General features: G+C 45.4%; 1 protein-coding gene and 1 long non-coding RNA gene across 2 annotated transcripts; one reads left to right on the top strand and one right to left on the bottom strand.

The window, feature by feature from the left end:
- Positions 1 to 55,099: 55,099 nt before the first annotated feature.
- Positions 55,100 to 105,106, bottom strand: LOC138471813 (zinc finger and BTB domain-containing protein 26-like). Its single transcript, XM_069609648.1, has 2 exons — positions 104,979 to 105,106; positions 55,100 to 59,443 (listed from the first exon to the last, which is right to left on the bottom strand). The coding sequence occupies exons 1-2, from the start codon at positions 105,083 to 105,085 to the stop codon at positions 58,234 to 58,236; spliced, it is 1,317 nt and encodes a 438-aa protein (XP_069465749.1). The 5' UTR covers positions 105,086 to 105,106; the 3' UTR covers positions 55,100 to 58,233.
- A 77-nt stretch (positions 105,107 to 105,183) lies between these two features.
- On the top strand, positions 105,184 to 113,332 carry LOC138471812 (uncharacterized). Its single transcript, XR_011268518.1, has 3 exons — positions 105,184 to 105,443; positions 108,851 to 108,938; positions 110,651 to 113,332. It is a non-coding gene; the product is annotated as an uncharacterized lncRNA (long non-coding RNA).
- Positions 113,333 to 144,179: the final 30,847 nt, after the last annotated feature.

Genomic DNA, 144,179 nt, shown 5'->3' with positions numbered 1-144,179 from the left:
GAGTTGGTTTACATCTGCAATCAAGCCATTACTTTACAGAAGGTTGTTTCAAAATAATCTCAGCACCATAAAACATATTACTCCTACGTCCCGTCCCCTTTCCTCCATACTTAGGGACATCTCTCAGTCCTGTGGGACGGGACCGGAGCACTTCTTAAAAAGCATCCACATTTTTTTTTCAAAAATGTGTCCTTCCTCTCTTTCTTGCGCGGGGCCCGGCACGTGGCCGTAACCCCACCCTCCTTGGCTCCGCCCCGCGCATCGCCCATCAGTATTTTTCTCTGCTCGTTCGGGGCTGTACGCACTTGCATCCGTGGAAGATTTTCTTCCCTTTTTCCTCTCTGGCTCTCGCTAGCGATCGTATACTAGTCTGTCTATGTCATTCAAACTAGACTTCCCAGATTGTTCATCGTGTCACTGACGCTTCACGAGGGCGGATCCCCATCCTCTTTGTTTAGAGTGCTTGGGTCCGGATCACCGTTGGGACTCTTGCTTTTACTGCGACTCCCTTTCGGTCCGGGCACTTCAACGTCAGTTGGAGTGGTGGGAGGAGGTGTTCCAACGAACTCCTCCTTTGCATTTTCAGGCATTCATCGATGAAAAGAAAAAACGCCTGGTAAGTTCTTTACTTTTCAGAGCACCGCGGCTGGGGGATACCGTTCCAGGTTCCTCCCGGGAGGAGCGTTGATCGCTCTGTCACCGGGGATTGCCCTGAGGTGCCTGTTGGGCCTAATAATTGTACCAGATTTTCTCTGAGGGTCTCCGTAAGGGGCCTGTGGATACCAGAGCACGCTCCGAGGCCCCTCCTGTGGGGGCTGTTTGTAGACCCAGTTCTACAGAGTCGTGGGGTACCGGAGCTCGCTCTGAGGCCTCTCTATCGGCTTCCCTCAAGAATAAGACCTGGGCGTGCCCCGAGGCCTTGGTTGGGCTTGGTATCACTGAACGGATTTTCGAGGCCCGCGCGAATAAGGCTGTTACCGGACTTGGGTCCGAGGTCCCTCATACAGAGGCTAAAGTTCCCAACATTTCTGAGAGGCCTGACAAGGCCTTATCGGGGAAGGTTGTTTTTCACTGTTCCCGCTCTTGCGGTGACACCAGATCTGTTGAGGGGGCAAAGAAGGAAAGTTCTTCTTTTACCAGCAGTGCCGAGGCCCTTCCTGGGAAGGCTAATTTGGCAGTTTGTATGTCGCAGAAACATTCCAGGCCTCATAGTACCGGCTTTGCCGAGGTTCCTTATGTTAAGGTTAAAGTTAAGACCCCTGATCCATTGACGGGGACCCCTGCCTCACTTCCTCACGTGCTGCAGTTCCCCTCAGGCAATGACAAAATGGTGCCCGTTCCCGCCACGACTGCGGTGGCCATTTTGAGTGCTACCCCTACAACTACGCCATCGGCCTCAGGTGTAGGGCTTGGTTCTGTGGGTGAACATAAAGTTCCTTGTGCGCATCCTTAACGGCCAGTGTATGATTGGAACGCCTGGATGCCCCTTTCGCACAATGTTTCGTTGCCTGCGGGGCCGGCACCTTTGATTTATGTGGATACATCGGTGGAGGAGCCGGTGTGGCACCCTTCCCCGCTACGTCCCTGGAATTATCCTCCTCATGAGAGGCCTCCTCCGGTTCCAAAACAGTCCCCGCAGGACGCTTTTTTCGGTAAATTTCAAATGCTCATGCGTACCGACCCCATGAGGGAATATTTCAAAGGGCTTTTTAGGGAGATATGTCCGCCCGCGCCTCCGCTCCACCCGTTCCTCCGGTGGTTCCGCCGGCGCCTCCCTTGCCTATGGTGCCTTCCCCGACTCTTCCGCCTTTGTCCCCATTGTCCCCCGAGGACAAGGCAGCGCCCGACACGGCTCAGCAGGATCCTGACCTGTCGGATGACGCGCAAGGTGATCAGGACAACGAGGACCTGCCACGCTCTATTAGAGCTTTTCATGACCGGGTACTTGACATGATGTCCTTTTTAGATGTTCCGGTGCCCGAGGCACCCGCTCCGCAGGAAGGTGTGCTTTCTGGGGTGTTCACCCTGTCTCCTTTGGAGCGTACCGGCCTGTTCTTACAGAAGGACGTTCTGGCCGAGGTCCGCAGGGTCTGGGAAAAGCCACACTCTGGACTTTTCGTCAATAAGAAAATTGATGCACGATACAGACTGCATTCTTCGGAAGAGGTTTCCCTGTCGTCTTGTCCGCCCCCCTCCTCCACAGTGGTGGCTGCAGCCACTTTGCTGTCAAGGCCTGCAGCATCCTCTTCCACGACGGTTACTCAGGTTCTGGGAAAGGAGGATAAGCTCCTTGACTCTCTTGGGAGAAAGATCTTCGCCAACTCGGCCTTGCAGCTCAGGTTTTAGCAGGGGCTAATATGCGGATGTGGAAAGGTCGGTCGGAGTTTAAGGAGTTCATCCCGGTCGAGAAGCTGGAAGACTTTAAAGGGGGATTATCCGACGCCAGGGTCTTGGCCCAGGATCTCCTGGAGGCTGCGGCTCACCACGTAGACACCTCGGCTCGAGGCCTTATGCTGGGGGTTGATACCTCGCGACAGGCGTGGCTGCATGCCACTAAATTCTCAAAAGAAGTGCAGGACAAGGTGTTGGACCTTCCGTTTGATGGTAAGGAGCTCTTTCATTCGACAACAGATGTAGAGCTCACCAAGACGAAGGATAGCACTTAGGCAGCTAAGTCCTTATCGGTCCTTGTTAAGACCCCCTTCAAAACCCAAAGACCATTGTCGCAAAGCCGACCCACCTCTGGCTTTAGGGGCTTCCTAGACTGGAAATCTCGCAGAGTAGATACCCCTTCGGGGAATAACCGCCCTAGGCAACAACGGACTTGGTTTTTCTCCCGCTCCTCAGCCTCCTCCTCAGGTTCAGGTGGCAACACCACCGAAAAACATACAAATTGAGGGTTCTCCATGCTTGCACAAGACCCCGGTGGGAGGACACATTGCGTCTCATTGGGAGGCGTGGCAGACGATCACCGAAGACAGATGGGTCTTGTCAGTCACTCAGGCGGGCTTCCGCTTACCCCTACCCCCTACCCCACACTTCAACCCTCCTTTTCAGCTGTCGGGTTCGCCCTCCCTCAAAGCTGAGGTTCAGAAACTTCTGGACCTCAGAGCTGTGGAACCCGTTCCCGTTGGGGAACGAGGGGAGGGCTTCTACTCCCGGCTGTTTACGGTGCCCAAACCCAACCAGGCTGGCCTGCGCACCATCCTAGACCTTTCCCAGTTCAATCTTTTCCTACCCCAAGAGAAATTCAGGATGATCACGCCCAGCCAGATACAGTCCTCTTTGCAGAGGGGTGATTGGGTCAGTGTGGTGGATCTTCAGGATGCGTACATGCATATTCTGATATGGAATCTACACAGGAGATATCTCCGTTTCTCTTTGGGAGAGGAGCACTTCCAGTTTCGGGTGCTCCCTTTTGGCCTCAGCTCTGCGCTGCGTGTCTTCACCAAGATGATGTTGGTGATTGCGGCCTATCTTCGTCTGCAGGGTATCCATGTGTATCCACATTTGGACGACTGGCTCTTACGCAGACCTTGCTCGTTGAAAGCAGCGAGCAATCTTCAGTCTCTCCTTCAGCTCCTGTTCCATCTTGGGCTGTCGGTGAACTGGCGGAAATCTTTCATGACTGTCTCGCAGGACTTGATTTTCCTGGGTTTTCGCTGGAACACGATCGACTGCAGAGTGTACCTGACCGGGGACAGAATGGTGGATCTGTTAGCCACGTGTCAGATGTTTCTGCAGTCGGACAGCATGTCGGCCTGGTGGTTCCAGAGGCTTTGGGGCCTCATGGCCTTGTGCGTGTTGGCTCTTCCTCTTGCTCGCCTCAAGATGAGGCGGACTCAGATGGCTCTACAGAGTTCTTGGTGTCAGGCTTTGGACCCAGACTCCAAGTTCATAATGATTCCGGCTTCCATGAGAGCGGACATGGAATGGTGGTCATCTCTCAGCAACCTGTCGGTGGGTGCAGGGTTTCAGGACCCAGCCCCTACGGTGACGATCACGACTGACTCCTCCCTCCTGGGGTGGGGTGCAACGTTGGATCGTCTTCAGGTCTCGGATCTCTGGTCGCCTCAGGACAGGCTCCTCCACATAAATCATTTAGAGCTTCTGGCAATCTTCCTAGCACTCAGAGCGTTCAGACCGATCATAGCCAACAAGGTGGTCCACATATGCACGGACAATGTGGTGTGGATGTATTACATCAACAAGCAAGGGGGAACCAAGTCTCCCCCTCTCGTGGATCTGTCCATCCAGATTTGGGAGTGGGATGTGCTTCATGGTGTTTGGCTGCTTGCAGTGCACATCTCGGGCGAGCTAAATGTCACAGCGGATGCCCTCAGCCGGCGGACAGTGGTCAGCTATGAGTGGGAGTTGAAGGCGTAGGTCCTCTCATGGATTTTCTTGAATTGGGGCACACCGGATGTGGACCTCTTCGCTATGGCGGTAAACAAGAAGCTTCCTCAGTATGCCTACAGAGGGGGGCTGGAAGCCTCCTCTCTGGGGGATGCTCTCGAGATCCCATGGCACAACATGAGAGCTTACGCTTTCCCGCCTCTGCCTCTAGTTCACCGAGCAATTTGCAAGCTGAAGAACTCGGTGAACTGTTCCCTTCTACTCATAGCCCCGTGGTGGCCGGCCAGGTTTTGGTTCTCAGAACTTCAACACCTGTCGGTTTTTCCCCCGATCAGGTTGCCAGTGACTCCCGATCTTCTTCACCAGGGGGAACAGCAGCTGTGGCACCCCTCGCCACATTCGCTCAGCTAGGCGGCATGGTGCATGAGTTCAAGTCTTTAGAACATCTTAATTTGTCTGCGGATTACATGCGTATAATCCAGGCAGCCAGGAAACCCTCGACTAGATCCCAATACAGAAGTAAATGGCTCAGGTTCTGTCATTGGTGTTTGGAAAAACAGTTGGACGCAAGGGGGGCTACGATTGACACGGTGCTGTCCTTTGTATCCTGCTTAGCAGAGTCGGGTGTTCATGTTCTGTCATGCAGAACTTACCTTTCAGCGGTCTCCGCTTACCTTTCTACGGACCAATGCTCTTTCTCTCTGTGTAATCCAGTGGTTAAGAGGCATTTTGCAGGCTTGACACGCCTCTACCCTCCAATTCGTAGTCCGCACCCGCCGTAGGATCTAAATGTAGTCCTGACGGCATTGTGCCATAAGCCTTTTGAACCAATGGCCACGGTGGACCTCAAGTACCTATCCTGGAAAGTGTTTTTTGGTCGCCGTTACGTCAGAAAGGCGGGTGAGTGAGCTCCAGGCCTTGTCGGTGGAGCACCCCTTTTTGGTCTTTCACAAGCCTTTGGACAAATCCTGCTTTCCTGCCAAAGGTGGCATCTGAGTTCCACTTGAATCAGTCGATCTCCCTGCCAGTATTTTTCCGAACCCTGCCTCAGAGGCAGAAAGGGTTCTGCATTGTCTCCATGTCAGAAGGGCTCTTAAGTTCTATCTGGATAGAAAATCCAAGCTTAGGAGTTCTTCTCAACTGTTTGTGACCTTTGGTAACCCTCAGGGTAAGCAGGCATCTAAGGCGACTATTTCCCGGTGGATCACCGCCAGCATTACAGAGTCTTTCACCGTCCAGGGACTGAAGCCTCCTAAGGGTATTCATGCACACCTTGTGCGGTGCAAGGCAGCCGCGGTTGCTTTTCAGAAATATGTTCCCTGGGAGTCGATCGCTAGGGCAGTTACTTGGGCCTCCCAGTCTGCTTTTTGTAAGCATTATTGTCTTGACATGAGCTCAAGAGCTGATGCTCAGTTTGGTCAGGCTGTTCTGAAGAACCTTTTTCAGTAAGGGGTATTTCCATCCACCTGTCATGATTCCTGCCCCTCATGTCCCCAGCCTTCCAAGATGTCAGGCTGGAGCCAGGCCACGATCACCTACATGGCCCTCAAGGGCCTCTCCATCCCTCCAAATATCGTCCCATTTTCTGTGGTCTTGATCAATCACCAACAACCATCTCGGATGCACGCAGTAAGAGCGTACATTGACAGTGGAGCCATTGGGAATTACATCGACCAGGATCTTGCGGCAAAGATGGGGCTTCCGTTACGCCCTAAATCAACCACCGACACTGTTACCACTGTCGATGGCACGGAAATAGCTTCAGGTCCAATATCCCAATGCATGGAAGTTTTAACCCTTTTGTGCCAGGATGGACACCAAGAATCTATCGTTTTTCGACCTCATTAAGGCACCACAGGATCTTGCGGCAAAGATGGGGCTTCCGTTACGCCCTAAATCAACCACCAACACTGTTACCACTGTCGACTGAACGGAAATAGCTTCTGGTCCAGTATCCCAATGCACTGCAGTTTTAACCCTTCTGTGCCAGGATGGACACCAAGAATCTATCGTTTTCGACCTCATTAAGGCACCACAGTTCTGGTTGATTTTGGGAATGCCATGGTTGGTAGCTCACAATCCTCGAATCGATTGGCAAGCAAAAGAATTGGCCTTTCCCGAGACTTGCGCCCACACATGTTATCGCCAAGAGAAACAACCAATAGACACCAGAACCTCCACACTTGCGACTGTGGCAATCGGCACCCTACCAAGGGAACACCAGGACTTTCAAGATGTCTTTCAGAAAGAACAGGCTAATACCCTGCCACTGCATAGACCATATGATTGCCAAATCGACCTGATACCCGGCGCACAAATCCCTTGTGGCCGAATGTATGCACTAACGGAGCCAGAAAACCAGCACCTGAAGGCCTATCTTGACCAATACCTGGCCAATGGGTTCATCCGTCCCTCGAAGTCTCCAGCAGCCAGTCCTCTATTCTTCGTACCGAAAAAGGAGGGGGACTTGAGAATGTGCATCGACTATCGCGCACTGAACCAGATTACTGTAAAAAAAACGCAACCCCCTGCCACTGATCCCTGAATTGCTTGACCAAGTCAAAGATGCCCAAATCTACACAAAACTAGACCTGAGGGGGGCATATCACCTTGTTCGCGTAAAACAGGGGGACTAATGGAAAACCGCTTTTCGCACCAAATACTTCATGAACGATGTCCTACGGGAATTGATTGATGTCTGTGCTCTAGTGTACATCGATGATATTCTAATATATTCCGCATCAAAGCAGGACCACGTTAAACACGTCCGATACGTATTAGAGAAACTCTGTCAACACTAGCTCTACGCCAAGCTCGAAAAGTGCTCATTCCACGTCTCCGAGGTGGAATTCCTGGGCTTTATTCTCAGCCCGAATGGAATCCGAATGGATGTACACAAGGTAGATGCTATCCTGAACTGGCCATCCCCAAATTCATTCAAGGGGGTTCAAAGTATGCTGGGTTTTGCAAACTTCTACCGCCGGTTCATTCCAGGATTTTCGCAAATCGTGCATCCCATCACGTCATTGCAAGGGAAAAGCAACAAAAAGTTCCAGTGGACAACAGAAGCCGAAGAAGCATTCCAGGAACTCAAAGCAAGATGCGCATCTGCCCCAATCGTATGCCACCCTCGCCCTGATCTCCCATACCTGGTGGAAACGGACGCCTCAAGAATGGCTATGGGAGACGTCCTCTCACAAAAGGACCCCGAAACGGGGCAGTTACACCCTGTTGCCTTCTGGTCGTGTAAATTCACACCCCCTGAACTCAATTACGCTATCACAGACAAAGAACTCCTGGCCATTAAGTCATCCTTTAAGGCATGGCGGCACTACCTCTTGGGCGCCAGACAAACAATCACCGTAATAACTGACCACCGGAACCTCCAGTACCTAAAAACGGCAAAGGCCCAATCCTCACAACAACTACGTTGGGCTCTTTTTTTTGCTGAATTTGACTACGTGATTACATTTCGACCAGGGGTGAAAAAAATGGAAGGCCGATGCCTTTCCCGTATGGGGGTGGAAGAGCAAGGGTATCAGACCCCTGACCCAATAGCAATCATCCCGAGTGACAAGCTCCTAGGAATCACAGCAACCATAACTCAGAAAGAATTACATGAAGAAATCCAAAACCTGATGAGTCCGGAGCAATTAAAAGCGTGGAGTGTACAAGGAGAACATTACATGATAAAAGATCAGTTGCCCTACTTCAGGAATCGTTTATTCTTACCAAACCAAGAACTACGAGAACAAGTCATGTCCGGTTATCATGATTCCTTGATCGAGGGCCACCCCGGAATCGCTAAAACCCTAGTCAAGTTAAAACAAAATTATTGGTGGCCCACGTGGCATAAAGACATTATCCAATTCATCCTATCTTGTGGAGTGTGTGCTCAAAACAAGTCATCCAAGCAGAAACCGGCTGGGCTATTACAACCATTGTGGTCGTGGACCTATTTTCAAAAATGGCACATTTCATTCCTCTTAAGGGGCTCCCAAATGCTTCCACTCTGGCAAAGGTATTTCTTGAAGGCATCATACGGCTCCATGGGTTTCCTTCAGTTTTGGTCTCAGACCGAGGTACTCAATTCGTATCTAACTTCTGGAGAAAATGCTGCTCTATTGCCCATATCGACATCCGGCTATCCACCAGTCACCATCCCCAAATGGATGGTCAAACTGAGAGGACAAATCAGACGCTTGAGTAGTATCTGCGTTGCATGTTACACCAAGCTGAAGGAAGCTGGTTCAACCTATTATGGATAGCTGAATATGCTTATAATAATTCCCTACACACCAGCACTGGGCAGACACCCTTTTATACCATGTATGGCAGGCACCCACATACTTCTGAGATGGACGTTCCTACAACCCTGGAAATGCCAGCAGTCAAAACCTTGCACACGACCATTTCTCAAACCTTTAAAAGGGCAGCTGAACACCTACTTCAAGCTAAGAATTGCCAAAAGAAGTTTGCTGATCAACACTGAGCAAAGGCCCCCAACTACCAAGTGGGAGACAAAGTCTGGCTGGCGTCTAAACACGTGTCCATTAAAGGAACCAGAACTTTCCGTCCAAGATACCTGGGTCCATTCACCATCACCTCTGTGATAAATACTGTGGCGGTCAGACTAGCTTTGCCGTCAAACATGCAGATTCACCCTGTGTTCCATGTGTCTCTCCTTAAACCTGTTCAACCTGGGACCCGGGTAGCAACGCCACCGCAACCAGTAGTAGTCGCCGGGCAGCCAGAATTCAAAGTCAAGGACATCCTGGATTCAAAGTACGTCAGATCCAAATTATACTACTTAGTAGACTGGAAGGGGTATGGTCCACAAGACAGGACATGGGAGCTTTGTGAGTACATCCATGCACCTCGCTTGCTAAGACGATTTCATCAAAACCATCCAAACAAACCAGGACCAGACAGAAGAGCCACCTTGAGAAGGGCCTTGGGGGGGGGGGAGTGCTGTCATGATTCCTGCCCCTCATGTCCCCAGCCTTCCAAGATGTCAGGCTGGAGCCAGGCTACGATCACCTACATGGCCCTCAAGGGCCTCTCCATCCCTCCAAAGATCCACTTGGAGTCAGACTTGGCGCTTGTGGCACCAGACTCACTCACTCCCATAGGACAACATTGGGGAATTGGACTTGTAGTGCATTGATGGGGACAAGATGGATGCCCCCACATATTTCGGTTCCCAGAACTGCATGTGCAGTCTAGTCTTTTGGGTGTGGTTCAGCCCAGAGACACCTGGGATACCCAGAGACTATTTAAGCCAAGCCCAGGCTGGGAAACATGCTTTGTGTTTTCTGCACCTGCAGCATGACACTCACCGTGTTCAGATCGGTCTCCAGTAGGCCTGCATCTTTCTTCTGCGCTCAACTCCTGCAAGAACAAGAACACTGTTAGGAACAGCCTTACCTTGCAGCGCTTCTGCCCATCATTCATCGCTCCTTCTGTTCTGCGGGCATCTTCGGCGGTGTCATTCCCATCCCGGCACGCGGCTTCCTAAGAAAAAGGGAAAAGAACAGAAAAAAGGCATTAGTAAGCATTCAGCAAATCTTCGCTTATTTTTAAAGACTCAACGAGCTTCAAACGCTTACCTGAATCCAGGCGCTCTGGGGGAACTGGGTCTCCGCAACTTCTGATCCATCTGCAAGAAGGAAAAGACACTCCAGGTTAGCGTGAAAACATCTAGAGGCGCCGCATACCACGCTTACTCACCGCATTTCTTCTTCATAACCGCCATCCACGCTGAAAACGTCGCATCACCTAAAAGACACAGAAAAAGAACTCAGTTCAATACAAATACGAAAGGGTCGCATCGTGCATCGCGCTCTCACTCACCTTCAGCGCTACTCATCTCAGCAGCACGTCGCCATCCCCGGACGCCGGCCATCATCTAAGGAAGGAAAGGAACGAAGATAGAGAACTGTTCAAAAGACTCATTATACTTACCTGTCGGACTCTTGCCAGTGAAGTAACTAGGTAGAAACGAGCCTGCATCAATCAATGCGCCCCTGCGCTGAAAGCAGGACGGAGAGCACACTTTCCAAGAAAACAAGGTGAGCTGTGGATCAAAGGGAAGGGTTGGACCCCGGGGAAGAAGGGGTTCAAGCCCACAGAGACAATAGGGAGTTAAACTCTACCAATCCTGTGTTTCAGGCCCAGTCTCCAGTCGAGTAGACTCCAGGGAAGGGTTCGAGGTCGTAAGAGGTCAGAACAGGCTGAGTGACATCCCCTTGGATACCAGGTGAGCGTTACACTACCCATAGTTCCCGTAAGGAGTGCTTGGGAATCTCCCATAAGTATGGAGGAAAGGGGACGGGATGTAGGAGTATAACCAGGTTACTCACCGTAGTGACCACCTTACACCTAGTCCATAGAACCCTTTCCTCCATACGCCCGCCCGCCTTCCCCTCTAATAAGGTTCCTCTGTTATTGCTAATGGGTCTCTGACCTGGTGATAGAAAAGGACTGATGGGCGATGCGCGGGGCGGAGCCAAGGTGGGTGGGGTTAAGGCCGCGTGCCGGGCCCCGTGCAAGAAAAAGAGGAAGGACACATTTTTGAAAAAAATGTTTGGATGCTTTTTACAAAGTGCTCCGGTCCCGTCCCACAGGACGGAGAGATGTCCATAAGTATGGAGGAAAGGGGACTATGGACTAGGAGTAAGGTGGTCACTACGGTGAGTAACCTGGTTAAACTTGATATCAATGTGTGATAAAGCTATCTCAAGAGATTCCAGGAGTTCGGGTGGGCTGGAGTGGTGACAACAGAAGTGTTGGCCAATGGCTGGGAATTGCCATAGGGATTAGCATGGTCTTGGATCTGGAGTGGAGTTTTTTAATCAGAGATGTGGAAACATTTCATTGATAAGAAAATTTTAATAATGCAAACACAATTCTTCTTGTCTTCTAATATTTTTCAAAATAAATGGCCGTTGTCAGACTAAACTTTTATGATACTAATCAATTAACACATTTTGGGAAACAATGTTTATTTAGTAGTGTACACCTTGCACATTTTGATCATTAAATAAAAAAAGAATTAGTAAGAAAGGATCAGCAATATAATGACTTACTAATCACAGTAGTAAAAGTAAACCTTAACACATGTAGTTTCCTCACTTCTTCTCACCTGCAATTTTCTTCCACGTGATCTTCCATCTTCCTTCACATATTCATATTGTGCTCCATTTTTCATTCGAACACCAACATCCCCTTTATCCAAAGTCCTCTCTCCATCTCCTGCAGTAGAGTATTGTGTGAGCACCTGATATGGCTGAAAACCCCTAACGGAGCAGTTTATGCATACTGATTTCACATGGTGAATAGATTTAATCGTTTTTTGGTCGTTTTAGCTACTTTGTGGATATTTTGTGTACCATAATATTAGGGAGATTGTAGCTTTGGGTATCCAGGATTACAAACACATCTACTACAATTATGCAATTACTGCACAATTGAAGACTGCCTGAGGTCGCCACTAAAACAGACCTTGTGGCATCACCTGTAGATTTCAGGAAACCCTATTGCTGTTCATCATTTGGGTTTCATTCAACCATTAGTCATCGAGCAAAAAACAAAATAAAAATACGATAAAAACCAATATACAGAAATGTAGAAGCAAAATGTAAAAGGTTGTGTAAAATGTAATAAGTATAGGTCGATATATCTTTTGATCTTTTGTCATAGCTCTATGGATAAAAGTAACCACAATGGAGACTACATCAGGGCAGTCAGTGGAACTGCAGAAACGTTTGACAATCAGCAGAGTTCTGATCCCATAATATTTCAGGCGTGCGTGGCTGAGCTCAAAATGGGCACCGGGCCCGGGCGATGCCACGAGTGAGTGCAGTCCACGGCGGTGTCACACAGGGTGTGACATCCAGCATTGGGACCAACAGATGTCCAGTGTCATGGCTCGATTGAAAACGATGGAGGAGAGAGTGGATGAAGGGGAAGGAAGATCGCTGGGCAATGTCTGCATCCTGGGCCTGCCGAAAAATCAGAAGGGCCAAACGTGGAAATGTTTCTGCAACAGTGGCTGACAGATATGTTCGAACCCAAAACATTCTCCAACTTCGATTGAGCAGGCGCACCGTATGCCGTCTGGATGTCCGACACGGGCGCACGGCCCTGTACAGTGATCGCAAAATTACTGAATTATAGAGATCGGGATGCGCTGCTCCAGATGGCTCATGCCAAGGGAACGATAACGTGCAATGGTTCCCGAATCTCCTTCTTCCCAGACTATACGAGAGAGGTACAATGGGCCAGACAATCCTTCGATCATCTCAAAAGGCAACTGCAGTCTATGAACATCAAATATGGCCTTTTGTTCCTAACACAACTCAAGATATACCACAAAGGTACAACAGTGCACTTCACGGACCCTAAGGCTGCGTGGAGATGGGCGGAACATATCGAAGGGTATTGGAGGTCCGCCAAGCTAACAAGAACAGAAACCCTCGAGCTCCACCTGATCAGAATCTGCCGATTCAGCAACCACAGGAACAAAATCACGACCAACCATCGCCCATGGTGAACGATTAGCGTGATGGCTCTCCGATGGGATGATGAACCCGCTAATCAGATGCAGGCCCATGGACTGCAAGTTTCGAACACAGCAGGCCAGGAATCACGGACCCCAGACATGCTTAGATTGCAAGCTGTGCGGCCTGGCACGCACTCCCTCCCCCACCACAATTCGGGTTTTGATTGTTTGGTAAACTGTTTTCGTCTATCAATAAATGTTTGGGCGACAGATGCTTCAAGTTGGGATGGAGTATAGGGCGAGGGAATGGGAAAGTTGTGAAGTTAATTGTTGTTCCCCGATCCACTGGCCGAAATGTATAAATGCCTTCTGTCCGCAATGAACTGATCTGACTCGCACGTGGGAAACATCCTTTCAACACTTCCCTATGTATAGACATGGCTGGAGATAATGTTAAAACCCTGACATTTCTGGCATGGAATGTCTTTGGCCTAGGTAATAGGATCAAAAGACGCTTAGTCACACAATTTCTTAATAGACACACCCCGGACATTGTTCTCCTGACAGAAACACACATGGCCGGCATGACGTACAACCTATTCCGCCGCACCAACTACTGCTTAGCGCTACATGCTGGTTTCTCCACGGGCTCCCAAGGGGTTCTCATAATACTGCACAAAAGATTCCCCTTCAAATTATCCAAAGTGGCACAGGGCAGTGGGGGCAGATTTGTGCTACTAAAGGGTACGCTATGGAATGAAACTCTTGCAGTGCCCGCTGTATATGCCCCACCATGACTAATTACTGAATTGATACAAGACATCACACCTGTAATTGCAGCCCACACGTCCGATATCTGGGTGATAGGAGGGGACTTCAATGATGTTATGGACATATCGCTAGACCGCACACACCTGTGAGGTAGAAACCCTAAAACAAACACCAAGCTTGCCACCTTCGTTTCAGTACTTGGGCTGAAAGACATCTGGCGGGACCTGCACCCGACAGAACGTGGGTACTCTCTTCACTCCGGTGTCCATGCCTCGCTCTGAAGGCTGGACTATTTCTTCCTCCCAACGATGGACGCACATAGAGCAATTAGTGAAATTGTGCTTCCACGTGGTATATCCGACCACTCACCCCTGATGATGGAACTAACCATAAATAGACTGCTTCCCCCCCACTCATAGCACCTAAATAGATACTATCTCGGTTTCCCGGAACTCATCAACTGCATTCAGGAGACCACGACCATGTATTTTGAGCTGAATAATGGCTCAGTGGATAACTCTGCGACGCTATGGGAGGCATACAAAACAGTCCTCAGGGGTGAGATTCTCTCTTGGACTTCGGCTCATAAGAAAGCCCATTGCCAGAGGATAGTTGAGCCAGAGCAGGAAGCCTTACTGAAGGAAGCGGAGCACATAGCCAGTGGGTCACCTGATACGCACCGCTCACTTCTGGTAGCTAAGGAACGCCTCCACAATGTCACCCTAGATAATGCTAAGCAAGCCCACTCGGAGATGCGCACGAGAATGTACGAAACGGGGGACAAGGCCGGCAAGATTCTCGCTTGGCTGGAGCGTAGGAACAATGGTCTCTGACATGTTAGGGAAATTAAAACAGCGCAGCCGGAACCGCTATTGTCAGACTGCAATATTGCAGAGGGCTTTGCAGATTATTATGCTGACCTATACAGACCCCCAGACGGACCCATCAACACAACAGTGCTTAATAGCATTACCCTCCCCTGCCTAAACCCAACGCAGAAGTACTCCTGGAAAAGGACATTGCTGAGGAGGTGGTGGCTGCCATCTCACAATTGCAATCTGGGAAAACTCTGGGACACAACGGTTTCCCGATTGACATATGGAAAAAGTTAGGAGGGAATGAGATGGCCCCACACCTACTTCAAATGTTCCTGCATTGCAAGGAGCAGGGGACCTTACCCCCTGATCTCCGCAAAGCTACTATAATTGTGATCCCAAAATCGGACAAACCCCGGAACAGTGTAGCTCGTACAGACCGGTTTCATTAATTAATAGTGAAGCAAAGATCCTGGCCAAGGTGCTTGCCAACAGACTGCAGCAAGTAATGACCGCACTGGTCCATACGGACCAATGTGGGTTTATGCCTCAAAGGTCCACACGCATGAATATTCGCAGACTCTACCAGGTGCTGGAAAAAGCTTCCAAGCTCCAGGACCCTTTGGCCCTACTGGCTATTGATTTAGAAAAAGCTTTTGACCCTTCTGGGAGGCTCTTTGGGGAATCATGTCGCGAATGGGATTTGGAGAATCCTTTATGAGGTGGGTGCGACTCCTGTATGAATCTCCAATGGCAAAGGTTAGAGTGAATGGGTGGCCCTTGCAAGTCTTTCAATTGGGAAAGGGGACAAGACAGGGGTGCCCCCGTCCCCATTACTCTTCGCACTGACCATTCAACCCCTAGCCATACTGTTATTGCATACTACCAAGTGGAAGCACTTTTGTTGGCCTGGAGGCGTGTAGGATAAAGTCTCCCTATATGCGAATGACCTTCTGATTTACTTAGGGGACCCGGTTCGGTCTTGCCTGGAAGTCACGAAAATATTAAAACTATACGGGACCTTTAGCGGACTTAAAGTAAACTGAAATAAATCTATTCTCTTCTCGGTCAACAGAGCGATGCAAGCAATCCCACTACACTGCCCATACCGAACTGAATTAGCACACTTCCGATATCTAGGTATTCAAGTCACGACAGACTTCTCGGAATATGTAACCAGGAACCTACAACCGATTACAGAGAGACTTATTGTGGATGTCTGACACTGGACGCTGCTCCTGTTGACATTAATAGGAAAGGCAGCACTCCTCAAAATTTTGGCCCTACCACGCTTCCTACACATCCTGCAGAACGCTCCACTCTGCATACCAGACCTGGAATTCCATAAAATTGACAGTATCCTTAGAACATTGCTATGGGCGGAGGGACATGTATGTATTGCACTGGGGACGTTACAACGCTGTGTTTGGGAGGGCAGGATTGAGCTACCGCAACTGCAATCATATTATTGGGCTAGCCAAATGGCAGTGGTCAATTATACCCTACATAAGAATAAAGACATGCCCCACATTCATGCAGAGATCACTGCTATGCAAGACACCCCCCGCTTATGTGCCTCTATCAAAAACTACTGAGACCCCTCCCCGTACAATGACAATGCATATTACACTGATATGGAAAGACACTCAAACACATTGGCTGAGATAGAAGGACCACCCCGGTAGAAACATTATGGAGAAACAGTAACTTGCCTGAACTAGGTAAACTACCGACATGGTCAGGATGGATAGCAGCGGGAATTACTAAAGTCGGAGACATAATTGTTGACGGTAAAATGACCTCCTTAGAGGACTTCATCAATTCGGCCTTCCCAACATGGAATACTATCGTAATCTCCAACTGACACCCCCCCTTCCGTGCGCACCTCCCTGCACTTTCGAACATGCCAGACTGTACACCAATAGAAAAGAACATAGTAATAGAACACATTTCTAATAAAATCACCCCTGTCATGTAGAATGCCATATCCTCCTTTGCTACCCCTGAACTTTGAAATTTAAAACTTAAATGGGAGGGGGATTTTGGCCTATACAACCCAAAGACTGGTTGATGGCTTTAATGTACCCACGAGAGAATGCGATCTCTGCCAGACTCCGGTTAATACAGCTAAAGATTTTACATAGGGTATATTACCCAAGAGTTGCACTATACCGATGGAATCACGCCACAGACCTCAATTGCCTGCATTGCCGGCAGGAAGAGGGCATCTTTTTCCATATCTTGTGGTACTGCTCCTAGATCAGAGACTATTGGCAACAATGCTGTAGTAAGATAACTGCAGTCTTGGGCTGTGCCATCCCTAGAGATCCGAAAATGATGCTGCTGGGCATTGAGGAGGAGGGATAAATAACACGCTTTGGAAAACTATTTCTCTCCACGGCCACAAGACTGATTAAGCACAATATAGCGAAACTACAGGGTTCTCACACTGTCCCACAGGTTGCACCATGGATAGCGGATGTGAATGTCTGCATGTTGATGGAACAACGCATATATACAGCTAGAGGATGCCGGGGGAAGCAAAAAAGATATGGCAAAAATTGGAAGATGCAAACTGAACTCTTTTGTTGCAGCATGTGGGACAATGATTCAGAATAAGCTGTGGTTGAACTGCACTGTATTAACGGATAGATCGGATTTGCTAGGTTTGATTATTAGGTTACTGTGTAATGTTTAATGTGTAACCACTTTAGCTATGTTTAAAACCAATAAAATGTTTTATTAAAAAAATAAATCCCATCCGACTAATGTCTGTGCCTACCCTGGCGGTGGTTTCATTGGATGATGTCTCGGTCAGGTATTGACATGTTAAGCCTTGGGGCGTGGTGCCATGACTTTCAAGGCATTCTATCAGCAGCATACATAAGGGCATTTTGAAAGCAGCCGTCTAGCCCAACAGGACTCCCTTTAATGGATTCTACTTTAAGCCTATTTCTGAAGTGGCTTTGGTGGTGGTGAGTAAGCTTTGAACAAACATAATTTCGTACCTCATGTCTTGCCACAGAGTAAAGATTACCCAGACTGGAACTGTGCAGGGAGTTTTGAATCTATGAAAGGTATGGGGGCCAGCATCATCACATTCAAAGTGACATATAACCGATTATTAAGAATGTTGTGGTTTTGTGATATATTGGTGAAACTTTTAATGTATTGCCCCACTGCTGTCTTTGGTTTCAGCGGCGGGCAGAAGAATGCATCAGTGGCGGCCATCCACAAAGTAATAGTACCCATTTCACGGAGATCTCAGTTCCCTTGAAGGGAGAAAAAGTTCTTTGATTCAGAGAAATTTGGAGAGCGATAAGGATCAGAGGTCAGAGCGTTTTCTTTCTTGTTACGGTTGGAAAATGTCACTAAGGCAAAGAAAGAAGACTGGACTTCAGCAGGATGCAAGATCAAGTGGTTCCTGCACTGGAATTGGTCAGGGAAGAAGGTGCCAATTAGTTGAGAAAGAGCAATGTACTATTTAAGTTATGTTCGATAAGATGTTCTCGTTTTTTAAGCTGCTGAAGAATATAAAGAAAGCTAAAGCATAGTGCATGCCTCAATACTCCCTGCACTATTCCTGTCTGGTTAATCTTTATGATGAATCAAGTGGATGAAGGCACCATTTTCTTTTATTTTTTATTGGCTTATCCAAGCCTTTAGAAAACATACATACACAAAAAACAAATCATCCAATCACAACTTCAGAAGAAATAAGAATTCCAATTCAAAGGTCAGAAGTTATGTGGCCCATCGTCCAGACACTTTACGGTTAAGATCGCCACAGATAAAAGAACTAAGAGTTCCATCAGTCTTCTCCTTCTGCGTTTGTGGTTGCTAGAAGCTTTTCTACTTCTCCCAAAAAGAGGATTAGAGCAAAAATTACTTTTTTTGTCCTCATCATCAAACATCACCTGCCACCAGTTTTCTGCCCTCAAAGTCCACTGCTTTGTCATCAGAGGTCCCAGATGTTTTGTCCTTTGAGCTCATAATGCAGAAAAGAAGAGCATAAGATGTTTTAATGTTTCTTCTTTCTGCATGCAAAACCTGCAGTTTAGATTCATGTCGCCCATGTGTGACCAAGTTCTTAGCCGCCTGTCTTTGGTTTTAAATGCGTTAAGACGAAAGCGCATATGCAAAGCTCTTCTGTCTTTGTCCAGAAAAAGTGCCACATATCTTTGTAGACTGATAAGTTCTCTAGCTTCACTGGGCACATCTTTCATGAGTCTACTATTCCTTCATTATCCTCAGTTAAGAGTCCAATCCAGTCTCCAAACTTTCGTTTTGGCCAGGGGTTTCAAGGCACAATTGGTTACAACATTATTACAGCAGGAGTTGGTTTACATCTGCAATAAAGCCATTACCTTGCAGAAGGTTGTTTCAAAATAATCTCAGCGCCATAAAACACAAAACTTGATATCACTGTGTGATAAAGCTATCTCAAGAGATTCCAGGAGTTCGGTTCGGCTGGTGTGGTGGCAACAGAAGTGTTGGCCAACGGCTGGGAATTGCCATAGGGATTAGCATAGTCTTGGATCTGGAGTGGAGTTAATTTATGCAGAGATGTGGAAACATTTCCATAGATAAGAACATTTTAATAATGCAAACACAATTCTTCTTGTCTTCTAATATTTTTGAAAATAAATGGCCGTTGTCAGACTAAAATTTTATGATACTAATCAATTAACACATTTTGGGAAACAATGTTTATTTAGTAGTGTACACCTTGCACATTTTGATCATTAAATAAAAAAAGAATTAGTAAGAAAGGATCAGCAATATAATGACTTACTAATCACAGTAGTAAAAGTAAACCTTAACACATGTAGTTTCCTCACTTCTTCTCACCTGCAATTTTCTTCCACGTGATTTTCCATTATCCTTCACATATTCATATTGTGCTCCATTTTTCATTCGAACACCAACATCCCTTTTATCCAAAGTCCTCTCTCGATCTCCTGCAGTAGCGTATTGTGTGAGCACCTGATATGGCTGAAAACCCCTAACGGAGCAGTTTATGTATACTGATTTCACATGGTGAATAGATTTGGTCGTTTTAGCTACTTTGTGGATATTTTCTGTACCATAATATTAGGGAGATTTTAGCTTTGGGTATCCAGGATTACAAACACATCTACTACAATTATGCAATTACTGCACAATTGAAGACTGCCTGAGGTCGCCACTAAAACAGACCTTGTGGCATCACCTGTAGATTTCAGGAAACCCTATTGCTGTTCATCATTTGGGTTTCATTCAACCATTAGTCATCGAGCAAAAAACAAAATAAAAATACGATAAAAACCAATATACAGAAATGTAGAAGCAAAATGTAAAAGGTTGTGTAAAATGTAATAAGTATAGGTCGATATATCTTTTGATCCTTTTGTCGTAGCTTAATGGATAAAAGTAACCACTATGGAGACTACATCAGGGCAGTCTACCCTAACCAGCAAAGCTGCTGGAGAACCACATATACATAATTCTACTCAACCACGTAAAAACAAACGGAATACTCAACCACTCACAAGTCGCTGTCAGACCAATGAGAGGAACGGAATAAACACTTTTATCCATATGGGATGACCTAAAAATAAATGCAGCCAACAGTACACGATCTGCCCTAATACTACTGGACATATCAGCCGTGTTCGACACAATCAGACACACAACACCAATCTAGAGATTGCAGTGTAAAAGACTGCTTTACGACTAAAATCTTTCCAGACTAACCGTCTCTTTCAAACCAGATGTTGAAATGCCCCAAGACAATTAAGTTATCATGATAGGTGGAGAGGTTGGCGTTGAAGTCAGTGAGCTTTGTCGCAAAATTAGGGTTGTAGGATGGCAGTCTGTAGATCATAAGAAACAGTACATTAGCGTGGTCATTGAGATTGTTTTTGGTGAGGAGGGATTTGCAGTCTTCCTTGTTCGTTGAGGGGACGAGTGTGGTGCAGATGTAGTCTATAGGATTTTTATTGAAGGTGTTGCTGTGTTCTGTGTTTGGATTGGCGTTCTGTTGGGCTCCATGTTTGCTGGGGGTCCTTCCTAGTGGGTTGTTTGTTTTCCATTGAGTTAGGATCGCAGGTGGAGAGGTAGCATGAGATGTACTGCATGTTTCTTCGTTTCTTGGTCCATATCCTTAGTCCCTTTAGAGGTGTACGCAGGGGATTTTTGGGTGTTGTGAATTCCAGTGGCTGGTTAAGGTTTGGCTGGGGTTCGGTTTCCTTCCTGTTTTCATTTCTTTGTCTATCTTTTATCATGGCATGATAGTGGTCTAGGTTTATTTTTGAATGGGTTGAATGGTTATTTTTGAATGGTTCAATGAGCAGGAACTAAAACAAGCTCCGAGGTGTCATGCATCAGCCAGTGGGCAGGAGCAACTGCTGCGGAACCAGGAGCAAGTGGCACCATGTTAGGCAAAAACCTGTGCAGTTCTCTTAGGGACCACTGCAAAATGTTTAAGACTACAGGTGTTAGCAGTAAACCCAATTGGTAGCAGTCTGTACCACCCAGATTTACCTGGTAGCTGTGGCGGAGCAGTCAGACTTCTCTCAAGAAGAGTTAGGCAGTATATAGAGTATACACAATAGGGCTAACAATACAGTAGCACAAGCAAACACTGACCAGAGCTTGGGTATAAAAGTATATAATTATTTATTTAAAAACACACTTATAAAAATACACTGGCACTAATATGTCAAGTAAGTTCAAACACAGTCACTGGCAATATATATATACACCTACCTAATTAATTATTTGACAAGTCTAGGTTAAGACACCACTTATTTAGCAAAACAGAGGTGAGCGTGTAACCATAGATGGCACTCCAATAATTTGGTTAAAAAGGGAGAGAAAAGGCAGAATAGAAAAATCACACAGTACCAACACTTTTAAGAAACCACAGCAAGTCAAGAAAGGCAGGGTCTACTGTAGAGCAAAAAGTTCATAGGCCAGGCCCACTCTTGGAGAGAGCAAGGCAGAATGTGCCCAAGATCACACAGTGGAAATGCACTCAAAGTCTTTGCAGGAAAGTCAAAAAGAGGTTGGATCAAGTTATAAAGGTAATGTTAATAGGTCTAAGGTCACCCCAGGATAGAGAGTCAAGGATTTACGGGACACCTTGGACAGTCTGTTGCAAGGGAGACCAGGCGGGACGCAGTACCTGAAATGGTGAGAAAGCTCCAGCAGGGACAGTTGTTCCTGGCAGCGGGTGCAAGTCGGGGCTTCGTCCAGGGGAAGAGAAGATCTTGACGTGGAGGAAAGCTGGAGGTCGTTGCACTGCCAGGGAAGAGACCAGCCGCAGAGTTTCCCGGTTAAAAGGTACTACCCTTTTTTTCGCGGTAGTGGTGAAACGTGGCTATCCGGCCGCCGGGGTGCTTGGCATGGGCGATTCGACCACGAGACGATCCAGGAAAGCGAAAAAGGTGAACTGGTTGGTCCCACCAGCTCAAAGGGAAGAAGACTCTCCTGGAAGAAGATCTTCGCTGTCGTCGGGAAAGTGGTGAGTTTCGTACAGCAGGGCTCCACCGGTGGTGTCGTCGTTGTAGATGGCTCAGCTTCTCCCCTCTTCGTATTCTTTAGGTCCTGTGGCGACTTCTGAAGTTCCAGTACCCAAAGCCCTGCTTTTATGCAGAAAACCCCCATTCATCAGCCTAGCTGTCAATCAAACATGCTAAGTGGTGAGCCGGCCGGTTCACCACTGGGCCAATCACACAAGAGTGCGACTTGAGTTGCCAAGGCAACTCAATCCAGGGTGCCTTTTCTCCCCTCCCACACATCCTGTAGACCCAGACAGAGTGGCACCACTTTTGGAGACTTCTGTGCAGAAGCCCGCCAAAAGTGGAACAAAGGGCTCGACTTGGGTTAGGGTTTCAGAGGCAAACACGAACGCCATTTTAAAAGCGAGTCTTGGCAAAAAGACCCAACCGGGGAATAAATATTAAATAAATAACCCGGCGGTATCTTTAACATTGCACCAAAAAGTGGTGCGTTTAAAATGAATGGGAAAATCCCATAGGAAATATTCTGGTGGAATATTTCGACTGGTATCCACTGCCACCAGCCAGAAACTCGACAAGGGGGGACTGGACAGTGCCCCCCTTGGAAAAAAGACTCAGGGGCAATCGAATTACCCCTACCAGTACTTCCACAATATGATGGTTTGTACTGGTTCTGTTCACAATTTAAGACTAGTAAAGTCAATGGTGACTTTACATGCCCTGGGAGACAATAGTCAGTCCCAGGGTATGGAGTCTATGTTGTTGGTCACGAGCTAACCAGGCTCTTCTAGGCTAGAAGGAGGAGCCAAATAGCTCACAGCAATGCTGAGCCCTCTGTCCGCCTTACTAATGCAAAAGAAACAATCTATAAAGATGCGGACTTTAATACACCCATTTGTGCAAGGTCAGCAGAAGCGTTAGTCTTCTATAATAAAGTTTTGAAAGATATAGGAAAATTGGAAAAACATCTCGAAGGCCCTTTAAGAATATCACCAAGTTAGAAGAAATGACCCTTATAAGTTTAACTGCCAATGAGTCTGTTCTGATAAGGAGGGCTGATGAGGGGAGCCATAGTGATCCAGAATCACAGGATTATAATAAATAGTGCGATAGACAATTAGCAATATTATAGCTTATTAACAAATACAGCAAGACCCAACTTTAAAACTGCAAGAAATAATAGTCAGGAACTATAAGAGCCAAGGACAATGGTTAGATTTCCAAACACAAAGCCAACAATCTTGTTCAATCGAATCATTGCATGCCAGTGTTTTACACGGTCCCCAAAATACATAAGGGGTTAGAAAATCCACTGGTACGTCAGATCAGATTGTCTATGGGGTTTCCTCAGTGCTAGAACCTTTGTCAAAATATGCAAATGTGTTATTGCAGAAATACATTCCCAATATGAAATCCTATGTCAAGGACACCACCCATATGATCAACTTAATGGAAGCTAAGCCATTTGATCACAATAATACGCTGTTCATAGGCTTAGATATAGTATCACTTTATACTAACATCCCACAACAGGCCACATTGGAAGTTATAATAGCTACTTTAGAGAGAGAGGACCCAGGGACATACTGTTAGGCGGAAACCTGTGCAGTTCCCTCTGGGACCACTGCAAAAGATTTAGGACTACAGGTGTTTGGCAGTAAACCCACTTGGTAGCAGTCTGTACCACACAGATTCACTTGGTAGCTGTGGCTGAGCAGTCAGACTTCCCTCAAGAAGAGTTAAGCAGTATGTGGAGTATACAAAATAGGGCAACTCTTCACAGTAAGACAAGCAAACACGGAACAAGGCTTCAGTGTAAAGATATAAAGGTATTTATTTATAACGGCACATCTATAGAAAACACTATGGCACTATCACGGCAAACACTTCAATCACAATTACTCTACGAAGAAGAAATGATCAATCCCCCTAACAATATTTCGACAAGTCTAGGTTATACCAGCACCACTTATTTGCAGACAGAGGTGTATGCCTCAACCTAGATGGCACTCTAATATTATTTGGGACGGGGGAGAAAAATAGGCAGGTTACGAAATCAACACAGTTCAATACTTGACGGGTAAAATGCAAGGCAAGAAGACAAGAACCACAATAGATTATAAAGTTCAGAGGCCAGGCCCACTCGGAGAGAGGCAAGGCGATATGTCCCAAAAAGTCTCTAGTGGAAATGCGTTCGAGTCTTTGTAGCAAATGGTTATCGGCAGATTGAACCAGTTCAGAACAATACGTGAGAAAGCTTGGAGGCGACCCTATCGAGAGGCGAGGATTAAGACACCTCACTCTATCCGGCAACATGGGAAGCCAGGCGGACACAGTACCTTGATTGTGGAGAGACAGCTCCGGCGGGGGCAGTTGTTCCTGGTGGTGGATGCACGTCGGGTCTTTGCCAAGAGTAGAGATGATCTCGTCGTCGAAGAAAAGTGAAGTCCGGTGCACCACCAGGGAAGAGACCAGCCGCGGAGTGCTCCGTCACAAGGCACCACCTTTTGGTCGCGGTAAAGGGGTAGTGGCTATCCGGTTGCCGAGGTGCTCTGCACGGGCAATTTGACCACTGCGTCCTGAGGCGAAGAAAAAGCAAAAGGGACTGGTTGTTCCCACCAGTCAGGGGAAAAGACTCTCCGGCAGGGAGATCTCCTCTGTCGTCGGGAAGTGGTGAGTCGGTTCAGCAGGGCTCCACCGGAGGTGTTGTCGTTGCAGGTCGGCTCAGCGTTACCCTCGTCGGATTCTTAGGTCCTGTGGCGACTTCTGAAGATCCAGTCCCAAAAGCCCTGCTTTTATGCAGAAAACCCCCATTCATTCAGCCTAGCTGTCAATCAAAACATGCTAAGTGGTGAGCGGGGTAGCTCACCACTTGGGCCAATCACACTAGAGTGCGACCGGAGTTGGCAAGGCAACTCGGTCCAGGGTGCCTAAACCCCCTCCCACACCCCTGTGGTAACCCAGACAGAATGGCACCACTTTGGAGGGTCTCTGTACAGAAGCCCGCCAAAAGTGGAACAAAGGGCTCAACCTTTGGTTTAGGAGTCACAGAGACGAACACAGACGCCATTTTAAAAACCGAGTTCTGGCAGAAAATACCATCCGATAGACTTATTTAAGATAAGTAAACCGGTGGTATGTTAGAGATTAACGAGGAAAAGTATCAATCTCCAACAATGGGAAGAATCCCATAGGGTTATATTCGGGGTCGAACATAACAAGTAGTTTCCACTGCCACCAGCCAAAACTCGATGAGGGGGGACGGGACAGTGCCCCCTCGAATAACAGACCCAGGAGTAATCGAATTACCCCTACTAGTACGTCCACAATAGGATGGTTTGTACTAGTTCTGTTAGTAAATTTAGGTCTAGTAAAGCCAATGGTGACTTTACATGCCCGGGGAGACAGTAGTCAGTCCCCGGGTATGGAGTCTATGATGGAGGTCCGCTAGGACGCCCCAGTGCTACGGCACGGAGGGTGCAGTGTAACACACATAGCAAAACATATGAGACCCTATGGAGTAAAAGACCCCATAGCCCATAGAACACATTGACAATCAAAGGAATTACACACATTCATGTCCAAGAGTGGGAGAAAAAGAGTCTCACTCTTGGAAGGATGGAAAAAACAAACTCCAGAAATCCAGCAAAGCTGCTGGGGGACTCACTAGGTTAGGAAATTCAGCCTAAACAGAGAATTCTCCCTAACACATACATGCCAAAAAGAATTACTATACCAAAAATAGTTAAAATACTGGTGAACAGAAGTAGTCCTTACTGAAAATTGTTTCCAATTCCAAATTCAAACAGATCAGAGGAATTGCTATGGGGGTCACAGTGCCTCCTAGCGTGACAAACCTATATGTGAATTAATTTGAAGAAAAGGTGATTTATAACCAGACCAATCCATTTGAGAGTAACATTCTAGAGTGGAAACATTTTATAGATGATGTCATAGACATTTGGCAGGGCTCTAAGGAAAAAGCTGGGGAATTTGTAAAAGGGCTCAATTTCCAAAATAGGCATCAGAGGTTTACAACACAGATTAGTGAGGACCACCTTCACTTTTTAAACTAACCATTTGCAGCCAGGGTGCAGTCCTTAAGGTGAGGCCATATCATAAAAAGACAGACAGGAATGACCTTTAACATAAGCAGAATCACCATCCTGAGCAGCTGAAGGAGCATTTACTGTTCAGACAATTCCTCAGACTCCGAATGAATAGAAGTCATAAAAATACTTATCAAGTACACTACATCAATTAATATTGAATTTGAGGGATAGAGGATATCAGGATATAAGCTTCCGAAAATTAACTAAGAGAGTTTGGAATAATAACAGACAGGCTCTTTTGGAACCCTGGCAGGATAAAGAAGGGGCGAGTCAAAATAAGAACTGATTGGTATCTGTACAGACATATACGATAATATGTCATATAAAATCAGGAATGTCATAATAACTAATTGGAAGATTTTGAACACAGAAGTTGAACTTTGAGAAACCCATTTTTTCATATAAGAGAAGCACCAACATAAAAGAGAGTAGTCGGGAATCACCTTAAAGGCACTACAGTAAAAAGTATTACATTGCCCCAAGTATGGGGTTTACCAAAAGCAACAGGAAATTACCACTGCAGTAAATGTATAATGTGCACATAAACTTTCAGAGCAGATGAAGTAGATTTGGGCCTACTGTACAAATGGAAACTTTAACCAACTGTAATTACAAAGGGGTTGTGTATATATGATAATTTGCCCTTGTGGGCTAAAATACACTGGGAAAACAGAGAAAGGTTAAGTGTAGAATGATTGAGCACAAGAAGTTTATTAAAAAACAAGGAATAGAGGCACCAATGGTAAAACATTATGTATAAATGGAATATAAACTGGAAGAATTTAAATAGGTTGTGTTGCAGCAAACGCAGGAAACCATAGCCCAACAAAATAAGGAGAAACTAACACTGTTAGAGCAGAAAATGATTTTCTGCACGCAAAGTGACGAGATGGGTCTAAATGATCATGTAGAATGGGAGACACTTAGAAGACTAGCAGCGTAAAGTACATAATTCATTTAGAAGAGATCATATACAAGGGGACATCATTTATTCCATCTAGACCACTGAGAGTGGTATATAACTCTGAGTTATATACCACCTGCAATTCTCCGGGTGTCAGTCGCTTTTCCAAGCAGAGAGTTGGGGGCAGATCTCTTTCTTCGGCTGGGGCCTCCATCTGGAACAGCCTCCTTGCCTCTCTCAAACTTGAGTAGAACCATTTCTGGTTCCGGAAGCACTTCAAGACCTTCCTCTTCGCTTCCGCTTTCTCTCTGCCTCTCCCCTGCTGATGACCAGTCTGCTCCACGCACTGGTCACCTGGCCACCCTCTGAACTTGGGCCCAGATCCCTGCCTGTCCAGTTGCACCTCACACCACCTCTTGGCTCCCCAGAACTTGTGGTCTGTATCTGTAACCCTGCAGTCCCCTCTCTCTGCACTTATGAGCCACCTGCACTTCCCGATTACCTACACTTCTCCTTACACCTTACCCCTCTTGCACTTCTCCCCTTCACCTACCCTGGCACAAGGCCTAGTAATATCGCTGTTTTGTCCTCCCTCTGCTTCCCCCTCCTTGTCTTGTCACGTCTAGAAACACTTCTGTACAGCCGCGTTATAAATGCCATATCATAATTCCCAGATGTATTGAAAAGGGATTAAAGGGAGGAAACCAGATATGGCCGTTTATACACAGCCTGCCATACATGCTTCCCTCGACCCCTCTAAACCACATTTCCCCCCCCCAAAACCCCTTCACAGAGACCCATCTTTCAGACTGCATAATGCGGTACAGCGAGAGCCCCTCTAGAGTACATCAACAATATAAAAGTATTAATTCAAAAGAGAGGTTAATCACAATACATTGCCAAAAAAACTGCAATTTCCATGAAAGAAGGTAGTTCAGTCTAAACGAGGAAGTGGGATCACAAAGGAGGCTAAGGGTGTGGCTATAATGGAAAACACCAAAGCAAGTTGGGTTTCACCTTGTGAAGAGGTGGCAGGCTCCCAGTCAATGTATACCTCAGTTTAAAACGTTAGAGAAAGGGAAAATAAAGCTAATTCAGAGAAACAGTAGATTAACATGCACTTCTTTCTTAAATTTAACAGGGAGAGAGAGAAGAACAAGTTACTTTCTTACCTGGTAACGTTCTTTCGACGAGATGTTCCTCCGACGTATTCCTTATCTGTGATATATGTTTCCAGCTTGCTGGCCTCGGAAATTTTTTCTCTGTAGAGGGCGCTGCGCGTCGACGTCCGCCGAGTCGATGTCCCTCGACGGCCACCGTATCGGCGCCGACGTCACCATGCCCATAAATAGACACGCTCTGCGTCCGTTGCTCAGTTCCATTTTGTAGTATAAGAAGACATGCCTGAATTGGTTAGTAACCTTGAAGGAGCGAAAGCTGCAACCACAAGGGAAGTTATCACTGCGGGGATGGATGGGAGGGGCCATAAGGAATACGTCGGAGGAACATCCCGTCGAAAGAACGTTACCAGGTAAGAAAGTAGCTTGTTCTTCGAAGGGACTGTGTCCTCCGACGTATTCCTTATCTTTGCTAGACTCCCATAGCAGTGGTATGTAATTGGAGGAGGGAGTGATAGTGTTATATATCCCTTTAGGGATGGACCGAGTGTAATATGGCTTTGCCAAATCTGGTCTCTTGAGCAGTGGAGGAATCCAGATTGTAAAATTTTGTGAATGTATGTGCGGACGACCATGTGGCAGCCGCACATATGTCCCGGACCGGTACCCCTCTCTGGAGAGCCGAAGAAGCTGCGATACCCCTGGTTGAATGAGCCCTGAGGTTTTGGGGTGGCTCTTTCCCTGCTAGTCTATAACAGGAGAGAGCTTGTAGCTCACTCACCCTCCTAGCCGATGTTAGTGCTACAAGTAGGACAGTTTTAAGTGTGAGAAATCTTAATGCGCAAGAGTGAAGTGGCTCGAATAGAGTGCCCATTAAGAAGTTTAAGACTAAATTTAAGTCCCATAATGGAACCTGGAATGGTTTTGGAGGGTAAACATTAGTCAGACCCTTGAGAAATTGTACCACTAGAGGAATTTTGAAATACGATGGTTCCTCCACAGTGCGCTTGAAGACAGAAAGCGCTGCGAGATAGCCTTTTACAGTGCCAACTTGAAGGCCTGAGTTTGCCAAGTAGAGTAGAAACGATAGCACCGTTGGTGTATCGCATGAAAAAGGGTCGATATTCTCTTCCCTACACCAGCTGCAAAACTTGTTCCAACAGCAGCGGTATAAACACTTTGTTGCTGGTCTACTGGCTGAAAGCAACACCTCCATGACGTCATCAGGGAGATCCCAATCCTTGTACCTCAACCTTTCAGAAGCCAAGCGTGAAGGTTGAGGGTTCTGATGTCTGGATGGAGAACCTGACCTCCCTTCTGCGAGAGAAGATTCTCTTTGAGTGGAAGACGGATTGGAGGACAGATGGACATATCTAGAAGGTCCGGGTACCACGTTCTCCTGGCCCAGTCCGGGGCAATTAGGATCATGGTTTTCCGGAATCTTCACAACCTCCTGATCATTTGAGGAATAACAGGGACTGGTGGAAACGCATAGAGGAGTGGAAACTCCCAGTCCACTACGAACGCGTCTCCCAGAGCTCCTCTCGGGGGAAATTCCCTCGAACAGAACAGATCGCACTTCCTGTTGGTGCTTGTGGCGAACAGATCCACCTGAGGGGTTCCCCAAAGGGCGAAGATCTCTTGAAGGACTTCCTGAGCTAGCTCCCATTCGTGGGAGACTGTGCTCTGCCTGCTCAGAGCGTCAGCTGTCAAATTCTTCTCTCCGGCTAGATGGACTGCCGATAGAGAGATTCCTTACCGAATTGCCCAAAACCAGAGCTGCATTGCCTCTCTGCACAGTGGTAGTGATCCTACGCCTCCTCTTTTGTTGAGGTAGTGCATGGCCACCGTGTTGTCCGTCATTATCAGGACATTTTTCTCCTGTACTGATGGCAGGAAAGCTTTCAGCGCTAGTCTGATCGCTCTCAGCTCTAATAGGTTGATATATAGTCTGGACTCCGATGGAGACCAACGACCGCTGATGGTCAGGTCGTTGGCATGGGCTCCCCACCCTGTGAGCGAGGCATCTGTGACTACTGTTAGCTCCGGCCATGGTTGCCAAAACAGTTCTCCTTTCAAGATGTTCTCTGAATAGGCCCACCACCGAAGGTCGTTGGCTACCTTGTCCGGAATCCGGAGGAGATCTGTCATTCTCCCTGAGAATTGTGACCACTGACCTCTCAGTGCCCACTGAAGAGATCTCATTCTCAGGCGAGCCTCTGGCACAAGGAAGATGCAGGATGCCATGAGGCCTAGCAAACTCAAAAAGTCGAAGACTGGGAGACGTTGGGCATTTTGAAACTTGGTGACCATCTGTAGAATATCTTGAGCCCTCACCTCTGGTGGCGAGGCTTTTCCCAGGGAAGTGTCCAGGACCGCTCCAATGAACTGGAGTCTCTGAGATGGTATCATCTGTGACTTCTTTAAATTGAGGGAAAAGCCCAGTCTGTGAAGGAAGAAGCAGACATAATCTAGCTGGGTCCGGGCCTGTTCCGAAGATACGGCCCTGATCAGCCAATCGTCCAGGTAGGGATAGACGTGGATCCCTTCCCGCCTTAGACTCGCCGCCACTACCGACATCAGCTTGGTGAAGACCCTCGGGGCGGAGGTCAGCCCAAATGGCAGAACTCGAAATTGATAATGAGAGTTGCCAATTGCGAACCTCAGGTATTTCCTGTGCTTGAGATGGATTGGCACATGGAAATAAGCATCCTGAAGGTCCAGAGATTCCAGCCAGTCCTGGAGCTGGAGGGCCTGAAGGATCTGAGAGAGTTACCATCTTAAACTTGTCCTTCCTGAGGAACTTGTTCAATTCTCTTAAGTCCAGGATGGGTCTCAGTCCTCAGTCCTTCTTTGGTATGAGAAAGTAGGGGGGAGTACCAGCCCTTGTTCCTGTCCGCTACAGGTACCGGTTCTATGGCACCTTTTTCTCGCAGGTCCATAATTTCCTGCAAGTGGAGCGGATCTGGAACTTTTCGGGAGCTGTTCCCCGGTGGATGACTCTGAGGGATGCGTAGAAACTGCCTCCAACGCCCAAGCATCTGACGTTATAGCCTGCCATTCCGTCAGATGGTGAGTTAACCTGCCCCCTACAGGTGTCTTGTGTGCAAAGGCCTCAGAGTGGTTTGGGGGCAGCTGATGCAGATGCCGAGGGTAAAGAGGCACCTGCTGCTGCTGCAGTCTTAGTACCTTTGACCCGTCCACCTCGGGTGGATCTTCTTTGGCCTCTTTGAGCCAGCTGTCCTCTGTCTTTTCCGAATGCAGAATAATAGCCAAAGGACTTTCCTCTCCCAGAGGTTCCTGAGGGGCGAAAAGGAGTTTGGCAGATAGCAGCTCCTAAGGATTTTGCTGCTGCTTTAGAAGTCTGTAACTTTTCCAGACTGTCATCAGCCTTTTTTCCGAATAATGAAGAGCCGTCAAGGGGCATATTCAAAAGTCTGGCCTGTACATCTGGAGCAAAGCCAGACTTTCACAACCACGCATGCCTGCGGATTGTTGTACTAGCCGCCATGGCCCTGCTGATACTGTCAGCGGAATCGATGCCAGTTTGAAGAGACTCGCACATGGCATCTTTGCCATCTTGAATGATGTTAAGGAAGGCTTCCTTCTCCTGTCCATCGGGTATGCAGTCAGCCGCTGATGAAGCACACTCCCATAATGTGTGACTGAACCTGGCGAGCATACAGGTGGCGTTGATGGACTTCAACGCCATACTACAGGCAGAGAAGACTTTCTTTGCCATAGAGTCATACCTCTTGTCATCCCTGTCCTGTGGGACAGTAGGGTAAGCAGTCCTACTGCTGGATGAAGTTGCCGCTTGAACCACCAGGCTCTCTGGGGTCGGGTGTTTTGACAGGTATTCAGGGTCAGCAGCCGCTACCCTATACTTTGTCGACAGCCTTTTATTGACTGCTGGGATGACTTCGGGAGTCTCCAAATTGGATGCAATTTTTCTTTGTAGGGCTGCATGGAAGGGGACCACCGGGTCCTCCTGTGGGCCTTTGTCCAATATATCCGTTAGATCATCCTGTTGGAAAACAGGTGAAGGCGCAGACCAACCCATAACCTCTATTATTCTTGCCATCAGGGTTTCGGAATGTTCCCCTGGGTCTGGCTTTACAGATTCCACTTCTGGGGAAGTGTCAAGTCCACTGGCCTCATGAACTGAGTCCTGTAGTTCCTTCAGCCTCCTTTCTTCAGAGGTGAAATCCTCTGCAGCAGGCAGTGAGGATCTCTGTAAACCAAAAGTTTCTTGGTCAGAGTCTTCTCTTTCTTCATACATTGAAGAAAGACCAGGGTATTCTGATCTCTGAAATGGAGTAAAGCCCATCTCTAGGGCTGAAGGAGCCAAACTCGTCGCTATTGGACGAGAAAATGTTGAAGTCGTCGACGCCGATGTAACCGGCCTCGAAGGCGCCGAAAATGGCGTCGAAAAAACTGGAAGGGGCCTCGAAGAATTTGAGTGGATCGGGATCCTACTTGAGGGCATCGACGACGGTCTCTTCGTCGTGCTGGAGGCCCTTGAAAACACTGTTGGCTGTGGAGCCTTGGTCCTCTCTTTCATCGGCGGCGACTTCGGCGTTGACGATGGCGTCGAGTCGATCAACCGACCGATGCGTCCAGGAACCCTTCGACAACGGCGTCGATGGCGCCGACCCGTGCGTCGAGGGAATCTTCGACGACGGCATCGAAGATGGTGCCTTCTTACCGATGGCTCATGGCGCTCTCGGGTGGAATGTTTCGCCGGGTGCTGCGACTCGCGGCGTTTTGATTTTTTGGGTTTTTCACCCGGGTTATCACCCTCAGCTGTCTTCGAGGGGGTCGGGGCCGCATTCTCGAAGACGCTTAACATTTTCTTTCTGAATTCCTCCCACTCAGTTTGAGAACTGTGTTTGGTGGGACAGGAAACTCTTTCTGGGGACACCGAAGACGACGAGGAATGGGACCTTCGATGTCTCTTTTTTGAGTGTCTAGATCTCGACGAATGGTGGGAGCTGCTTCGAGATCTAGAATGGGAGTGTTTTCGATGGCGATGAGACGAATGCCTCGACTCGGCCGACGAAACCTTCGAGGAGGTTTTGGCTGACTTACCTATCTCGAGCTTCCCCTTTCGCTCCTTCAGGGCTTTCGCCGTCATGGACATGCAGTCCTCACACTCCGAACAATGGTGCTCGGACCCCAAGCACCATAAACAGACCCTGTGTGGATCTGTTATTGACATTTTTTTACTGCAGTCTCGACATTTCTTGAAGCCGGATCTCGGCATCGTCGGTTCTGATGAAGAAGCCATCGAGAACGATAAGGAATATTCGTCAAAATAGATTTAGACAAACCTGACTGAACTGAGCAACGACGTTCCGAGGCCACACGAAGCGCGGAAAAACGGAACTGAGCAACGGACGCAGCGCGTGTCTATTTATGGGCATGGTGACGTCGGCGCCGATACGGTGGCGGTCGAGGGACATCGACTCGGCGGACGTCGACGCGCATCGCCCTCTACAGAGAAAAAATTTCCGAGGCCAGCAAGCTGGAAACGTATATCAAAGATAAGGAATACGTCAGAGGACACAATCCCTTCGAAGTAGAACTTCTGCATGTCCAGAACAAAGAAAAGAGAAAATATTAGCATACAGGTACTTTAATAACTGACGAAATCCACAATTTCCCCAAGAGATTTTGATTCGGAGGAGGGCTGTTAATAATGTCGCCTTGTCTTGTTTTTTGCCCATATTGAAATAAAGAATTAAGTGAACATGGCTGCACAGACACTGGCAGACATTAGGCAGAGTACTGCTCCGAGATCCTGAAACAGAGAATTATTATAAATAAAGGTAGATTCCCCTATTGCAATTAGGAAGTCAAACTTAGGAATTTTGATGAAATGTAGTCCCGAACCATAATATGAGACGATGTTATGTATCCGCCAGTTGGCAAATATGCATTATGAAATGGTGTACGGAATTATAGCAGCTGTAATGTTCTAAAATTAGCATTGTATACACAGGGCCGGTGCCATCACTAGGCAAGGTTAGGGCGCTTGCCTATAAGTGCAAAATGTTGGAGCGGCAAAATGCAGCTTTAACTCACACTACGTTTGTGCTGCCTTGCCTGTGATTGCATCGACCATGTCTCCTGCTTACTGTCTGCAGCCGATGGCGGCAGCAGCAGCAGAGTCAGAGACCAGGCGTTGCTGTGAAGGTTGGGGTTGGGTCAGGTCTGGGTCACGAGTGGCATCATGGGTGTGGCAGCTCTGGCTGGCACCTGCACATTATGAACAGAGCACCCCACATGCCCCTCTGCTCTGTCTGTCTTTTGTGTGTCGTTAGAAGTGCCAGGCATCCCACGATATTCAAAGGGATGTTGTGGAGAAAGCGGTGCAGGCAGCTGCTGAAAAAGAAGAGTTTCCTGCTGGTGCCTTGGCAGAAGGTGCAGATTAATCAGGTGAGACAACCCGGCCCTTTCCCCCAGTTCTGTGTGATACCCTTGTCCCTGCTGCTGTTGATATCCCTCTCTACGGTGCCTTTGCAGTTTCCGTGTATACCTGTTACTTGTAATAATGCCTCTTCTGACCATCAAAATGAATTCCCCGTCCCCATTAGCCCCTCCTCTCAGTCTGTACAGGTTTACCCCCCTGTGGATAGTGCCCAACCCCGCATGGTGGTTGACTTTACCCCTGTACCTGGGATTGCTCCTCTGATATGATCGCATTTTAGGCCTTTTGTGTGCAGCAGACCAGCGCCCCATGGAGTCCGGGACCCATGGGCTTATGAAGCACCTTAAAAGTGTTTAGAAACATCAGCGCTGATCTTTAACCAGATAAATTCCAAATCCTTGGCAGCGCAGGGATCGCAATCCATCATATCTGTGACCATAGGAGAAGCACCAAGGGCAGCGTTGCTAGTCCGGCCTTCAAGCATCACACATTTTACATACATGAGAAGGTAAGAGTCTGGCTGAGAATGCAGATGAGTATGGCTTTTTGACTTTAAAGGATAAATGCCTATGCAAAAAGGTTTGTTGGTGGACTGTTAGGGATGCTTGTCTTCGGGCCATTAAGAAGTACCCACCTTGCATTGCTCACAGTAAGTATACACAAAACACAGGCACTGGCAAGACCAACCAGATGTGAAGAGATCACTGCAATTCTGGCTAAAGTCATAGAGCTCACATTTTTCCACACCCACACACATTGTGTATATGCGCTATATAAATAAACAATCAATCAATCAACCCCTCATTCCGTATTAGGGGACAGCCACAGCTGCCCAATAGCACCTCCAATGGCAGCTATTTGGGATTGGTTGCATTTGTGGCCTTGAAGTGGTGTGTACTTGCCTATGGAGCAGCGCTTATCGAAATAAACTTAAAAAGACATAAATAACTTCGGGTAGCTGAGCCTTCCATAAATGCATCATCGGGAACTGCAAGGCTCAGTGGTTTGGTGGTGATTTATAACATGAAGAGTGATCACAAGTCCTCGATCAACTGGTGATTTGTTTGGTAGTCATTTCTAAATGATTTTGTGAGTAGTGCATTTGCTAAATGGAAAGTATACTTTTCCAAAAAAAGCCACTAAACCCGCTGAACAAGCATTGAAAATGCCAAAGGTTGTGACTTTTGTGTAGCATAGGGATAGGTATTTGCCAGGTACTGCTGTAATGGTACTAACTGGTAATTATTGGCAGCTGCTGTAAAATGATGCAAGTGCCTGGGCATATAACAGTCGTTTCTGGCAAATGATTATTTAATATCTATAAGCAGGCCAAACCTGTTGGCTTTGTCAATGCTTGGTTTTAACAGAACTTCAGTGAAGGACATGCACACTGCATATAAATTAAGTGACTGAAGGCACACTTGGTTAAAAACATTTATTACACCAGTAGTGAATGCAAAGATCCGATAAAGCCATTAATTCGCAGAAGGCTGCATTGAAATAACTCTGACAGGCATTTCAACCAAAGGTTAATGCTACTTCTTGATAAAGCTAGCACAGAGATCCCAACAGAATGTGCTTATAGCGGGTAGAGGCAGAAAGTGGATGGAATGGCCATGGACAGTTAATGGGTGGACAAAAAAACAAAACACCTACACGTTTTGTGTCCCTCAACACATCCCATCACCCTCCTACCTGTACTCCAATGCAATAGTTTCTGCGTATAGGTGGTGCTTAGGATCACCTACTAGGAAAAATTCAAAATGCCACTGTCTTCTCTATTGGCACACCAATAAGCAAACCCTGTGGCCTAAATAAGATACATTAAAACTAACTTGACAGTTTTTGCACTATGGTGCATCAGTGCAGATGGTATTCTAGAGAGAATGTCACTCCATTTTCCCGTCTCGATCTGCCACTGCTTGCAAGTACAAGATCCAGAACCACAGTTCACATCCGTCGATGCCTAGACTTGAGGTGTGTGCTACACAATTACAGTATTCACTGCAGTGTTTTATCAGCTGCTTGCATCAACTACATTATGAATGCAATCCTGATTTTTTCCACTTTCAGTTTCCCAGTGTAATGGCAGGAGCAGGGATGACTCTTGATCACACATAGCTTTAATACATTTATGCTGCCGCTATGCAAAATATGGTGGCCCATTAAAGATAAGCAGGCTGGTGCCTCCGAGTGAGCGCACCACACCTGGGAAAAGATTGGCCAAGGATGGCCCCCTCCATAATCAATGTCGTTCCAGCTCCCACTCTGCCACTGTTGTGATGAGGTGCTGGTTGCTAGAGTGTTTAGGTGTGTTATATTTTGATATTTCCTGTATCTTTTATTAAATATTGTGCCGCCTTGTGCCTGTCACTTTTATCTTTCCGGGTGTGTCCGAGGGATGCAATAGAGGGTATTGGCCCTTGCATGTGGTGGGAAAAGTGGTAATATGGTACTCTGTGCTGGGAACCTCAGTCCTCACTTGTCACTCTCGAGGGTTGTGATTTGTCGGTCTGGTTTTGGCACCCATAGCCTTACCTTTTTACCAGGCCACTATGAACTCATTGGCCGTCCCATAGCCAGGCACGAGGATCTGGACCTCACTGTAGCACTTGGGAATCAGGGGTATTATGACAGGGCTATTCAGTGTGGTCATGCCTCTCATGTAGGAATGTTTCCCACAGAATTGCCTTGGGTGATTTTGGCTTGTTTGTGGCTGACCCCTCAGATGCTGTGGCAACAGCTGTAACTCAGAATGTGGGTATTATGCCACTCTCTTGATAGTTCCGACTTGTACCAGAGGCACTGCATGCTACACAAATGAGGTGGTGGGCCTCACGTTCACTGTATCTGGCATGAGAGTGTTATGGAGCTGACTTTCTTCTACTGAGCACAGACATTGACACATTATTCCTCCTTTACCTTGGTGGACAGACTCCATGACAAACAGAGCGATGTTTGATCTTGTGCTTCATGCTGGTGTCACCTGTACAGGCCACCTCAGGAAACTTTGCCTGTAAAGGATTCTGACAGGTCCCTGGTATTCCAGTATCCTGCAAATGTCAAGACATGAATTCTGACAGAAGGATCCTTGAGGCTGTGGGACACAGAATGAGGGTGACCTGATATTTAGAAAAGGTGTCATAAAGGCACAGATTCGAGTGTGAAGGCAGAGTAGGTCAACCTGAGGCCATCCTTTATAATGAGGGCTTGAGGGTGGTGCGCCTCACGGTTCTTCCTGGTCAGCCCTCCACTATCTCATCATTAGTTTTGGCTATTAGGTGGAACTGAAAGTGCCACCTTTAAGCTGAAACGATTGTCATGGGGAGGGGAGATACACGGGATGGGATCCGGGAGGAGATATTTTGGGACTTGCAATCTGTGGAGGTACACAATAAAAAGGTTATCTTTATGAAGATAATGACATGTTCTTAAGATTAACAAATGCAACAAACGTGCATAACAAGGAGCTGGAAATTTGTGACACAATCTCCATATCTAACAGTTTATTATGCAACTTCTTTCAGTGTATGTCTGAAAGTGGAGAAAGTACATTGGTGTTAACAGGAATTGTTTCAGGCTTGTATTATTTTGCATTCTGGGAATATATATGAACCCACAAATTGAAAATCTAAAATATTTGTACCAAATAAATCTTTGTAGGTGTGTGGCCGAGTGCCTAAAAAGCAGAGTTTAAAATCACTGCTTCACTGTTTACCCAAAGTGTGTGATCCTGGACAACTAATGTAATCTCCCTCTGGCATAACTGTGCACAGGCATTTAGTATGCATTACCAAAATCGTTTTCCTACTGCCTGTATTGCCTATATATAATTTACAGAAAGGATTAGATCCACATGCTCAGCATTATATTTGTTGCTGCTATAGTATCATTGACTTGTTTAATAAACCTGTATTTATGAAACACAGTGGCCCTCATTATAACCCCGGCGCTAAACCATGGCGCTATTAGCACCATGGTTGGTGCCGGTGTTGTAATGAGTCCGCCAGGGTGAAATGGGGAAATACCGCCCAATTCCAAGGTTGGGGGGGCAGTATTTCCCCATTTCACCATGGCCCTTCCCCTTTTCGCCTCATAGGGCTCAATGGGAGTGGGGAAGGCGCTAAGTACGGTACCGCAAATTGCGGTACCGTAATTAGCAGCGAGGTCCCTTTGCGGCACCCTACTTTAACAGCTGGTAAAACCAGCCGTTAAGGTCGGGTCCTGCAAAGGGACCTCGTAATCAGGCGTTAAGGGTTTAACGGCGCCGACACCTTTTACGGCGCCGTTAAACCCTTAACGCCAGGGTCGTAGTGACCCCAGTGGCTTTAATTTGACTTCTAAAACCTAACACCGAGTAGATGTGAGGGTATGGAACGTGCAATGGGATCCATCCACAGCAGAAGACGTGAGCAATGTGTTTACGTGGAGGTAATGGGTTTGCAGCAATCAGTAACAAAATGAGGACGGTTGGTTCAGAACGGTTCCGATCTGGAGTGGGGGTGGGAGGGGCGCCAATCTGACAGTTTGCCTAGGGTGGCAAAATTCCTTGCACCGGCCCTGTGTATATAGATGTGTAGGTAATTATGTAATGTTGATGTATGTACTGCGGGTAAAAGATTCATAATATTGTTATGTACTTTATGTTTACATGACAATGTAGCACTTTCAAAGAACAGTAATGCATAGTGCTTTTAGCGCTTTGCAGGTGGGTGTTTGGGAGGCGAATGCAACCAGAAGTTGTTTTTAAATGCATTTGTATTAAAGAAACGAAATTTGAGGTTTCATTGTTCTGTGGGGTCATACATTTAGCATAAAGAATCCAAAACAAGCCGATGTAATTTTTAGTTACAATCTCTAAAACACCAGAATTAGAAGGACCAAATAAGGTTCAAACTTTTAAGTTCAGAAACGCAAAGTGCCATGGCACAATTAATAACATTTCTTAGAACGTCTCCTTCCGTCTTTTCACAGAATAAAGATTTTACATTCTTTTCCGATGCCTCGTTTAAATTTCACAGATTTATCCAATGTTTGCCACGTCCCTGAGATTTGATGATTCCTTCTACATGGGTCAGTCAGCTAAAGTTACCATATCGCCACACCCTGAAACATTCTTCCTTTATAAAACATGGACTTGGTTGGGTCCATAGGCGGATCCAGTACAATAAATGTCTGATGCACAGCTCATAACTTATAATGTTAAAATCCAGTTCATGATACACAAGTACATTTGGAGCGCTTAAAGGAATTCCCTACAATTTTGTCAAAAACTGTTTTTTCAACTTTAGCTAATTTTTGGCTTTACAACCTGCCCCCATACAATGCCCTCAGCAAGCCTGGCCCCTTCATACCTCAAGTGCCGTGCAGGTGGGTTGATTTTCAATTGAGGGGGAAACATTTGCAGTGACTGCACTTATTAACAGGGTCCGATGACTTTTGTCCCTTTGTTTCTGCCAAACTCCATTAGTACCAAATCTGAAACCCAAACAATCAAATGTTGAGATTTTAATAGCAATGTCACCAATCTTGATTTTACAATGTATTTATTTATTGTACATTTGAAAGGCGCTTATACATCAAGTAAATTGTGTTTCATAGCCCCCACAGGGCAACAGGGAGGGATTGGAACATGGGAAAGAAAAGCAATATCACAATGAAAGATTGACAAAATTACTCACCGTAGTGACTACCTTACTTCTAGTCCATAATCCCCTTTCCTCCATAATTGTGGGACAATCCATCCATCAGGACGGGACCATATATACATGTACACGCCTTTAGTCCCTTTCCAGGACCATTTAGCAATAATAGAGGATACTTTTTAGAGGGTATGTCGGGCGGGCGTATGGAGGAAAGGGAACTAGGAGTAAGGTAGTCACTACGGTGAGTAACTGTCATACTCCTGCGTCCCGTCCCCTTTCCGCCATACTTGTGGGAGATTCCGAAAGACACTGACCATAGGTACTATGGGTGGATGGAAATTTCCCTTTGGAACACATTTTGAAGAATCGCCTGGCCGAATTGGGCATCAGCCCGGGAGCTCAGGTCAAGACAGTAATGTCTGCAAAAAGACGATGTGGAGGCCCACATAGCCGCCTTGGTGAAGGACTCCCAAGGGATGTAAAGAGCTTCTAAGTTCACTTGTTCTATTGAGGTAGAACTTCAGAGCCCGTCTGACGTCTAGGTTGTGCAGAACCCTCTCTGCCTCAGAGACCGGGTTCGGTAAGAAGACTGGTAAAGCTATTGACTGGTTCAAATGGAATTCAGAAACCACATTAGGAAGGAAGGGTGAGTGCGAAGCACAACCTTATCCTTATGGAGTTCGGAACGGATGTTCCACAGAAAGAGCCTGAAGCTCGTTTATTTGCCTTGCAGATGTTACCACAGTCAGAAAAGCCACCTTCCAAGAAAGGTACTTTAGTTCGGTCGTGGCCATAAGCTCAAAAAGGTTATGTCATAAAGCGGTGAGGACCACATTCAGATCCCATTTGGGACGAGGGGCCCGAACCGGCGGGAAAAGATGAAGAAGGCCCGCAAAGTATTTATTGATGACTGGATTAGTTAGTCAAAAAGAGCAACTGTCTGTAGATAGGTAGGCAACAATGGAGGAAAAATAAGTCCTGCAAGATATGACATGTATGCCAGAGGCTGCAATGTCTGATACAAAAGACAAGACAGTGTCAATCGAAGCATGCCTGGGATCAAGCTCTTTGGCTCGACACCAATGACAAAAACAGAGCCAATTGCTCCTGTATTGGGCTCTCGTAGAGGGCTTTAATGCCGCTTGGATTATACGCATGGTGTCCTCTGAGAGGTTGCACTGCGCTAATGATCGGAACTCAGGCATCAGGCCGCCAAGCTGAACGATTGTGGGCAGGGGTGCCACAACTGGTGATTGCTCTGGTGAAGAAAGTCGGGAATCTGTGGCAAGCTGATCGAAGAGGACATCGACAGGTGCTGCAGGTCCGAAAACCAGAACCTGGCTGGCCACCAAGGCGCTATGAAGAGGACTGTGCAGTTCGATGCACTCCAGAGTTTCCAAAGTGACCAATGGATCAGTGGCAAAGGAGGGAAAGCGTAAGTTCTCATGTTGTCCCATGGGATCTCGGGGGTGTCCCCCAAAGAAGACACTCTGAGCCCGTCCCTGGAAGCATAAAGAGGAAGTATCCTGTTGCAATGATGTCACAAAGTGGTCCACTTCTGGAGTGCCCCATTGCCGGAAGATCTTGGCGAGAACATCAGTGTTCATCTCCCACTCGTAACTCGCTGCAGATTGCCGGATGAGGGAGTCTGCAGTTACATTGATGTTGCCTGGAATGTGCACAGCTTGGAGCCAGACATTGTGTTGGATAGCCCAATTCCAAATTTGGATAGCAAGGTCCACCAGGAGGGGCGACTTTGTGCCCCCCTGTTTGTTGATGTAGAACATTGCTACGGAATTGTCAGTGTCAATTCGAACCACATTGTTGGTGATCGAGGGTTGAAAAGCCTTGAGCACCAGAAAAACTGCCAGGAGCTCCAGGTAATTGATATGGAAGCACCTGTCTTGAGGCGTCCACAAAACGTACACCTCAAGGTGACGCAGTGTTGCACCCCACCCCAGAAGGGAGGTGTCTGTAGTAACCGTTACTTGTGGGCAGAGCTCCTGGAAGGAGGTTCCCACTGAAAGGTTGCTGGTGGATGGCCACCATTGAAGATCCGCAGTCATGCAGGATGGGACTAGAATCATCTTGGAATCCGGATCCATAGCCTGGGACCAGCAGCTCTGAAGCGCAAGATGAGTGCGTCTCATGTTCGGGCATGCAAGAGGTAGAGCTAACACGCAAGAGGCCATGAGGCCCAAAAGTCTCTGGAACCACCAGGCTGACACATGGAGGACTGCAGGAAGTGCTAGCAAATCTAGAGTGTAGACACTTTAACTGCAACTGATGAATTCGCCCCAATAGGGGGAACCTCAGCAGAGCTGGTACTGGAAGACTTACAGTGTTTAACCGGCTTCTTTGCCCCCTCAGCAGGATCGGTTCTACCAGATGTCTGAGTGTGGGAAGGCTTAGAGTCACCCCCTGGAGCCAGAACTGCTGGTCTTAGATATAGCCCCCAAAAAGGGGAACCTCAGGGACAACCCCAGTACATTTAGTCACCTTGAGAGGGACCTTGTGCCGAGGCTCGGTACACTTCGTTCCAGAGGTGGAAACCTCAGGGCTGATCCCGGTGAAAACCACGCCAGAAGAACTGGGCCTAACTTTAGCCTGCAAAAGGGGAAATTTGGATGAAGATCCGATCTTGGCAGCCCCTTTACAGGGGTCCTCGGAGGAAACTCTGGTGAACCTGTTAGGTCCCTTTCAGGACAGCTCAGGAAGATCCCTGGCAATAGAGCCGCTTGAGCCCTTGCCGGACCCAGAAGACCCCAGGTAGGAGTCCCCCGGCCGGGATGCCCTGGAAAAGAATTAACTTACTGGTTGTCTCCATTTTTCTTCAATGAACTGCTGTAAATGTGATGGAGGAACGCGTTGAAACAATTTCTCCCACCTGACAAGCCAATGTTGGAGTGCCCGGAGAGAAAGGGAGTTGCTGTAGAAGCACAAGTCCCAACAGTGTTAGCACTCCAGGCAAAGAGAATGGGGATCCACCCTCGCAAAGCAACGTTCGCAGGATGAACAGGACAGGAATCCAAGACGCTGCGGCATAGACAGACGAAGAGATGACCATGGAACCGTAGCAGGAATAAAGGACAAGGAAACAAAAATAAAAATATAACTTGTGATGCAAGTGCGTCTGACCCTGCGCGCAGAGAAAAGGACTGAAGGGTGATGTGGAGCTCAAGAAGACAGGGCTGCGGTCACGTGAGTGTGGCCCTGTGTAAAAATATGTTTTTAAAAGTACTCCGGTCCCATCCAAAGTATGGAATGGCCCAAAAGTATGGAGGAAAGGGGGCGGGATGTAGGAGTAAGAGGCGGACCTACTAGGCCTTGTGAGAATTCAGAACGTCCAAGTGCAGAGAGACAGAAGGGATGAGGAAGTGGGGGGGTAAGTGCTAGATGTACCAAAGAGGGAAGTGCTAGGGAGCAAGCAGCTGTTAAGTGACTTTGCCAATAAATAAGTGCAGGCCTGTGGTGGCATAGGCCAGTGGGAGCCAAGGCAAGTGCTGGGAGTGGGCGGAGGCCGAAGGCAATTGGGTGTGGGAGACCAGGACCCAGGAGGACAAATAAGGGCCCTAGTCACCGGTGGGAGGTCAGGACCCAGGATGGCACAAGGGCCCTGGTCACCAATCGCAGAAACTGTGGGGTTTAGCAGAGAAGGGAGGAAGTGAACGAGGAGGTGAAAAGGAAGCTTCCGGAGTTTGAGGAGATCCGGCTCAAGAGGTAGGGAGAGGCTGTTGCACAGGAGGGAACCTGCCGAGGAAAGAGATTGTCCACCAGCTCGCTCTTTAGCGAAGCGCTTGATGCATAGAGAGTTGGTGCTGACACACAGAGTTGGTGCTGGAGGAAGGAAAAGATCTGGAGGGAGAGTATTTGCTGAGAGCCAGTTGTAGATAGCATGGTCCCAGGCCCCAGACAGCCTTGTGGGTGATGCAGAGGGATTTAATTTGATCCTTGCAGCAACAGGGAGCCAGTGAAGAGATTTTAGGGATGGAAAGGTACAGTCCCTGGGCTTGAGGCCAAGGATAAATCTTGCAGCCCTGTTCTGGATTAGCTGGAGGGGACGTAGAGAAGCAAAGGGTGGATTAAGGAAAAGGCCATTGCAGAGCTCTAGAGACATTGAGCTTCTGGGGGAAAGTGAGGAAAGGAAGAAGGAAGGGGAAGGGGAAGGGGAAGGGGAAGGGGAAGGGGAAGGGGAAGGGGAAGGGGAAGGGGAAGGGGAAGGGGAAGGGGAAGGAAGGAAGGAAGGAAGGAAGGAAGGAAGGAAGGAAGGAAGGAAGGAAGGAAGGAAGGAAGGAAGGAAGGAAGGAAGGAAGGAAGGAAGGAAGGAAGGAGAAAATGACTCCAAGGTTTCTGGCTTCAGCTGAAGGGAGAGAGCCCAAAGAAGATGGCCAGAGTGAAGGGAAGAAAGAGGGAGCAGGCGTCCCAATAGGAAGGATCTCAGTCTTGCAGCCATTGAGGCATTTCCTGAGCATTCAGCTTTTAGGTTTGCAGATCATCAGCTTTGTTTTTTTTTTGTTTTTTTACAATTAACCTCTAAACGCTTCCTTGGACCTAGGTCATAAAATATGGTTTGCTTACTAATCCCGTCGTTTTTTAATTAAAACTGCGTTGTCTGCGTAAAGCAATAGTCCTAGTTTCTGACAATTCAGTTGTAGGGCATCAGGATCGGGGCCCATAATTTTGTCAGCAAGACTGTTGATATAACTGAATAACAACAGGCCAAAATACAGCCCGGTGCACACCTTTCTCAACAGGGATTTCTGGGAAATTCTCATCACTCAATCCCCACCTGAAACCTGAAACTAGCAGCGTTTAAGTACATAGTTTCATTATGGGCCATAAGATATCCTAACGGATGTCACAGGATAAGCCCCTCTGCACTCCAAAAACAGACAGTACAACAAGCTTTCCCAGTGTATGAAAAACATCTTGATATGACGCCTGATCAACTGTGCCAAGGCATTTAGAACGCGTACGTGGCATCTGTTAAGATTCTTTTGTTCTACCCACATCTCCAACCCATTTAGACTTACCTTCCCAAATACCTTGTTTGTACCTTCTAGCAAACAGATGGAACAGTAATTCCCTGACTCATCTCTGGGGCATTTTTTTAAAAACTGCTATTACAATCGCATTTTCCCAACATTTTGGGAATGTGTATGCAGTAACAATTACATTAAAAAGGACACATAAATAAGGTACTGCATGAAAGGTGACATACACGGTGAGGGTTAGGAACGTCTCAATGTTTCTGTGCATCAATGGCCTGATTCCCTCTTTAATTAAGTGATATGCTCAATGGGATGCAAGTTTCCATCTTGCACAGTTTAATCCATCCAAGAAACGAGAAAGAAAGACCTATCCACCTTTTACAAGGTGCTGAAGTGTTCTAGTCAGCTGCTTTCATGAATACAAGTCTTTGGGGGTAGAACCATGTTGTGGACCCATAGCCGATAGCAATTGCCAAAAGGCTTGTTTCTCTCGACATTACCACTGCAATTACAGAGGCTCATCCATTTCCTTAAAGTCTTCTTTCCATTTCCTTTCTACGCGGGACATTCTAAGAGAACTCTTATCCCTTCCATTATCACTTTTCACAAGGTTCAACTGTAACGCTCACCTGGTATCCACAGGGACGCTGCCCGATCTGGTTGGACTGCCTTTGACCCGGATCCTTCTTCCCTGGGTTCCCACTCTTCCAAGGATCTGATCTGGAATACAGGAGTTTGGATTAGCCCACAGTCTCCTCCTATCTGGGCCCACCTCCCTCGTGAACCCTCAGATTCCCTGTAGAGCCTTCCTCACCTTGGATCCGGATATGGTGCGCTCTCCGTCCTGCAATTCTGTGCAGGGGTGCGTTGTGGTTGGGGCGCTTCGCTGCCGAGTTGCTTCACTGGCGCAGGCCCGCAAGTCCAGTCCTGCTGCGACTCAGTTCTTCAGGTAAGTCTTTTGCTTTATTTGTCCTTAATTGTTATTGCCCCTGTTAATGTCTTTTATCTCTCTAGGTGCGGGAGGAATGGCGGAGGCGCCGAGCAGGCTGGAGCTGTGCCTGAGATGGTGACTGCGCAGAGCGCTGCGCTGTGCGCTTTTATGATGTGCTAACCTGTTCTTCTTCACAGGACGCCGTGATGTTCCGGATGAAGGCTGGTGAAAGGATGCGGAGCGGTGAGAGGAAGATGTCTGGATTCACTATCGAGTAAGTCTGCGGCAGACTGATAGAAGGCCGCGATGAGAATAAGCCAACTGCGACTTCCACTCAGGTAAGCGTTTTTTCTGAATGATGGTTTAGATGCAAATGCGAACGCTTACTAATGTCGCCTTTCGTTTCCTTTCCTTCCTTCAGGTTGATTCCAGAGGGAGCGTCTGCCGTGATGCCGGAGGTGCAGGACAATGGAGTGAACAACAGACACTGAATTCTCGCAGGTAAGGATGAATAATGCTGTTCTGCTTCTTCTTTCCACAGATGCAGGCCCGGAATGCAGAGATCAGAACTCGGTGAACGTCACGCTGCGAGTGCAGAGCAACGCAAAGCGTGTTCTGCATCTCGGGCGTGGCTTTTATAGTCTAAGTATCCCAGGTGTCTTCAGGCCTGACCACACCCAAAGAGCTAGGCCACATGGTTCAGTTCTAGAACTGAACCATGTGGAGGCATCCATGTTGTGCTATTGCCATTAGAGATTATGGCCTCTCTTATCAATAACATGAGCCTGGCGCCAAAAGCGCCAAGCTTGACTCCAAGAGAGTCTTTGGGAGCATGATTGGGCCCTTGGAGCCCCGCAGGAATACCAAGGGCTGTGGTCATGACATCAACAGATGCTGCTTTGCATATTACATTCATTGTCAAATCATTTAGCTCTGCCCATTACATTTCTTAGTCAGGCGGAGCTTTCAGTGAAGAAGGACTGCACCAATCCTGGCAATTTAGGAAATTACCCGATTGATACCATGGAATCACCTGCTTCTTCAGATGGCAGCGTCAGGAGGAACATCAGGTACTATGTCGGAAAGATGTTTCCCATTTTTATAGCAGGTCATTTGAATCGGTTACCACAATTCGAGGAAACCAACTCTATTACGAAAGATGGATTAATAGTGTTAGTTTCAATGATCAGGGTCAGCTGTAACGGGATATGGTCACTGTCAAGACAATGGGTTATTTCAAATTCCTCTACCTCCAAAAATAATTTTTCACATCAATCACAATGTAATCAATGATTAGTCGTCATCAGCCTTAAATGTTGCCAGGGCATGCAGGTCACCCTTTACTCTGCCATTGCATGGTCTTAAGCCTAGATTCAAACGAATTTGTGCCATCAGATGAGAAAACATATAGCATATGGCAGGGTTAATATGCAAAGGCTGCAGAATGCCTAAAGCTCCATCTTTCTCATGGAGTCTACCGAGTTCATTAGAGGCTCAAGCTGTAGAATGAAATCACCAACAAGACTGATTGCTGAGTTTAGGTTTGTTGCCGGTTTTAATTCTTAATTACATATTTTCGGACCTTTGCATAGTTCTGATACCATCCAAACCTATTGTAAATATTCATTAACATACACACCCCTTCTATTACAAATATGTCAATGGCCATAAAAACCGGGTTCAGAGATTATGACATCCATTGACTTCAGATTAAAATGTATATTAACACATATTGCCGGGCCACTGTTTGGGCAGCCCTCCGTGCCTTTAACGGTAGTGGAAAGAAAAATTAATGAAACAATCTAACACAATTAATCGAGGGACCAAGGCTACTGGAATCAAATGATATACACTTTGCGGATAGCCTCAAACTTATCAACGTTGGTAAAATCCTTTTTAAGTTCAGCAATGTTCCAGAATAGTACGTTGACCTGTACACTTTGTGGAGATAAACTATTTAACAACTTCATATAAACTTATTTGTCAATAAACGGCATCCAAACTTATGGCAAGTGATTTCTGTTAATCGCAGTTAGAATTGTTAAACAAATTGGGACCATCTACTGGTTTACAGAGTAGGGTACCCACACCCACAAGTTAACAATGTGCTGTCCTGGGGTTACCCATAGGGTTCAGATCAATGTTAGTTTTGGTGAAAAAGGCTTTATGTGGATGTTAGAACCTTCTAACTTAGAGTCAATGAAAAGTAGACCGCCCATCAAATGCGGTGTTGCAAGGTGCCCAAAAAAATTATCATAATTCTGCCCAATTTCAAAACCTATTGGGAACACACCCAAAATATTTTGTCGAATTACATTGCCACACATGCCTTAGCCGGTGAATGAGTTTGCTGATCGGGGACTCGCAATCCTCCCAGGACCCATTTTGCAGTTTGGGAACATTAACCAAGTACACAGTGTTCCGCTCATAAAGAGGTCTATTCATGAGTCAGTGTTTGACGTCTGTACAGCATTTGACAATTGGTTTTAGTGTAATTGTTCTCTTCCAGTGCCTGCTCAGGTCATAGCAGAGGAGTCTTTGAATTAGAAGAGCTATGAATGAGCCAAGCTGAATTGAGTTGTGTTCCTATGGTTGGTCAGGAGTTCTCATTATGGTCAAATAAGATGGGCTCCTGTCGTCTTCCCATTTCTTAGCCTTGCAAATAGACTTCTGCCCCCCAGCCCGCTCCATCCTTGATTTTCCAATGTCCACCTTACTGCATTCAAAATTGGCCTTCCATTATGATATTTCTAATTTAACATCCACCATTATACCCTTGATTCCAGCTAGGACAGCAGAGATAGACACACTGTGCTTGTGCAGGCAATATACATTGAGGCCGGTCTTGTGTTACAAGTATTGGCTAGAGCCCGCCAGTCATCAAGTTGAGAATTTGGAGATGTTGGTATAAGGACATTATTTGTACATGTTCAATTTGATATGTTGTTATATTAAAGGTTTGCCACTTGCATGGTTTCTCAGCGCTCTGGTGGAACTGTAAAGCAAGGTGGGCGGGGGGGGGCTAGTTAGGACTGAGAGGGAGAAAAGAGCAAGAGAAATGTGGTGTTGGAAGCTTCAGTTCGGTTGACATTTAGGAGTGTATTCTTTGGATGGTAGCCAACATGTAAGGTTGTGTTTTGTTTCGTTGTTATGATGTAGTGAAGTGCGTGTGGCTGGTTGCGCTGTATAGGTCTGGTTATGTTTAGTTCAGCGTTTGACAGATTTATGCAGAAAGAGGAGTTTTTTAGTAGCATTGATTAGTGGCATTACCCTAGCCTACCCACCTCCCCCCTCTGTTTCGATTGACTGTGGCCAACATCCCTCCCCACCACACATCCCGGTGAGTTGCAATTACCACTCCTATGTTGTGTGAAGAATTGTGGGCCCTCCATAGGGCAATTCAGGGGCAGTACCTTTTCTACCCACAGTGTTAAGGCTAAGTGCTGCCCATATCCCTTTTCCTTTAGTATTCTTTGGTGTGTAGCAATTTCCACCACCACGGGTTCTTCCAGGGGAGGGGGGGGCGTGTTCCCCGTGCCTTGTGGTCAGTTCAGAGATCAGGACATCTCCCTCTCCCCTTTTTTTCATTCAAGACACTTTCAGTGGTCCAATTAAGTCAGACCCATCTCACTCCCGTTTGACCCTCTATATGGAAGGGTGCATCTAGGTCTTCCTCCTATTCAGACGCCTCTCTTTTTCCCTGCACTCCACTCCAGTGCGGCCTACTTCTCAGTTTTGTGTTTCTTTTCATGGTGCGTGTGTGATGTACATTCGTATTCATCCCATTCGGAGTTGAGGCGCCAGATTTATTGAGGTTTTCAGAGTTATAGTTCATATTTCTCTGGGGTGGGAGTTCCAAAGTTTTACGGCTAAGCAAGAGAATGCTGATCCGACAGGCTTTTCCCCCACCCCCATGTAAGGTTTAGTTTCTAGGCGGATGTTGTTGCTGTATCTGAGTGTTCTAGTTAGATGGTATTTTTTGTTTGTTTGTATGAACTCTGCTCCTAGTCATGGATTGCTCTTAGTATTATGCACATTGTTTTGAAGGTGATTCGATTTTTGACTGGAAGCCAATGTAGCATCCTTAGTGCTGGAGTGATGTGGTGACTTCGTGAGAGTTTGGCAGCTGCGTTCAGTATAAGTTGCCGTTTTTTCAGTAAATAGTCCAGCATTCCTAGGCATACACTGTTGGAGTAGTCTATCCTGGGCATGATGAGGGAGATGAAGGCCAGTGTTTTCTGCATGAAGGAGGGGAATGGTAGGATATTTTGGATTGGGTGTAGATGGAAGAAACATTTCTTAATGATTGCGTTTACTTGCGATTCTAGGCTTAGCTTGTTCATTAGGATTCCCAGGTTTTTGACCACTATGGATGGTGTGTGGTGCTTTTCCTAGTTCCGTGGGCCATTGGATGTACCAGTTGCTTCCTTGGATATTATCATGATTTCCGTCTTGTCTGGGTCGATTTTGAGGTTGTTAGTCGTCATCCATTGGTAGAGTTCTTTGAGACAGTCTGTTAGCGTTCTCCTGTTGTTCGTAGACGATTTGGGTATCATCTGCATAGTTGTAGCAAGTGAAGTTGTGCCTTTTGATGAGGTTGATTAGTGGCGTCATATAGATGTTGAAGAGGAGCAGGGATGACAAGGATCCTTGTGGTACTCCACAGGTGGTGTCCCGCTGTGTGTATTTGATGATTTTATCCATATATTTTGTTCCTTCTGACAAGAAATATGTAATCCAGAGCAGCACTGTGTCGGTGATCCCTATTTCTTCCAGTCTCTTGATGAGGATGTTATGACTGCCGGTGTCGAATGCTGCGCAGAGGTTGAGTACTATCAGTGCAGAGTGTGTATTCGAGTCCGCGTTGGTATTTAAGTTGTCCCATATAGAGAGAAGTGCCATCTCGGTCCCTCTCATGGGTCTGAAGCCAACTTGTGCCTGGTCCAATAGTTGGTGATGTTCTACATTTTCCAGTGTTTGTTCGTATACATAGGTCTCTAATAGTTTTGCTCGATAGGAAATGTTTGAGATCGGTCTGTAGTTTGAGAGGTCTTCCACATCAACCATTGTGTCCTCAAAGAGAAGTTCGATGTGGGAAGATTTTAATGCTTGCAGTAATCTCCCTGTTGAGAATGATAGGTTGCAGAGGTTTAGGTAGAATTTCAATGGTATGCCCTGTGTAAGAATTGATTTATAGAGGTCTGGTGGGCAGGAGTCTGATGGGGAGCCTGCCCTCGTTGCTTTTTTTTCACTAGGCTGAGGAGTTTTTCTCTTAACATTTGGGTGAAGCTGTTCAGCCTGTTCTGTCGTCCCGGGATGGGTAAGGGATGGTGCACAGTCTGGTTGATTGGTCTACTTGAATGATCCAGTGTATGTTGGTCATATTATTCTTAAAAATGATCTGCGAGATCCGGGAAGATGTGGTCAATTGTTTTGGCAATACATTTCTGGATTAGGTCTGCCTTTTAGTCTAGGTTTGTTGCGTCCAAGGTTGCCATTAATGGTTTTGAGAATCTTAGTTCTTCTAAGTTACTGGTTTTGATGGTATTCCAGTTTGTCTAGATAAGGGGGTACCTTTGGGGCGGTTTGTATGTTTTTGCTGGTACTTGAATCACAAACGGTATAATGAGGTGGGTGCTCCATTGTATTTGCATCGTTGGCGCATTTTCATTTTTAAATTGTCAAAGAAATTGCATCAAGAGTGTGTTCTGCCGTGTGTGTTGCTCCTTTCACAATCTGTCAGTCTCATTGTCTCAAGCGGTTTAGTTCGTGATTTCTGCGAATTTGCGTTCTCTTCTAACCATATGTTGAAGTCCCAGAGGATGATCAGGTAATCATGTTTGATGGCATGTTCATGACGGCTTCTATGAAGTTGTAGGTCGATGGTCTATAGAGGAGTTTGAATGTGAGGTTTGTGGGTCCCATGTCTGGCGAAAGACTAGGCAATCGCATTTCAGGATGTTCAGTGGGTCAGCCGTTTTTAATTTTAGGTGTTCTTTGTAGGCTACTGCAAGTCCACCACAGAGTAGATTTGCAGATCTCGGTTGCATGTTCGGACATCAAACTTGCGTTGATTAGATTGCAGTGTATCTTTTTCTTTAGTGTCCTGTTTTGTTCTTGCTTTCATCTTTGTGTTTGTCTTGTTGATAATTTTCCTCATTATCCTCAGTATGTAGGTGGTGTTCTGTTAGGTATGTTTTGTCATTGAGTAAGTTGGATAGGTTTTATATTGGGTCCATGACTTCGTCTGGGTCCTCTTCTGGATCTAGTAGCTGTTGCTGTAGGTCCCCTTGGGTTTTATGATGTATGGAGTGAAGGTGTCGTAGCTGTTGCTGTAGGTCTCCCTTGGGTTTTGGTGATGTATAGAGTGAAAGTGTCGTTTTCCCTATGTCTCCTTCCGCATGTTTCTGTTGTTTTTCTGTGGGGTGCCGGTACCCTTCTGGTGTGTCCAACATTTCTGGTGCTCGTATGCTGCTCCGGCAAGTGGCCTGTAGTGACGTTTGCAGTAAGGTATAATGATTTTTGTCTTGTTTTTGAGTTTATTCTTTTTACCGTCACACTTATGGGTGTGCGCTACATTGCTGTGTTGATAGTTTGGTGGCCTGGTGTGGTTCCATTTCATTTATTCTTTCCCCTATTTCACTGTTTCGTTTTATGGTCCCCTTTTAGTAGTGGTTTTCTTGGTGTGCATCGTAGGTTAAGCAAGTCTTTCACGGTCAACAACCACAAGGCCAGCAAACGTATTGCAAAGATTGATTTCAAAATAACAAATTCCATCTTTGAGACGTTAAGGTCATGTCATACATCAGAGGCAGCACTGGTCTCTTTGAGATCAGTGGCAGCACGTTGCCATGGCAACACCTGGTTCCCCCAAGATGGCATCCGCTACTGTGGCCGCCTTGCAGTCGTTTCGTTCCCCCAGGCTTAGGCGCCACCCTCAAGAAGATGTCATGATTCAAGACATGGAAGCGTTGCGTCACTACTCTCCTGTGAGCGCTCCGTGAGTTCATTCAAGCTTAGTATTCTTGTTCCTTAGCCCTTCATTTTACCTCTACGCGCCACTCCAGCCATTAGTCGGAGATTCCGATGCTCTCCGGTTGCTTAGCAACGGTACAGCACACAGCATTCGCATTCTTAGCGTTCCCGGCTACAGCTCTCACACAATTATAAACTCTCATACCTTCTTTAGATCCATTTGGTCTCTTCTACACAGAAAGCCCACAGCTATTTCGGTCTCACCCCTGAACGTGCAGCGCTGAGGTAGGTCACACTCCTACACCCATGGCATTGCTACAAGTATGATCATTCCGCTTTCTGACAATCATTCGGTACTCTCTAGTTCTGTAACTCCGGCTGACCCACCGCAGAATGTGCAAACAACAGAAGAGAAACTCCTGTGGCAGTGACTCAGACACTTCTTCATCCCAGGTCATTTCTCCTTCTCATGATCTCTAAAAACTGTACAAACTAAGAACCCCACTTACCTTGCCTTTGTTCGTAGGATTCCCAAGACGTCCAGCCACAGAAGCAGACAACCACATTCCTGTTCCTTGAGAATACAGTCCAGGCTTACTCCATTTAGAAGACTCCACGCCATCAGGGTTTTCTTCCAGAAGGTTTCCCTGGGGATTCTGTATCTCCTGTTGCGGATTCAGACCAGGGGGCACAGGGTCACTGGTGTAAAACCTCATAGCAGCCATTCTCCATGTCTGATTCAGATGAGTGTTGACCACATACAATGCCCCTTGAAGGACACAGTGCTTTGTGTATATATCGATTGATAGACAAAAACACCTTCTGCCTTCCTGGCCAAGGGCTTCCTCAATTTCATATTGTTCAAGATGACCAGCCGTTTCACCATAAAGGAAATGTTTATGTGCCCTTACTCCATTGCACTGATCAGCATTTCAGTAAAAAAAAAAAAAACCAAAAGTCCTATCATTGGGGCTAAAATTAATGTTCGCTTGGACAGGGTTTTATTTTTATTAACACATGGTGCTTTGCCACCTCCTAAATTGTTAATTTCATGTGGCTTACACAAGAGACTTCACTTCTACTTATGGAGTGCCCCAAGAATAATTGGGGATAAGTGGAAATGAAGCGGTAGATGGGAAATGGATCCAACTATGGCTCTCCTAAAGAGCTGTGTGCTCATGCATTATCCTGTGGAAATGGACTGGTTTATGGAAGCGCTATAATAATTATCAAGTTGATGCAAGATTAGTGTGTCTGTACTGCGCCCATATACAAGCGAGGCTATAGACTCAGGAAGCTGGCTCATACAGTCCATGCCCAAGTACTCACCAAATCCCTGGAAAGGGCAAACATGCCTCACAGTTAAAACGGTAGGACACCACCTGCCACTTTTCTCTTTCACAACCATAGAAGGCTTCACAAGCTGGCAGGGATTTCAGTCAAATCATTAACGGATCGGTTCTGCCGCTCACAACAACACCAGGTGTACACTACAACTCAAAGACCTTCAGATTCTCTCCCCAGCCATAGCTTTCCACCTCATGCCCTTCGCACCTTGGACCCAACCAAGGGGAATAAATCAAGTAGGTTGCACCTCGTCCTCACGGTATGTGCATGGTCCATACATGCCAAGCTGCCAGATCCTCAAGTCAGTTCAAGTCATGGAAACAGGACACAGTGGTACCGCAAGCAATTATAGCGCTTCTAACAGGGTTGTTTCATTCCATGGCTACTCAGAAGTCGATCACCAATTCAGGAATTAGAATGGGAGACCTAGTGGCGTCAAGTCACACTGCTCTGAGTCAGAGTAGTAGTCGCTTCCGACGCTTACTGTTAGAAACAGACACTTCCTGTATGATACACATTAGAGATGTGTGGCAGCACACTGTGGATTGTAGCTGGGGTAAACAAAGTTACAAGCTACAAATCAGGAATAAACGTTACTTGCCCTCTCAATTCCCCTCATGCACACAGAACAAAATTTTATTACTCGCCAAAAGTCAATTATCTATCGCCATTGATGAGCGCAAACTTTGAGGCCCCGCTTGTAGAATTATCTTTAAACTCATGGATAAGGTATGGCAGTTTTGTACTTGGTCTAAGCAAATCGACTTTTACCATACACAACAACATAGCTACATTTACAAAAAAAGTGAAAAGAAATATTCATTTGCAAGGATTCATACAGGATTACAATGTGAAAATGGAAACACTTGCCCATGTGAAAACAAAATGGAGGAACCTATATTCTTGCCCAGGCAAAGAACAAAACATTGGCAATTCTGTATTTGTAACAGTTTTTCTTGATCACGCAAAAGGTTTGAGTTACTGGTGACTGTCGCACACTCTACATCATGTTGATCTTAAAGCTACACAAGTAACAATTCAGGAAGGTTCTTGAAAAACACAAGTTCTTAACGACATCATACCATTTTAACAAAGAACAAGCACCACCGAGAACTCCAGGAAAAGGTGTTAAAAAAAAATCTGGATTAGACAAATGTTATTCCTTTCCCTGAAACACGTGCATACACGTAGGGGCATGTTCTGCTACCTTTCATCATGTATAGGTTTAATATATTCTGGCAGCAGTATTTAAAATGTAGAAAATGTGTGCCAATGCAGGACAACTACATTTGGAAATGGATGTGTGTTTAATTATATCACATGTTCACACTTCTTGAACAAAAGCCCATAAACAATAACATCTTTCGGCTCTGCTGAGCCTTTTTCAAATCTGAGCGTGTTATTTTTCAGTCTGTAAGAATCAGACATTCTATTGGGGATTATACCCAGTTATTACTTCAGGGGCAACAGTCCTATGGATTCATTGCAAACCATTAAGGCCCAGATTTGAAAAATACTCAGCAGAGCCGAAACATGTTATCGTTTATGGGCTTTTGTTCAAGAAGTGTGAACACACACACACACACACACACAGAGTCCTGGAGTCTTCTATTTTACACTGTTTATGGTGACGGTTAGGCTTTATTACCGTTCGGATACAGTGACCTGCAACATCCTTGATCTTATCCTATGCTTGAAGACACAGCATTATATGGCCAACCCAGTACTGATATTGATGTAAGGGATTGTGAGGTGTCGCCCTACAGAGCAACTTTTTCTAAAGCCATTCTCTTCAGTTACATTTGGAAATATGCTTAAACGTCAATATGCTGCCTGAAATCCTTTTCTACATGTCTCATAACATGGCCCTGCCTTGCTTCGTAACTCAGGTAGCACTGGCTATAGCATGAACATCAATTTACTGAGAGCTACTTCCAAGATAGAACAGCAGTTCAATGTATTAAGCATTTGAATTCTTAACAAGGTGGCATCAGCAGTCTTTATAAAAGCTCAAGCCCCTCCACAGAGACCTACTGAATAAGTTGTTTAGGAGAACAATCTTGATTTGGAGACCTTCGCATTCATTAGCACAGACATTTTAAGTATGCATTAGAGTCTCTAATAGCAATGCTTTAGATAATGATACATTGAATATCCATTTCAGAGGAAATTTTTTATCAGTCTACAAATGCGTCCACAAATGAAATCCAACACAAATGTCTCCAAGAGGTTAAGCAACAGATTTTTCAGGGTTCGGAATGGAGGGTAGGTATTGAATGCCTGCTTGTTGCCTAGAAGAGCCTGGTTAGCTTAATACCAACATCTACCAAGAGCTACTTTTGGCTCACAAGGTCAACTGATGCCGAACAAACACACCTATGTGAATTTATGTGGGATAACCTATAAATAAACATTAGGACACATCTATAAAACATTTAAAGCACATGGGGTCATAAATAAGGGAGTACATTATATGTTTGCATCTTAAGTTAGATTTGCGGAAGTTAGCTACTGGTTACTGGCTAATGCTGAATACCTAGGAGCTACTTCTAGCTCTAGCTTATCCAATCGCAATTTTAATCTGTTTTTCGTCAGTGATTTCTGAACTAGGCATTGCAGAATCCGTGCTGGTGTGGGAGGGTGACTAAATCAGCTTTTCACTGCTTAAAGTTGGTATCACTTTTTGCTGCACAGCTGGTGATGGGCATCCAAAAAAATAAAAATAAATAATATGCACAATTCACTGGTTACAGAGTAAACACAGACTGCTCCTAAAACTGCATTGGTTCCTTTCTAGTGTGTACTTGGTTTAATTGTACTGAAAGTGTTGTTAATAACTAGATGGTTCTATGGCTTATCTAAGTCTTTGGCCCGATAAAGGTCTTAAAAAAACAAATGCAAAATAAGTGCAGCACCATCTTTGCAGGGAAGTTTGAAACATGAATCTACCCCAATGCAAACATATTGTCATGTAATCCATACTTCTTTGCAGCTACTACGTTCATCTTGAGATCGGGCAATAATAATTTTGCAGCTCATTCCCATTCTATTGGTCTTGTCTGCTTGTATAGCCAACTGCATGGGTGAAAGCTGGGTGAGAGGGCGCAAGCTGCTTTTGTTGAGAATCTTTTTACTGCCCATTTATTGTTGGGAACATTTACACCCATCTAGGGAGTAAAAGAGGCTGGTACATTGCTTATATTCAGTGCTGTAACAGGGATTTCCAAACTGCCAACACAAAATAAAGATGGCCACCATGAAATCAGGAAGGTGGGGGCTCCGTACAGAACCACTCTTGCCACAGTAATCAGGTGAGTAGGGCTGATGATTATTGGAAATAAGAAGTGAAGGGTGTGGTTGGGGACTAGCAGGTGTGGAAGCAGCCATCAGGTTGCATCCCCCCACCCCGGGTGCTAATATAGCATGTTACCCAGGACAGCATTCTACTGGCTCAACAGAAGTAACTCCACATGCCCGAATGCAATTCACATTGATTTAACACATATGCAGATAACAAATCAAAGCAAACATACATTTAAAAAATGGGTTCCCGAAAGATTTTTACTGGCAAACGTGCATTAGAAACTTTTGTTTTTTTAAATACTTCCGATATTCCGGTTGCCCAAAATATACATTATTATAGCACGTTTTGAAGATATACTTTAAAACTACACATCATACCATAGTTTCAGTAGGTGCGTTACACGTTTTGGTGTACTTCCGGTGAAAACATCAATTTAAATAAAAAATAAAAAAATAAATGCATTCAAAGAAACAAAATGACTGCTACAGCAGGCATTATTCCTAGACGTAGGGCACATGCAGGACTAAGAGTCCAGATCCACAGTAATATCTTGAACACCTCTTTCATTTGCATTGTCAAAGCTGTTTTTACCATGTAGCTGCTTGAGGTGTTTCCTCAAGACCGGTTTGTGCGCAAACACCATATCACAGTAATTACATTTATGGGGTTTATCGCCACTATGAAGATTTAGATGATCTTGCAGTGAACATTTTTGAGAAAATGTTTTCCTGCAGATCTTACACTGAAAGGGCTTTATTCCAGCATGCACTCTCATGTGCCTGTGCAGATTGCCTTTTTGAGTGAATGTTTTCCCACAGAGAAGACACATGAACAGTTTGTGCAGTTTTAAATGATTGGCATAGTTTTCTAAATGACGGAATACTCTGGTGCACTTTGGACACTGGTGATGCCACTGAAGGCCTTTCTCCATCATCCTGTTCATGGGTCCAAATGTTTCTTTAGATGGAAACCCAATGTCACTACCGGCATCCGAGAGATCATAGTTATGAAGGTTGTTGTCTTCTATTTCATGGACTTTACTTTCTACAGTTGAATTTATTAGAGAGTGTTGGGGTTCTGATGTATGCAAAGAGGTTTGTTCCGAAGAAATAAACTGGTTCAGATTTTTCTTAACAGATGCTTCTCCAATTGACTCTATCTTAACAATCTGAATATCACCATCATCAATTTCAGAACTATCCTCCGAGAGTGGACTACAAGGAGAACTTTGCAGCATTGGGTCCTCTGTCTCATCGTTCTCATCATCCTCATCTCTCTTTAACTCAGAGAAATTACTTTCCTCTTCACATTTTTCCACACTATCCAAAGTATCTTTTGGCTTTATGAACTTCCAGAGGGCCTGAATACACCGTTTCACAACGTGGCTCATTTGGAGGAAGCTGGCAGCAGTAAGATAATTTACAAGCTCAATTTCCGGGAATTCCAGCATACCAGTATAGCAGGACAAGAGTAGTTGCCTTCCCGCTTCAGAACTTTGCAAGATTGAGATTTCCACCTCTTGTTCATCATTCAATAAAAAACGATCCCTTAGGTAGGGGGATCCAGCAGCAAATACAATCTTATGTCCTTTGATCTCAACATCATCAATATGCACAGTGACGTCACAAAATTTGTTTTCTGTCCTCAGTTTATTCATGGTCTGCAACATCGAATCGCCATAATTATCAAACTTGAACTGAAGGTGATCCGATCGCTCACACATTGTTGCAGATCTGCAGGAACAAAAATTAAGGTGTTAGAAAGGCTGACTAAAGTGTTGCATTGAAAAAAAATCCTTGGAAACCCCCAACACATCATGCATCTGCAACACATGGCTCTTCATATATTTGGGGCTATGACTCCCATCATCCCGCACCATTGACTATGCTGGCTAGGGCTCGTTACATTTCAAATCCTCAAGAGAGCCACAGTTCCCGATGCCTGCTCCATAATCTCTGCCATTTAACATGATCAAATTGCGGCCATGGAGGTTTCTAGAATACTCTAGTAATCTCAGTAATGGAACAATCAAATGATTAGACTCCTGGGTGGCATGGGTAGGAATAATCAGCATTGCACTTTTACATTGAGGGTAAAGTCTATACTTACAGGACTAACAAAACATACAGCACTTAGGCCACTTCGTTTGAAAATGCGAATATGGATTCTATTTGATTTACACATTATGCTACAAAACTGACACAAACAGTGAAATGCATCTCTTTAACTTGAATATCAGCCAGCGCCAAGTTCGTATTTACCATCACTAATTGCCAGATGGCAAAACGAAGACACACAAAAAACAAAACAAAAAAAATAAATAGAAAAAGCATAACTGAAATGCTCAGTCTCCGAAAAGGAGAAGATCGGTTTCATACTTGGTGCCAAAAAGCTGGACTACTCATACATCATTCTAAGAGACCTTCCTTGGTAGGTCCGGAGCAATGACTTTTTTTTTTTAAACAAAAAAAACAGCAGCCATGCAATAGAACTTCTAAGCAGGATTTGATTTAAAAATCGCTTAAGATAATCCATCTTCCCTTTGTAGAATCAAATACGCACCTCCAAATGGTTGTGGTTTTTTTTCAAGCAAGCTAAGGTTCTTCCTGCATTCTTCATGAATATGCACTCCAACATGTCACCGCCCAGAGTCTCCCAAACTAATTACCATAATTCGAACACACTTTTTTTAAGCAATATTTTTATTATCAGACTTGACCCAGTAATATTGACTGAACACACCAACAATCTACACATCTTGGGACAAGGTGATTAAAGGCGTGAACGGATTATTGGGGACAAAACTGGAATGTAACCCGAGAATATGCATATGGGGATCCTTTCAGGGGGAAAGAGGCATAAATCACGAAACAGGATGGTGAGATTCTTACTAATATTAGCTAAAAGTTGCATGGCAATTGCTTGAAACATCCACAAAGACCATCAACAACATCATGGCAGGTGAATGCCCATAGATGGGGAGTAGCGGAACTGGAGATATTGCGGGGGCAAAGGATGACACAGAGGGAGACGGGGGTAATGGCAGACTGGGGCCAGTTGTTGAATGATTTGAGTATACCCAATGATCTGAAACCAGCATGAAGGTATGGGGATGGGGGAGGTGAGACAATCAGGAGAAGGGAAGGAAGGAGACAGGCGCAGAGGGGTTTGGAGGAGATCCTCCGGGGGATATTGATACATGGTACCTGTTAATCACATAAAAGCGGGAGGCTGACGAGAGAAAGAGGGGGAGGTATAGGTTGGGAGGTCCTACGGGAATCGGTCGAAAGATGGGAAATTGGGGACGCTGGGTGGCAGGGGGGGTGTTGGGATTGTTTTAGGTGTGCCTTCTTTACAAAATGCAAATAAAGAGTGTTTTTATGAAGAAAAAAAAAATCTACATAACCATTTCGGATGACTCGTAAGCATGACGGCAGATTTTTCCACACCTACACACTTTACCTTCTTAACCTTTTGGTCCTGCACAATTGGGTCAATCTCAAAATAAGGTATTTTCCTACCATCCTCTCCTCAGTTAGCCTTGAAAGTTTACCTAGATAAGCAGACAACACTGCCATACACCCTGCAGCATAATAAATGATGGCCTTAAGAGGGGCTATATTACAACAACAAAAAATAAGAAAGCAGCACTAACAAGGTGACATACATGGAGGAAAGGAAAAACACTCTACAAAGTAGGTCAACAGTGTGGCCATCCTGGAAAGGTACTACTTATTCACAGAGCATATATGTACCATACTAAACCACCACTGGTTGAAAATACAATACTCACTTGTTTCCATCTGAAGCAGAAATCAAAATGCTCAGGAACACCATATTCGAATTCACAACACTAGCAAAACTTTCCAAAAAATGATATTGGAAGCACAATTACAGGAATGAGAATGGAAAAGGGCATGGGGATTAATAAACAGGGGTGAGATTGGCGGCAGCAATTGAAGTTTCAGGCCTTGCAAATTCGTTAAAACCTGCTAGACCTGCAGGTCGAGTGACTTAACTTACCTAATAGACTCACTCCAACAGCCCCCAGAACGTTTTGCTTGGGCTTCGTAATTATTTTGCCTTGTCCCTAGGGGAGTGGGAATCGTTTTCCTCCACCACCTAGTCTTTTACTCTTTTTATGGGTGAGCATTCTCCATAGTGTGCGTTTGGATCTATAGTTTCCTATAACTTGGGTTTACACTAGGTTGCCCCTTTGGGCTTCCCTTTGTAATGTACTTGGGTAACCAACTGTTCCCAAAGGGTAAAGTAGGATTTACATCCCCTTTACAATGTATATATTGAGCCAGCACACTCCACCTTATGTGGTAAGAAAGGGGATACAGTTTAACATTATTAATGTTAACTTGAATGGCTGGTGGCATAGAAACTACTTTTAGTCATTACTCGCAGGCTGTCAAATCAGCCGCTGTAATGCACATGAGAGGCACCATTCTGCTAGAATGGTGGACCTTTTTCACCATTTCTCGTTTGCTTGCCGTTTATGAGGTCTTCTGCCATTGCAGGTGGGAACAACCTTGGGTGAAGTGTTGCCTTCAGCGGGAATCCTTTGTATTCCCAGCCGAGACTCCTGTGATGAATCCAATGGATCCCTCGCTTGGTCCAGGGAAAGGCAGACGCTTCCTGAGCCGGGGAGGAGAAAAGGCTCAGGGAGGGTAGAGGAATCCAGGGGGATGAGACACGGTATTTGCCTTCATTTACACTGCCACAATATATAATGCCTTGTTGCCACCATAACCCGGTACCCAGTCAATTTACCAAAAAACAAGAGTGGTCAATTTCACTGAAGACCATAATACTAAAAAACAAAAAATATTATATATTATTATAGGGTAGTGTGGTAAGGGGTTAAAATTAATCAGGATGGGGGTGGGTTGGCGTTATAAGGGTAGAAAATAGTTTCAGTATTGTGGTCGCAATTAAGTGTACCACTCTGAATTTTCCATCGGTATAATCACATATAACCCCCATGACCCTTAGGTTGCATGAGTACACCATCTTTGTTCGGGTGGAATTAGTCAGAAACCCTGAATGAAAGAACATCTTTCTCAAAGTCAGGAAACTCAGACACTTCAAGGTTCCCCATATTCTCGTAAGCGTAAGAAAAGGGGGTTTGGGAATGTTACAACATTACATCTAAAGACCTATATTCCCCTTTACAAACTAGTGTGATGACCGATTCGCCCAATATTCCCTTGGTGAAGGTGGTTGAAAAGAGATAAAAAACTAAGTGAAAAATTGGTAAAGAAAGCCGAATGAGTTATTTGGGACTTCAACTCCCAGAATTCCCTCAGTATGGAATCGAGGAAGAGGGATGCAGAGGATCAGAACTGTAGCACTTAGCTAATTAACCAAAATGATCCTCACCCGAAGGAGACAGAGGCTTAAATGGTCCCTTCAGGTACAAGCTGTTGAGAAGTCGGAGAAGTCAGAGAAGCAGAAGTAGTGTATGCTGTGCGAATCATTGCGGTTCGAGGCAGGGCCGGAGAAGCAAGACGGGGCCGGAGAAGCAAGCCACTGGGACCACTGTGGGTCCTGAAATGGCATGTGCCTCTCGTTCACCCTTGCAGAGGTTCCGCAGCAGGAAGCGTGAGAGACGAACACTTCACCCTAGAATGTTAGTTATACAGAGATTGCGTGGCGGAAGTGGTGGGAGCAGGCGCGGCGGAAGTGGTGGGAGCAGGCGCGACGTCCCAGTTGGCTAGAGTGCACCAGGGACACTGAAATGAAGGTGGCACTAATCTGGCGTGGCAGAAGTGAAGGCGACTAGTCGGGAGAAGCCACGTGTATTCTGCCAACACCAAGCAGAGCACAGATACGCAACTTACCCGGTGAGTCTGAAGCAAGCAAGTGACTCTGGGGCTCTGGGGCGCTCCGGCACTGTCCGCGTGTGTCGCGCAGAAACTTTCACTCACATATGAGTGCAAGACACACAGGCAAGCTGTATGAATGCTGAACTTTCAAAAAAACCATTGCAAGTGGCATGTTGTAAACTAAAAGACTCCAACCCTGAGCCTGTAAGGACTTGGAATCTCCAACTACCCGGTGGGGAAACCTCTTTGAACTCTGAAAGGCACACCCAATACCCAAGCCAAAAGAGTTTGACCAGGCAACATCATTAGAACAACAACTATTGCCAGACGGGACCAGCACGAGGCCCAAAGGTTCAAACCTTGGTTATTCATACTTTGGGAGATTTACAGATGTGGTTGATACAAACGCCCATTGCTAAAGCCAAGATAGCGGCAAAGTAAAACCTTATACAGGTCAGTGGTTTGGTTGTTGGTTTAGAAGGGGAAAGAAGGTGGCAAACGAGCTGCCCTTTGGGAAGAAGCTATCCAGAGGGAGACGAGCATGATTTGTAGAAGAGTCCCATTATGGTCCACTGTGAATGTTAAAATTCCCTGAAAGCTACAAATATTTTGATACCAACAAAGACTATGGTAGTCAATATTTCGCCTTTGAAAGTTATCACTTAAGCACTTTTCGGTTCTGGTGTTGAAGTAGATGGGCAGGTGAGTATATCCATAGGGCAAGAAGTGATTGCCCAGAAGAAACCGGGTAAAAGGATAAGCCAGGGCTTGGAATGTGCAAGTGCTAAAGAGTGGTATCAATAGAAAACAGCATTGAGTTTTGACATTGGGAAAGAATTGTCAAAGCTGGTTGAAGAAAGGGTTACAATTCTTTCTGCAGTTGTGGCGAACCACCCTCACCAAAATAATTTCTTGTTGCTACAAAAGACACGTTTGATCTTATTCCAGGAGGAGTAAGAGCGTATTACTTTTTCAAAGTACTTAATTGAAACAACGGAAATTTGTGAAATTAAGTACAAGACCTTAACAATAGTGTTGAACTTTGTGTTGAATCCGATTTCCTCATTTTTCTTTTTTTGGAGAAAATCCTTGTTTGTATCTGGGGAAGGGAAATCCGCCAAGGCCACGACAAGAGACATTGATCATAGTGTGAATAAATATCTTATGTATTGGTGTTGATTGGAGTTGCCATATATTTCCTTTTTGCTTTGACTGTTTTAGAAGTCCGAGTGCTAGATATCCCTTGGTTAGAGTGTTCCCTCTAGTTTATGTTAGGCAGGGAAATCGTCAGGGTAGAGATAGTGAGGAGTGTATCCACCTGTTTATTTAAGAAAATGGCAAAAGTTGAACACTCTTACAAAGTTGTATGCCTCACATTTCTGACCCCTAACGCTCCAGAGTGTCTGAGAAGGCAGAAAGCAAGGGAGGAGTCAAACACTCTGCAGCCCTTTCTCATGCCTGAAAGGAACCAGTTCCCAGTGGGAGGCTGGCTGTCCTGATTGCACAGCCAGACTGCACTTTTCTGTAAACTGCAGGGAGAGTTTGTAGAGGTTGTGCTATAGTTCCTGATAAAGACTCTGATCCTGGAAGCTGCTAACAAGTCGATCAATGGAACCAAATCCGAAGAGCAAGATTAAGAAACAACAGCTGTAAACCATTTCCAGTGACCGGAGAACCTGCTGTGTGACCGGAAAGCCTGCTGTAAGCCTTCCTTCCAAGTGACGGGGGTTGTGAATGCGACGACTCCTACCCAGAGGCTGATGAGTTCCACTAATCTTGAGAAGACCTGCAAAACGAGCCATCCCTTGACGTGCTGCGACCTTGCTGGGCTGCAAAACGCCAATACCAGAGGACCTCGAGCCTTAGTGCAGTGCATGGTATTTCGAGATCCAATTTCGTCCGAAAAGTTCATGGACGCCTGCTGGACCTCAAGAGGCACGATTCGAATCCCTGAAGTCCCCTCACCAGAGTGCAGGATTGATAGGGTGAAGAGAATTCAACCTGCAATACTCGTCCTTCCTCTGGTTCTAGTAAAAAGGCACCAAATCCACAGATGTGAGAATCTGAGAATATTCCTTTGTTGGAAGCCTCCCCCGTTGAGGACTACTGTCAGTTTTCCTTCCGTGTCCATTTCTTCAGTCTGCAGACCAAGAACCCAAGGACCAGATCCTGTGCTGCTGCAGCCTGAAGGCATAAACCCAGAAGCTCTTCTTTTCTCCAAAAGGTACTGTGTTGGCTTGGGTAATACTCAAGTCTGGTGTTCATCCTGTGAGGCCAAGTGGGTTATTTGTGTAGTTGGGAGTTTGAACCATACCATTTGCTCAGGTCCAATGCTGGAACACATATAGGGAGTCTTCTGTGAAGTCCATAAACACTTTTCAACTAACCCTTAAGTGATTCTTACTTGTCTGAAGAGAAATCCTCTGGAACTCGGACTTTCCTGCAACTGAACCCTATCCTGACCGGCCTACAGCTGGCTCCTAGACCACTAGGGTCCCTCTTCCGACACTGAGCAAACTCATGCCCAAGAATTAGTGAAGGACTTTGATGAGAATGTTCTATCTTGAGATATATAACAAGTGTTAAACATGATGCCCGAGCGATTCTTTGTTAAAATCCAGAGTATATTTAGGGGGTTCATATGGCATAACTCCAGGAGTAGAATAGCATTATGGAAACTACAGAACGCATAGGGGGGGCATTAAATTACCCAACTTTGAAATGTACTATTTGGCTGGCCAGCTACAATACGTAGTGGGATGGTTATCGGAGGACTCTACGCCGGAGTCCAGATAGTTGAAAGCTGAGTGTGCTCCATTTTTTCTGAATTAATGGATATGGTTGCCAATATCGCAGCAAGACGAAGGGACGGAATGTTAGATTTGGGCTGGAAAATGTGGCGGAGGGCCTGCCGGGTCATGGAGAACCCGTTCCCGTGTTCCCCACAGATGCCGCTAGTGGTGCTGAACGGGGTGGATGAGCAAATGAGGAAGGCATTGAGAACCGATTGGTATAGCAACTCTAGGGGATGTGTGGCAGGACGGGAAGGTGGTGGAGTTTGACAAATTGGTGGACGATACCAGTTTACACCGGGGACAATACATTACCTATGCCAGGCTGGTGCATAAGATAAAAGATACGTGGTCAGAGACAGTGCTAGCTAGACAGCCCGATTCGGCCATACGAACATTTTATGATATGTCGGACGGAGGTCATGAGGCCTCCCGAATATATGAACTGCTGATGTCAAGGGTGGGGAAGGAGGTGATCCAGTTGAGGCGGGATTGGGAGGAGGAAGCCGGGGAATCAATAAGTGACGGGCTGTGGGTGAGAGTACACGAATACCACAAAAAAGTGTCCAGGAACATGAGACTGCAACAGATCCAGTTATATGTTACCCATAGAGCGTATAGGACTCCTAAGAAGATGGGTAAGTTTAAAGATGCAGGAACAAAGCCATGACCTAAATGTGGGGAGGTGAATGCGGGACTGGTACATATGTTCTGGGCATGCCCTGAAATAAGGAGATTCTGGGGGAGAGGTAGCCCACCTCTTGGCGGAGAAAGAGAAAAGTCTGGATGTGCAATCTCTGTGGGCGTGCATGGTAGGGGGTGGGGGGCCCCCCAGGCCACGTACTCTGAAACACGCATGTAAAATCAAAGATTGTGCTTATATACTAGCTAAGCGCAGAATAGCTATGAGCTGGACAGCAAGTAATAGACCGAAAGTAGAAGTCTGGTGGCACGATCTTCAGATGTTGGCGGATGCGGAAACTGTGGTGTGGAGCGAAGCAATTAAACGAGGGGGAGAAGAAGTGGAGACGCTAGTAGCCTGGAGGCAACTAGTAGCTACACTGTCTGGGCCTGACCAGGCATGCCTGGAGGACGGTGGTTCTTCGGGGGAGCGGAGGGAGGGGTGCTCTCAGAAATGGTGGTGGAAAGCGGTGATGTGAGGTAGGCTCGGGATAGGGTGGGGGGATAGCTAGGGGGCGGGAGAAACAACATGAAACTGTACATGAGAATTGTAATGTATAACTGCTGTTACACTGGTTGGTTTTCACGTTGGAATTAATTTACATTTTTTTTAAAAAATGTACGTGTTAAAAGTACCTACTTTTTAGTTGCTCCGCAACTTTGGTTGCGTAATAGAATAAGATACAAAGTGTCTTAAAGTCGATAGTAAGCTTTAAGTTGCTCCTTTAAAAAAGTATGGAAGCTAACTTACTAGCTTTGAATTGTGTTTCACATTCTAAAAAGTAAATACAGTTGATAGACTTACCTTTTCTAAAGTGAATACGTGTACAAGCTGACCAATAGGTTTTACACACCATGAACTACCTTGTGTCTAAAAGTGTATTATTGGGTTTTACTTTCCCTGATCTGCTTTAGTGTATTTCTAAAACGGTCTTGGGGTTAACACTTGTCTTTGAGTTGCTTGTAGCCCCTCTTAAATGTATATTGGCCTTTACTCACATTGAATAGCCGCTGCTCTTCTAAACGTGTAACACTGGGTTGCGCTTTCCCTGAATTGCTGTAGTGCTCTTCTAAAATAGTTTCACAAGGCAGAATAGGTTTCTTACCTTGAATAGCTTCTGCTCTTCTTCAACTAATATTGCTGAGTTAATTCAAATAAGTACTCTTACTTGCCTGAAAGTCACTGTGTGGGGCTAGAAGAGTACATTGTAAAGATTGCTCACCTTGAAGGTTGTACTTTCCCTGAACCACTTCTAAAATAGTGTACTGTATAGAACTTCTCCTTGCGAAGCGCAAGGCCTATAGGTAGTATACTAGTTGAGTTACTACCTCTGAACTGGATTTTTAAAATTAACATTGGTATGGTAACTGTAACCATTCTTTAAGAAAATTAGCTATGTTTCAAGATATCCTTGTAACAGTGTTGGTCTGTTTCTATAATTGAATAACACTGTATGTTATGACCAATCGGGTCGGTTTTGTACGATCGGACCGAAAAAGAAAAAGGTCTGACCGTACAAAACGACCGAAAAATTCTACCACCAAAAGTTCGAACCTTTGGTGGTAGCATTGCAGGTAAGTAAAATAAATAAATAAGAGACTGCGGGGGTGTCCTCCGCAACACCCCACTCACTATACAGTGTGGCATAGTGAGCAGGGTGTTGCAGCACACCCCAAAAAAAAAAAGAAAATTACCGGGGGCTGCAGGGGTGTCCCCCGCAACACCCCGCTCACTATACTTTATAGTATAGTATAGTGAGCGGGGTGTTGCGGGGGACACCCCTGCAGCCCCGGTAACTTTATAGTATAGTGAGCGGGGGTTGCGGGGGACACCCCTGCAGCCCCCATTATTCAAGTGTGTTCGCATGAGAAAGGTGCAAACTTTTGGTAGTTCGCACCTTTCTCATGCAAACATTCCGACCGCAGCAAAATCAGCCGCGGTCGGATCACTTAGAATCATCAGGTCTACTACCCTTGAATTGCTTATTGTATTCTGAAAGTATATCTAACCTGGTTTTACTCCCCAAGAATAGCTTAATGCCATTCTGTTATAGGTTTGACTAACCTGGACTCAGCCCTACAAATGGTGTATCTGCCACTTTTACTCCCTAAAAATAGGCAAATATTCACAAAAAAAAAAATAGGGGTTAAAAATACTCCCAACAAAAAATAGGAAACAGACCCGTACAACCTGGTGCTCCTGCTCACACACACATAGCTTCATGGGTAGGTTGGAACCAGTAGTGCACGTAGCACCACAGTAAGAAACTGCTATTATTACTGTCTGATTGGAAGAAGTAAATCTGTATCTTTTAATGTGCATGAATAACTAGGTGCAAAGAAATGATTACAAAAACATTTCTGTTTAAAACATATATTTCTACTCGCTTATAAGATACCTCATTGGGAATCCGACTTACATTTTTACTCCCTAAAGAACATTTTACTCCCAACTTTAAAAACTAGGGATTAAAATACTCACACTTCCCAATCTTATCTGGAGCACTGCTTGGACTGCTTACTGTAACCTTAATAAGGTTTTGAGTTGTTTTTTGTAAATGTGTTCATATGATATGTGAATAGTTCTTACTGCCCCAAGATTTCCCTTTGCCTACTGTATTTAAAAGAAACCATTACTTTTACAATACTTGGTGCATCAGGGTTAATTTGAACCATATGTACGCTACAATTCTTTTGTACCAAGCTACAACCCTCTCCTAAGGGAAGCCTTGCTGCTCGGTCTATGCTACCAAATGTTCTCAGGTGGTGCAGCCTTATACTAAGAGTGGAGTTTTGTACTGCCTCAGATATGGTTTTATGAAGCCCTTAGTTGGACTTTACAAAAACTGCCCTTAACAGAACCCATACAAGCTTGAAAGTAAATAATCACATTTGAACAATGCATTTCTCCATTAGCCCTCTTTGTTTGGCACAATGCTGCCATCCAGAGGCCAGCCACACAGTGAAACATTTAATCATTTACTGGAAACAGTTTGTTTGCAGTAAATGTCAAATAAAAAAGTTTCAAACAACCCAGAATTTCATTTTACTAAGCGAGCAGTTTTCAGTACCATGCAAATGGTACTTGACCATCATAAACACTACTTGGCTATGCGAGCGGTCAAGTAGATTTTGTGCTTGAACTTCCACAAAACTCTGACTCAATATATTCTTTCATTCCTAAAGAAAAAAAAATAATAAAATAAACACATATGACCTGAACGCAATCCATTCAGTTAAGGCCAAACTCCAACATAAGAAAGTGGGTTCTTCTTAACTGACATCTAAATGAGACCAGAAAATTACTTGCCTAACTTTCTAAACACATTCCACCAGACTTGGAGTTAAATAATTAGTGATGACCCAATAGGTGTTTGTGAGGGCTTTACAGACCTTTTTTCTTTTTCTGTGTCAGATCACGCAGAGCGCAGTGGTGTATATGACCACTTTTGCAGAGGCCTCCGGTTTCTACATTGTCAGAGGACACCCCAGGGACACGATTCAGAAGATAAGCCTTTAGCAGCCATCTACTTGTTACGCAATAGGAAGGCCCCTGACACAGATGGCTTCTCAAACAATCACATCCTATATCAAGAAGTGATTTAATGCATTTCTGGAATCTCCCAACAAACAGGCAACAACTGTGCACATCACAAAATCTGGAAAGGACCCTCAAGACTGGTGGCGTTCCCGCCATATCCCAAAATCAGGTTTGTAGCTAAAATATTAGATAATCATGTCCAGACAAATATTCACACAGACCAGGTACTAGTTTATCCTCATCAGATCAATTACTTCATATACTACACATTGACATTGCAGACTCTTCTAAATAGAAGAGCCACACTTGTTTAATTGATGTAGAGAAGACTTTCAACAGAGTTGAAAGGACCTTCCATATTCGTGCCCGGAGAGAATTTAGATTGGTTCACGTTTTCATGGATTGGATAAGATCTTCATATTAAGCCCAGATTGCAAATGTGACTATTGTGTGTGCAGTCTCGACACCCTTTTCTCTAGCCCGGTGAACCAAACAGGGCTGTCCATTACCAATCTGGCGCTACACAGTAGCAGTGGAGCCTTTTGCCAGTCATATTAGAGGGTGATCGTACTATCAAACAGTAGTAAGACATAGGTGACATGGGAAGCAAACTCCTCCAATGTTACAACAATATTTTACCTACTCTAGACAATCCTAAAACCGGTCTACCACACATCCTGAAGTTTACAACTGATTATGGAAATCTCTCAGGATATAAAATAAATTGGAATAGGATGTTCAGTCTTGAAGGGCACACAAATCAACTCCATTTCTCTGGTATCCAGTCATTGCATCGAATGAAATAGCATTGAATGCCTTACCATACAAAATAAAAATGCATTGAGAAGAAAATGCATTGCGTGCATTTTTGTTTAAGGTAAAGTGTTTATTTTAATTGCAACAGGTTTTAAAAGGGACTGGGGGACGCGCCCATCAAAAAAAAAAAAAAAAAAAAAAATGCATTTGATGCCCCCCATGCATTTTTTTCGATGGTAATGCATTCAATGCGATTTAATTTGATGCAATGACTATAAAGCATTTCTCTCAATCCCACCAGTACAGTTACTTCCAAACTAACCTATTTGGAGGTTAAAATACAGAATATGTTAAATCCTATGATCAAACCCAACTTTGGTGCACTGTGGGATGCGATTCGAAGATTTGCAATCAGGGGTCTGGAATATCTTTCAAAAACTACTTGTTACTCTGTGGCCTAAGTTTATGAAATATGGCAACCAGACATGTTATTTTATATTTTCCAACTGGCAAATATACCATACAGATACAAGCTTAGAAATAATGTAACAGCATGTTCAGCGGTAACTAAAACTTAGTCTATCGAAGTGTCTGGCTTGAGTATGGAACTTGAATAGTTGGTTTATTTGCAAAGGGGCTGCCTAGAGAAGCATGAGAACATTAAGGGGAAATATATATCTACACAAGAATAACTTCTTTAGTGTACCATAGGTCCAGTGAGGTAGAAACCTAGAGGTGGGTATGTTAAACAGTAAAGGGATCAGTATTGTTACTGTGTGCTCGGGCTGCCTTAGGAAGGGAAGGTGTGTTTGTACTGTTATTGAAAAACGAATTAAGCACGATTAAATAAAAAATGAAAGTAGACCTACCATCGGCAAAATAAATATCTATATTTTTTTGTGGTGACGAAAAGGCAGATTCGGTTTTATGTGTAGTGCTACAACTGAGGACGTGGTACTCTGGTCTTGCAGTGAGAAAGAGTAGAAGGATTGGGTCTGCACAAAGATGAAAGCACCTGTAAATTGTTACCACTAATGGCTTACATTTTAGCATGACCACTACTTGAGAGAATGTGCAAGTATTTGAAAAACTGAGGTGCTGCATGATTAAGCTAATGGGAGCACTTTAACACACAATTATAATTGGGTAACTGTCACCACCTGAATGATATGCTTGCTGCCAATAGGCTTTGGCAAATCTTGACCCCTTCTTTAGGGTTTTGTCACTCTGGACCCAAAGCTACGTTCATCCTTCCTCCTTGGCTACAGTACACCTTCGGTAATAAAAACGCCCCCACTGAAAGTCTTTCAAATTGAGCAGAACTGTCTTTTTAGTCCAACAACAGGGTTGTTCATGCTGCGGCTATCCAAGATTGCTTTCCTTCCAATTAATTTTAAGGGGCAAATGCAGTTGGACCCGCATTTCAATGTTGAAGTAGACTGATAGCAATTTCCAAAGATGTAAGAAGACAAGCCCACCCACTCTGAATCCACACACCACAAAGTTGCTGGAGCCATGTAGCTGAATCATCAACTCACACTTGGTAGCCATGAAAACTGCTCGAGAAGATCCAACTCAAGAATAAAGTGCCATGCCGAAGCGGTGGCAGACAAGGATCTATGCACATTGGTGCAGCAAGTGTTTGCGGGCCTGCTGGAGGTGGAAGACTGGTCAGCGATAGCGCCGGACAACATACACAGAGTGCGGCCAAAGAGCAGAGAGCCAGGGGCCAGACCCAGAGATGTAGTATTGACCTTACACGAGTGCAGGGAGAAGGGGAAAGTGCTGGTGGCTGCCAGGAGGGCCAAATCAATCAGCTACAATGGCTCGGAACTTCAGCTATTCCAGGACCTAACCCAGACCACCCTGGTGAAGCATAGGATGATGGGTCCGGTGGTGCGTGCCCTAATGCGAATGGACTACGCTATAAATGGACCTTTCCCTTTGGACTACTGTTCGAATGGGGAAGGGAAACCACCTGCGAGGACGGTACAAGGGTACTGAAGATGGAGGACGAAGGGTCACCAAGGCAAGAACAAAGACCAGCGAGAGAACTGCTCAAGAGGTAAATGTGGGAGTGGACAAAGTTTTTGACAAGGGGCTAAAATTAACAGGGCCTAAGTGCGGCCCGGTTTAACCACCCCACTCCTCAACAAGGGGGGCAGGAGTGGAAGGTGCTCACACACCCATCGACACAGGAGCGCCACGCTGAGGGAAAAAGGGGGTTACAGGAAGGAGTGTTGTAGGCCGCCTGGCGGAGGGAGTTAGGGGAAAGGTACCGAGGGAGGTGGGTGGTACAGGATGTCTTGGTTTATCTACATGGGTCTAGGGTGACCCGCACAGGTTTACTCTGGGTTGTTACAAGGGCTCAATTCCAGAGATGATGGGTCAGGGGGAGCTAGAGGCTGGTTGAGCATGCACAGAGGGGGGTGGGAGGGTGTGAAGGGAGAGGGGTATTTGGGGCGACCTCCCTAAACGTCAGAGGGCTTAATTCCCAGTTAAGAAAAAGGAATGTTGAACAGTTATTGGGGCAGGGAAGTTGGGATTGTAGCACTCCAAGAGACGCACGTTCAGAGGCGAGACAGGCCTAAGCTGAAAATCAAAGGGCAGACGGAGGGGCGGGGTGGGGTGTTAATCGCTACTTGGGACATCCCAGGCTTCCAGGAGGACACAGAGGGTAGGTATCTGGCGGCCTCTTTTACAATGGGAGAGGGGGAAGCTATTCAGTGGCAGCAATCTACGCCTCCAATACAGGGCAAGATGGGTTCTTGCGGGCGGGGCGACACGGACCAAATTGGAGACTTTTGCCAACGGGCAGATAATATTGGTAGGCAATTTTAATATGGCGTGGGACCCAAGAGAAGACAGGCGTTTGTTTGTTTTGTTTGTTTGTTTTATTTAGTATAGCGCTCCAGACCCAGGGGTAAATGGGCGCTTAAGGATAGGTTACATAATTACAGTAAATAATCAGTTATACAATTGTGGCGTTAAGATGCCAAATATAGAGTATACAGGCAGGCAGTAGGAGCATTTCAAGGTATGTACAATATATACAGTTGGTGCAGGTCTAAGACAATCATCTATTCAAGGTATGTATAGTAAACGCAAGTGGGACTGAGCTTAATTTATCTGGGGATTTCCTTCTCTAGAAGCCAGCTAATGACTGATCTTCTGAACAGTTGGAAGGATTTGGTCAATTTAATACTCAGTGGCAAGGTGTTCCAGAGTTGAGGGGCAAGGACACTAAAGCTTGAGCCCCCCGCTCTTTTGGCGGAGAATCTGGGCACGGTGAGGCAGAGAGTATTGGATGATCTGGTGAGTCTTGTGTTAGGCTTGAGGGAGAGTTTGTTGGTGAGGTACTGGGGGGCAAGGTGATTTAGGGCTTTATAGGTGAGGCAGAGGGTTTTCAAGTCGATTTTTTGTTGGATAGATAACCATTTACAAGCTAGTCTTATGTGTGAGATGTGCTCTCTCCTGGGAATGTTTAGAGCTGCTCTCAGCGCATTATTCTGGAGGATCTGAAGTTTCTTGATTATAGCTTGGTTGGCACCAAGGTAGAGGCTGTTGCAATAATCGAGCTTAGATTGTATGAGGGCCCTCGCCAGAATGAGGCAGCTGTTTGTAGATAGAAAGGGTTTACAAGCCCTAATTAATTTCCCCGTGTAGGCGGTAGCTGAGGCGGTCATATTAACTTGTTTGGAGAGGTTGGTATTGGCGTCTAGGTAGAAGCCTAGGGTTTTCACATGGTTTGCAACTGGAATGATGTTGCCATCTATGATGAATTTGGAGTAGTCAGGGCTGAGTTTCTGTAGGTTATTGGGGGAGCCGACCAAGAGGAGCTCGGTCTTCTCATCATTCAGGCAGAGGCCGTGTATGGCCATCCATGCCTGAATGATGGCGAAGATTTCGTTGATCCTGGTGGCGTCAGTGTTGTAGTTGCCAGTGATGGTGAGGAGTATCTGGGTGTCATCCGCGTAGTTAGTGTAGGTGACACCCAGATGGTCCAATTTGTCAAAGAGGGGTTTGGTAAAGATATTGTAGAGGGTAGGGGAGACGCAGGACCCTTGTGGGACACCGCATGTGATGGGGATGGGGTCTGCTGCAGCCAAAGATGAAAAAACCCTCATGGTTCTGTTGGCTAGGAAAGATTGTATCCAAGTGACAGCAGAGTGTGAGAAGTGGGCAGCAGATGAAAGGTGGTTACAGAGTATTTTGTGGTCAACCAGGTCAAAGGCTGCTGAGAGGTCTAGGAGGAGTAGGATGGCTGCTTTGTTGTTGTCCTTGATGCCATCAATCTGGCTTTTGAGGTCAACGAGGGCTGTTTCTGTTCCGTGTTGAGGACGAAAGCCAGATTGACGCAGGCCTAACAGTTGATTGGTCTCCAGGTAATCTTGGATTTGCAGGTAGGCGACTCTGTCGAGGATTTTTAGCAGGAAAGGGACCGTAGTGATGGGTCTGTAATTGGTGGGTATGGCCGGGTCGAGAGATTGTTTTTTTAAGAGGGGCAGAACCCAGGACTGTTTCAGGTTGTTAGGTACAGAATTGGTTGAGAATGAAAGGTTTATTAGTTTGGAGATGAAGGGGGCTAGGTCTCGTGCAGCATCTTTGATGATCTGGGCGGGGCAACTGTCCCCTTTACAATTAGAAGGTTTGAGGGATGCTATGATTTTTTGGATTTCAGGAATAGTAACCGGTTTGAAAGTGAAGCCAGAGGTGTTATGGGTCGGGGTGGGTGCGCTCGGAGTGAGGGCATTGCTGTTGGCGAGTTGTTGTCTTTTGGTTTCAATTTTGTTTTGGAGACCAGTAATTTTATTGGCGAGGGCATTTTGGATACTGGTGCACCAAGGCTTGTCCTTCACGCAGGTATCGGTAGGAGGGTTAGGGTTTTCTAGTTCCTTCAGGATGGTGAAGAGTTCTTTAACCGACGATTGGGCATTATTTATTCTAGTATTGTAGGTTTCCTTTTTAGTGCGGATTATCTCTTTCTTATAGAAGGAAGAGATGGTTTTGAGATTAGATTTGTTTTCTGCAGTGGGGTTGGATTTCCATAAGGCTTCCATCTTGGCTTTCTTTTTTCTTATGGATTTGAGTTCTGGTGTGAACCAAGGGTTCAAGTGGGCTATGGGTTTACCTTTGCGTTCCTTTAGGGGAGCGACAGTATCAATGGCGCTGGTGAGGGCATCATTGTAGGTGTTGACTAGAAGGTTCAGGTCGGCAGTGGCAGGCAGTGTGTTTAGCGAAGGGAGGATCAGAGGTGTGAGGGTCTCTGCTGAGATATTGCGCTTGTTTCTAGACAGGCAGGCTGGTGCACAGGGGCTCTGTTTGGGGTTGGGATTATTTAGGTTGATTTCAAATGATATGAGGGAGTGGTCAGTCCATGCGAGTGGTTGTGGGGCTTTGCAGGTGATATTACAGTTGTGGGCTGCAATCCAATCTATGGTTCTACCTTTCTGGTGGGTGGGTAGTGTAACGACTTGAGTGAAGTCGTGCTCGGATAAGGCGTTGGCCAGGGAGGCAGCTGGAGAGTCGTTAGGGTCATTAAATCCTAAGTTGAAGTCTCCTAAAATGATATTTTGGGAGTGGGGTTTGGTGTTCTCTGCTATGAGAGTGGTAATGTCTTCCTCAAAGGATCCTGTGGGGCCTGGGGGTCTATATATTAGTTGCACAGTAATGGTACTCTTGGGGGTAGTTTGTACTTTGTAGGTGAGGTGCTCGCAGGACTTTAGCGGGGGGGAGGTGATGTGTCTGAAGTCGAGTGAGGATTTGAAAATGATAGCTACACCTCCTCCGCGAGCATTAGGTCTGTCTGCTCTGAGGATGGAGTAGTTGTCGAGCAAGGGTGTTCCACAACCAGGTGGCACAATCTGCCTGCTTGAACGAACACATGGCCCAATTGGTGTTGGTAGATGGCTGGAGGGAACTGGGGGTGGGGGGGCTACACATTTTATTCCCACGTACACAGATCCTTCTCAAGGATAGATTACTCCTGGAATTTGAGGTCACTATTGGGTAGGGTTGTGGGTTACAGCTAGGAGCGATTGCCCTGTCAGACCATGCGCCTATAAAGATTACCTTAAATGTGGGGCAGAACGAACCAGGCCTACGGCGGTGGAAGTTCCATAGCCACATCCTTAAGAATTGAGTCCTCTGAGAGTACATAAAGAATAAAATCTTGGATTACGTTGCACTTAACACACCAGAGGGTGTATGCGACCAGGTGGTGTGGGGCGCGTTTACGGCTACATTGAGGGGGATGGGGGTGTTTAAATCACGATCAAGTGCCAGAGGGACAAACAACCAGGTCTTTTACAGGAGAATTTGGAAGCTAAACAAACAAATAATTACTCAAATGGCAAATAATGCAGGGAGTAAACTGAATAGGAAATATCGGCTTATTAGGGGGCTATTGGATGTTTTGCAGACTAGAGCTGCAGAGTCTTCATTGCTCTACCTCCAACAGAGGTATTATGTCAAGGCCAATAAGGAAACGCCTGTTAGCGAGGTTGATTAGGAAAAAAAGAAATATTGAGGCCAATCCTTAAAATAAAAGGCAGGGGGGAGGGCAAGAAAGTACTGCTCTACCTGACAATGTCGGTCTTCACTGAATATTATTAATCCCTGTACACATCAGATTCTCCTGAGGAGGGAGCACAAAAGGGAAAACCTGTCCCGGTGCCCTCGCCGCAAGATCAATCCTCAAGAACGGGAAAAACTTGAGGGAGACATTACTCCCGAAGAAGTACGATATGGCATTTATAACACGCCTCTACACAAGTGTTTCAAAGCGCGACGAGGCAAAGGAGGAGGAACAGAGGGAAGACAGAGACAGCGATCTTACTAGACCAGGTGACATTGAGATCGCGCAAATGCAGGGGAGGGCGGGGGGCAGTGCAGTACATAGGAGAACAGTACAAATAAATAAAACAAATAAAATGTGCGGCCAGCTGGTAGCAAGTAAGTGCAGAGATCAGGTGTCAAGTGCTGGTTGGGGGCTGTAGGGATACAGAAACAACCCCCGAGTACAAAGGTTGCCAAGGGGGCAGTGCAGGTGTGCAACTGGCAGGGAGGGGGCCTGGGCCTAAGACCAGAGGGGAGCCAGGTAACCAGTGCAGTTGCAATTTCAACCAGGCGATCAACAGGGGAGAGGAGGAGAGTAAGTAGAAGCAAAGAGGCAGGTCTTAAGGTGCTTCCGGAACCGGAGATGGTTCTCCTCAAGTTTCAGAGAGGCAGGGAGGCTGTTCCAGAGGGAGGCCCCAGCCCAAGAAAGAGATCTACCACCAACTTGTTGGTTGGAGAAGCAACTGACCAGGAGGGAGTTGGAGGCGGATGAGCGAAGAGCTCGAGAAGGAAGCTATTTATGAAAAGAGAGTTGGTATTGGAAGGTATTGAGGCCCCAGGCCGCAAAAGGACTTGTGGACAATGCAGAGGATTTTGAACTTAATCCTCGCAGCCACTGGGAGCCAGTGCAGAGATTTCAGTCCTGGAGCGATACAATCCCTGGGCTTGAGGCCAAGGACAAGTCTTGCAGTCCTGTTCTGGATGAGTTGCAGAGGGCAGAGATTTACAAAGAAGCTTTTGCAGTAGTCCAGCCTAGAGAGAACCAGAGCTCTAGAGACAGTGACCTTCTAGGGAAGGAAAGGAAGAATACCTCTGAGGAGGAGCAGCTGGTAGTGTGACTTATTAGAGACGTCAGAGATGTGACGAGAGAAGGAGAGTGTGGAGTCGAAGATGACGCCGAGGTTTTTAGCCTCACAGGTGGAAGCTGGAAGAGGGCCAAGAGAGGCTGGCCAGACAGTGACAGCAAAGGAGGGGGCAGGTGGGCCGATGAGGAGAATCTCATTCTTACTGGCATTAAGGCAGAGATCATTGGCGGCGCACCACTCCTGGATAGCAGACAGACAGTCAGAGATGAGAGAAGAAGAGTTGGCGGAAGGGAGCCTGAAAAGGAGTTGAGTGTCATCCGCATAGCACTGAATGTTGGGGGAGAGAGCGGCAATGCGGTGGGCAAGAAGTGCCAGGTATTGGTTGAACAGTCAGGGAGAGAGGTTAGACGCCTGGGGAACACCACAGGTAGAGAGAGATAGAGGAGAGGAATTACCCAAGCTTCAAGCGAATCCTCATGACAGGGAGAAGAACATCGAGCGTATCCGATATAGCAGAGTGGAGCATGGAAAGGGCTGTGTCAGGGTGTGAGTCAGCCAAAGGGGGAGGGAGGAGATGAGAAAGTGGCGGTGAAAGCCTCAACTGACACACACTTCATGGGTCGGATAACCAAGAAGGTAGGTGGCAGTGCTGGAGTTGGCTTGGCCTGAGGGGTGGAGAGAGTGAGCTGGGAGGAAAGGAGAAATTGATCAGTGAGGAGTGGTGAGAGGGATAGAAAGAATGTCTGTAGAGATCAGAACATCCAGAGTGTGCCCTGCAGAGTGAGTCAGACCAGAGGGGAGGATAGAGAGAGAAAGAGTTGCAGAGGTCAGGAAAAAAGTCCCCAGGAAAGACAGGAAGCATCCAGGTGGATGTTAAAGTCTCCAAGAAGGAGGAGTTGAGTGGTCGAGACCAGGAGGGAGGAGGAGAGGTACACCCACTCAGAGTGGAAGGAGGAGATCTGACCAGGTGGCCGATAAAGGCCGGCTGTAGTAAGGGCGTCTATAGCTGCCCTGCTATCAGGAAAGGCCCCAGGCACGGACAGCTTTTCAGCAGGTCTCTACAAAACCTTTAGAGAGGCACTGATACTGCACTTAGTCCAGCTCTTCAACTCTTTGGGGGGACGGAGGGGGCAGGGTGTATCACCCAGACAATGGAAGAAGGCAAGGTTGTGCTGCTTCCAAAGCCAGGTAAGGATGTCACTCTATGCAGTTCGTAACGGTGATTGCCCTTATTAATCTAGGCACAAAGATGTACACCAAGGTTCTCACGTCACGCCTGGATAAGCTGCTCCCCAAATTGATTGATCCTGACCAGTTAGGATTTATTAGGCATAGGCAGACCCAAAATAACATTTGGCGGGTCGGTTATTGGATTGAAAAATAAATAAATCTAGAACCTCTGCACTTATACTAGATTTGGATGCCGAGAAGGCATTCGACTGAGATGAATGGCCATTCCTCTTCCATACCATGGAGGTTATGGGATTTGGTTCTAAATTCCTTTCAATGGTAACTACTGAACTCCCTCCTTAAGCCTGGCAAACAAAGGGCAAGTTTCCCAGAGGATCACGGTCTCACAAGGCATTAAGCAAGGTTGCCCGCTCTCCCTGCTCTTATACGCCATCCACTTGGAGCTGCTCTTCACCAGCATTAGGGTCTCCACGGATATTAGGGGGGGATTCCCTTTGGGGGTGAGGTGCATAGAGTTGCAGCTTTTGCTGATGACATGCTCCTCTTGATCACAGAACCAAAAAACCTCATTTCCAGGAATCTCGCTGGACCTTCTTCTCTTTGGGGAGGTGGCAGGGTTAAAAAATAAATGCCAAAAACCTCCAATGGATCCAAATGGACAATCATTATTAATCACCAGCCACGGTATCGGAGTGACTATCGGACCCAAAAGAAAAGCTCCAACACAGACTCCACGGCCGTCCTATACTGAGCACCATATGGGGCATATGGCGAAAAGGTAAAGGGATGCAGAAGATCTGCACATGGCCATCTCCGTTGAGCCATCTATGGTCCCCCAGAATAAACAACCACGTCCCCGCTGTAGGGAGATTCCAAACATGGTATGAGGCAGGTCTAGAAAGGGTGGGGCAATTACAGAAAAAGCACTCTTATTTCACTCCCAGAATTGACTGAGGCCCTGGGAATAGGCACATTATCTACTTTCCAATACATATAGATAAAAGGGGTCTTAATGTAACCGGCATGGAAGGACAAGCTGAGGAGAGACCTTACCCCCTTTGAAAAACTTTTGGACTCCAGGACGGAGATGAAGGGCCTGATATCAGCAATGTATGAAGAACTGATAGAAGCAGAAGATGGGACCACAGAACTGTTGAAAGGGAGATGGGAAAGAGACTTAGGGGAACAGATAAGCCCGGATTTATGGGGAAGAATGTGTAAGGCGGCATCACAAACATCCATATCGAGCCAATACAAGCTACACGCTATCAAGATTCTACATAGATGGCAGTACGACCCGCTCAGGCTTTGTAAACTGTTTCTAACAGCCAATCCAAGATGCTGGAGGGAATGTGGGGAGGTGGCCGACTATTGGCACATGTGGTGGGGTTGCTCCCAAATAAAGGTATTTTGGGAAGAGCTCCTGAGTTGGATCAAAGACAAAGATTGTATCCGCAGGGTAGCTGATCCACACCTTATACTATTCGGGCTAGAGAAAAATGAAGACAAATGAATAGGATTAAAGGGCTGGTCCCCCACCTCCTGCTAGCAGCTCGTGCCATGCTGGCAACAAAATGGAAATCCACAACGGTCCCGAGTAAAAGTGAATGGATCAATGTAGCCTCTAACATATGCACAATGGAAATGATTGCAGCATCGCTACACGGTAGAGCATCACAATGCGAGGCCCTATGGATGGACTTTACAAATAAACACCTTCCAAATTGGTCAAAGTGCCAACCTGATGAACCCTCAGAGTCGTAATGTACCCGTAAGGAATGAAAAGGTTATGAATCGAGGCCATGAAGGCCCGCCCGAAGGGAAATCTCTAACTGTGAAACTAGGAGCGCCTATTGACACACACAGAAAATGTTCTTTAGATGTTTGCTCGACCAACGGGGTGAGTGGGGACGAGGGACGGCAGAGGGAATGTTATGTGAATCCGCTGAATGGCTGCGTGTATACAATGTATGCACATATGACAATACTAAAAGCTCCGATCTCGCTCTGCAACCATAAGCTTGTAATCTTTAACTATGTAAAGTAGTTTATGAACGAAATTGAATCAAATAAAAAAATAAAAAATCTTAAGTAGGTAAGGTAGGTAATGTTTATTTGTAAAGCGCCTATACACAAGGCAATGTTTCAAAGTGCTCAAGGAGGGAGGGAACAAGGGGGAAAAACAACAGTCATTCAGAGTCCTTGAATTTCTGAACGATACATGTCTGCAAGGCAGAGTAAGTGCAAATAGAGCAATTAACAGTGTAGATAACAGCAAATAGGTCTGTTGACCATTCTGAAGTTTTTCCAAGTGCATCGAGGCACCAGAATGCAGGGAGGGGAGACAGGGGAGATAGACAGGTGATCTTAAAAGCATGGTACATTCAGATAGTGTAGTGCACAGACGGTATATATATATATCAAAGGTGAGAGTTGACTAACCAGTCGGAAGCAGCCTCTATTGTTTGTGAGACGTTCGTGAGGTGCGGCTTGACTCGGTTACGTAACGCCCTCAGGTCCAGGTCCTTTCCTCTAGCTCACAGCTTCCAGGAGTAGGAGCCCGGACCACAGACTGGAGTTTGGCGTGGAGTTGGTGCAGAGCTCGGCGCGGGATATAGCCCTGCCCAGCCCGGGAGTACAGGAGTCCGGGTGCTGCACCGTGGACAGCACAGAGAGTGTGGGTGTGCACCAGTTACAGACTGCAGGGTATGGGTCACCCCCCCACTCTTGTGTGCTGCTTCGTCTGCTGCTGGAGTAATAAGCCAAGCACTACAGTTACATTTGTGCTCGGAGGTATGGGGGTACAGCAGCAAACAAAGGGCAATACAAATCAATTTAAAAGCAAGGGTGAAAGGGAAAGTGTTTATCCTCATTTTTCTCTATTCTCAACCCACTATAACGGCACTACTCACGGCAGCCATCTGCTTTTCTTTCAGAAGTGAGGTGCATGTGTACAGCTTTAAACCAGCTCTCCAATTACCCCATCACCCTGATCTGTGTGATAACAGAGTAACAACATGTTGTCCACACTGCCAACTACTATGGTGAATGAAGAGGGAAAGACAGGTAACATTGTAGGGGTGGCAAAGCATTCACTGCAAAACCTCCCTAATGCATCGGAGGAGGGGGGGGACAGACGTTCAAGTTTATTGGACCAGGAAGACCTGTAATGGAGAAAACCACAACACTGTCATGGGCAGCTGAAGCAGGTACCCGCATCCATTCACAGAAGACACAAAAAGAACGGAAGACGGGTCAAAATATCCATTCACTGTTAATGTGAATATAGGGGCCAGTACTACTTCCGACCAGAACAGTAACAAAGAAAGTAGACTTTGTAAATCAGGAGGGTGACTTAGCCAACGAAGGCAATGAACTATGTGACCCCTTCAATGATAACGATCTTAAGGCTCGCCCTAAATCATCAGTGAAAGAAAAACAGCCCGCGAGCGGTGGGCGGAGTTGTGAAACACGTTTATGGTACAGAAGAGCTTACAGAGCAAAAAAAGGCCCTGAAGCATCAAATACATCATCATGGAACTGAATTCGAAGACGAAAGGACAATAATTAATCAAGACAACACACCTGAAGTTAAGGGAGGAGGGGTGTCAAGAAAATGAACTTCATCCAACTGGGGCAGAACAGTCAGATAAACCAGGAGTCACAAATGGACAACTCTGTAAAGACTCCAACATTGAGTAACACTAACAAAGAAGATAACCTTGTGGGGCCTAACCTGCATGGATATCCTGAGGAAAATGTTCTGTTGGTATGTACAATGATGGCAATTTTAGTGCCATTCATTAAATTATATGAGGACATAGCATCAACTTTACAAAACCATATAACTTTATTGGCTATGGTACATTCGAAAACAATCGTTGTGGAGGGCTTTATTTCAGATGGCACGGAGAGATTCCTTGGCGTTAAGGTTAGAAGAGACTCAAAATAAGCCAACAAGTGACACAAACTGGGGAATGGAAATCAAATTACCCTCCCAACAAGGGACGAGTCGACTGGTCAGGAGATGGCCCAGACATCAGTTAAGCCAGGGCCCCTAAAGGAACAGGCAACAACGACTCAGAAAACTGTGGAAAAGGAGAAACACCACAGCATGCCCCGGCAAGGGGAGGGGCGACGCCAATTACGTTGTGCAAAAGACGACCAAATGGAAAAAAAGGAAAAACCGAAAAAACAGCACAATAAAGTAATTGAAGGGTGCCGACAGGCAGAGGTAACAAAACGTAGACAGGACGGATGGAGTGAACAGTGAAGGGGTAAAAGAGGGAAAAGCACCCAAAAATACAACCAGCCGTACATAAAGATCCAAATCTAAATAAGATCGACGCAGATGGGTCCATGGGTACAGAGGAAAATCTAAAAAACAGAATAGAGCAAGAAATCTGCGAAATGTTCAGAAAGAACACATTAAAGGACACCCAGAAAAAGATGACGGGAGATCAAAGAAGAAAAACGCAAGAACTACCAGTATTAAAGGAATGGTTCGGTAAAATTTTTTATTGTCCCCATGGTTCGGCCATGTGTTTTTAATAATAATTCGATCGATCATACAAACATTTCCTATGCACCTTACCCAAGTTTTCATCTCTTGAACACAAGCCAAATCAGGCAGCAGGGCGCAGCCATTTTGTGATAATTTTATCACTTGCTGCATCGCTCTGGGTGACCTGCGTTTGCGGCACTAAATCATATCCCCCGCCCCTGAGCCTGACATCACCAGACGCGTACTGCCCATTTCAGAACGCCAAAGCATGTCTCGTGTCAACATTCTCTGCGCCTCAGCTAATGACGTGTCGCCATGGAAACGGCAGGAAGCCTCTTTCCTAAACAAGTATAAACATACCGTTTCACAACACACAGCAGCAGATTTTCTATTCCATTCCTCACTGTGACAATCAGGACAGGAGTCGGGGTTGATGCTGAGAGAACTTTATTTATACACGGGTTAAATGTTCAGTGTTAACCAATAAGGTTGGGGTCCCTGTAGTCCCGCGGTTCCTTCACGGTGGGATGAAGCCAGGAATTGTGTTCCTTGCGATGGGTCTCCTATTCACTCGGACCCGGATTGGCCCACCAGTTGCTTCCACACTGCTCTCCTTCTCCCTGCAAAAAGCAACAACACTGCCATTAGGCCAATCCCTTTTATACCTGGTCCTAGGTTTGTAAAAGGGCCAATCAGTGACTCTTTCCCTCCCACCCTCCCTTCTGATTGGTGTAGCCTCAAGGAGCCCTCCCTCTAGAAATAGAGCTGCCCCCCCCCTCCTCTTCCCTTCCGCCTGTTGGTTGATCCCACACCTCTCTCCATGCTTCCAACTCCTTCCCTGCTGCCGTTGCACCCGAGCGCTGCCTGGCGTGCGTGCTCCCTGCAGGCTCTGCCCCCCAATATTGTGCTCCATGGTCAGCCTGCCTCGTGGGCTGTCCTGCATCGGCAGACATTCCAGGTGAGGAGGGGGGGTATTGACTTGTTCCCATGACCGTGTCCTCCTTGGTACTGTGAACCCCTCCGACTCTGAGCGGCTGGCCCGAGCCCGGCACTCGTGCCCCCAAGCTTGGCCGCTTCTCAACGCCAGAGGGTAAGGTGCCGACCCGTATCCCGCTTGTACGGGGTTCTGTTTTACTGCCCTGCCGCAGCGCCCCGGGACAATGCGAGAGGAGCCGGCGCCGCAGGAGTGCAGGCGGCCTCGGTACGGAAGGCCGATAAGGCTTCTCCATTGTCCGTGGCACTCCCCCAGCGTTCCACACCAGTGCCGTTGGCGGCGGCACCTCCTCGGCGTCTCGCATCAGCGCCGTTGGAACCCCCCCTCGCCCCTTGGGTCTCGTACCCATGCTGACCGCGGCGGATTAGGTGCTGCCTGCTCCGCAGCCCCGAATGCGCCGTGCTTCAGGTCCGGCCAGGCTCACTCGTTGTCTCCCCTCCTACCTCCATCCTCACACTCACACTGTATTTCTTTGAGTATTTTTTGACTTGTTTCTGTGCTCTGGTCAGCTACCTTCGCCGCTTGTAGCCCATGTGAACAGGTACCGGTACCACTGCTATCAATTATTTTCGTTTGTTTACCACATAATGGCTACAATAATACCCTACCTGTACGAGCCCGATTATTCAGAGGAGGAATTACTGGAAAGAGAAAGATGCAGAAACGATGGGGATTCGGACGATAGTTGGTAGGACGATTCAACAGATGAAGAGCCTGGGCCTAGCCGTATAGACAGTGTTTCCACCTGGTGTACTTGCAATCGATGCGCCAACCAAGGAGGAGAATTGCTGCTGCCGAGAAAACTCTGGATGCTTGTCCTACATATCGCAAGGCGATCCACAGCCGCAATGCGTTATCGAGCTGCCAGACTTCACGGCAGTCTGCCTCACACGGTCTGTGTTGAGGATTTTGATGGTGCTTATGCACGAACTTCGCGCAACAGTTCGGCCTCGTAATCCAAGTAACAAGTAAGTATAGTCTGGTTGTGATGTCAGTAAGGCCACTATTATTTCATGTTTGCCCCCTATATTCTCATAACTTCAATATATCATTGTCATATCAGTTTAGTCTTGCAATTCTCTAGTAAAAGTCGCATTAAAATTCGTTCAAAATTGTGCAGTGTCTAGTTAGCATTTGTCCTAGCAATAATGCCATCGGATACAAGATTTGTCATTGACAACTAAGGTTTAATACACTTATCTTGGTCAATTAAAAACAGTTTGTATCTTTCTCTTTCTCAGATGGTACCGGCTGGTGGCCTATCGCTCGTACACATGGTGGCATCATGGGAGGCTTGGACACTGTGTTCTATGAGCAATACCCACCTGTGTCGTTGGTGCCATTAGACAAACTTTCCCCAGTGACAGCGGTCAGTACAGGGGATTTTCCCCCTCGCTGAGCTGCAACCAGATCTTTACAATGTTTAGTATGTTTGTGCCATCAAAATAAGAAACCAAATAAAACACAACATATTATTTATCAATGGTCGTTTCATTTTTTAAGTGAATCAAGTGTGTCTCCATTCCGCAGTGTTGTGGTGCCTTGTCTGCACGCCTCCCAGCCCATCCATCCCACCCCCCACTATCAAAGGCATGCACCAGTGGAAGTGTGCTGGCAAGAGGTGCTGGCAGGGATGCGAAAGGCCAAAGTGCCAAACAACATGTACACTTCAAAGGTATCTTACGCCCAGGGGCCATTGTTCACATGGCCTCCTCAGACCCAGTGTCTCCAGGCAGGCTCCCCTGAAGCAGACTGCGCCCCTGCAATCCACATAAGTCTGTCCCCATTCCGCAGTGTTCCGGTGCCTTGTCTGCACGCCTCCCGGCCCATCCATCCCACCCCCCGCTATCAAAGGCAGTTCGCACCAGTGGAAGTGTGCTGGCAAGGGGTACTTGCAGGGGTGCAAACAGCTAAGGTGCCAAACAACATGTACACTTCAAAGGTATCTTACGCCCAGGGGCCATTGTTCACATGGCCTCCTCAGACCTTTTGTCTCCAGGCAGGCTGCTCCCCTTCAAGGAGGCCGCGCCCCCACGACATATGCACATCATTCATTCATTAAAACACCCCTTTTTGGTATTCTTTATAAACCACTTGATATTTACCATGAGAACATCTTTGAGCACTGCAATTCAACTTGTGAACGTTGTGACCGCTTGGAGTGAACTTGTCAGTGTGCTACGTGTGAACATCTCCCGGTTCTCCTGCCACTAATTACTCCGCTTGCTGAATCTGTTTGTTGGTCAAGGTAAGGGCATGTATCCTAATCGTATCTCCTTCAATTGTAAAATGTATATCTATTTCAAAGTAACGTACTCAGTAGTGCTAGGTTAATTTGTGTCATTGCTATTGTTTTGAGTATCTTTTGTTATGTTATCGATATATCAATTTTCATCAATGTCAATTGGCATGGTATTGCATCCTTCGCGTAGCGCGTCTATAGTATAAGCATGTTTCCTTTTCGTGCACGATAGAACATTCGAGGGACAAGTAACATGGTCTGATTTTCAACAGATCAATGAATTGTTTGTGAAAGTTATCCTATAATACAGCCGCACACGCTGCAGTGGTTTAGCTGTGGTGCCCAAAAGAAAGCGTGCAATGAACAATGTATGGTCCAATTCCTGCTTTCTCAAATTTTTATACAAAATTAATTTCGAATAATGTTGACCTTTATTTTGCAGAATTCACAACAATGCCTGCATGTTATGTTTTCGGTTGCCCTGCCAAGACCCATGACAAATCCGAAGGCATTACAATGCATGTGTTTGTCAAGACTGTTGATCGAATAAGAGAATGGGTCAGACATTGCGGATATCCACCGGGAGAGCTTGAAAGTAGAGTCAAACAAGTCTTGGAGGACAAGTGGGGTCATTGATACCGCATCTGCAGCCTGCACTTCAACCTGGATATGTACGACACACCCTTGTACACAAAGTGGAATCAACCGAGAACAACTTTCAAATTGCTCGCAAACGCTATTCCGACTATATCCGTTCACTTGCCGCCACAGGTGAGACACGCTTCCCGATTTAGCTTTACGCTGAGGTTTTCGGTGAACATGTCACTTATAATACTTCCGATATTCATGTGATTGAATAGCTAAACATCAGTCCTTGTTTTTTAGAACCCACATAGAAAATCGATTTATGGGGACCGATAACCATGCTATATTATGCATTTACATAAGCCTAATTTTCTCGTATTCAGTCTCCTTACATGCCACTTTTAAATGTTGGAATTTCTAAATCGAATAATACTTTCCCTTTACAATTCCATGACTATTCACCGAATATGAAGCAATAAGATTCAACATCCTTGTCTTGCCTGGAGTCATCAACCACTTCCAGCGCGTATCAGGTAATCTTACCTAGCTATTCTGTTCTAGACTGGTTTTAAGCACGGAATTCTAGATAACATGATCATATTTTCGAAACGTATCATTGCTTTACAAAATGTTTTTCGTGGTTTCATATTGATATGTACCTTTGTCGTCTTTCCAAAGTGTGTGTCCAGTTTCCAATATTTTCATCATTACTAATGCAAGTACTACATTTCAGGGAGATGCTGAGGCGTCCTCTACAATTACATTATCCCTTGTAGTTGTTCCGGAACCAGACCTTATGGTTGATCAGGAGCCAGAGGTATGCGTACCGACAGTACCATCTGATGAAAGAAAGTAGGTCCAATTGTATGCGTAATGCAAATGACTTATTTTGTATGGATACTATTTTTTTGTAGGGATGTATACAAGATCCATATATTGAACTGGAGGCACGTGGATCTGAGTCGGTGTGCCAGCTTGCTGATGTTGATGTTAGAGTAAAGAAGGTTTCAAAGAAAAGAAAAAAAAATAAGGTTACAATCACTTTATATTGATGGCAATTGTTTTGTGCTGTGGCCTTCATTAAATGTTTTTTAATGTAATTTGTGCAACACTGTATGTAGGAGTTACACTGACCATCGCTCCCCCTCACCCGCCCCCCCCCCCCATCTGTCCTGTAGTTGCCCGATGGAGTACGGACAATGCAGACACAGACAGCGATACAAATGGCAGATGCTGCTTGCCAAACTGATTTCACCATGGAGGAACTATTAATTGAGGCGCGGCGTGTTCACACTCGAGATGCCTATGTCCAATGGCCAGAAAATGAATTTAATAGGACTGGCGATTCCAGCCAAGTGTTTTTGGACCATTGCTACAATGCACCAGCTCCGCCACAGGAAGGTGAAATTGCATTTATCGATGATAGTTTAACATTACTAGAAGTTTAACATTACTAGATGAGCACTTGACATAATCGACACCAGCCAAAAAAATGCCCCCCCAAAAACAGTCCACATTGATGTTTTCTCCTAGCCATGTTCAAGTAACAGATGTTGAAATGACAGAGACTGAAGCATGAACACTGTTGACCAATGAAACAGACAAAGATATTGACTGTAGTATGTTCAGTTTGGCTGATATGTCCACCACGGTTCCGCACGAAACAACAGTGTTGCCGGATGAGAGTCTAATAAAAGATGGCAAATACATAGTATTCGACGGCAGCTTGATGGAGCTTATAAAGATGCTGAACTGTGTGCATTCAGTGCGAGGGGAAGTATGTGGAAAGCCATTGGTGAGCGTGACTCGTCTAACAAAAGGCAGTAACCTCAAAATACATGCCACCTGTGAAAAGTCAAATAAAACATTTTCATGGTCCGCTCAACCAATGCTGGGGAAACTGCCCGCCGGCAATCTACTATGTGCAGCAGCTTTACTTTTCAGTGGCTCTAGTTTCATGAAGTTATCCGGTTTGTTTAAGTTTGTGGGACTCCATTTAATTTCTAAAACGCAATACTACAAATACCAACGTGAATATCTATTCCCGGCCATTAGTGATGCTTTGAAAATTGAACAATTGTCTATTCAAAGTACATTCCCCGATAAACAGTTCAGGCTAGCCGGCGATGGACAGTGTGACAGCGCAGGATTTTCAGCTAAGTACTGCACCTACCATTTTCAGGACATGGAAAGCAAGAAAATTGTGAGTTCGGTGGTCGTGCTGGTGTCCCAATGTAAATCAGTGGCCATGGAGAAACTTGGTTTTATAAAATCAATGGAAGATCTACAATCGAGGGGAATGCAAATCAACCTCATAGCCACGGACAGACACATTTCAATAGCCAAGACAATGAAAGAGCAGTATCCAAATATTAAACATCAATTTGATGTAGGGCATGTTGCCAAATCAATAAATAAAAAAATCTCAGCTGCAGGGAGAAAATAAAAAGTTTTTGAAAGTATATCACAATGGTCCCAGTCCTTCAGCAACCATCTTTGGTGGAGCTCCAAAACATGTGACGAGTCTGTGGAAATTCTACTGGAAAAAATGGCGATCTCTAATGCACCAGTGTTCCAACGTTCACCACTGGACTGAAAACCAACATTTCCACCAATGTGAACAAGGCCCTTTGTCCCCAGAGCAGGCACGGAATAAGAAGTGGTTGATCCCATCTTCACCTCCACACAAAGCCTTTGAGAAGATTGTGTTTGATAAAACTATCAAAAGATCTGAAGGGACTCACAGAATTCTGTCACACTGGAGATTTGGAGGTGTTCCACAATATGTGCCTAAAGTACAGGCCAAAGAGATTGCATTTCGGCATCCAAGGGATGAAAGCGAGGACTTTACTAGCGGTATTAGCGCAGAACGAGAATGTAGGCCGGGAACAATATAGGACTGCAGGAAATTTAGGGATGGTTCGCTACAATATGGCCTTCACGAAAAGAAGCAAAAAATGGGTTGTCAAACCAGTATATCAGGTAATGGAATTCGATTTTGTGAAAGATCTTATTGTTAATGTCTTCGAGATGTATAGTCATGGAATTGCGCACACATCTGTTCAGAACACACATACATTGCCACCAAACATTGCCAACGTGCCATGTCACCCAAAGAAGAGCTTGTTAAATCGTTCAAAACCCGGTATAAATGATTACCATTTGTTTTTATTTTTGCAAAAAATGTTTTTATAAACTGTACAAATACAGTATGCGATTTGTCTTTTGAAATCTATCCTCAGACATTTTATTAAAACATTTTTACAATTATTATGATTGCCTTCACATTTAATCGAGCAACTGTGGGAACTTCATTTTACATGTTAATGACCAATGGATAACAGTGTGTTAGAATCTTTTTATTTTGGCAGTTGCCTTGACAAAGTTCCTGCAAAAAGTTGAATATCTGCTCGTCCTAGAAAAGGTATTATACCTAGGCCACAAAACATTCTAGGCACGCAAGAAGTACTGACTGTGAAAACATGCCATGGGGTAGGAGGCCATGAGATAAGCAGAGGTGGCCCTATTACTTGACACATTTTGACTCCGTTTTCGTGTTAAACAGACTATAATTTTGGAATAGGGGGCATTCTGTGCCCGTGCTTCAAAATTCATGTTATCATGGATGCGTTGACACAGGATGTTGCAAAGTAAGAACGCAAGTTCATTATGAGTGAAGGTCTTCAGCTTTGAATTTTTGCTTGGGAGCTGGGGAGGCCCACAGTATAAGGTTCTATTGTTTTTTTACCTTGAGAGGCAGGGACCATTCCGAAAGGGATTGAATTGAAGGGGGGGGGGGGGTAATAACGTAGGATATGATAAGGTTGTCCATTCCGAAACTGCACCTAGTTACATTTAAATTCAGTTCATGAAAAATCGTTGACCCAAACGGAGGAGCCTGCATTACGGTCCGCATTGAAAAAGAGAATGGAATTGGCGAATGTAATGTAAGTTTCTCTTTAGTTCAGGTATGAAATCGTCTAGTGTAAATACGATTAGCTGACCGTTATTGCCGGGTCACATTGTACTTGTTCGTTCCTTGTGTTGCATTTTGCAATGAAGTGCTAGTGCAACCTTTGTGTGCTGGGCTATCTACCGGGCACATGGGCAGGCCAGCATCGAAACGCATGTAGACCACTGCTCGTTTCTCCCTGGTTCTACATTAATAAATCATTACATATTTTGTGCACCTCGAATTCTTGCCCCAGTTCATGCATTACGTTTAGAGCTCAACATACTCCATTGCACAATCCTCATTAGCAAATAGCGGGGTACTATGGTATTTCACGTTGTATTCTCTTGGTTCACATTGTGTCACCACTGCGCTAATAAAGAAAATGATTTACTGTAATAAAGATCGGCTACTGAGACACATTTCTATTTTTATCTTTTGCAAACAGGTACTTCGTGCCATTCTGCGATTGTCATCTATTCCAGACACCGACCGATGGGTTCTTCAACCGCCAGCTGCAGCTACATGTCAATCACTGGATCTACTTGACCGTCTTTTGGGACAACAGAGAAGGTCCAATTTGCCCGTATGCGGTCCCAGCGATCAGGAGCAACATAACGACCTTTACGGTGGTCTAGTGCCGAGTTCATGAACCAGCTTTGCAATTCACTTTTCGACCGAAGTGATTCAATTAGACAAAAGGAACACCCCGTGTACCCAAAAGGGACAGCGCGTGACTCACTATAAACATTTGTGGATTTGCGAGACAAGAGCAAAGAAATAAAAGTTCAGTTCTGATTAATTATGTCAGACGCTGAATGTTATCGAAACATTTAATGTGAAATAAAATTACTTTACCAATTGTACAGTCTTGCTGTTTCCTTTTAAAGTACAGTTTCATATTCCCAATTGTGACGCGCTGTGCTTCGAGACGATGTGTGTTGTTTTCCGGGTTCAGCGTCTAGTCGCGTACATGACGACTGGGCGCGTTTGGCTACGCTGCCCAGTAACGTCACGGAGAGAGGCAGAGAATATCAATGATTTGGTGATGTCAGGCTCAGGGGCGGAGGATATGATTTAGTGCTGCAAACGCAGGTCACCCAGGGCGATGCGGCAAGTGATAAGATTATCACAAAATGGCCACGCCCTGCTGCCTGATTTGGCTCGTGTTCAAGAGACGAAAACTCAGGTAAGGTGCATAGGAAATGTTTGTACGATCGATCGAATTATTATTAAAAACACATGGCCGAACCATAGGGACAATAACATTTTTTACCGAACCATTCCTTTAAAGCCTAAAAACATATAAAAAGAAGACAAACCGGACTAAAAACCCAGCCACAAACTACCAAACAAAATACAAATGCAAATCGAGAATTCTTTAAAAAGTTAAATCTCACGTAAGAACAACATACGCCGAGTAGAGGTACGGTGGCAATAAGGCCAGATGAAAAGAAAGGGCCTATACAAAAAGAAACACCAATAATAGTGGAATCATCAGACAAAGAGCAACTAGATCAAGCCCTATTAGGCCTAATGACGTACTCTATATCAGATAGAGATTAAACGGAAGGAGGCAAGGAAGATATGGAATATGATACGTATAAAGAAGGTACAACGGACTTTAACCTTGATGAGAGCTATACAGATGGTATTGAGGAAGACGAGAATGAGGAAGAGAAGGAACTAGAGGAAACAGAGAAAATACAAAAAAGGAACATCATACAGGTGACAGACAACCTCGGGATATACTGAGAAGTAACATAAATGAAGATAAGGATCTCAACAGAAAACCAATAGGACCAAGTGGGGTTAATAACAGATACAACGTTGATAAAAAATAAAAAAGAGACAAAACAGCAAGATGTTGAGAACCACTTCATACCACTGCTGCGAATTAGAACATAGTTAAGAAAAAGGAGTCTGTTGCCGTCAAACAGGTTAATGAATCAAAACCAGAGGTACCAGAAGGGTGAGATGAACAAAGGGCCGGGTGAGGAAAAAAAACCAAAAACACTGATCAATTAAAGGGTCTTTTACTGGAAAGGATGCTATATTACAATGACGGGCTAATCCTCAACAGAGCAAAAGTGGTAAGATTACTACACCACATCCCAGCACTGAGATTAATAACTTCCAAAGATATAGCTATAGTTGAATTCCTTGAAGATGAGCAGACTGATAAAGTATTATTACACATAGTCTCAAGGTTGTTAAAAACAGCTACTTTTGGAAGAAGCCCATCACTTACGTCCTATGGGTTTTGACCTATGGGAATAATCAACTATACGTAGACAAACAAGATGAATGTAGAGAAAACAAACAGCGAAACTCTGATAAATATGGCACATTCAAAACCACAACTAGTATGCCGATCAGAAGAAGGAACAACAAAACTTCCGGCCATCTACAAACAGAGTATAAATAAAGGGCCTGAAGGGGAAAGTGCAAAAAAAAGTGGTTGGCAAACCTGGCAGCAGAACAAATGCAAAATCAATGTTCAAATGAATCTGCAGAGGACCAATGGGCGCTGGTGAGTTGGAATATGAGAGGATTTGGCGATCTATTTAGAAAATGTGATCTTCAGGAAATGAAAGTAAACATGTTGTGCCTCCAGGAAACTTGGCTATTAGAAGCCCCAATCTTGGAGGAATATGAAGTTTTACTAAACCCGGTGCAAAAAGGAGCAAAGGGAAGACCGAAATCGGGTCTGTTTGCGGCGATTAAAAAATGACCCGAGATGGTCCGTGGTCCAGATCCAACACCCAACTCCATATATCCAGTTGGTAATATTAAAACTGGATCAATTGCCAGACACCGCTCGAGTCCCGATAATTTTAAACATCTATTGGAATCCCATAATATCTGCAAACATAACATTACCAGAAGACATAATAGCCTAAATAGACAAACACAGGGGAAAATGGCTTGACCCGATGTTCATAATAGCGGGAGACTTAAACTGTTCCTGTTTCAACTCGATAAATCAGTCTGCCGATCAAAACCTGGTAGAAACAACAATAAAATCAAAACGTGGAAAACGTTGGAGGAACGCAATCCAATCAAGACGCTGTATAATTCAGAATGGAATTATCCAGGGGGACGTTCCGGCCAGATCAACATGGAAAGGGCCCTACTTCACAGCCATTTTGGACTATGTATGCATATCATCTAACATGTCGCATATAGTGGAGAGGCTAGAGGTGATTGAAACAGCAAGTGATCATAACATCTTAAAAATTACTTGCAAGAGTATCAGCAACAACAAAAAATGTGTCTATGAAGATCTAACATCACTGGTAGTAAATCCAGGTGGAACAACTTTAAGAATAAAATCGTAAAGTCTTCCCAGGTTGAATGTTAAATTAGAAAACTTGATTATGCAGACGCAAAAGCAAACAAACCTTGACATCATTGACTATTTGCCATTATTGAAAGACTTCAAAACAGTTCAGAAAACTGGTACTAATAAGCCAAGTAGTTCAAAGAGACATGTCTACGACAAACAGATAGTAGACAGAAGAGAGCACACTAAAAACATCAGGTGATTAAATAAGGATATGAACCCAGAAAACCAGACTGAAAAACAAACTAAAACAAAATACCATAATTGGCTTCTTAGACACAAAAAAAGAAAATGATAAAGCAAGACTCAATAAATATGTTGGGAAAAATCAAAAATAAGAACAATGCAAATGTGGGCAATTATTAATGAAATAGACGCTCCACAGGACGCTCTGATGCCCAATCTTATTTCAGCAGATACCTTCGGCACTCCTTCTTTGGGTGGGGGGCGGAGGGGGAGAAGTGTCAATATTGGTATCCCACTGCTGACGGCAGTCTTGCGGCAGCCAGTCTGCCATTCGATGGCGCGCATTGTCTTCATGAGGGCGCGGCCTTGCGCTGATAACCTTCCTGCCACCAGGGGGGGGGGGGAGAGTTTGTATTGCCTTCATGCGTCAATCCGCAAAGGATTTCAAATATTTAGGCCATGGGAACCTTATGACCCTTTCACAACTGACTGCTTACGACACCTTATTTCACAATTTTTACCAAGCGCGATCAATGTCCTGACAAGTTCACTGTGCTAAAGTTGAATCTAGAAAGTGTGCCTAATAGCGTCACTGTGCCAAAGTTTGAATTTAGAAAGTGTGCCTAATATCATCACTGTGCTAAAGTTGAATCTAGAAAGTGTGCCCAATTAGCGTCACTGTGCTGATGTTTGAATTTAGAAAGTGTGCCTAATATCATCACTGTGCTAAAGTTGAATCTAGAAAGTGTGCCTAATAGCGTCACTGTGGAATAGTTGAATCTGGAAAGTGTGCCTAATAGCGTCACTGTGGTATAGTTGAATCTAGAAAGTGTGCCTAATAGCGTCACTGTAGTATAGTTGAGTTTAGAAAGTATGCCTAATATCATCACTGTGGTAACGTTTAGTGGATATCTCTCTGTATCTCCTATTTATGCTATGTACCTGTATCCCCATGTTATCTGTATCACATGTTTACCCTATCCATCCTGTCGCTTTATACACATATGCCGCTATGCACGCCCCCTGTCCTGCTCTCGTGCTTGGTCGCAGGCGCTTTACTGATAACCACCTTATCACACTACTACGCTTACTCTCTCCTATACACCATCATCCAACTAGAACACAGCTATACTATGACACATTCGGCCGAGCTGTTCTCATACTAACATGACCCCACGAACACCTCATCATCCTAATAAAACACAGCTAGCTGAGCACATACAGGCTAGCTTGGGCGTCTCCTCAGGCCCAACGCAGCCAGAACTCAGTCTGAGTATCCACCCTCCAGACTGAACACATCCAACTGATTTCTTCAGCACCACACCTACTGCCAAGAAGCAGCTATCATGCAACAACCACACCAGCTGCACACATATCCGGTGCGCCCCACGTACCATATGACACTCTCTCTACTGACTTGAACTGCGGTTCCCGAGAGGGTTCAACCTACCAGCTATTTGAGGTCATACCAATGATACTTAAGGCGCTACAGGTTTATAGTGAAAATGTCGAAAAAAATAATGTAGAAAAAAAATTTGAATGTGTTTTTTAAAACAATTTTATTTTAATGGGGGGGGTTCCCTCCCAACCCCCCCTCCCGTTTATTTTTACCAGCTAAACCCAAAAATAAAAAAATAAAAACACTGAATTTTTTTCGACATTTTTGCATTTGACTTTTTTTCTTCTCGATATTATAACTGATACCAGCGCTACATAAGGTGCTATATAAATGGCAAGTAACATAACATAACAGATACGTTGATTGAATTTTCTACTCAACTGCAATCTAACGCCTTCGAAGGCATCTCCAATGGTAGACATTGAGGCAGTGGATGTACAACTAGAAACAGACATCGTCTCCAATGAGGTAACAATTAGGAACCTCAAAAACTCGAGAGCCCCGGGTCGCGACAGCTTGACCAACACCATACTGAAAGAAAATGGGCAATATTCCTACACGGGAATGGGCAATATTCCTACACAACCATATAACAGCAGTAGGAATGGTGCCAATTTCTTGGATAGATGCAATAATCAGGCCCATCTTCAAGAAGGGGCTGAGGACCGATCCTAACAACTATCGGCCTATAGCCCTTCTTGATGTGTTGGGCATGATATATGCAACTATTCTTCTGAAAGATTTGTCCACATGGAGCGCGGCCGTAGGAAGAAGAGATCCCTGGCAGTCGGGGTTTGTGAAGAGAAGAGGGACCTCACTTAACATATTCTTGATTAATCTGCTAAAGGCAAGAACCAGGAGTTCTAAAGATAAAGTATTTTTTGCTTTCGTAGATTTATCAAAAGGCATTTGATACGGTCAGCCGGGAAAAACTTTGGGATAAATTGCCTCAATGGCAGTGTCCAAGAATGATTCTAGAGGGAATTAAAGATCTACATACGAATAAGACCCTTCGAGTTAGACTGGACAAAACAGGTCTAAAATCCAACGAGATCTTGACCAGTATGGGTCTGAAACAGGGTTGTCCATTAGCTCCAGAACAATATAATCTGTATGTTTGTGACATTGATGAGGCATTCGAACTAACGCGTGCATTCCCGCCAAAACTAGCTGCTACATATATTGGAAGGCCTTTATATACAGATGCCATTGTCCTTATGGACCAGACGTCAGTAGGATTGCAATGTCAGTTAGAAGCCTTGCAGGTATACGTTGACGCAAATGATCTTTCAATAAATCCGGATAAGTCACGTATACTTTGTTTATCAAAATCCCAAAATAATAAGTTCACCTGGATCCTGAAAGGTACAAAAATCATGGAAGTAAACTCCATTATTTATCTAGGAGTTTGCATTAATAACAGCAACAATGAGACCCCTAGTGTAGATCTAAGAAAAAAGAAAACACTGAATTTGGCTGCACAGGGGAAGATTCTACTACCAAGATACTGTAGACTCTCAATATTGCTTTTGATATCTTTCTACAGAATGAAAGTAATACGAATACTGTCCTATGGAGCAGAAACAGCTTTTACCTTCCCCGAGAGCCTTTGGTCAATTTTAGAGGGTATGTTTTGGCTAACAGTTTTGCAACTTCCATCTTCCCTCCCAATCCAAGCAATAAGGAGAGAGCTAGCATTAACCTCCTTAAAAGCTGCAGTGAGTTGGAAGATCATCTCACTATTTAGGAAATGTTATGATTTACCATTGACGGGAGGGTTTGAAGTTCTTAACAAGGCCTTGAGCGGCACCCATGAACATCAGCTTCAAAAATGAAAAGCGTTGTGTGAAGTGATTTTAGAAGAGCTGAATGAAACAAAAGTGGATCTTGTTAACAACCCTTCAAAAATGAAGAAAAAAACTCTTACACAAAAGACTGGCAGCAGACGCAAGACGATTTAGTGAAATATAAAGGTTACAACGAATTTTGGGCAGTTTCGAGAAAACTAAAAGATTCCAGTTTACTTGAGGATCTTTCCAAACTGGTATGGGAGATCACAACTCATGCAGTTCCGACTGAACATTTTGCCCACAAATTAAATCAACCACAGAAGATCAAAGACAGTTGGAACAAACAAATGTAGATTATGCCTAAATCAAGACGCAATTGAATAACTGAAACACTTGACACTTGAGTGTAAAGTTTTAACTGACGAACAGAATCATTGTTTGGAAAGAGTCGCAAAAAACATCATGAACAGAGAAACTGCAGTATGGTGGGACATCTTCATCGTAGGAGAAAAAACAAACATTAACTTGGCTTTGGTTAGATTGGTAAAAACGATCTTTAAAGAAAATGGAACTGTTGGAGCAGGAAAAAAAATAAAATGGTAAAGGGAAGGACGCCGGAACCAAGTGACTAGATTGTGGATGTGAAAACTGAAAGTAATAGTAATATGTTTAAACACAATTATGTTTCCGCTTTCTATCAGGCATAGTTCTTATGAATTTTATTTTATATGAATTTTAAGAAATGGCTTAAGGCTTCCGTTGTTGTAAAACCATACGATGCCAATAAAAGTTTTTTTAAAAGATGGTAAAGGAGAGGGGAAGGAGGTGGAGATGAAGGAAGGACAAGTGCAGGGGGTAATCCAAGTGTGAGCAGTTAAACAGAAACTGGGAAAGTGCTCACAGGTGCCAGTCTCATGGGTAAAAAAGACCAAGTGCAGTAGCAATGTGGCAAGCGCAGGCCCGGGGACAAGTGCGAGAGGAATGGCGAGGATGCCAGGGACCCGCGAGACCCTGAGGTGTGCATGGAGGCCAGTCAACAAGCTGTGTGGAAAAGGAGGGATAAAGCGGTTAGCAGGGTAGAGGGAGAGAGAAGAAAGAGGAGAAGAGGAGTGTCTTAAGGAGTTTCCAGAACTTAGGTTCAAGGCGGAGGGCGGTTGGGAGGCTATTCCAGAGGGAGGCCCCTGCTGAGGATAAAGATCTCACTCCAAATCTCTGCTTGGAGAACCGGCCCACTTGCAGAAGATTGGAGGTAGATGCCAGACTTATTAAACGTGACCGCCCCTCAGAAAAGGTTCCGGAATTGCAGGGTATAGTACCCTATAGATGGGCAGAAACCGGGATTAGATATTGGGGGGGTCCAGATTACTGGTACTCTGGGTGCTCTTTACAATGCCAAGTACCTGCCTTTACCGGAAAAGGTGCACAGGCTGTTGGCAGAATGGTTGCCCAATATCCTGGATACGGAGGATAAAGGCTGTTAAAATTGGGATTTTGTCAAAAATCCTGTACTATTTAACAGCCCTGCCAGTGGTGATTCCCCAAGGTTTCTTCAGGACCCACCAAAAACATGTGGGGTAATTTATTTGGAACCGCAAAAGACCCAGGGTAGCTATGCAGATGCTAATGTCTCCCAGAAACAAGGGAGGGCTGTGAGTGCCAAACTTCTGCCTCCATTTCCTTGAGGCTAAAATCAGAGTGATTTAGGATTGAATCAGGGGAGATCATGGGAAGGTCTGGCGTCGAACAGACAAAGCAGTGGTGGGCTTGCCGCTAGACAAGGTGTTGTGGCGACTGAAGGGGGAATAGACCTGCAAACATGTACCATAGCAGGATAGGAGCCCTAGTGGGGGACTCATGGGATGAGCTGGGGCGGAGAGTGAACTTGACCACCTTCCCCCTCCTCGCTCACGTTGCTGTTTAGGAATCCCCAGTTCACACTGGGTATGGAAAGGGGTGCCTTCTATGGGTGGGAGGCAGCAGGGTGCTGCAAACTATGTGGCATGTTCTCGGGTCAGGACATTAAATCATTTACACAGTGCCAACAGGACTTTCAGCTAGATGAGGGGGGAGAGGCTTTGCTACTCTCAACTGAGACACTGGCCTACAAACCCAATGGTCAGGTCAGCGGCCACCAGGGATCTCACACCGTTTGAACGGTTTGTAACGATGGACACAGGGAAAGGCATTTGGTAGGAGTATTATATGGGATTATAGCAGAAGGGGCAAGGAGCCAGGCATAGCACTATATGGAGCAGTGGGAAACTGCAGTGGGGCAGCCGCCGGAGGGGGAACTTTGGACTCAAGTCATGGGCCGATATCCCCAAGCTCACGCAGGCCATCCAGATTCAGGAATTGTGGGTTAAGATAATGGTCCAATGACATCGCACCCCAGAAAAACGACATAAATTCTGCCCAACTGCGTCTGGGGATGTGGGGAACTGGGATTGTGGCAGCATATCTGGTGGGAATGCCCAGTCATAAAGCCTTATTGGGACATGATTCTAGCAGCAATTAATAGTATTTTTGGGAGTTAGATGTCGGACAACATAGGGATGGCCATCCTGGGAATGGGCGGGTTCTGGAAAATCTACCCTCAAAAGCTCAAAGAAAGACATAAGTAACACTGATGGTGGCAGCAACGTGTGCGGTGGCATACAAATGCAAACAAAAAGCTGCCCCCACATAACACAAATGGGTTAGCAAAATCTGGAACTTTTGGGCGCTAGTGTGGGTGACCTATTCGATTCAAGGGGATCCCCAAATGTATTGCTCAGACTGGGACATTGTCCTGCATCACCTGCACTGGGACTCGTTGATCGCATGGTGCCTGAGGAAAATCAAATGGATGGGGCTGGTGCGAGTACTCACTCCACTTGGTGAGGGGGAGGGGGTCTTCACAGCAAGGAGATATGGCTGAAGTTTCTAGGTGAGGCGAGGACTATGGGTGGGGGGCAGGGGTTCTCAAATATTGCAAGGGTCCCTATAACAGCTGGCAAGAGAGATGGCCACTCACAGAAATTTGGGACCGGAAGCCATCTACAGAGTTTATGGACTTGGGGTGGATGCGTTGCTGGTTACATGTGTTGGTATTGAGGAGGGGGGTTAAATGCCAATAAAATACATACTTTTTTAAAGTGCATGGTTACCGTGATGACCTCGCCAGTCAAAATCAGCTCCCTGATCCAACACAAATACACACATCCTTGGACTAAACATTCAGTCGCTTATTCATACAAAGCATTGACTCACTCATTTCATGAGAAGATCGACTTTCCTGTACATTTTATATCCCCCTGCACCTGTACCAAATAGGTACAGGGAAATGTTTTTTCCCCACTGTGCTTTGAAAAGTGCACCTCTTTAGAAAAACAGGATTTACTTGAAAATGCCCAGAACCACCTTTCCATCGTCTGTCTTGGGCAGTTGTGCATTTGGTGAGAAAAGAGCACTCAAATGTGCACAACTATGAGGTACACATTTAAATGGCCATTGTGCATGGTTCACCGCCTTTTGGTGCAAGTGAAGTGAATGAGCATCCCATCAGTTGCACCAAACACGTTTTGACAAACGTGGCATGACGGTTTATCCCTACTGGTCACTTCTTTAAGCTGCACGTTCATTTCATAGAGTGTGGTTCGAGGTGTCAGAGGGGAATTAGAAATGGGAAAGAACACGAGAAGGAAAGGGTGCTGGGGTTTTTACTGTTTCTGCAGTCATTGACCACAGATTTGCTCATGTGAAGGTATTGTGTTAAATACCATTAGCTCCAGAGCAGATGCTGTAACTGCAATCGTTAGCCCCAGACTACGTACGGAGTATGCCATCATTCAGGTATTCTGTCATAGGTAACAGATTACCAGGTAATGTGTCTGCAATTGGTATTCCAGATTCGGTACTGTGTCTGTAATTATTTGCCGCAGGGCAGGTATTGTCAGATGTAGCCAACGAGCAGTTACGTACTGCATCGAAAGTCATTAGCTCCAGAGCAGGTATTGTGTCTGCACTCATTTGCTCCAGCCAGAGGATTTGATGGGTCTTTACCATTAGCACACTTCTCCCATTCGGCACCTCAATGAGGATGCTGAACAGGAAAGGCTTCCCGCTGGGGGGACAATGTGGGCTGAGCAATTGCTGCCCCGCACGGCAATTGTCCTGGAAGCAGGACACCTTACCCTTTCCAAATGGGAGAGGTGTCCCACTGCCAAGACAATGTCCCAAGGAGCTCTGGGCAGCAGAGGGGCTCTCGCGTTGCTCTGTGTGAGCAGAGCATTTCAATGTGAGCCATTAGGCACAGATGGGAGGGAGGGCAGGGGGCTACTAGAAGTGACATTTTGGAGGGAGTGATCAGCAGTGCGAAGGGTGCATAATGCTGCAGGCTTTATGAAATAATGACTATGGCTTTACCAAAGAGGAATTCGTTAGGCTAACATTAATCGCATGATGATATTGTGACTTTCAATGCAGGATGGGGAGAATAAAACGAAAGCCATCCTCTTATTGTTCAATATATTTCTGTGATGATGTATATAGTGTAAAGTTAATTATGAAAGGGGAGTTTCTTATGTAATGTGCTTTGCTTGCAAGGCATTGCTATAAATAAAGTAGTATTTAAGCACATGAAATGTAAAGGGAAACCTTAATAATTATTTTTATCAACTAAACCTTTGAAAATGTGCTCAGTTGCTTAAATTGACCATATCCCGGTTTCACCATTTAACCAAAGTGCGTGATCCTGGGTAGATCATGTAATCTCACAGTTTCTTATCTGCAGCTCTGTTAAAAATAAAAAACCTAATGACTGGAGTTGCTCCATATATAGCAATAGTGCAATTTAGGTATTTTACCCACAAAGTTATTTGCCACGTGGCTTAGTTATGGCAACTTACTCTAAAAGTGCTTCCATGGGGCCTCCAAGTATCAAAGACTGATGATGCTCCTTGCAACGTGCTTTTCTGTGAAGTAATTTCTGTTGGTGCAATCAATAAAATTGAGGTTTGTATGTATTCTGCCCCAGAGCACCTGGACAGGGCTCTAAATGATGAATTTCCTGCATCTGTAATGATTCTGCAGTTTTTTTGTTAAGTGTTAAAATTCCATCTACCACCAATGTTACCAAATAAGTAAATTGGGGCGGTTTGTAGGAGAGAATGAGACCATATGGAATTGCACGCACTGCATTTGGGGGGGAAAGAAGTAGGACTTTTTTTCGTGGCTCGGCTCCCCCTGCCCCTTTTTGCAATGCTGGATACTCCCCTGCATTAGCCTTAGAGAAGGTAGGGTCTGCTGATATTCATCGGGGTGTTTCTGTGTCTGCAGCCATTACACCTAGAACAGACACTGTGCCTGCTGTGATAATTCGACCCAAAGAAAAGTACCGGTTCTGTAGCCATTAGCCCTGGAGAATCATTACTTTCAGAGTAGGCACTGGAATTCGGGACAGCAGCGCAGATATGTATATATATATTATTCACTTACATCAGACTACAGCCTGTGTAGTAGCTGCACAGCAGTTACTGCGTCTGCGAGCATTCCAAAGGCTGAACTGTACCGTAAAACGAGCATCGAAGCAGCTGCTGTTTCTAAGATGCCAACAACAACAGGCTGCCCTGTGTCATTACAAAACCAGAGGTTTAGAAAGTCACGTACTTACCATTTTTAATTTCAACATGTGATAAGTGAAATACAACGAAATTCAGCTTCAGCCTCTTAATTAAACGTGCAATTCCAGAGGTTGCAAAGGGGCTCCTCTTACCAATATAACAACAAAGAGGTGAGAACGATCTAAGTTTATTGATGCTAAAAGAAATGCATATAAAATGCGCATGCACTCACCTGATGCTGCCTAGAAACCGAAAAGGTGCGTTTCGTAAAGGGAGGCCTTGTGTTGCTTTTATTATAAATTGAAACACTTGTAAAGTCCGTAAGAGAACGGATAACATTTTGTTTGTTTAAAAGTTTGCCGACACTTTCTGAAATACCTTTATTACGCAAAGACGTATTTCACGTTTTTCGAAATGCCGTTAAGTCGTCATGACGTTTACACGTAGGAAGTCTACGTGCTTAAGCGCGTATCATGGAGGACTCCGGCAGATATTTATTTTTTTATTGTGTACGTACAAGGGCTTGGATAAAAAATCTATCAGCAAGAAGAAGAACAAGCGCGTACAAGGGCTTGCTGAGCTTATACGTCTAGGAACTGTTTCGAAGCGCCTTGTATGTTTGGGTGCCGGTGGGTTTGATTGTCCTATTTTGATTTTGGTTGCAGCAAAAGCGGATCGTTGTGTGTCTTCTTGGCTGGTAAGTGTTATCCTTATCCCTGCCCCTAAACAGAAGTGATTTATGGCTGTGTCGCGCACGCCGAGGGAATTTTTAGGGCAGATGTCATTTCCAAATTCGGCTGCCAGCAAGTCGGATTTATTGCATGTTTTCCACCTCCAAATGGCGTTGCCTTTTTGCAGTATTCACGGGCTTGCAACATGGGCTTTCCACAAAATTGTACAGTTTATACAGCATCTTTCTCCACCCTTATCTGCGCAACACGGCTTTCACTATTTGAACAGCAATGAGCTCAGCTAGTTTGAAACAGAGCCCCATGTGGTATTTTTTTGTTAGTTTTTTCTTTTTTTTTTTTTTTTTTTTTACCATGGCCGCAAGCTTGCTCTGTTTGGGGGGGGAGGGGGTGATATATATGCCGCCACCGGAGCGGCAGGCGAGTGCGGCGGCAGCCCGGGGCTCTAGATGAAGAGCAGCAAAGGCGGGAGCGGTTCGTCATCAAGTTCCCTTGGCATGACTTTTGTAACTTTACTGACTTTACGAGGTGACGGGTTCTGATTTGAACATTGCAGGGAGATGTGCCTAACTTTACCGCTCAGTGCTGTGATCTGTACCACAATATTTAATGTCTTTCTTGATTTCACCCTCTTTCCCCCCCCCCCCCCCCCAATTTCTTCCACTGCCTGTCTATAGGACAGAGTTCCTTAATTTATCTGTGTTGTCTCACTGACTAGATGCCTGCATGGTCATGTATACTATGCTAGTATAAAGTGAAAATGCAGACTCCAGCAAGATAACATTTGAGTATTTCGCCTTAAAACTGGTCATACTGTAGGCAGAGGTCTTCAATCTGCTCTCCATCTCCCCCCCCCCCCTTTTTGGGGGATGTGGCTACATGCCTTGGGGGAGGGGCGTAATAAAAGTCAGCGAGGAAAGAGAAACGATACTTTTTGCCTCACTCAACTGTGCATGGCGAGCCACTGCCCCCCCCCCCCATGCACATGCTAAGTGAGTCTGACGTGATGGAGGTGTGGCAATGAAACAGGAAAACAGACTGGACGGGCGCTTTCCTGCATTTGGATTGCACGTCCAGGCTGTGTTGTTGCTTCCTGCTGCCAGCGTTTTCTTGTCTGTTAAGGGAATGCTGCTTCTCGTCTCGCACTCCCATAACACGGTTGGGGTGGGGGGGTGCTGAGAAGCAAGCGTCAAAGGCCTTTCCCGGTCCCTCTGCTCCCCTCTCCCTCTGTGTACCCACAAGGGCAGACGTGTGGGGAGAGGAGGTGAGCAGGCGGGCCGGATCACTGCAATGCTGGTCCCCCTGCACTACTCTCCCTCTGTACCTGCACCTTAAGGGCCACAGGGGGAGAGGAGGCGAGTGGGGATGGAAGCGTGCCTTGCCAGTGTTGTATGATATCCGGTCCCCCTGCTTTGGTGTGTCCTCTGCCTCGTCACCCATCTGGTCCATGGACTGGCTCTGGCTGGGTCCGAGATCCGGCATCAGATGTGTGGCCAGATCTCGGGACCCAGCCTGCCTCAGCCCTGACCAGGCTTTACCAAGCCCCCAGCTTTGCCGAAGTAAGCTGGGGCCTCGGTAAGCTAATCTTAGCTGTGCTCCTTCCTCCGGCTGTCACTTGTACATTTCCTGGCTCCGTTTGCTTGTCCTGTTTGTTTTCTTCTGCCCTGAAAAGGACACCATGGGAATCAATGGGTCATGAACATTGCTTGGGTGGCAGGGGGTGCTTTATCGCTGTTGAAAGTAGGCATTTTACATGCTGGACACATTATTGTTGTAATTGTTTCTTTGTACAGTGCTTATACACATGTGAAGTGCTTCAAAGCGGGAAGGGAGCAAGGGAATACAGCAGTCCTTCTTAGGCATTGAAGTTTCTGAATGATCTAACAAAGAAGTAACTAGTGTACTAGGCCTAACGGCATTTCACCTAGTGCCAGTGCATGGAATGTTTCAGGCGCAACCGTATTGGGGAAGGGACACGAGGGGGGGACAGCAGAACTTACTAGGCCTAGTAAATTAAGGTCATGCAATTGTACAGACGGAAGTGCAAGGGAGAGGGAGGGGAACATGTGTGCCCAGTCTAGCAAGGTCATGGGTTAAGTGCAGCGAGGTTACTCCTTTCATGGAAAGTATGCTGAAAGTGCAGTAGTGCTGAACATAGTGCCGAGTCCCAGAGGCAAGTGCAAAGACTAGCAAGGGAGCCTGGGACCTTTGAGGCTCTGGAGGTGAGCCAGGCAACAGTCGGCAAGCTGAACAGAGTTGGGGGAGAGATGGAAGAGTGGGGCGTAGAGAAAGTGAGAGGGATGGAGAAGGAGGAAGAGAGGAGGAAGGTCTTTAAGAGTTTCCGGAACTTAAGGAGCTCCGGCTCTAGGCAGGGAGCCTGTTCCAGAGGGAGGCACTTGCAGAGGATAACGATCTACTCCCCCACCCTCCAATCTCTGCTTGGAAAAAACAGCTCGCACACAAAGTGTTGGATGACGAGCGGAGGGCTCTAGAAATGCAATTGTGCATTTTACACTTTCATAGGAAAAAGTAATTTCCAAATTAAAAAACGCTGCTGATTGTGTTCACTAGTTTTCATTGAAACTTTTTTTTGTCAGTGCACCACACCAATACTCTGTAATTTGTGTGCCCCTGGCTTTGTGTTTTATCACAGGTTATATATTATAAAGATGTTATGTTTGCCAAACTGGTTAATCCCAAATAAATACTTCCATTGTGCTGACAGCCGTTATTAGGAAACTAAACTGGGTTCATGGGTGTACCTTTGATTTCCACTACAGAGGCAGAAATACCCCAATCCATCCCTTGGCCTAACACATTTTATAGCACTTCCTTTGTAAGTAATTGCAAAAAGTAATTAGATTAACAAGTTTTGCATATATAACATCTCACCAATGGTCTGTCAACCTGCTGAGCTACCCCGGTATCCATCTACTATAGAGCAAGTCTATGCATTTATTGATGTACTAAAAAAATCACTGCATTACCAACAGTACTTTGGCTGCACCACTGCCATAGAAACAATTTAAAGTGGAATTCATGTATATCTTCCTGCTCTGGGTGCCATGCTTTCGTCTGCATGGGGGGCACCATATGTTGCAGAGAAGCCAGAGGCCCTCGTGTCTGGCACGGCAACCTTGACAGTCTGCTGCTACTTCAGCGCTGTCACCGAACTGCAGAATAAGCTAAATGGCTATTACTTGGTTTCTGAAAGTTAGCTCGGTGAGTTAAGCACTACTGTGTCAGACTCTATGTAAGATATGTAGATGAATAGGCTGGACTTCTCAACTAATCCAGACCGGGAATAGAAAGGGTGAAATATAACCACCTGATGCTCATTCTCTCGCTCTATCATTTGTTTGTCTCTGTGACTGAGTCACATTTACAGGTATGTGCTCTGACTGCTCTCTGCCAGATGAGGTGACTGGCCTATGGAGATTTCTCGGTAGGACTCTGCTCCCTAGGATGTGTGCTGACTGGCAGAGTGTAGTGCGCAAATATTGGTAAGGTCAATCTGGTATGCCTATAATATATAACGCTTAAGTAGTCCAAATCCTTACCTACAGGGCTGAATCACTTTTTGAGCCTATCCTGGAAAGTATGGGGGATACTGGAGGGCTACTTTTGGAGGAAATTATTGCAAGTACCTAATTCACTCTCCGTGGTGTGTATCCGTATGGGAAAATTGGGACCCCAAATCGATGGAGTGAATTATAGCATGGAAAACTATTTTCCCTTCTTAGAAAATGCATCCTGGTGGATAGTACATTTCCGTTTTGACATCTTGAAAAACAAAGACCATTTACCAGAGGATAGGAGGTTTGCTATCTGGAAGGCTCGTTGTATGACACATTTGGAGCAGTGCGATATCCCTTTTAGATATGATCATTGCAAATCCATTAAAGCACAAAGACTGCAAGAGAGGGATTCGATAACAACACAGGATGCTTATGCCAAAAATAAATTTATGATTAAATCCATCCAGGTAGGAAGAGGTTTAAATCTCATCCCTTCCTACATCCAAAAATTCCCCTCAGCCCATTATCGAGAAATATTTGAGATGTCGCTTTAACATTCTTCCCAATAGAGAAGTTAAATTACCTTGAGGGATGTTATTGACAGGTAACTCACTTTGTGGGGAAAGTGGAGGCCCAGAAACGTTATTTCACTGAGTGTGTAGTGCTTTGAGGGATGTTCGTACCCTTCATTTGGAAACATGGATTGCAACCATACAATCTTATGAATGGTGGGAAATGTTTTTAATTGGTGAAACATTGAAGTATGGTTTTAGCCACACTGAAAACCATTGAATGCTTTTTTTAAAGAATTATTTTTCTTTTTAACTTCTTTGAGGAAGGTATTGTTTTTAATGCTTATCTGAAATTGATATTTGAATTGCGAGGCCCAACAAGGCTGAAGCATGTCTGGGGGTGCTGTAGGTACTCAGAAGAGCATTGCCATAGCATTTCGGTGCTGGACTGCCTTGTGGGCGGGACGAAGACTCATAAGCATATTGATATTTCTCTTCTGTGAACGGTACAGTGAACTAAAGTGTGACTGCAGACTCTCGAGTGGGTACCTTCCCAAAAAACATGTCATTCAGCCGTGTTCGTTCTCGCAGAGGGGCAACTATGACCTTTTTTTTGAATAGTGAGTATGTTTTTCAATGCTTATTATTTTTTTTCCTCCTCTGTCCTTTTGGAGGATTTTATAGTGTTACAGGAGGATTTTGTAGTGTTCCAGAAATGAAATGTAAATCGTAAAAGGTTTGCATTTATTGTTCAAAATAAACCAAAAAAACAATTGCAGGAACACAAATAATTGGTTCTATCATCCCATCTAGGACAGAAAAGTCCCTAGCAGCAGTGGCACCATAAGAAACCTGACATCTGTAGTAGGACTTGCCAAAGTATGCCTTTTTATAAACTGTATTTTGCTGTGGGTGAAGGTGGGCAATTTTAAAGGTATAGTTAGGAGTCGCAATCTGGGATTTCAAACTGTTCCTTTCTCGTGTCCAGTTTGGGGTGGTACCTGACACGTCTCAAATGGGAGTTGCATATACAGTGCACTCTGTACTCTGTCCCGGTTTCCAATGTTAGGTATAAGCTAGGACCTAACACCCAAGAGCTAGTTTTAGCCCCTGCTCTTCTAATCTTAATTTTGAAGTCTTGGGTAGACACATGTATCCTTGATTAACTATTTGTTTTTATTGCAGCAGCATCGCTCCAAGCGTCAGAGTATCAGCCTAACCACCTGTGTCCCAGCAAGACAAGTGCTGAAGGTTTATATCGGCAATGTGCATCCAGGTGTGGGTTACGCCGCCAATCTGTGTCCCAGTCCAGTTTCAACACTTAGAAATTCAAGCTAGGGCTTCACGATCTGAACAGGGAGTCTTCTGAGACTTGTATCAATGTCGTGCTTTTTTTCTTTCTAGTCCAACCAGTATTTCTGACCCATTTTTGCTAGGGGCTTTCCCTCCCACCCCCAAGCTTTTCACATGGTTTGTTTTAAATATTTGCATGTGGTGTTTGCCATTTTAAATCTTTTTTTGAAAACTTGAAATGGTTTTTAAAAATGAATGTGACATACACTAAAGTGGGTGTTTGCAATGTTTTCGCAGATTCAGGTTCCTTTTTCAGATGGATCGTTGGTACTAAGTGAAAAGCGCTTTTTCACTGTACCGATTGGGGAGGCATGTGGGGGGGGTCGCTTTAGAAAGACTGCTCGCACAGAGTTTTGCGTGTGTGAGTGTCTTTGTGGGTATGTGTCGGGAGGATGTGTGTTGATGCAGGAAGGGGGTGTTGGGTGGGCAATGGGGGTTAAAACCCCCCGATTAATGAGTGAACGAGCAGGAGAGGTTGGGGAAGGAGTGGGGCAGTATGTGTTATCTTTGCATTTTAAAGCCAACACAAAAAGGGTCGAAAAATCTTGTGTTTGGGCTTTAAAATGCGGGAATATCGCATCGAACCAGATCGTTTCCTAGTGCCCAAATATGGTAGCAATCTCAAACGAAAAGCAGAAGGAGAGGTGGAAACAGACAAAAATGCAAAAAACACGGAAATGTGATGTCTCTTATTTGGACTTTGGGTTCACATGGATCGTAGTTGCTGGTGAAGTAAAGCCGCAGTGTGTGGTTTGTGGCGCTACATTAGCAAATGACGGTCTGAAGCCAACAACATTAAGGCAGCATTTGGAAACATGCCAGTTTATCAAAAAAGACCAGGGATTTGTACGGCAGCTGCAAGGCATAAAAAAAGCAAAAAAAAAACAGTTAATGTGACCACAGTACCTGCAAATGCTTTGGAAGCTTCTTGCTATGTTGCGTACTATATGGGCAAAAACAAAAGGCCGTTTACAGATGCTGAGAAAATGATTCTGCCAACAGTTCTCGCTGTCAACCGGGTAATGCTTGGTGACGGTGCAGCAGAAAAATGCAAAAGTATCCCTATGTCTGCAATTTTCTGCCGCATCACTGACCTGTCCCCTGATAACAGTACAGAATTGATATCGCGCTTGAAACAGTCAGCTTGCCCAACAGTTGGGTGAAGCCACTGACATTTCAAAAGTTTGATTGCTTATGTGAGGTACCGGCATGTGGAAAAAAAAATTGGAGGATTTCTCATTCTGTAAACCAATTCAGAGCTGAGCAACTGCATCTGAAGTCTTTGACATTAACTACTTCCTAAATTCCCGCTGCCTAAAGTGGGAGGCGCGTGTGTTGGTATCTGCACGGATGGTGCTCCTTCAATGTTTGATGCTAGAGCTGGGTTAAAAGCAAAAGTGTTGGCAGTAGCTCCACATATATTATGGACACACTGCATGATACACCCGGAAGCTTTGCCTGTGTGCAATATGGGGAATTAACTCAGAGGTGCTGACTTCTGTTGTGAAGATTGGGCATTTTATTGAGATGTGCCAGTCTGTTTGCCACATTATGTGCAGAAATGGGAGCTGAACATGATGCTTTGTTGTTTGACAGGAAGGTCGGGTAACTCTTCAGGGGAAAGGTTTTACATCGCATTTATGAACTCTGGAACAAAGTGAGACACCTTCTCCTGGGTCTAGACCAGATGAAAGAAGAACTTTTGTGTGATTCACGCTGGATTGTACTGTTAGCGTACTATGGTGACATCTTTGAAAAGCTACATTTTTGAAACCTCTCCCTGCAAGACACAGAAACCACACCATTTGCTGTGAGTGCAAACCTATCCGCATTCAAAAAGAAGTTGGAGCTTTGGAGGAGGAGGGTTAATATCGGCATTTCCAATGCGTTTGTCTCCTCATTAGCATCTGCTAATAATGCAGAGTATGATCTTTCATGTGTTGCTGAACTAATAGGAAACCATCTCAGAAACAGTCTCAAAGTACTTTCCAGAGGACACTTGTCACGTCAATGACTGGGTGGTTCAGCCTTTCCCAATACACCTCCAGGAGGAACTAATGGAGCTTCAAAATGACCACCTACTGGAGAGCCAATTAAAAAAATTGTCTTGGGCAAAATGTGTCTGCAGAGTTTCCAACTTTATCCAAATGTTCAGTCCATGTACTGTTTCAGCACCTCGTACCTTTTGTGATTCTCAGCACTTGCAGCCCTAAAGACAAAGTATCAGTCAAAGCTGGAGGTGGAAGAAATCCTGCGGTTGGCTTTTGCAAAAAGTTGAACCCAATAGTGACTAGCTGACTGCTGAAAGACTGGCCCACTCTTCACACAAGTTCTCCAATATGCCACTGTCCAACTTGCAATTGACTGCATTGATAGTAATCTCAACGTTATACTTAAACAAATTGTTACATCAGTAATAGTTTTCTTTTGGGGGAAATACATATGCAATACTACTTTTAGTCAAGTCCTCTGTATTGTAGGAACAAATTAAATTCTGAATGCTGTTTTTACAAATATTTGTCCTGTGATCTAATTTAGGCTATTGCAAGCAATGATTTTGAATGAATTTAGTGTGTGGCACCCACGCTTCCATTTGAGCCTCCGTTCTACACCAGCGTGCGATAACTGCAGCCGATAAACATTTTGGAGTCCATATGTATAGTGGGACCCAAGCTAGGTACATTCTTCTTTGGGGGAGGGGGGGAATTGGGGTCAAACTTTTGACGAACGCTGCAGTAGAGTGACTATCTTGTTATCTGTTAAAAAAATAAATTTAAAAAAAAGGTGAAAATCCTAGTTGCTATCTTGCTGGCACAGTCCTATGTTAATATATATTTTGATTTTTGATTGCTAGTTGGAAGAGCACTTGGACCTTGCCCGGTTTTTTACTTTTTAAAAGTGGTTCACTATCCACCTGCTTGTGGTACCCTTGTGTGTGACGTTTCTATGTGTATGGTGCAGTGCATGCACAACTTCTACACATGAACACACCATCAGTGGGGATGAGCAAATCATTCCAATGCCTTACTGTGAAGGAAGGCGTCGCACAGGCCCAGTGATACTCAAGATTTGACTCGCCGTCTGCTGAAGAACATTGCAGTGTCACATAGCCCCTGTGAGAATGTCTATTGTATATAAAGGGCACATTGGTGCTATGCTTATAAGTTGCACAGACAGCTGCATGCTGGTGCACAGACACCTGCTGGCATAGAGTTCCCTTGTGTGAGGATTGCTGATGTGTGGCACGTGGGAAGTGTGCAACTTCATTATTTCTTAATTCTGAAGCAGGGTGCCAAGGGGCAATGTTTTGTTTGGCTGGCATAAATGCAGGTTACGTTTCGAAGTGTGTGGCAGACTGTGGTACAGTGTGCGCCACAGACACCGCCAGGTATAGTCTCGGGCCAGGGATGGTTGAAATGCCTTGATGAATGTGTTTGATTCCTGCCTTCCTGCTTCTGGTGGCACAGGGCGCTTTGGGCTTTACTTTAAAAAAGCTCCAAAATAGACTTGCTGTTTCTGCGCACAAAAAAATGGTTGCAGGTCTTGGCCATCCAAGCTCTCATTAAGAAGGGAGAAAAAAAATGCTTCTCAACAGTGAACAGATTCCCCCATCCTTGTATTTCTCTTAACATTGCTCACGGCCTGAGCATTGCTTTCACTTAAATCGATGAACACCAGCCAACGAAAAAAGTAAAAAAAAAAAGACACTCTCTAAGTGGCATCAATTAAGTGTCCAGCAACTGAAAGAGATTTGCTTTAAAGGAGAGTCTGGCCCGCCCCCCACTTTCCCACCTCGTTCAAGCTGGGGAAGATTGTTTACAGTATATGTGTCAGTTTGAGATGTGCATAATGTGAAAAGTGTACAGGACAGGTACACTAGTTGTGCTTTGACCTTAAACTTAATAAAGAGTTTCTGTAAAGCTGCCCCCCATAAAAAGAAAACTGTCTGGCATTCTCATTTTGTATTGTAATGCTTTTGAATATTATTTTTTCACTGCTGGAAGTTATGGATGCTATGCACGTGCGGCAGAACTGTTGTATTGCTTTTACAACATTTATTTTAAAGAACACATAGAGAGCTTGTTTACCCCAATTGATTTTTTTTCCATTGCCTTTCAGTTCACAATAGGGCGAAGTTGTTCCAGCCTTTGGGCGCAGGGGACAGTTTTCTGATTTCCTCCATGACTCGTGTTCTCCTCCATCTACGTTTAGTTTATGATCAACACTTTAGGGAAATTGCTACATGATTTAATAAATACAAATGATTCAGGAACTCGGACATATTACTGCATGTTCTAGTTATACTTCTGTCCCATTCTCTATATAGGTTGATGAGGATCCCGATGGTTTTTATTGCCGCTTCAATGTGGTTTGTTTTTTCCAACCATTGCAGCTCAGCAGTTAATTAAACATAGTTTGCCTGTAAACTTCATAACTTATTTATTGAATGATTGCCAGGGCTAGTGATCACTGTCATTAATTTGAAAATATCTTTGTTGGTCATTTTTTATTATGATCTAGGGTGAATGTTTTTTATGATGGTTTTTTTTCTTCTTTTCTAATGATGGGACCAGTTCATTCTCGTTAGATGCTGTGGAGCTTGGAGATATTTTCTTGCTTTTCTGGATTTTTCAGCGGACTTGTGTAACAGAGGACTGGCAGTGGTCTTCAAACCTTTTTATGCTGCCCCCCACCCTTGTGTAAAAATAGTTAATGGGCACCCCACACAAGCATTTATATTTTCTATTAAAAACAGTCACCGTAATCCGGTTTTAAAGAGCTTTGCGCCCCCACTGCCTTAAGGCGCCCTAGCTGTTCAGCATACAGAGGCCCCCTTTTCGTGCGTGGGGCGATTCCTTCCCTTCCCAGTTACATACAATGACTGTTTTACTGATCAGTCTGATCACCTTCAACCTGTTACCAAGTATGGGATAAATGATCCTACTGGCTGCCCGCCTCTCTGACTTTAACACTGTTGCTGCTCCAATGCCCCCACAATGTTCCACATGTATAGATCCATACCTTCCTCAGATAGGTGCACCCGACCCTCTAAGTAATACATTATGTACATGCATCAAGCTGTGGTGCATGTGTGAGAAACCACGTCTCTGCAAAATTTACACCTGGCTTGCTTTACTATGTTGCAGGATTTTTCCACTGCTCATGAGCGCTGCACTAGTTCAGCTGTAGTGCATAATTTATGGCACAGTAGCTATGCTTATGTGGGGTGGGGGGGGTTGGTTCTGACCATTCTGGAGGATCGTGCCTTTTGTTCCCCGCAGTAAATCACATTGGTCATGAGTTCTGTCCCTGCATACCCTCCTATTTCCCATCCCTATAATTTCCTCTACATGTTGCTGTCCGCAAGCTGGGACTCTAAGGTTGATATTTTATTAGTGAGCAGATGCAACTAGTGAAAGTCTTGGAGGAAGTTAGGCAGGAACATACATAGCAAGCCCACTATAAATTCATGGTTTTGGGTACAGACAAGTTTCACAAATACTTGGAGCATAGTAAATGTACTTTTACTTTTCTTCTTTTAGGCAACAGTTCAAATCATGGCACTCTTTGATGTGCTTTTCTTTGATTCTGACAATTCTTTGTATTTGAAAGGGTAGGGGATTTGAGCCTTTGGCAATTCCTTGGGAAGTTTATTGTAAATGGCTGCTAGAGGGTCTTGATGAAAGAAGAGAAATACGTGAAGAAAAGATTTCAAAGCAGTAGTGCTTTTTCAGTCAGCAGGAAAGAAGAACAAGTTACTTCTTACCTTGCAACGTTCTTTCGACGGGATGCTCCTCCGACGTATTCCTTATCTTAGATATCTCCTTCCCGCTCTGCTGGCCTCGGAAAATTTTTCTCTAGAGGGCGCTGCGCGTCGACGTCCTCCGAGTCGATGTCCCTCGACAGCCGCCGTATCGACGTCATCCTGCCTATAAAGGCCGCGCGCAGCGTCCGTTGCTCAGTTCCGTTTTGTAGCCCACAATAATTCTTTCTGGACTAAACTAATCACCCTGAAGGAGCGTAAGCTGCAACAACAAGGGAAGTAGAACTGCGGGGATGGATGGGAGGGTCGATAAGGAATACGTCGGAGGAACATCCCGTCGAAAGAACGTTACAAGGTAAGAAGTAACTTGTTCTTCGAAGGGATTGTGTCCTCCGACGTATTCCTTATCTTAGATAGGCTCCCATAGCAGTATTCTATCATTGGGGGAGGGAGTACTGACTTCACGCTGTCTTCTATTGATGAATAGAGTGCAGTACAGCCCTTCCAAACCTAGTCTCTTGACTGGAGGAGGAATCCAAGTTGTAAAATCGTGTAAAGGTATGGATAGACGACCATGTAGCGGCCGCACAGATGTCTTTAACCGGCACACCTCTTTTGAGGGCCGATGAAGCTGCAATACCTCTGGTCGAATGAGCCCTAAGGTTTTGAGGGGGCTCTTTTCATGCCAATTTATAACATTCCAGAATGGCTAGAATGATCCATCTGGAAATGGTCTGCTTAGTTATTGGTAACCCCAGCTTGTGACCTGGGTAACCTACAAACAGCTGGTCTGCCTGTCTTATCCTGGCTAGTCTACTGATGTAAAAACTTAAAGCCCTTCTAGGGTCTAGCCTGTGTAACCTCTCTTCCTCTTTCCCCGGATGAGGAGGAGGATAGAAAGATGGTAGGGTAATCTTCTGAGTGATATGGAATTCAGAAACCACCTTTGGGAGGAAATTAGGCTTCACTTGCAGGACAACTTTGTCTTTGTGAAAGATTGTATGCGGGGGTTTACAAGAAAGAGCTTGTAATTTGCTCACCCTTCTAGCAGATGTAAGTGCTATTAATAAGGGTAAGGAATCTTAACAAACAAGAATGGAGTGGTTCGAAAGGTGTGCCCATCAGGAAAGTTAGGACTAAGTTTAAATCTCACAGGGGAACTTGGAGGGGGATAAACATTGGTTAACCCCTTTTAGAAACTGTATTACCAAGGGTAACTTGAAGTAGGAAGGTTCTTCCGCAGTGCGCTTAAAGATGGATAGCGCTGCGAGATAGCCCTTAATGGTGCCAACTTGAAGGCCTGAATTCGCCAAATATAGTAGGAAGGACAAAACCATTGGTGTACCACATGAAAAGGGGTCGATATTCTGTTCTCTACACCAGCTGCAAAATCTGTTCCAACGGCAGCGGTGTAAAGACTTTGATGCTGGCCTCCTTGCCGAAAGCAACACCTCCATAACATCATCGGGGAGGTCCCAATCCTTGTACCTCAGCCTTTCAGAAGCCAAGCGTGAAGGTTGAGGGTTTTGATGTCTGGATGGAGAACCTGACCTCCCTTCTGTGAGAGTAGGTTCTCTCTGAGTGGAAGTCGAATTGGAGGGCAGATGGACAAGTCTAGAAGGTCCGGGTACCACGTTCTCCTGGCCCAATCCGGGCCAATTAGGATCATGGTTCTCCGGAATCTTCTCAACCTCCTGATCATTTGAGGAATGACAGGGACCGGTGGGAACGCGTACAGAAGTGGAAACTCCCAGTCCACTATGAACGCGTCTCCCAGAGCTCCTCTCGGGGGAAATTCCCTTGAGCAGAACAGATCGCACTTCCTGTTGACGCTGGTGGCGAACAGATCCACCTGAGGGGTTGATCCACCTGAGGGGTTCCCCAAAGGGCGAAGATCTCTTGAAGGACTTCCTGAGCTAGTTCCCACTCGTGGGAGACTGTACTCTGCCTGCTCAGAGCGTCCGCTGTCAAGTTCTTCTCTCCGGCTAGGTGACCTGCCGATAGAGAGATTCCTTCTTGGTTTGCCCAAAACCAGAGCTGCATCGCCTCTCTGCACAGGGGTAGTGATCCTACGCCTCCTCTTTTGTTGAGGTAATGCATGGCCACCGTGTTGTCCGTCATTATCAGGACATTATTTCCTTGTACAGCTGACAGGAACGCCTTCAGCGCAAGTCTGATGGCTCTCGGCTCTAACAGGTTGATATGTAGTCTGGACTCCGATGGAGACCAACGACCGCTGATGGTCAAGTCCTTGGCGTGGGCTCCCCGCCCCGTGAGTGAGGCATCCGTGACTACTGTTATCTCCGGCCAGGGTTGCCAAAACTGTTCTCCTTTCAGAATGTTCTCCTGACAGGCCCACCACTGAAGGTCTCGAGCCACCCTGTCGGGAACCTGAAGATCTGTCATTCTTCCTGAGAATTGTGACCACTGAGTCCTCAGTGCCCACTGGAGGGATCTCATTCTCAGGCGAGCCTCTGGCACTAGGAAAATGCAGGATGCCATGAGGCCTAGCAACCTCAAAAAGTCGAAGGCTGGGAGACGTTGGGCATTTTGGAACTTGGTAACCATCTGTAGAATATCTTGAGCCCTCGCCTCTGGTGGCGAGGCTTTTCCCAGGGAAGTGTCCAGGATTGCTCCGATGAACTGGAGTCTCTGCAATGGTATCATTTGTGACTTCTTTAAATTGAGGGAGAAGCCCAGTTTGTGAAGGGAGTGGCACACGTGATTTAGCTGGATCTGAGCTTGTTCCGAAGATACAGCCCTGGTCAACCAATCGTCCAGGTAGGGGTAGACGTGAATCCCTTCCCTCCTTAGACTTGCAGCCGCTACCGACATCAGCTTGGTGAAGACCCTCGGGGCAGAGGTCAGCCCAAATGGCAGCACTCGAAATTGATAATGAGAGTTGCCAATTGCGAACCTCGGGTATTTCCTGTGTTTGAGATGGATAGGCACATGGAAATAAGCGTCCTGAAGGTCCAGCGATACCAACCAGTCCTGGAACTGAAGGGCCTGGAGGATCTGAGAAAGAGTGACCATCTTGAATTTGTCTTTCCTGAGGAATTTGTTCAATTCTCACAAGTCCAAGATGGGTCTCAGTCCTCCATCTTTCTTTGGAATGAGAAAATAAGGGGAGTACCAGCCCTTGTTCCTCTCCGCTACAGGTACCGGTTCTATGGCACCTTTCTCTAGCAGGTCCAAAATTTCCTGCAAGAGGAGCGGATCTGGAGGTTTTTGAGAGCTGATCCCCGGTGGATGACTCTGAGGTATGCATAGGAAAGGCAGGCAGTAACCTTGGGCAACTGTTTCCAATGCCCAAGCATCTGACGTGATAGCCTGCCATTCCGCCAGATGTTGAGTCAACCTGCCTCCTACAGGTGTCCTGTGAGGGAAGTCCTCAGAGTGGTTTTGGGGCGGCTCATGCAGATGCCGATGGTAAAGAGGCACCTGCTGTTGCTGCGGCTTTTGAAGATCTACCCCGTCCACCTCGGGTAGTTCTTCTTTGTCCCCTTTGAGCCGGTCGTCCCCTACCTCTTCTGAAGGCGGAGTAGAAGCGAAAGGACTTGCCCCTCGCCGAGGTTCCTGTGGGACGAAAAGGTGTCTGACGGATTGCAGCGCCTAGGGATTTTGCTGCTGCTTTTGAAGTTTGCAGTTGCTCTAAACTGTCATCCGCCTTTTTCCCGAACAAAAAAGAGCCATCGAATGGCATGTTCAAGAGCCTGGCTTGCACATCTGGGGCAAAACCAGACTTTCTCAACCAGGCGAATCTCCTGATTGTTGTACTTGCCGCCATTGCTCTGCTGATACTGTCAGCTGAATCAATGCCCGTCTGGAGGGATTTGCCATAGCGTCTTTACCGTCCTGTATGATATTCAGGAATGCCTCCCTTTCTTCTCCCTCCGGGATGCAGTCAGCCGCTGTAGAAGCACACTCCCAAAGTGTATGGCTGAATCTAGCAAGGGTGCAAGCAGCATTAACAGATTTTAACGCCATGCTACATGCCGAAAAAACATTCTTTGCCATAGCATCATATTTTTTATCGTCCCTGTCCTGTGGGACGGTAGGATAAGCCGTCTTGACATCGGTAGAAGATGCTGCCTGTACCACCAGACTTTCTGGGGATGGGTGTTTTGACAAAAACTCCGGGTCTGTAGAAGATACCCTGTATTTTGTAGACAGTTTTTTTATTTACTGCCGGAACGACATCTGGGGTTTCCCAGTTCATCATAATCTTCCTCTGAAGAGCTTTATGAAAAGGCACCACAGGATCCTCCTGTGGGCCTTTATCAAGAATATCCATGAGGTCATCTTGTTGGAAAGATTGTGAAGGTGCAGACCACCCCATAAACTCTGATCCTGGCCATTAAGGCTCTATAGGGGGTTTCAGCATGCTCCCCTGGGTCTGGCCTAGCAAATTCCACCTCAGGGGAAGAGTCTAACCCACTTGCCTCATGTAAGGAATCATGAAGATCCTTTAACCTGCGTTCTTCAGAGGAAAATTCCTCTCTAATTGGGCTTACAGGTCCCTGCAACTCAAATGTGTCTTCCTGTTCAGACAATTCGCCCTCTTCCATAATTGAGGACATAGTTCTCAATTGTTCTGAACTCATAAAGGGTGTAAACCCCATTTTCAAGGCAGAGGGTGCCGAACTTGTCATAATCGGCCTCGAAAACGTCGATGTCGTCGACGCCGATGTCGAAGCGTCGAAAACAAAGGCGGAGGCCTCGATGACCTTGACAGAATTGGGATTCTTCTCGACGTCATCGAGGACCTGGGGATAGTCACTGGGTGTGTCGTAACCGTGACCTTTCTTGGCGTCGACGCTGGTGTCGAAGCTGGCGTTGAGTCGACAGACCTGTGTGTCGAAAGGCCCTTTGACAACGGCGTCGAAGACACCGACCTCGGCGTCGACGGAACCTTCGTCGACGGAACCTTCGAGGAAGGTTTTGAGGTCATAGTCCTACTCGAGGGTTCGAGACACGCTCGAGAGGTTTCCTTCGCCGGGTACTGCGACTCGCAGCGTTTTTGACCTTCGGGTCTTTCGACCAGAGCATCGCTCTCGGCAGTCTTCGAGGGGGTCGAGGCCGCTTTCTCGAAGACGCTCATCATATTTTTGCGGAATTCCTCCCATTCAGCCCGGGAACTATGTTTCGTGGGGCAAGGGATTCTCTTTGGAGAAACAGAGGAAGACGGAAAAGGGGATCTTCGACGTCTCCTCTTCGAGTGCTTCGATCTCGAGGAGTGATGGGACCCACTCCGAGACCTGGAGCGCGAATGGTGACGAGGAGACGAATGTCTCGACTTCGTCGAGGAAGAAGCAGCTTTAAAAGTCTTACCTTTCTCCAGCTTCCCCCTACGCTCCTTCTGGGTCTTAGCTGTCATGGACATACAGTCCTCGCACTCCGAACAATGGTGTTCAGCTCCCAAACACCACAGCCAAACTCTGTGAGGGTCAGTCAGCGACATCTTTTTCCCACAATCTCAGCATTTTTTGAAGCCGGATCGAGGAGTTGTTGGTTCCGACGAAGAAGCCATCGAGTACGGTATCGAATAACTCGAGGTAAATAGGATTAACCTGACAAAACTGAGCAACGGTATTCCGAGGCACTGAGTAAGCACGGAAAAACGGAACTGAGCAACGGACGCTGCGCGCGGCCTTTATAGGCAGTATGACGTTGATACGGCGGCTGTCGAGGGACATCGACTCGGAGGACATCGACGCGCAGCGCCCTCTAGAGAAATTTTCCGAGGCCAGCAGAGCTGGAAGGAGATATCTAAGATAAGGAATACGTCGGAGGACACAATGCCTACGAAATAATTTTTTTTTTTTGTCCCATCTATTTGATGTTTAGAAAAGGAGGGTACAAAGGAGGGTACAATCTGACATCCCTACGCGGAGGCATTCCCTTTTTTTCACACATACAGATGAGTGCTGAACAATGCTCACCACTTTCTTACAGCATCTCTTTGCTCTAAAATAACTCTAAAGTATAGATCTGCATGATTTCTTTCTTATGTTATTGGGCATTTGTAGAGTTCCTTTTACCATTGGTATGATCTCAAAGTGCTATGGGTTGAAGCACTGTAGTCCAGTTGAGAGTATGTGTGCAGCTAGACTGAGATGTGGGTAGCTTGCATGGGGAGGGAAAGTGCAAAAATGAAACCATGGAGATGGATAGGATTTCACTTGGGGGGGGGGGGGGGCACTTACCAAAGTGTACAGCTCAAGCAAAAGGTCTGATGTATTCATAGTCACAGTTTAAAGTTTTTACTTTTTTTTCATACCCGCAGCCAACTGTGTATCAAGAAACAAAAAACATTTGATGAAATAATTAAAACCTGTTGTGCAGAGGGACTAATTCAGGCTTTAAAAAGAAAGGCATAGGAGAAAAAGTAGCTACTGGTAGAGTCTGGGAAGCAGAGTGTTGCGTGAACTACAAGAAGAAGATGCAGTGAAAAAAAACAAAAGAACACAAAGGGAATTATATTGTAAAAGCTGATGGGTGGAAACCGACTATTCCCAAACTTAGTAATGGCTGTTCACACTTATGGTCACAAAAGCTGGAAAACCAACGTGTCTTAGCAGGGATGGTTAGTGTTCTTCTTACTGCCTACATTCCTGCCTCAGAATCTGCATCTGGACAATTGAAAGACACAGCAGTAAATCGGAAGATGTCAACGTGTAATGTTGTAGTTCCCAAAGATGTAGCTGTGCAACAACTACAAAACATTGGACTAACAAGTAAGTCAGGTGTCTGCTACATTTTTGTTGGACAGATCTAATTTGCCTAGCTCAACTCTATCGCCACGTCTTCGCAACCGTGTGTCCTTGTTACAGTATGACAGTCATGCCTGTTTATACAGTGAAGTGACACCTACATTTTCCCATACCCCTGCTCAATAATTCAGATCTTTAAAAAAAATGGAATTGGAACATCCCCACAACTGAGTTTGGTTGCTACGTCAGGCCCTGCTACTAATTGATCTTAATTGTAGCGCAGATGCTGCTGTGTGAAACTGAAGATGCAAGTGCTCTTGTGTGTAGAACTATATAGTGGATCTGGTGAATTTGTAGGTTGATGCCAACTTGTAAATGGTACATGGATTTTGTGCTATTGTCTGTTTTCTGGTGGGCTCAGCAAGTGTTTTCTTGGGTGTGGTGAATGGTTGAACTAATTGTTACTCAGTGATAGTGGGTGAAGTGACTGTCGGCAGTGTATCATTCAAGTAGACCTTTAACAAATTCTGTTTAGGTCACTGAAAGTGTGTATTTTGATGCAGTGATTTGTAATTGTGCGAGTTTATTGGGTGTGATGCCATGTTAGCTAGAGGTGAGAACAGAAATGAGGGAGTTTAGGTTGGCTCGTACATTGTGGGGGTGGTTTTGTTGTTTTCCATACTAAATCGACATACTTAGTTAACAACATTTGAGTGCTCTAGCATAGAAGGCAAAGATGGAAAGTGACAACTTCAAATTCCCTTGAGGTTTTCCAGTAGACTATCCATACGTTTAACTAGACTCACCCCCATAGTAATACTACCTGTCTTACACACAAGGGATACATCCTGGGGGTAATCAATACCCTTGTCCTAAATCTTTTGGAAGCATCATGAAATAACTCCTCCTGAAGTTGTCAGCAATAATCCTTAATTCCAAACCCATCCTAAAATTGTCATGCAACCATCCTGTAGTAATCCCTCACGCATCTTGAAGTTGCCATGGGGTCCCCCACCCATCCTGAATTTGTCATGGGGTCATGCAAGATCATCACTGGAAGTAATCGGAACTCAACCTGGAGTAGTTTCTGTGATGACCATAGTCATTCCATTTAAATATTTCAGCCTATACACATACTTGAGGATGGTTTCGGATGATCTCCCCGAACTAGCCATGTATGTCTCTAGGTTGGAGTCACGGGATGACTCCAGGAAGATCTTCCTTTTTGACTTTGGTGGGCATAATCATTTTGAACGGATCCCTTCATATCTTCTAAAAAAGAGACAAGGTTCCTATTAGGGAACTCGTGTCCCCTGCACACTGTCTAGGTTATGAACAAATCAGATAAATTAGTTGAATGGAATATGTATTCCCTAGACAGCTCTGTCTGACTTACAGCTACTTGCGGTAATCTTATAGTTTTACATCTGTAGACATATAGTTATGACAAATTCACAATTTCACAAGAACATCAAATATTTTTTTTAATTAGGTAACTTTAGTAGGTTTGTAGGAACACAGGTAAGTACATTAGGAATAATAAAAGATGAGTTCATAGGATAGAAGCATCCACCGGTCCCCCTGTGCCAAGCTTAAGTCTCAACTGGCAGTTCAGGAACACAGGCACACAATAAAACATTCCAACCAGAATTCCATACCACATTCCAGACTCCGGCACATACACATACAGGGAATAGCCACATGGTCAGGATAGATAAAACACAACACATCTCGCCCCTTACATAACATGCAATAAAGAAGGAAACAGAAGGAACAGTATTACTAACATATATATATATATATACTATCCTTCTAGATACCCATCTAGCAAACTGCTCCTAGCATACAGCTATCCCCTACCAAGTTCTTAAAGTAACTAGCTGCCAAATAGCTAACCCTCTTCCAATACAATCACCAGAACCATAACAGGACTTTTATGGAACTCGCTACAAGGGAACCAGCCCACCAATCACATGCACAATCATTTCCACTTACTCCAGGCACCATGCCTGAGCTACTAAATGCTCACAATTGAGCACACTACTATTTCCACCACTCCATTACTCCAGGCACCATGCCTGAGCTACTAAATGCTCACTATTGAGCAACCGATAATGCATTACGCAAAATATTTTGCTGCAAAACACCGGGCATCTACATCCCTCTAAAACACCAGGCAAAAGCATCCCGCAAGACTTTGTACACACATCGGGCATAACAAGCCACTAAACAATTAGCATTTCACTTATGAACCGCTTGATACAAGACACTTGAAACCACACACACACACATTCCCATAATCAAACAAACAAACCAATACAGTATTGAAATATTTGAAATGTAAAACATTTCCAAGTTACACCACGAAAGAGTCTCAAAGTTCATGCTCAAAGTTCAAATTGGAACATACCTGTGGACAAAATTGTTAGATTAATGTAAGGCATCGCATGACTGAACATTACCTAGGAATGAAATGGGTCTAAATGGCCAATTTCTAGCACTCTCACTCTCAACGTGTTGAGAAATGCCTGTGGAGAACTGGTAAGGTTAGTGCAAAACAATACTGTACATTTCATTTTTGCATTTCTGCTTGTAGAAGGCCCACACAATTTTCAATAAATATTGCCAAAAACAACTTTGGCACCATAAAACACCAAACAAATTTGTACCACAAACACCACTTATTTTGGCACCGTGCCACCATATGGCTCCAGCAGAAAAACTGCCACCAAATAGCCATCGTAAGCCATGTGTAATGTCACTGCAAAATTTTGGGAACACTCCCCACAACTAGAAGCAGAACTTCTTGCCCAATTGCCAACCACAAGTTTCCACCTTCAGCGTCCTGACTGCGAGCGCGACACTACTAGTTCAGTAGTTACTAGCAACAATAAGAACAACAAATAGTCGTTGCTCCAGCCAACACGCAGCTTATAGCATAACTAAAATCACCATCTGCTCACTCCCCACATAGCAACATTGTAAATAATAATAATGCAGATCGCTAATAGGCACTGAACATAAATACCGTTCATCTAACAGTAAATATCACTAAAAATAAATAGCGCACCAACTAAGTCACCAAACATATTTCCTGTGCTTGTAATCCGTTGCTCACGTTGCTGTCCATTGCACAGGATTTATCAGGCAAGACTCTCCGTCATTGAAATTCCCCTTGACACTGCAACCAATCCATTATGTCAACACCAGCATAATATAACAATTACGTAGTTCATTCCGCTTTTAGATAAAATTAAAATGACGCCGGATGATAATACTTCAATGAGGCTTCCTTTAACACACAGATGCCTAGACAACACTTCCAAGAAAATGTCACTCTTTGTTCTTCAGATGAACGTCCCGTAGCAAAGCTGCATGCTCCATAATATCTTCTTCATGCTCAGGAAGACACTTGGAGCACATTTGGGCACGTTTGGACTCGTTCAAGAGGTCCTTTTTTTTTTTTTTTTAAACAAAGACCTCCACCGAATTGATGTAATCCTCGCTGCTGCCGGCTTCCAGAACGTTCGTGACAACGTTCTTACAGGGGACCATCACCATTACTCCCCAGAGACCACTGACGTCACCATAATTGCACAAAGCTCCAAGCTGTGCAGAGCTCTCTCCACCAACCGTCAACGGTGCCTCCACAGCTGAAATGTCACAATGTCTTGAAATCCGATCGACTGTGTTCATACCATGCCAAGACTGGACACAGGTACTGTCATCAGTATTTCTTCTGCCTGTAAATGCTGCAGCCGCTCCTCTGCAATGCTGAGCACTTTTACTCATAAACTCCCCCAGCACTCTTTATGTGATGTATCTACTGGCTACAACACGCACTCTTAGCCATTTCCATCATGATACAGCCGCGCAGCGCAGCCCAGCCCCTATATAAACAGTGCTGGGCCTGTCTACCTTGGGGCCGGAGAGGGGCCGGTGGATGCCTCTGTAGTTCCTGCTTTCTCCTGGTGGGTAACTTCCTTGCCACCTTTTGTTTCCTGGTACCAGTCCTTGTTTGTACTGCTTGTTTCCTTGTTCCTTTTCTGTTCCTGCTCCCTTCAGTTTCCAATAATCCTCGTCGCCAGTGTTAAGATGTAAGTTATGGGCTTAAATAACTACTCACGAGCCTTGGTTGATAAGGTAGCTTAAGTAGGTTCGTAGGAACACAGGTCAGTACATTAGGAATAATACAAGGTGAGTTCAGAGGATAGAAGCATCCACCGGTCCCCCTGTGCCAAGCTTAAGTCTCAACTCCATCAAATATATTCTTGAAATGGCCCAATGCGTTTCGAGTATTCTCACTCTTCATCAGGTGCATTGAGTTTTCCAATACATTTCTACAAAAGAAGATTTTTCAAAAAAATAATTTAAATTTCTATTAAATTCATTTTGTCTTTTCATACAAGCAAGTACATTTTGATTTTGGTTTTTACAATGTAATGGTCCCTAAGACTATTTACATTTGGAAGGAATCCCATCTCTAGACCAGGTCTCAATATTCAATATATTCAAGATCAGTTTGTCAAACCAGAGTTTTATTTTAAAAAATGTTTTTTTTTTTTTATCTGGAGTGACTCCGGATGTAATCCCTAAAAGGGATAGCTACAGTTGTTCTTCTCAAAGTATTTTGATTATGATCAGTTATGCTTAATTTGTACAATGTAATGGGTCCCTTAGACTATAGTAATCAAGGAAATAGAGCTAACCATGTGATGAGTTTTTCAAATGTGGTTTTCATATTCCTAACAAAACATGAAGAAGAATTGTCTCCTCGGGTAATTTTCTTGTGGTCAAGATTTTGCTCTTGTCTAGAGGTCATGCAAACATAGGTTACAGTGTGGGTTGTCTATGGTCACAGCAAAATTGATTTTACCAAAGGAAATTATCTTGTTTGGTGCAGATAGTCCAGATAAGTAGTGTAAGGATACTTTCTAGGTAATGCACTAATCCTCTAGACGACAGCAAAATCTTGGTCACAAGAAATATTACCCGAGGAGACAATTGAACAATTCAATTGTAATTCAAGTGGAATCCAGTTTTTACCTATATTGTTCAATTGGTTTTATAGGGGCTCTTGCTAACCAGAGTATAACATTACAGATTTAGTCATCCGTCTGAATGTAAGCTTTATATTTGCAAAATCACAACTATCAGTGAACATTAAAACAAGCAGATGCTCTTCCAAGTGTGTATACCACTTTTGCATTGTAGCATTGAGAAGCAGGACTTTTCTCCGGAGCAATATTTAATTTAAGGGCAAAATACTGACAGAAATCTTACGCATAAGCAAAAAGATTAATTGGCTGACAATGTACTGGCATCACTGAATTAAAAAGTGATCCATTAAAAAAATCAACCATTTCATATGGTTCAAAGTACAAACGATTCTTCTCAACACCTAGGACCCAATTCACATGTTAATCTGCCATTTACACAATTGTAGATAATGCTCTTATTTAAGACTATTTAGAACAGCTTTTTTGAGCCGTGTTCGTCCTATGTATAGGGGCTCCTACACCGTAAATTTTGTAAAACCTGGGGTTTAACCCTAAGTAACTAAGGGTAGTCCAGACATGGAACCCTTGCTCACTGTACCTTTTAGAGAGGCTCAGCCTCACCTCCCTGATGAGGCCCAACAAGGCAAACGCATGTCTGGGGCTGCTGGTGTTACTCTTGTTCAGTGGAGAATTGCCTAAAATGTCAGTGGTCGACTACCCTTTTGGGTGGGAACAAACTGAAATGCAAATGGCTATTTCTAATTTGTGAAGGGTGCAGTGAACTAAAACGTGGTTGTAGACCTACCGTCGAATACACTCCTAAGAACAGGTGATGTGCACCAGCACCACTGTACCTCTTATTTTAGGTGCCTGGGTTTTGGAAATGCACAGATTACCTTTTTCACAAAAGCAGCCTATATATTTCTCGGTGGCTGTGAACAAGCGTATATGATGTTCCAGCTCGCTGCGTGCATAGATTGGTGCAAGGAGCTTGCTCCCAACTCTAATGTATGGTTGCCTCTCATCTATGTGGGTTCAGGGAATGCATGTCATTTTGAAATGGAGAAATACCATTTCTATTGCTATGTGAGGAATAGAATAGAAATGCAAATCGGACATCATCGGCTCCTACCACTGCTGTCCCATTTACATAAATGCATGGAAGTGTTAGGCGTGACCTCTTCTGCTTTGTGCAACCTGACACGCACAGTGGGGCCCCCAGACATTTTTCATAGGGTTGGCCTGATGAGGTCACTGGTGTGGCAAACCAAAACAAACACATAACCGGCAGGTGGGCTTGTGGGGAATCAACGTTTTCATAAGGGTGGCCATGGCCCCTCTTGGCCACCCCTTGGTGGCGCCTCTGCACATGTTCCAAACAGACACCGGGGAGAATGCTTTTGTTTTCTTTGTATTTCAAAGAATAGCCTGTTTGTGAATTTGGAAAGCACTTAGAAATGTGCAGAAATGTCCTGTCATCCTCTTGATCCATACATTTACATAACGGGAGTGAAAACGAGTATCTGAATGTACGCATCTGTAATGCACGCATTCAGATGCACTTTTCGAAAGGTTTGGGCCAAACCTATTTGGGCCCAAAAGAAGTTAATCACATCGCTTTAACTCAAAATGTTTTCTGAATCGGGACCAGGTGGTGGTAGCATGGTATGGAAAGTCCTATTTGCAAGAGTTGCAAGAGAAGCCTTACGTACTTAAAATGCCCTTTAATCTGAAAAAGAAGAAAACATTTACTTTAGAAAAGCACATTCTATCGGTTTTTAAGCTGCGCAAACTCCCTAGTCAGTATATGTGTTAATTGCATACAACATGCAGTTACACTGTCCTTTACAGATAAAGCAACCCTATTTTATTGTTGTCCCTTAAATATTCGTGTTGTTTAATGCCTTTTAATAAGCAAGTGTGACCTGCTATTTAGGGAAAAAAAAATCTTTTTAAATTCAAGATCACTTCTTAATTTGTACCAGTCCCTAGTCCTTTTGAAAGATCTGCCACTCCCTCCAATCAGAAACTCAACGCCCTTAACGGGTTGATGATCACGCTAAAGTAAAATCATCAAATGCGTCGGTGAGTAGCTAACAAAAGACATTATGTCATCTCAACTTGGAAGAAAAAGACTTTCCCCTGCGTGAAGGTGCAATACATGAGAGATTCATTTCTGAACCTTTCATGCATTGTGTTTGACTTGGGAGAGCAGAGTTGTAAACTGCTGCTCACCCACTTACGTTTCTAGGCTTCAAACAGGGATACAAATGCTTTAATATTTTTACAGCATTTCAGTTTGAGGCCTAATGTATCCAGAGGGGGTTGCTAGCACATCTTTGCGATATTGTTCAGCCCCATTGAAATGCGCAGGTAACCTTTCAGAATAAAGTAACCTGTGCATTTGGCAATGAGCATAAATTAAAAAAGCACCTCCTCTGCACTTTTTTATTTGTGCTCCTTTTTGAGAATCTGTGTTTAGTCAGTATAGTGTTCAAGGTAAAAGGGAAGGTTCTGATGAGCAGCAAAAGGAGAAGAAACATGGTAATGATGAAGCCTAGAGACAGAAAAGAACGTAGAACCTGAGGGAAGAAAGCAAGAAAATATAACAGTGGGTCGTACAACCCAAAGAACAGGGAATTAGCTACTTACAACTCATTGCCTTGGAACCTGACCAGGGCCCTCCTCATCCCCTGAGAGCAGCAATCTAATGTATTTTAAGTCTTGTTGCACACTGCGTCCCTTGTTGGTGCATACACCCAGGAACTAGCAACCGTTGCTGCCTCCTCCAATACGCTCCCATCCTGTACCCAAACCTGCTTCAGCATGTGCAAGTCCAAAGGCATACGTGCATCAGTGAAACACTCGCGCATACTCTCCCCAAACTCTCAATTTCCCCCTAGGGTCTCCACAGCTGTAACTGCTGTTTACTACCTTGCCTGACCTTCAATTTTCTATTCCGTTATAATTCCAAATGAATCCATCTATGATCACAGCATTAGGGAAAACTTTGGAAAATTCTCTTGGGGTCGGCACCCGGAGGTCCGCACTAGCAGAGGACAATGTAGGAGAAAAACTGGAGCCGTGAGCTGAGACCGTGCCCGGAGGCGTAACCGCCCACAAGCTCCAGCGCGGAGTAAGCAGGAACCATGAGGAGATGTCCACCGATGAGGCATTCCATTGAGCATTGGGGTAAGCTGCTCTGCGGCGAAACGAGAGGCAGTCATCCTACATAGCCCTCCCAGGGGGAATGCTTCTGTGATACACGTATACAATAGCTTCGGAGGAACAGGAGGCGGGCAGCAAGGTCAGAGGAGACCAAGAACACCCTATAGTGGGGGATTATGAAGAAGAGCCCTAGAGTGGAGAGAGTCTGAGAACACCCGAGAGTGGGGAGTACAAAGGAGAAGCGCCCCATAGTGGGGAGAGACTGAGAACACCCCACAGTGGGGAGAATGAAGGAGAAGAGTGAAGAGCCCTGGAGTGTTCTTTAAGTGTGGTTGTGAGTGTGTGATTGCACAAGTGGCTTGGTAATGAAAGCCGGCTGGGGCCGCCTTTGTAGCATGTTGTGAAATGTCTGTGTCAATTTTATACTGCTGCAATCATTGCAACATTTCTATTTGCGATTTTAATTTTATTTACCTCCCTCCCCAACTCTTTATTTTTTATTATATTGCATGTTTTTGGCTAGTGAGCACAGAACTCTTACTAAGTTGGCCAAAGGACGTGAGGTGCCCATCTTGTATGTATTTTATTCTACGGAAAAAGGTGGAAGTGTCTACAAGAGGGTCATTCTGAGTTTGAAGGGATGTTTCCCATAGCGTTGGACCAGCCAGTACCCAGAAAATTAGAGCAGACGTGAAGTTGTCCCAGTCAGTTTGTGTTCCAAAGAAGGACCCCAGACACGCGTTCTCCCAGAAATGAGCGCATGCAGCACCCAATTTATGAACATTATGATAAATGTATTTCTGTTGACAGTGACTCTAACATGGACTTTGTTGACTTTTAAATGCAAGTGATGCACGATAAAGAGACCATTATTAGGGTGTGAGGCTCTACCACAAGCAAACTTCTCAGGCAGATTGAACGTGTGCACCCATCTGCTCATGTCCTTTTTCAGAAAGAGCATAAAGCTTACCAGGAAGCTACATTTAGAGCAAGGTGTGCTGCTAGTGTATTTCTGCTCAATCAAAATTGAATTCCTGAATGTAAAAACATGAGGCCAAAAGAGAAGAAATAATGCTCTTGCACTAATGGTTGCTCTAGACTCCGAGCCTTTGTCTATTGTGGAAAAGGCAGGCTTTCATTACCTGGCCAGGAAGCTAAATGGCAATTATGATCTCTCTTCAATGAAGGCGCTGACTTATTGTATTCTTCCAAAAATGCAAACAAATGTAAAACGTAGCATGGTATTGGAGTTGGGTAAGTCATACAACGTGGCATTAACATTTGAAATGTGGATGCTGCGTGCTAATTTGGCATTGACTGGGCATGTACTTCAACAGCCCACTGGTGGGGGGAAAAGCTTCTGTTCAGGGGCGATGCCTTTTCATCTTTATGGTAGACTTGGGGAGCTGAAAAATCGTGCCTCATGGAAGGCCGGTTCCCGCTTTCAGGAACATTTTTTGGAAACGCAAGGGTTCTCTGGGGCTATTTTAAAGGTTCCTTACACAAAAGACTTTGACATAACGGTGCGAGCACCCCTACTGTATCATGAAGACTCGCCAGTAAATTTGTTGGGAAGGGACCTCATGAGCAAATTGAAAATGACCATCTCTTTCACAGAAAGGGGGAGAGTATGCTCCACCCCAGGGGTATGTCCAGTAAGGGCCATGTTAATGATCAGCACAATGATGAATTAGATTGCAATGTGAGGGGTACCAATTGATGTTGATATGTTCGTTTATGGGATACGGGTACTTGTCAAAGTAGTGTCCGAGATAACACTGAAGGAATGGAGAGTGCCATCTGAGTTTGTGTTCCGCCCAATTGTATACTCGGATGTCATGCCAGGGACAATTCTGTCCATTGATTTGGAAGCAGTGCAAGTTTCAAGCAAACGTATTGCGGTAATAGGACTGGACAGGCCTGGATGTGAGTGGAGAACAGTGCTGTGTATAGACCCAAACATAGCTTTGTGTGATTTGACTGACAAGTGATTGTTCACTGACAATGATATTGATGGGGAGATAATAATGGAAATAAGTGTACTTTGTGACATAATGATCCAGCATAGAGAAGTACATAACCCTCTCATGGCTAGCATTAGTGCACCACCCACTATAGGTACTGCCAGAATTATGGACTACCGGCCCACATGACGTAGGGCTATTGCAAGGGGTCATGCCCATAAAAATAAAATTGAAACCTGGTGCAATTCCGCCAAGAGTAAAACAGTACCCGTTGTCAAGAGAAGCAGAGGCGGGAATGAAAGGAAACTATAACAGCATTATTACAACAAGGTATAATAGTGCCATCCAGTTCACCTTGTAATACAGCGATTTACCCAATTAAAAAAACAAGGGGCGGGGCTTGGAGGATGATCCAGGACCTATGCCCACTTAATGACATCATACAGAAAGAGTTCCCATTAGTGCCTAACCCTGCATCGATCTTGTGCAGCATACCTAAAGAAGCCACCTGCTTCACGGTAGTGGATTTGAAGAACGCTTTCTTCTCAGTGCCACTTGACCCAAGCTGTCAGTTTCTCACAGCATTTACATTGGGGGGGGTAACAGATATGAGCATTGTAGATTGTCACAGGGGTACTGTGAGGGCCCTAGCATCTTCAATAGAATTATACACAAAGATCTTGGTAATGTGGATGTAGAAAGCACAATAATTCAATATATGGATGACCACCTCATCTGCAGTAAAAGTGAAGAACAGCGTAGAGAAGATTTGATTTCATTACTAAATTTACTGGCCACGAAAGAATACAAGGTGGACAAGGGCAAGCTCCAATGCTGCCTAGCAGAAGTGTTGTACCTTGGACAGTTAATTTCAAAAGATGGGAAAAGAATACCACCTGACAGAGCGGCAGCAATATGCCATGCAATGATGCCAAAAACAGTGAAGGACATGCAGAAGTTTCTCAGCATATATAACTATTGTCGTGCATGGATTTTGGACTACGCGGCATATACACTCCCATTATTGCAAGCATTTAAAGAAGCGCAAAAGAGCAGTGCCCAAATAAAAAGGACTCAGGAAATGATGACACAATACTTCAAATTGAAAGAACTAATCACACAGGCCCCAGTATTAGCGAACCCCGATTATGACCGGGAGTTCTACCTCTTTTCACATTGCAATGGAATACTTTTGACGGCAGTACTGACAAAAAGAACATCGGTAGGTCACAAGCCCTTGGCCTACTACTGCAGCACATTAGACTCGGTGATGCAGGGCCACTTTGCATGTGAACAAGCTCTTGCAGCAGCGGCCTTCGCGATAGAAAAAAACACCACAATTGTAATGGGATGCTCAGTAACTTTATATGCAGAACACTCAATATTTGCTATTCTGGAAAGAACAAAATCAACACTCCCAACCCAGAGGGCAACAGCTTACGAAATAATATCAAGCCCGAACGTCCATGTAGTTAGATGTAAAAGTGTAAACCCTGCTACCTTCATCACTGAGCCCTGTACTGTAGAAGATGTGCAAGAACATGATTGTGCCACATACAAGGGGGAGGGAGATGAGATCCCAAAAGCGAGCGAAAATGCACTGGAGGAAGGGGAAATGTACTTCGTGGATGGGTCAGCGTCAATTAACAGTGAGACAGGAGAATAACATGTAGGAGCAGCAGTGGTACGAATAGAGGGAGATGAGTACGAGGTAATAGTGCAAAAGCGCCTCCTATCACACTACACAGCACAAGCAGCAGAATTGATTGCGTTAATTGAAGCACTACATACAGCCAAAGGATGCGCGGTAACCATATATTCTGACTCTGAATATGTGACAACAGTGCATTCAGGGTTGTCACGATTGCGACGAAGAGGGTTCAGGAGGGCAGAAGGTTCACCAGTACATCATGCAGCACTATTAAATGACTTAATTGAAGCGCTATCCGAACCATCTGTGGTATCATTGGTAAAGTGCCAAGCACACATGAATAACACGGATGCGATCTTGCTCGGGAATGCATCAGCAGATGCTGCTGCAAAAGAAGCGGCATACTTTAATGTGCCCCAACCATTAGAGTGCATTGTAAAAACAACAAGCTCAGAAATACAGGATGAAGGATACAATGGCACACCCATTCTACAAGGTGGAGAATTACAAAAACGTGCACCATTAGAAGAACAAGAATTGTGGGGAAAAAGAGGATGTAAACAGTCACCAACAGGTTTAATATGGCGGCAAGAACTGACAGGGAAGGTAGAACTATTACTGATAGCTTTTCAACAGCTCCACTTCCCGACGCATTCCCAACGCATGTAACGAAACGACACATTGCAGCAGACATTCAGGAAGAATAGTTTGTCCCCAATTTGCAGGAACACCTATCCAAATTAACAATTGCATGCACTACATGCCAAACATATAATTCAGGAATGACTCTCAGAACACTACGAGGAACACTGCCACGTCCTGTGGGGCCTTTTAGAGAGCTCCACATAGACTATGCGGACATGGGAGAAAGGTGTAATGAGGCAAGATCTCATTGTAATAGTTTGTCCCTTCTCACGGTGGGTGGAAGCTGGGCCATGTCCACACCCAGATGCAAAGTATGCAGCAAAGTTTTTGGTATGAGAAGTTTTCTCGAGGTGGGGCATATGCGATGTGATCAGACAATGGCACCCATTTTGTGGATGACCTCTTCAAAGAGGTGACCACCTTGTTAGGTGTTGAGCACAAATTATGTTCAACTTATCACCCGCAGGCTAAAAGAGTGGTAGAAAAAAATCAATGGCCTGCTCAAAAGCAAATTGTCCAAGTTATGTAGCACACTTAAAAAGAACTGGGTATATTGCTTGCCCCTAGTACTGTTCCAGCGCAGTACGCAACCAAGAAAGGACCATCATTTGAGCCTGCCCAAAATAGTGACGCGACGGCGTTTTCATACGCCATTGTCGCCAGTAGGAAGAGCATCGGATGCTCATAGAGCTGCCACAGTGCTGGGGGATGAATTTAAGGAATACCTTACCCAACTGGCACGTGTGGTACGGAGTATAGCAAGACAAATGGCACCTGCATTCACACGGAATAATGAAACGGACACAACACCAGCACAAGACAGCCCCACAGCACAGTTAATGCCAGGAGAAAGCGTGTATGTACGTAGTTTCGTGCCGGGATGGAACTCCCCACGATTCCATGGCCGCTACTAGGTTATTTACTGCACACCTACTGCAGTGAAGGTTAAGGGGTTGAAATATTGGGTGCATCTCTCAGATGTGAGGAAAGCACACAATAGCACAACTCCTCAAAGTGAGCAAAAACAGTCAAGAAGTTGCAAGTGGCTAAAATAGAGATGTATAACGTGGAACAAAATAAGTAGAGACTTTTGAGAAATATGAAACAAAGAAAATGGTATAATGATGAAACATGTGTACACGATTGCGTTAAAAGTTTACAATTTCTCTGTCTCTCTACATATTTCTGTCACTTCCCACTTTTTCATGTCAAACTAAGATCACCTTTTTCCAAAGAACATTTATGAAGCATAAGAGAAATAAAAGAATTAGAGGTAGAAAAAGTGAATAACAGATATTAATGTGGTAATATTTGAAAAGAAAATGTGTGTAGAAGTATGAAATATTTGTGCCATGTACTTAACCCTTTTATATCACCCCTTCAGGTGGAAATATGACGGAAAGGAGGGCCCTCACTAACAACGATTCAAATGTAGATAGTCATAGAGTAGATAATAGAATAAATAAATGGTACAATAATGAATGTGGATTAGCATTTGCAGCAATAGTATTTTCTGTGATGTTATTTTTTGCTGCCTTGTATTGGACATTTACTTTCATAATTGAGGATATGAAAGAGGGGGGAGTGGGGTAAACCTGATACAGGAAGGCTCAAGCCTCATATGGGCTGGAGTTACAACAATTTGGAAACCTAACGGCATTGTCAATGATAATCTCACTACTTTGCATAAAAACCGAACTGTCAAAACCCCTGTTTTTTCACTTGCTGCTGTGGGTTTCGGCAATGATAATGAGACTAAGGAGTATGATGGCAATTATTCCTGGTTTGGTGAGCCTGATCTGACATATATATACCAATGCACATGCAACCACAGAACCTACCTCACAAGGCACTGTAATGCACTTTAACCCCGATACTCCAATTACCCAAGACCCCCCAGTACCACAGGCTTGGAAAACAGCTAGTGAATTAAGTGATGTAACATGGGCAGACGTCTTTCCCATAAAATACTGGAGAGTGAAAATGATAAATAACAGAAAAAGGGGGAGGAGGAGACGGAAAAAGGGGGCAGGAGGAAAAAGGCATGATGTATACCAGGGCCTGGGATTAGATGAGATTGAAGTCCCCCGCCACCCAGATCAATCAAACAAATGGTACTCCGACATGATTGCAACAGCCCAACAAGCTACGAATGAGCGCCGTTATGTCTGCTCTCTCATACTGCATGCCTCAGGCACACCTAAAATACTTATACCTCAAGAAGTGCCCTTGTCGGATGCCCAATGTTTAGTTCATCTCGTATTGTGTAGGATTCGAGGCACCTTCCAGTCACACACAGTCACAATGGAAATGCTGCAGAATGAGAAAACCTGCACGAGTAAGCCGCAAGGAGTGATCTGCATCAAGGAACCATTTTTGTTATCAAAGGAACACGGTTCGCGGAAAACAAACGGCATGATGAGACGATCACGTGCAAGGCAGAGGCGTTGCGAGGACTTACTGAGGAGAACTTTCAATAGGTCAAAGAAACATGTATTCCGGTCTGGTCTAAGCACATTGCAAAGTTCACATGGGTCACAGCACTTGAAAAACCCATCAAAACGCAGAAAGAAAATGAACACGAACTTTGTTTCCATGGCGAGGGAAAGGTGCAAATAGGCTCGAACAGAAAATGCAACAAAACAATTATCATTCCAGACAGAAAAAGGACACAACAGCACTCATGGACATGTATTTGGTATCTGGCAAACAAGCATACCTGCATCTCCCACCATCATGGAGGGGTACCTGTGCCCTGGCCACACTGCATTCAGCGCTAATGGTGATTCCAGAAAGCCATATCCAAGGGGGGAGGGGGGGGATTTGGCTGACATATCGGCAGCACCCCAGCCAGCAACAACAAAGCCTTCCACATACGACATTCTGTCTGAAAACAAACTACAAGACAGGGTATCTCGCAAACGACGATCATCCAACTATATCTCCAGCAAGTCATCAGAACTCCTGGCTGAGATTCCAAACAAATATAAGCTCTTCAACTCTGCTGAAACTTTCTTTGCTTCCTTCCTGGTGCCAGGGCTTCAAGCACTGACAAACGCCAACTGGCTAAAGATTATGTGCCGGGAGCTGATCCAACTGGCCAACGACACTGAAGAAGGGCTCAACGTTATAAAAGTGGAACGTGGCGCCCTGCGCTTAATGACAATGCAGAACAGGTATGTCCTAGACCTCACAGCAATGGACGGCGGCGTTTGCCGACAAATTGGGAGTGCCTGCTGCACATTCTACCTTCTGAAGATGAAGACCGTAGGACCCTCTCCCACGTCATCTCGGCTGTGCATAGTTTGGGTGAGAGAATGCGGAAGGAAGGAGGAATAGAGCCGAGCAACTGGTTTGATGGCATCTTCAATTGGATACCATCTTGGCTCAGTGTGTTGATGAAAATGTTGGTCCCACTCATCGTTTTTGTGCTGCTATTTTTCTGTCTGTGTCAGGTAGGCCTTCGATGTTGTGCAAAATCAATGCCTAGTTCCGCTATGATGATGGTAACATTGGGCAAACCGACAATGGCAGCAAATGTAAAAGATGCTCAAATACAAACAGGGGAGGTAAATCCCCTTAAGTATCGCCTAACAGCAGTATATAATCAGCATGGGGACAGGGTGGAAAATGTATACCATACAACCATCAAAGAACCATGTGAATTACAATGGTACAGGGAGGTGTGAGTGGACCTGGATGGGGATGGGGGAATATATATATATGACCTGCACACCTGATAAATACGCCAGGAGAGGTCAAAGCTTATGAAGTGTATGCAGGGCTTGGATGCCAATTAAAGGGACACGCGCATGGAATGAAGCAGTGCAAGAAGCGCAGTACTATTGAAGTGAAAATTAATGTAAAGATTAGTTTGTTACATTAGATGTAACGAAAGAGGGGAATGTGTGGAGTGAGGTATCGTTTGGGCCCCCCCTCGCACATTCTGCACGTTTGCAATAGCGGGGGACACCTCTGTTGCCCGTATGCTAACATTAGCATGAGCGGGCTATTGTGGGATACACTTGGCTTCCGTTTTGTGTGCCCTCGACTCCATCTGTGGACTAGGCCTCACTTCAATAGTACGAAAAGGCTTCTCTCCCCTCTGCAGCGCCGTGCACAGCATGCTCATGGCCCCCACCTTTTCCTCCCTGTCTGAAAGCTTCACAATTCCCTTTCTCACGGATGCGCCGGGGATAATTGAAACCAATAACAGAATTTATGATATCATCCTTCCTCTGTGATCACTGTCCAGTGTGTGAACCGGCTCGAACCATGGCTTGTAGCTCATCCATCTCCACAAACCTGCCCCTGCTTCCTTGCCCCGCTGTTGGAAAGTTACTGACAATGTAACCCTGTGCCCTCCTAAGGTATTCTCTTGATGTACCAGAAGTGTGACCCTGCTGTGCAGCCCACCCCACAGTGCCCCCAATAAACCCAGACCTCTGTCTCAGTATATTGTGCCCTAAAACCAACACATGTCATTACAACTCCCCACTTGCCTTGATGTGCCAAGAACCACCCAGTTGCCCAGGTTATCTCAGAGGACAAGCCCTCTACGCCTTGCACCCCATAAAAGTCATAATAAAAGATGGTGTAATTGCATGCATGCAATTTATAGGTTTTCTAGATTTATTCAAAGGTATACTAATGACTGTTGTTTATTATATATTGAATGGTAGTTTCTCATGCCAGCTTAGTTAGTGTCAACTCTATCTCGCCGTGACCTAACCCTCACTCCTCCCGGACATATGCAGCTGGACTTCATGACGCTCACCCTCCCGCCATCTGGGTAACCAATCCAAAAGAAGCAGCGCCTATATCGCTATGTGTCTTTTCCTTCCAGCCAATCCCACATTATTGTAGCACCCTATGTTAGTTGCGTCATCTATGACGCTGTATTCCTTTATAATTGTCTGTAATTGTAATGTTTGCCAGAGCTCTCTGGAGGAAGCAGAGTTCTCTGGATGCCAACTTTATATAAACTTAACTAAATCCTGCAACCTGTCATCCTAGTCTCATTACCCACTGGGGGTGTATTATATTTTACGAATATGCATGTGTAAGTCGGGGAGTGAGCCTTTACAACAGCACAGAGCTATTTTGCCCCATAACTCTGGGCGTGTCCCTCATTACTTTATTTAGTTCCACTGCCAGAGTGCTAACCTCAAGATTAAACCGATGAGGGGCCAAGACACACCATTGCCTGACCCCTTGTGCTATGGTAAATGATGTGGATAATTTACCGCTATTATCTATTCTCGTTGCAGCTTTATGATTGCTCTCCAGTAAGATCAATAGTTTTAAAATAGGAGCTGGCATGCCCATAGTATATAGCAAACGGCACAACTTTTTCCGATTGACCCTGTCGACGGCTTGACTCAGGTCCGTGAAACCCAGGTAAATTGGACAATCCTGGCCATTGTTACACTTGTCCAATATCAGACTGAGGTTCAGGACCTGTTCTACTGTACCAACTCCTGCCCTAAACCCATACTGCTTTTCAGGCAGGACGTTATTAGCTTGAGCCCAATTGATATGTGTTTAGACCACCCTTCCCAGCCATTTTGCAGTGGAGTCTATCAAAGATATTGGCCGATAACAACCTGGATCCAATCTATCACCTTGTTTAAATATTGGAATTATTGTGGATTCCTTCCAGCTGTTAGGGAACTTATTACTGGCCACAAATGCATTAAAGATTTTAGTAAAGACTGGTACCGCAATATGGTAATTGTGCCCAAAACACATCTGTTGCAACGTGATCTGGGCCAGGTGCCCTACCAGTGGGAATGAAGAACAGGGCTTACTTTGTTTACCTGAAACTTCAAAGGGTAGTGATTGACAGAAGTAATGTATTGGTGCAAACAACTAGGTGTCTCTGGTTCATCTCTATCGCCCATATAGTTAAATAACCTGGAAAAAATGCCCAATCCAGGTTGAGGCTGCAGGAGCTGCACATGGGTCTCATTACAACCTGTCAGGTCTGGACCGCGGTGATTCTGTGACGGCGGTAACAGTTTCCGCGTCTGCAAGGTTGCGGAAAGACCGTCCGATTACGTGCTGTCGGTCGCGCGCACCACACGGACTTGGAAACGTTGTTACCGCCATCGCAAAAAAAGCCACGGAAATGGACATAGCACTGCCACAAGTAGCGCAAAACCCCTGTCCGCCACCGTTGCCACGGAACTGGAAATACTGTGATCGCCAAAACAGGAAACAGAGAGGTGGCCATCATATAAAGCACAATCCATTGCCATCCAGAGTCAGCACAAGCAGAATCCACACTGTGAGAAGACAAAAGGTACCACCAGCATGTCTGCCAGGATTCCAGCCCAGAGGCAGCGCAAACGGCGCTTTAGTGAGGTGGAGTTAACTGTTCTGGTGGAGCATGCAGAGATGCTGTTCAGTGTCGATCAACGGCGTGCCACACAGCAGCGGAGGAAGGAAGTGTGGGATGACCTCAGGCTGAGGGTTCGGAACCTGATCTCCACACACCGCCAACGCAGCATTGGGACAGGTGGAGGACCCCCTTCCCCACTGAGGCTGCAAGCATGGGAGGAGCGTTGCAGCAGTGTCCTCCACCTTGAGGGCATCCATAGGATCGGGGAGGCTGAGGCAGGAGTGAGCCCACCTGCAGATGCTGGTAAGTGGAAAAACATGAATGCCATATGAGTATATGTTGATGGCATGACTGGGCCAAAGGACCCATTAACACCCCCCCCCCCAGGCAGTGCATGACTGGGCCAAAGGACCCATTAACAATGCCCCCCCCAGGCAGTGCATGACTGGGCCAAAGGACCCATTAACACCCCCCCCCCAGGCAGTGCATGACTGGGCCAAAGGACCCATTGACAACCCCCCCAGGCAGTGCATGACTGGGCCAAAGGACCCATTAACAACCCCCCACCCTCCCCGGCAGTGCATGACTGGGCCAAAGGACCCATTAACACCCCCCCCACACACAGGCAGCGCATGGCTGGGCCAAAGGACCCATCATGGTCCATATGGCAACCAATATCACTACAATGCATACCCCCAACAAGCAGATGCATGTAACTGCCACTATTAAATTATCAACCTGTATGATGCATCCATCAGGCACCACCACATAACTAATTACATGTCCTCTGTGTCCCCACAGCCGTATCAAGTGACGGTGATACTGCACAACAGCCCAGGCAATCGGCACCGGCACATGTCCAAGCCACCGCCCCTGCACAGGAGGATGCTGCCAGCAGTTCGGCATCCCTGCTCCCAGTAGCAACTGCAACACATGTGCCAGCCACCATCACCGACATCCCCACCGTCTACACGCTGCCTGACGCAACACAGGTGCCACGGGCACCCATCATGCCCACCCAACCACCACAGAAGGCAGCTGCACTGCAGAGGAGGCAACAGTGCCCCGGCAGAGCAGTCTGATACTGGCCCACAGGGGGAGATGCCCACATTGGATGACCTGGAATCCTTCCATCAGCTGGAGTTCAGCTCCACATCACGCCGAAGTCCCATGAGGTCACCCACCCATCAATGGCAGAGCTAAATTCCCGCATGCAGCGGATGGAGGAGCAGCAGGCTACTCTCACCCAACTGGTGGAGAGGCAGCTTGAGGAATCTAGGCTGCAGAGGGTGTGCTACAGCACGTCAGTACGTCGCCTCTCAAGGTCCATTGGATGCTTTGCCAGCACTATAGTCACCCTGGCACGCCATGCGTGGGAGGGCTCATATAGTCCACGTTGATTGGCCAACAGGTAAATATTGTACATATGCCATCTATTCCTGATTCTGTACCATCCAATACCACCACCCCATCCAGCTCCACTACTGCCAGTCCAAGGAGGCGCGTGAGTCGGCTAACAGGGCTCTCGGGCAAGGATGCACAGGCACAGAAGCGCACACGGAAGTGATGGCATGTGTGTGGGGCACTGCAGGACACATGTGGACTTGAAGGGTGTGAGGGGTGGGGGAGGTTGTTTGGGGGGGGTTAGAACATTGGGGCCTGGTTGGGGGTGGGTACGTTTGGGTGGTGGGGGAGGTTGTTTGGGGGGGTTAGAACATTGGGGCCTTGTTGGGGGTGGGTACGTTTGGGTGGTGGGTGGGCACAGGTGTACAGCCTCCCTAACCATTGCACCTCCTTCCCTGTTGGTAATTCATCAATATATCATCATTTAAAAACAAAACATGCATGAGTGGACATCTATCATTTAATTTGCAGTACAACAATTCATCTATTGGCATCACCATATCCATGCATTGCTGTGAATGTGCTGTGTCTCCAAAAGTAAATGCGAATCAGTTCATCCCGTGCTCTTTGGCCATCTAGTGCACCCCCAGGAGGAGGCGGTGCCATCCCATCCCCATCTCCATCCCCATCTTCTTCATCTGCGTCTGGGGGCATTGGGATGTTCCTGCGCAGGCAGAGATTGTGCAGCATGGCACATATGAGCGTG

The sequence above is a fragment of the Ambystoma mexicanum genome, chromosome 8 (genome assembly GCF_040938575.1).
Source record: "Ambystoma mexicanum isolate Mex_15411 chromosome 8, UKY_AmexF1_1, whole genome shotgun sequence".
NCBI lineage: Eukaryota > Metazoa > Chordata > Amphibia > Caudata > Ambystomatidae > Ambystoma > Ambystoma mexicanum.
The sequence above is the reverse complement of the archived record's forward strand: the minus strand, read 5'-3'. Positions and strand labels throughout refer to the sequence as shown.

Excerpts from the sequence above, each read along its gene's own strand:
- LOC138471813 (XM_069609648.1), bottom strand. The coding sequence starts at position 105,085 with ATGTTATCCGTTCTCTTACGGACTTTACAAGTGTTTCAATTTATAATA. Across the intron at positions 59,444-104,978 it reads CGGTTTCTAGGCAGCATCAG|ATCTGCAACAATGTGTGAGC; the intron begins GTGAGTGCATGC and ends TTGTTCCTGCAG.